This window comes from Equus przewalskii, chromosome 19, assembly GCF_037783145.1.
Source record: "Equus przewalskii isolate Varuska chromosome 19, EquPr2, whole genome shotgun sequence".
Lineage (NCBI taxonomy): Eukaryota > Metazoa > Chordata > Mammalia > Perissodactyla > Equidae > Equus > Equus przewalskii.
The window spans coordinates 6948861-7066047 of NC_091849.1; the positions used below are offsets into that span (position 1 = coordinate 6948861).

Consider the following 117187-nt stretch of genomic DNA (forward strand, 5'->3'; position numbering starts at 1 on the left):
TTTTATTTTCCACCAATTTCCTTTTATTCCTCAATAACCTTGACTCAGGTGTTACAATTCACATTTTGCAAGTGAGTAGACTGAGCCACAGAGATGTTAAGGCCATAATTAAGGTCACACAATTAGGAAGGGTCTAAACTGGGGTTCAAAGTAAAGTCCAGACTGGCTCCTGAGCCATAGCTCTTGCATGCTCTGCTGGGCTTCCTGGAGAGAAGGGCCTGCTCTCCTCCCACAGGGCTCCCAGGCCCTCACCAGCAGCTGGGAGGCCTTTCAGAGGGCCGGCGGCTGGGTACACAGTGCACACAGGCCTGGTGCTCCTGTCTGAGATTCCGATTCGTTTCACCCACACAAGCCCAGGCCATTTAGGGGTTCACACCACTTGGAGTGGTCTTCTGTGGCCTTGAAGGTTGGCCCAGCTGGCCCGGGAAGGCTGTCTATGTCATGTCCAGCACATGCTGGACCCCAGAGCAGTTGGAGGAGGGGATGCCAGGAGAGTTTTGCCAGGACTGGACCTGCAGGCTGCTGCCAAGGGCTTCTGCCAACCAGCCGGAGTGCAAGTCACCTCCAAAGTCTCCAAATCTGGCAGAGGTCTGGAAGGTGGCCCCTGCCTTTGATGTAAGTGTTACACTGCTCTTCTAGGGTCCAATGGTGAACATGGTGGCCCTTGACCCCCTCCTCCAGGCTTGGGAATTCCTGGGTGAAGGCCTCTTCCAGCATGTGTCCATACATCAGGGGGTAGGTGTAGGTCAACTGTCTGCCTACATTCTAGAACTAGGTGAGGGAAAGAGACATACTCTAGGAGGCTAGCTGCATGCAGCAGAGGAGGCAGGTGCAGGGAAGTGCAGGATGCTATGGACCAGCCAGAAGCCCTGTTCTTCGTCCAGGAGCAACACATCCTTTGTGTGCCCCCAACTGGAAGAGTCCTGAGTTCTACTGGATATAGGCAGCTAGTCACTGTATAGTAGGAAGGTAAGCTGGCTGGCATTGTTCCAGTACAGCAGCAGCAGGCTGTGGCCCACAGCTTCCACTAAGCTGTTGATGATCCCAGAGCCATGGTGCCAGCCCCAAGTCCTCATCCATGTACTTATACAGCAACCCCCTCTGCACTGCATCCCTGGGCCTGCTCTGGGCCCACAGCTTGTAGATGATAGTCCACAGGCTGCCTCAAGTCCCTGTTTCAGGTCAGTGCCCCTACAGTGGCCCACAACAGCACAACCAGGAGCAGTGGGCTCATCAGGGCCATGCGGCTAAGTTTGAGGAATCTGTGTTGGGCCCACGGGTGCCGGGTCATGAGTTGGGCCAGGCTACACCCCTGGTGACTTTCACTTCCCCAAATCCACCTGGGCACCTGGCTGGAACATCATGAGGATGGAGACTCCTCATTGTGGTTTTGATTTGCGTTTCTCTGATGATTAGCGATGTAGAGCATCTTTTCATGTACCTGTTGGCCATCTGTATGTCTTCTTTGGAAAAATGTCTATCCAGATCTTCTATTTTTTAATTGGATCGTTGGTTTTGCTATTGAGTTGTATTAGTTCTTTATATACTTTTGATATTATATCCTTACCAGATATACAATTTGCAAATATTTTATCCCACTCCATAGGTCACCTTTTCATTTCATTGATGGTTTCCTTTGCTGTATGGAAACTTTTTAATTTGATGCAGTCTCACTCATTTATTTTTGCTTTTGTTACTTTTGCTTTTGGTGTCAGGTTCAAAAACTCATCACCAAGACTGATGTCAAGGAGCTTACCACCTATGCTTTCTTCTAGGATTTGATGGTTTCAGGTCTTATGTTCAAATCTTTAATTCATTTTGAGTTAACTTCTGAGTATGATTTAAGATAGTGGTCCAGTTTCATTCTTTTGCATGTGGCTGTCCAATTTTAGCAAAAGCATTTACTAAAGAAACTATCCTTTTCCCTCTGTGTATTCTTGGCTCATTTTTCATAAATTAATTGACCAAATATGCATGGGTTTATTTCTGGACTCTCTACTCTGTTCTACTGATCTATATGTCTGTTTATATGCCAATACCACACTGTTTTAGTAACCAGAGCTTTGTAATATAGTTTGAAATCAGGGAGCACAAACATTTGGAAGTCAAATCACACACTCTTAACAAACTGATGTGTCAAAGAAGAAACCACAAGAGAAACTAGAAAATACCTTGAGATGAATGAAAACAAAAACACAGCATAACCAAACCTATGAGATGCAGCAAAAGCAGTACTAAGCAAGACATTTATAGCTATAAACAGCTACACTTAAAAAGAAGGAAGACCCCAAATCAATAACCTAACTGTATACCTTAGGTAACTAGAAAAAGAAGAGCAAAGTAAACCCAAAGCTAGAAGAAGGAATGAAGTAATAAAGATTAGAGTGGAGATAAATAAAACGGAGAGTAGATAAATAATAGAGAGGCTCAATGAAATCACAAGTTGGTTCTTTGAAGAGAACAACAAAATTGGCAACCCTTTACCTAGATTGACTAAGACAAAAAGAGAGAAGACTCAAATTACTAAAATCAGATTCAGTGCAATTCCTATGAAAATAATATATTATTTTTATGCAGTGAAATGTACAAATACTAAAAGTGCACAGTTCAATTAGTTTTAACAAATGTGTCCATCTGAGCAATCCACACCCTTGTCTAGACGAGAAAATTTCCATTCACCCCAGAACGTCCCCAGTGTCCCCTCTTGGTCAATTGCGACCACATCCTGCATTCCAAGCAACAATTTTCATATTCCTTTCACCTGAGTTTAGTTTTACCAGTACTTAAACTTCTCATTAACAGAATCATGCAGAAACCTCTGTTTTCAGCTTTTTTCATTCAATGTTTTTTAGGTTCATGAATGCTGTGCATGTGTTATTAATTCATTCCCTTTTATTTATGAATAGTATTCTGTTTTATAAATATACTATAGTTTATTTGCATGCACTTTTATTGATAAATATTTAGTTTTTTCCAGTTTCTAGCTATTGTATATGAAGCTGCATGAATGTTCTTGTACAAATCTTTTTGAGATATATTTACATTTCTCGAGTTAAATACCTAAAAGTATAATATCTGAGTGATAGGGTACTTGTGTTTTGTTGTTTTTTTTTTTAACTTTGCAAGAAATTTGTAAACTATTTTCTCAAGTAGTTACATAAGTTTACACTTCCACTATCAATGTATGAGATTCCCATTGCTCCATATCCTCATGAACATTTAGTATTTTCAGTCTTTTTATTGTTAGCCATTGTATGGCTCTTTAGCACTATATGTTGTGGTTTTAATGTGCATTTCGGATGACTAACAATGCCGAGCATTTTTAAATATGCTTATTTGCTACCAATACGTCTTTTTTGTTAAATGTCTGTTCAAATTTTTGCCCAATTTTATTTGATTGTTTTCTTATTGTTGCGTTGTAAGATTTTATATATATATGTGTGTATATATACAGATATGTATACATATATAAAAATATATGTGCATACTCTACATACAAGTCTTTTGTTAGATATGTGTATTGAGAATATTTTGTCCAGTCTGTGGTTTTACTTTTTGTTTTTTGTTTGTCTCTTGAGGAACATAAATTTTTCAATTTGATGAGTTTAATTTCAATAGTTTATATCATGGATAGTGATTCCTGTATCCTGTTAAAAAAATCTTTGACTTCCGAAGGTCACAAAGATATTCTCTTATGTTTTGTTCTATAAATTTATGTTTATCTTTCATATTTAGGTCTATGAAATACCTAGAATAAATTTTCGTGTATGGTGTGAGGTGAAATTTCCATACTTTTTTCAGTTGGTCCAGCACCATTTGCTGAAAAGGCTTTTTCCCTCTTTGAATTGCTTTGGTGAATCTATCAGAGATCGACTGATCACACACATGACGGTCCATTTCTGGACTCTTTATTCTGTCACATTGACTGATTTTCATGTTTTTATATAACTATCACAATGTCATAATTACTGTAATTTTAGCGTAAGTAGTGAATTCACACAGTATAAGTGCTCCAATTCTATTTTTCTCAAGATTGTTTTCACTATTCTAGGTTCTTTGAATTTCTTTGTGAATTTTAGAATCAGTTTTCTAATATCTATGGAAATTGATTAAGATTGCATTAAAATTTTACATCAAATTGGGAAGAATTGACTTCTTGATATTGTTGTCTTCTATTCTGTAAATATATCTTTCCATTTATTTGTCTTCTAAAATTTCTCTCATCAATGCTGTACAACATTTTCAGTGTATAAGCCTTGCGTATATTTGATTAAATTTATCCTTAATGATTTTCTGTTTTTTATACTATAGTAGATGCTATTTTCCAATTATTGATACATAATATATAGAAACATAGTTAAGTTTTATATATTGACCTTGTATCCTGTAACTTTGTTGAATTCAATTTTTTTTTTTAGTTCTTGGCATTTCTTCTTATAGATTTCTTAGGACTTTTCACAGGAGAATGATATGATCCATAAATAAAGATAATTCACTTCTTTCTTTCCAATCTGTGCCTTTTATTTCTTTTTCTTGCTTTGTTACACTGGCTAAGATCTCCAGTACAATTTAAAATAGAAATGATGAAAGCAGACATTCTTGGAATATTCTCAGTCTTGGAGGTAGGGTTGTGTATTTAATCTTTCACTATTAAGGATGATGTTAGAGATCTCGTCAAGATGGTGCTGTGAGCAGACGTTGAACTCACCTCCTCCCACGAACACAACCAGGTTACAACAATTTTGGGAAGAATCACCCTGGATTGAAAACTGAAAGCTGGATAAAAAGAACCCCCACGACAAGGGACAGTCCTGACGAAGGCAGAAGAGGCAGTAACTCTGGCCAGAGAGGAAAAAAGCCACCTTCGGGAGCAGCAGAGCTTCTCAGCTGGCCAGGTGGGAGCCATCCTAAGGTACGAGCCCTCCCTGGAGGAGTGAGGTCCGGAGCAGGGGCAATACTACTATAAACATCCCTCAGACTCAGCCCAGTTGAGACAGGGGTCTTACTGTCTGGCTTTGTTGGCTATTAACTGCAGCGAGGACACCCCCAGAAAACTATCTCCAAAAGCCGAAAAGATCTGGGTCTTAAAGGGCCCACACACAAACTCACTCATTGCAGCAACCTGAAATCACCAGAGAGAAGGCTGACTGTCCTTTGGTGAAACGAGACTCACCTGGTGGGCTCTGGGGGCACCTTGGTGAGAGGAGGGTCCTCTCCAGAGACTGAGACATTGGTGGGGGCCATTGTTCTGAGCTGGTCCAGGCATGCTGACACCGACACCAGTGGGGGCCATTGAGGAGCATCCCTTGGGCTGTTAGCCCAGAGGTTTGCCACACCCACTACAGCACAGATTAATCCAGTTCAGCCAGGGCAGGCAACCCGCCCTAGGGACTGGCCCCGCCTAACAGCAAGCCCTCAGGCTACTTTTCAGCCTGCATTGACTGAGTGCCGTGATCCTCTACAGGCAGGCAAGGGTGTCTGCCTCTGTGGGGCAGGGCCTGTGAGAGGACCAGGTGAACTGTGGGGAGCATTGGGGGAGGCGGGGGCCTCTGCCGTGTGGCATTGGGGTATGCTCCAGGGGGTTGAGAAGTGTGCATGGACCAGGACTGTGTTGACAGTGTATGTGGTCTGGTGGGGGGTGAGGCTTATCAGCGCAGAAGACTTGTGCTTCACAAATAGCCATAAAAAGGATCAGCCCCACCTTCCACAGCATGAAACAATTGAGTGCCCCCATGGCAAGGGCTAGGCCCACTCAGCTGCACTCCTAAGAGAATTGACAACAGCCTTGTTGACCTCAGGCCTATCACAACTGTACGCCCCTGAGCCTGGCAACCAGCTACACTGGGTGCCAACCCAATTAAGAGGACAACTGCAATAAGAGTGTACTGATAGACTTTGTAGCCAACAGTGCTGAGGCCCCTCCAAACCGGATTTACAAACAGCTAGCCAGGGAAGGAAAGATTAGACTCCCTGGGTACCTGTAGTGGGAGCAACCCTGCCACAGCAGAAGAACACAAGTAGCCCACAAAGGGGTCACTCCTGGTTCTTATGGACTGGTGATGAGAGGGAAGCACACTGCTGGGCCTCAAAAGGCATCTCATACATAAGGCCACTTCTCCAAGATCAGGACACGTAGCCAACTCACCTAGTACAAAGAAAATAGCACAAAGAGGCATAATGAGGAGGCAAAGGAATACTTTCCAAGCAAGGGAACAGTACAAAACCCCAGAAAAAGAACTAAGTGAAACAGAAACTAGCGACCTACTCGACAAAGAATTCAGACAAAATATAATGAGGATGCTCACGGACATGTGGAGAAGAATGGATGAACACAGTGAGCACATCAGCAAAGAACTGTAAGATATTAAAAAAAAAATCAGAAATGAAGAACACAATACTCGAAATGAGAAATTCACTAGAGGGACTCAATAACAGAGTAGAGGAAGCAGAAGAACGGATCAGCGAGCTAGACGAAAGACTAGAGGAAATCACCCAAGCAGAAGAGAAAAGAGAAAAAAGAATTAGACAGAATGAGAACAGTGTAAGGGAACTCTGGGACAATATCAAGCATGCTAACATTCGGATGATAGGTGTCCCAGAAGGAGAAGAGAGAGACAAAGGGGCAGAAAATTTATTTGTCGAAATAATAGAGGAAAATTTTCCTAACCTGAGGAAGGAAACAGACATCCAAGTTCAGGAAGAACAGAGAGCTCCAAACAAGAGAAGCTCAAAGAGGCCCACACCAAGACATATTATAATCAAAATGTCTAAAATTAAAGACAGAGAGAATCCTAAAAGTAGCAAGAGAAAGGCCACAAGTGACATATAAAGGGAAGCCCATCAGGCTATCAGCAGACTTCTCAGTCAAGACCCTACAAGTGAGAAGAGAATGGCACAACATATTTAAAGTGTTAAAAGTAAAAAACCTACAACCAAGAATACTCTATCCATCAAGGCTGTCATTCAGAATGGAAGGAGAGATAAAGAGCTTCCCAGACAAGCAAAAATTAAAGGAGTTTATCACCAAGAAACCAGTTCTGCAAGAAATGCTGAAGGGACTTATTTAAGTGGGAAAGCAATGACCACAAATAGAGATAAAAAAAAAATTATCAAAAAAACCCAAAACAACAACAACAAAAAAAAACAGGCAATAAAATCACTTGTAAGGTAAAAGTATAGTAAAGGCAGCAGATCAACTACCTGTGAAGATAATATGAAGGTTAAAAGACAAATGTACCAAAATTACCTATTTCAATGATAAGAGGGTAACGGATAGACACACACTAAACAAAAGACTATATATGATGTGAAAAACATATAATGTGGGGAAAGAGGTCAAGCTAAAGAGTCTATCTACTCAATATAGACTGTTATATACATAGTATATTAAATAGGATCCTCATGGTAACCACAAACCAGAAACCTATAATAAGCAGGAAAAAAAGTAAAAGAAAAGAAATCAAGCATATTACTAAAGATAGCCATCAAACCACAAGGGAAGAGAGCAAGAGAAAAAGAAAGGAACTGAGAGGAACTACTAAAACACCCCAAAAAAAGAAAAAGTGACAAAATGGCAATAAATACATATTTATCAATAGCTACTTTAAATGTCAATGGACTAAATGCTCCAATCAAATGCCATAGGGTGGCCAACTGGATAAAAAAACAAGATCCATGTATATGCTGCATGCAAGAGACACACTTCAGACCCTCAGACACTCACAAACTGAAAGTGAAAGGACGGAAAAAGATATTCCATGCAAATGGCAAAGAAAAGAAAGCAGGAGTAGCAATACTTATATCAGACAAAATAGACTTTAAATCAAAAACTGTAATAAGAGACAAAGACGGGCACTACATAATGATAAAGGGAACAATCCAACAAGAAAATATAACACTTGTAAATATCTATGCACCCAACATAGGAGCACCTAAATATATAAAGCAATTATTAACAGACATAAGAGGAGAAATAGACAGTAACACAATAATAGTAGGGGACTTTAACACTCCACTTACACCAATGGATAGATCAACCAAACAGAAGATCAATAAGGAAACACTCGCCTTAAAGGACACATTAGACCAGATGGACTTAGTAGATATATACAGAACATTCCACCCAAAAACCACAGAATACACATTCTTTTCAAATGCCCATGGAACATTCTCCAGGATTGATCACATATTAGGCCACAAAACAAGTCTCAATAAATTTAAGAAGATCAAAATAATACCATGCATCTTTTCTGACCACAAAGGTATGAAACTGGAAATCAACTACAGAAAGAAAACCAGAAAAGCCACAAAAATGTGGAGATTGAACAAAATGCTACTGAACAATGATTGGGTAAATGAAGAAATCAAAGAAGAAATCAAAAAATTCCTGGAGACAAATGAAAATGAAAACACGACATGCCAAAATCTGTGGGATACAGCAAAAGCGGTTCTACGAGGGAAGTTTATAGCAATTCAGGCCTACCTCAACAAAGAAGAAAAATCCCAAATAGACAATCTAAAAGCACACCTAAAGGTACTGGAAAAAGAACAACAAACAAAGCCCAAAATCAGCAGAAGCAAGGAAATAATAAAAATCAGAGCAGAAATAAATGAAATAGAGACTAAAAAAACAATAGAAAAAATTAATGAAACCAAGAGCTGGTTCTTTGAAAAGATAAGCAAACCTGACAAACCCTTAGCTAGACTCACCAAGAAAAATAGAGAGAAGCCTCAAATAAATAAAATCAGAAATGAAAGAGGAGAGATTACAATGGACACCTCAGAAATACAAAAGATAATAAGAGAATACTATGAAAAGCTATATGCCAATAAACTGGATAATCTAGAAGAAATAGATAAATTCTTAGATAATACAACCTTCCAAAACTGGACCAAGAAGATGTAGAAAATTCGAATAGACCAATCACCAATAAGGAGATTGAAACAGCAATCAAAAACCTCCCAAAAAATAAAAGTCCAGGACCAGATGGATTCCCTGGTGAATTCTACCAAATTCAAAGAAGACTTAATACCTATCCTTCTCAAAGTCTTCCAAAAAATTGAAGAGGAGGGGAGCCTTCCTAGCTCATTCCATGAAGCCAACATTATCCTGATACCAAAACCAGACAAGGACAACACAAAAAAAGAAAATTACAGGCCAATATCACTGATGAACATTGATGCAAAAATCCTCAACAAAAGACTAGCAAATCAAATACAAGAATACATTAAAATATCATCCATCATGATCAAGTGGGTTTCATTCCAGGGATGCAGAGATGGTTCAACATCCGCAAATCTATCAACGTGATACAGCACATTAACAAAATGAGGAATAAAAATCACATGATCATCTCAATAGATGCAGAGAAAGCATTTGATAAGATACAGCATCCATTTATGATAAAAACTCTAAGCAAAATGGGTATAGAAGGAAAATACCTCAACATAATAAGGGCCATATATGACAAACCCACAGCAAATATCATTCTCAATGGAGAAAAACTGGTTCCTGTCCTCTAAGAACAGGAACCAGACAAGGATGCCCACTGTCACCACTCTTATTTAACATAGTATTGGAAGTCTTAGCCAAAGCAATCAGGCAAGAAAAAGAAATAAAGGGATCCACATTGGAAAAGAAGAAGTGAAACTGTCACTCTTTGCAGACGACATGATTTTATATCTAGAAAACCCTAAAGAGTCCACTAAAAATCTTTTAGAAATAATAAAGGAATACAGTCAAGTTGCGGGAAACAAAATCAATGTACAAAAATCGGGTGTGTTTCTATACGCTAACAATGAAGTAGCAGAAAGAGAAATTAAGAATACAATCCCGTTTATAATTGCAACAAAAAGAATAAAATAGCTAGGAATAAACTTAACCAAAGAGGTGAAAGATCTGTACACCGAAAACTATAAAACACTGTTGAAAGAAATCGAAGAAGACACAAAGAAATAGAAAGATATTCCATGCTCTTGGATTGGAAGAATTAACATCTTTAAAATGTCCATACTTCCTAAAGCAATCCATAGATTCAACGCAATCCCTATCAAAGTTCCAACAACATTTTTTACAGAAATAGAACAAAGAATCCTACAATTTATATGGAACAACGAAAGACCCCAAATAGCCAAAGGATTCCTGAGAAAAAAGAGCAAAGCTGGAGGTATCACACTCCCTGATTTCAAATTATACTACAAAGCCATAGTAACCAAAACAGCATGGTACTGGCACAAAAACAGACACAGAGATCAATGGAACAAAACTGAGAGCCCAGAAGTAAACCCACATGTTTATGGACAGCTAATATTCGACAAGGGAGCCAAGAGCATACGATGGAGAAAGGAGAGTCTCTTCAATAAATGGTGTTGGGAAAACTGGACAGCCACATGCAAAAGAATGAAAGTAGACCATTCCCTTACACCATGCACAAAAATCAACTCAAAATGGATTAAAGACTTGAATGTAAAACCCGAAACCATGAGATTTCTAGAAGAAAACATAAGCAGTATGCTCTATGACATTGGTCTGAGCAGCATATTTTCAAGTCCCATGTCTGACCGGGCAAGAGAAACAAAAGAAAAAATGAACAAATGGGACTACATCAAACTAAAAAGCTGCTGCACAGCAAAGGAAACCATCAACAAAACGAAAAGACAGCCTAACAATTGGGAGAAGATATTTGCAAACCATATATCAGATAAGGGATTAATATCCAAAATATACAAAGAACTCATACAGCTCAACAACAAAATACCAACAACCCAATTAGAAAATGGGCAAAAGATCTGAACAGAGATTTCTCCAAAGAAGATATACAGATGGCCAACAGGCATATGAAAAGATGCTCAACATCATTAGCTATCAGGGAAATGCAAATAAAAACTACAATGTGGTATCACCTCACTCCGGTCAGAATGGCTATAATTAACAAGACAGGAAACAACACATGTTGGCGAGGGTGTGGAGAGAAAGGAACCCTTGTTCACTGCTGGTGGCAGTGCAAACTGGTGCAGCCACTATGGAAAGCAGTATGGAATTTCCTCAGAAAATTAAGGATAGATCTACCACATGATCCAGCTATTCCACTGCTGGGTATTTATCCAAAGAGCTTGAAAACACAAAGGCATAAAGATACTTGCACCGCTATGTTCATTGCGGCATTATACACAATAGCCAAGACATGGAAGCAACCTAGGTGCCCATCAAGGGACAAATGGATAAAGAAGATGTGGTATTTATACACGACGGACTACTACTCAGCCATAAGAAATGACGAAATCTGGCCATTTGTGACAACATGGATGGACCTTGAGGGTATTATGCTGAGTGAAATAAGTCAGAGGGAGAAAGTCAAATACCATATGATCTCACTCATAAGTAGAAGATAAAAATGACACAAAAAAACACCACATAGCATTGGAGATTGGACTGGTGGTTACCATTGGGGAATGGGGGTAGGGGGGAGGGCAAAAGGGGTGATTAGGCTCACATTTGAGGGGATGCACTATATTTAGTGTCCGAGTGGTGAACATGATGTAATGTATACAGAATTCGAAATATGATGTACACCCAAAAATTAAAATTAAAATTAAATTAAAGAAAAAAAGAAAAGAAAAGAAAAGGATGATGTTATTTTTCAGGTTTTCACAGATATCCTTTATCAAGTTGAGGAAGTTTCATTCTAATTGTCTGAGAATTATCATCATGAATGAGTTTTGCATTTTGTCAAATGCTTTTTCTGCATCTCTCAAGATGATCATATTGTTTCCTTTACTTTGTTAATATGGTGAATTGTATTGTTTTATATTCAAATGTTAAAGTATTAATACTTGAGAATCATAGATGTTCATAGATATTATCCTTTATGTATGTTTCTGGGCTTAATTTGCTAATGTTATGTAAATGATTTTTGCAATGTGTTCATGAGCATATTGGTCTATAGTTTTATTTTATTGTAACATCTTTATCTGGTTTTGATATCAGGGTTATGATGTCTGATAAAATAAGTTAGGAACTGTCCTATCATTTTCTGGCCTGAAAGAGTGTTTTATAAGCTTGGTATTATATCTTCCTTAAATATTTGAAAATATTCACCAGTAAAGCAATCTGAGCCTGAAGTTTTATTTGTGGAAATGTTTTTAATTACAAGTTCAATTTCTTTGCAAGATGCAGTGCTATTCAGATTTTCTATTTCTTTATGTGTTCATTTTAGTAAGTTATATCTTACAAGATTTTTGTACACTTGGGTTGTCTAATTTATCTGCATAAAGTTGTTCATAATATCATCCTACCTTTCTAACGCCTTTAGTATCAGTAGGAACTTCCCTTCTTAATTCCTGATACTGACAATCTCCTCTCTCTTTTTATTCTTGATTAGTCTACCTAGGAGGTTATCAATTTTATTCAGCTTTTCCAAGAACCAACTTTAGGTTTGCTTGATTTTTTTTTATTGTTTTTCTGTTTTCTATTTTATTGTGTTTTGCTCTTTATTATTTTCTTCCTTATACTTACTTCAGTTTAATTTGTCCCTTTTTCCTAAATTCTTAAAGTGAAAGTTTAGATCATTGATTTTAACATATCTTCTTTTCTAATATAAACATTTAAAGCTATAAATTTATTTCTAAGTTCTGCTTTGCTACATATCACATATTGTAATGTTGCTGTTTTGGCTCAAATGTAATCTTTTCTTTTACCAGGGGATTATTCAAGATAAATTATTAATTTCCAATTATTTGGGGATCTTTTTAGAATTTTTTGTTATCGATTTCTAGTATACTTTCATTGTGGCCAGAGAATATATTCTGTTGTTTTCAATCCTTTGAAATGTACTGACACTTGTTTTATAGGCTATCTTGTTGTATAAATCTGTCATGATGAACGTTGCATGTGCACTTGAAAAGAACATATTCTGAACATCTTGCATCTACTGATCTATAAAATCCAGCTAGATTAAGCTTCTCAATAAAGTTGTTCAAAATTCAGTCTACCTTTTCTATCAAATATTGATGAGGAGTTTCCAACTGTAATGGTGGATTTGTCTATTTCTTCCTTTGGTTCTGTCAGTTCTTCCTGAATGTATTTTGAAACTGTTTTATTAGATGTGTGCACATTTAGGATTGTTACGTCTTCTTGAAGAGTTGGCCTTCTTATTGTTATGAAGCGTCCCTCCGTATTCTGGTAATACTTCTTGTACTGAACTTCATTTACTCTGATATTAATATAACCACTCCAGCTTTCCTATACTTAGCGTTTTCATGGTAAATATTTTTCATCCTTTTATTTTAGCTCACATCTTTACATTTAATATACATTACATTTAGTACAGTTACGCATTACTTTTTAATGCAGTCTGACGTTCTCTGCTTTTTAATTGGAGTGTTTGTTGATTGATATGATTGAGTTTAAGTCTGTCATCTTGCTATTTTTTTTAGTTATCCCATTTGTTCTTTGTTTCTCTTTTTCTCCTTTTCTGCCTTCTTTTAATTGCAGTCTTTTTTAGTAATCCATTTTATCTTTGTTATTAGTTACTTTTGCTTTAAACAGGCAATTATCTTTTAAGAAACACATATATAAAAGAAAAACTTTTTATATTCATTCATATATTTATTATATCTGGTGCTTTGCATTCCTTTTGAAGATCTGAGTTTCCATTTGTATATGTTGTCCGCTAATCCTAGAGGTTTGCTCATTTCAAAGGGAGAATTTGGTCCTTTTCTAATACCAGGCACAGAGGAATGCCGAATCTCATCTGCTCACCATTGCTATTTTTTAGCATTATTACCCAGTGTTGGTTCTGAAGCTTAGTGCTGCATAATGCTTTGGTGCTTGTGTGTTTTGTAGCATTGCCAGTCCAGGTTTCCATACAGACACAACAGTTGTTTGAGAGAGGATAATTCTATACCTTCAGCACTAAATTAAGTCAAGGATGCTTCACACCTCAACATCACAGCTTTCAGAGCCAGATCTTCTTGTTCATAGATACAGATTCTCAGGATACAGCCTGGTGCTAGAAAGACTGGGTTTGGCTCTCATTTCAGCATTCAGCATCCCATGGATCTAGAGCCACTGGCCCCATTTTCTCCCCCATGACCACTCTCTCTCACGAGTGGAGTCATATTGGTTTCCTTAGGGCAATTGAAACTAGTCCTCCCACTGTGTGAGCAAACACACACACATGCACATGCATGCATGCACACACACACGCACATGCATGCACGCTCACACGCACATAATGCTGCACTTCCGATATAGGCCACTCTGAGGATCCCAAAGAAATTTTCTGTCCCCGTCCAAACTGTGGCTATAGCTATTATAGCTGACAACTCCTCATTAATCCAAAGATTGATATCAGTCACATTAAAACACCAACACTCAAAAGTTTTGCTGCAATGAAATAGTGCATTTTAGAGCTCATAGCTCTTTCCACTCTAAACTCCCACTAACCTACAAATATTTCCAAATTTAATACTATATACTTAATATTTGGATATATATGTGTATGTGTGTGTATGTCTAAAAAGAGAACTCTTTCTTAAGTTCTCTATTAAAAATCATTGCCTCCTTGTCCAAGTAGCTGAGGGCAGAGACATTGGAAGCCAGTATGTCAGTACTGTTGCCACCTGAAAATCAGTCAGGGAGGAGAAGAGCAAATCTCAAAGATATTACATCAGTGAAATGATGTTTTAATTTACTAAGTGCATATTCAGCCATGTGAGAACATATTTTTGCAGAAAAGGTATACCATACTTCACCATAATCTCTCTCACTTTCACGGGCCGGAGAAAGGAGGTGTTAATGTAGTCAAATGGCTTATTCAAATCACATGAGGGTGAGGCAAGGAAACAAGAGAAGCGCCTGCCAATATTCACCAGTAAGCACACCGCAGTCCGGGTCTGGCCATGTGCACCCATCTGTCTTTTCCACCAGGTCTCTGGAGCTTTGCATCGACCCTGCCCTCCCTGGGAGAGCCCTACCTCCTGGCACACTCCTCAGGGACACAATCTCAGTTCTTCCCTCTGCCAGGAGGACTTGGCCCATCCATGGCATATTGATTGGAACTCAGTGGAAATTTTGAGTCCTTTTTTTTCTAAAGAAAGAAAAATACCCAGACACAACTGAAGAAAAACCCTTAAATTCTGTTCAGTTATCTGAGTTTGTGCCAGATTGGAGGGAACAACTTGCAAATTCTTCTTCAAAAGCTGTCAGAATATTTGCCTTAAGCTTGCTCTGACTCAGCTCTCTGCAAGAAAGACATGTTGCTGCAGCTGATTCATCAGTAAACTGCCCCTCGCTCAAGAGCAAGCAGTCACAGTCACCTCTGATTCCACTTGACCCAGTTCAAGAATGGGGTGCACGTGGTCGGAATGGACCACCACACAGCTCCCACAGGATCAGCACACCTTGAACTGCATGGGGCATGGCAGCGGGACTCATCTTCTTCACTCTTGGGTATGGGTTCATCCCAAAGGCTTTGAATAGAAACAAGCGTTTGTGGGGAAAGGCACAATTCAGAAAATGTCATATCACCAGGAGCTTCTTTTTTCATGATGAATTAACAAAAGTTTGTTTGAAAAGATGTCATCAGTACCAATCCAAAACATGATCTATAGGAGATGAAACCATAAAGCCATCCTCAAATTTTTTACAGAGTTTATCACTTTCTATAAATTGCTCTTTTGCACCATATAGCATCATCTAAAACATTAGCAGTCACCTTTTATTCCTATTGCTGAAAGAATAGATAGTAACCTATATGAATTTAAACATGTCTATTTCAATACACTCAACTGTGTTTGTCACGTGCACTCAATGTATACAACGTTCAGTAGCAAGCTACTAGCTATCAGAAAAACCCAGGCTTCTTTTTGCATTTGCATTTGAATCTATTAGCTCACATTTTGTTTTACGCGGGATGGGAGGAGAAAATTTGATCCCAGGGTCTGTAGTTTTCCTAATTACCAGAGGAGTTTCTATAAATTATATGGTATAATACTGGTAAATTTACTTACATACATAACAAATTCCATATGCTATAACAAATATAATAGATTCATGAAATAAACAACAGAATGTTTTACATACTTCTTGGTTGGAAGTTATGCATCAGGAAGATTAAATAAGAATTTTGTACTTAATATTGAGCCCACGAATAGGAAGATTTCTCTAGTCCTATTGAAGAGCTTTGGTAATTATCAGGACTGGTATAAATACAACAAAGACTTTTTTCCCTTTTGTCTATGTACCCTTTGCTCTCTGAGCTCTGATCTGAACTTGGTATTGTAAATATTCTTATTTTACAGGAAGGGTACTTTAAAATTCAAGCTACTTAATAGTCAACCTGATTGTTTCTTAAGGCTTCTCATATGCCACTGTGACTTATAATCTATTTTAATTTTATCCAAGGTTAAATCAAGTTTGTTTCTTTGTTTGCTTAGGGTTATAATTTCTATTTCTAATCAGTGAAGAGATGCAAATATTAATAAATCAGTGAGATTTAGTGGAGGGGTAGGAGTTCTGGAAGAGCAGCCCGAGGACTGATATACATCTGCTTCTCCATAAAAGCAGCAAAACAATGGCAAAAATCATCAAAACCAACTTTTTCAGAACTCCAAAAATTAACAAAAGGCTTGCAATGATTTTGCGACCTTTTAATTTGGCCTACTCCCATTGTCCTCTCCCTAGCTCCATAAGAGCCTTGCAGCCACTAGTTGGGGCTAACTTGATTTTGAACTTCTCAAAAACTCCTATGTCTAGATCAATGTCACTATTTGACTTGACATGCAGCTCCCTGCAAAAGCCATGTTTGCAGTCATTATTTGATGTGACTTGGAGCTTGTTCTGCCAGAAAAGCCCTATCCCCAGAGCATTTGTTGAAAGCAATCAATGGCAATTCTTTGGCATCATAGCTACCTGCAGATGTAACTGGGCCAAATCAGAGCTTGGCCAAAAACTTAAAAGGAAGATCTGGGGAATTAGATGTCCATAGAGGGCTTTGAAAAGCTGGGACATATTCCTAGGCATAAAGAGGGCCACACACATGTGCAGGGCTGGGTGCATCCCCCAGAAACACCTGAAAGGACCCCAGTCTCCCATTTTTGGCTGAATTTTAGGCCCTGTACAAGCAGGAAGTGGAGGCTAAGACGGTTGTAAACTACCGGAGCATTGAAAGCATGCCCCAACACACACACAGAGCCGCTCAGCTCTTATTGGTTGAAGACACGTAAGGAAATCTCTGGCTAATCATTAGATGACCATTAAGCTAAGGAAGCAAAGACTTTAGTGACTTAAAAATACAGGGAATATAGACTTTACCCAGTTAATTAAGGAACATCAGTAAATACGTAAACAGCAGTAACAACAAAATAGTGACGACAACAACAACCTCTACAAAGTGGAGTGGAATCTGATATCCAGAGTTGCCACATTAGATACCTAAAAATGCCTATTTTGTACAAAAAATAAAGAAATATGCAGAGAAACAGGAAAGTAAGGCCCATGGTTAACTGATTTTTGATGAGAGAGCCAAGACAATTTTACGGGGAAAATACAGTCTTTTCAACAAACGATGCTGAGATGACTAGATATCCACATACCAAAGAATGAAATTGTACCCTTATATCATACCGCACACACATGCACACACACGCAACGCCTCAAAATGCATCATAGATCTAAATGTAAGAGCTAAAACTATAAAATTTTTAAAAGAAAACATAGGAGTAAATCTTTACGACCTTAGCTTAGGCAATAGTTTCTTAGATATGCCATCAAAAAGCAAGAACAATAAACGGAAAAATAGATAAATTGGACCTCATCAAAGTTTAAAACATTTTGCTGCAAATCACACATCAACAGTGAAAAGACAACCCACAGAATGGGGGAAAATATTTGTAAATCATACATCTGATAAGGGACTTTATTCAGAATATGTAAAAATGTCTTACAACTCAATAATGAAATGATGAATAATTCAATCAAAAATGGCTAAAAGATCTGAATAAACATTTTTTCAAAGAAGACATAAGAATGGCGAATAAACACATGAAAGCTCCTCAACATCATTAGTCGTTAGGGAAACGCAAATTAAAACCACAGGGTGATACCACTCCACTCCCACTAAGATGGCTACAATCAAAAAGACAGACAGTAACAAGGGTGAGTGAGGATACAGAGAAATTGGAACCCTCATACTTTGCTGGTGGGGCCACTTTTGAAAACAGTTTGACAGCTCCTCACACAGAGTTAAACATAGAGTTCCCGTGTGACACAGCAATTCCACTCCTAGGTATATACCTGTGGTAAACAGAACAATGGCTTCTCAAAGATGTCCACGTCCCAATCCCTGAAACCTAAGGAATTTTGCACCTGTGATTAATTGTCTTGAGATGGGAGATTGTCCTGGATTATTTGTGTGTATCCAATACAATCACGAGGGTCTTTACAAGAGGGAGGCAGGATGGTCAGTTAGAGAAGGCAATGTGACAATGGAAGCAGAGAAAGAGATGTGACAACAGAAGCAAGAGAAGGAGACAAGATGATGTTAACTGAAGTGGGAGTGATGCCATTGCCGGCAGGAGCCAAGGAGTGTGGATGGCGTCTGGAAGTTGGAAAAGGTTTCCTGGAGCCTCCAGGAGGATAACAGCCCTGCCAACACCTTGATTTTAGCCTCGTGAAACTGATTTCGAACTCCAGATCACCAGAACTACAAGATAATAAATTCATGTTGTTTTAAGCCACTAATTGTGTGGTAATTGTCATAGCAGTGGTGGGAATCTAATACAATACCCAGGAGAAATGAAAATATACATCCACACGAGAACTTGTATACACATGTTCTTACAGCATTATTCACAATAACCAAAAAGTGAAAACAACTCAAATGTCTATTAACTGATGAATGAATAAACAAAATGTGGTATTTCCAAACAATAGAGTGATAATTGAAATAAAAAAGAATGAAGTACTGTTACATGTTACAATGTGAATAAACTTTGAAAACATTATGCTAAATGAAAGAAGCCAGTTATTTATATGAAATGTACAGAATGGGCAAATCTATAGGAACAGAAATAAGTTAGTAGGGGATGGGGAGTGACTGCTGATATGTATGGGGTTTCATTTGGGGATGGTAAAATTGTTCTAAGTTGTGGTGATCGTGGTACAACTCTGTGAATATACTAAAATCCTTTGAATTATATACTTTAAGTGGGTGAATTTCATGTTATGTGAATTACATATTAATAAATGTATCAATAATCTGCAGCAAAATACAAATGCTCACCTCTCTCTACTTCACAGCAAAGTAATTCAAACATACAGCAAAAAATAAAGCATTGATTTTTATCTCTCAATTGGAATTTTAGTTTTATTCTAAGTATTAGCTAACCCCACAGTGAATGCTAAGTTAATTGATTTACCTACTCACTCAACAAATAAATGCCTCCTTTGTGCCATACCCTGGCTAGGCTCTGGACCATAAGTACCAATGGAACAGGCTTACCAATTTTTTTAAATCTTATTCATACAAGGACAGTAGGTCTGCTGCCTTCTTCTCAACTAATAATATATCTTGAATATGTCATATTTCACCACTTCTATTATTCCTTATGTAATAGGGCAGATCCACATTGTTGGTATAGATTAGTTTAAATTTGCTTACTTTATGGGATTATTGGCCAGTTCTAAATTGTTGATACAGGTTAGGTTTAACCTGTTTACACACATATGCCTCACTACTCATGCTGGAGTATTTCAAATACAGTATAACAACATTAATCAAATGCTTAGAAAAATAAATGTGTAACTGAATTAATGCCATGAATGAAATGTTTAAGGAGTTAAGAGAGCAACTATCATCTTGTCTCTTAGGTCAAAGAAGTTCTTTCCAAGGAAACAAGCAGGAAAGTGTTTCAGGAAGGCAGAAGACGTGGGAGCTCCAGAGACCAGAGGTTTGCTCACTACAGGAAGAAGCCCAGTGTGGCCAGCGCTGACGAGCAAGGAAGCAGCGGCAGGAGCTCTTGAAGGACCTTTCATGGCAGAGATTGGTAGGGGTTCCTCAACTTTCATTTTCAAAATCTCCATTATGAATACCCAACTATTAACACCTACTTCTATTGTGTACTTGGATTAAAGACTCTATATCCTACTTCCTTTGCAGCTAGGTGTGGTAGTGTGATAAATTTGTGGACAACTCGAGGTAAGCAGAATGGTGTCTTAGGGAGAGATGTGTTTTTTAATGTCACATCCTCCTTCCAGTTAGCTTGACATGGACAGGACAGCTGGAGATTAGGCAGCCATCTTGACCGTGAGTGACAGCTGCATGCTGCAAATGCCAGGGCAAGAGAGAAGCAGTGTAGGTCTTGGATATGATGTTATACAAAATCAGCCCCAATCTGCCTACCTCTTATTTCTCTTTTGTGTAAAGAAGAAATCTCGATCTTGCTAATCCACTGTTATCTTAGATTTTCTGTCCTTCGCGGTTAAACATAATCTCACTTAGTACACTGTCAAGGATTTGTTAGTCTCTCCTGCAAGCACACAGAAGATCATAAAGGTTATGACTTAGTTGCTTTATGCTTTAAAAGATCACTTTGGCTGTCACGTGAAGGATTGAAGTGGGAAAATATTGGATAGAGGGAGACCAAGTGGGAAACTATTATAATAATGTAGGTTAAAGATGTTGGTAAATTTAAACTAAAACAGTGTCAGACAAAAAGAAAAAAATGAATTTGAGATATATTTAGGCTAGAGAATCAACAGTACTTGGTTACCGATCACTGTAGGGAGGGAGGAAAAGGGAGGTGTTAAGGATGACTCCAGTCTTTCTAAGATGAGCGATGGGTGGGCTGAGGTGCTATTTCCTGAAATGGGAGACACTGGAGGAAGAGCGGTCTTAAGCAAAAGATCAAGAGTTTAATTTTGGACTGAGAAAGTCTGAAATGGCTGAGGCTATGGCAAGTCTGTAGCTGGAAAGGAAGAAATGGAGATCAGAAGATAGGTTGAGGCGAAATTTGCACACTTGTGCTGTGGAATGCTGTCAATGAAAATTTAAATTTGAGGAGATTTTGGCTGTTGCTTTTCTCTCTCTGATCTAGGGCAACGCTTTGTAAACTGAAGACTATGATCCGTTAGTGGTTCACGAAATCAATATTTTTTTTACCTCACTGGCTTCATTTTCAAAATGAGATAGAAGCTAAAAATTGTGATACTCTACCAGTAATAAAATTATAACTTAAATAAAACTTTCGTTTCCACTTAATGTATGTATATGTACATACACACACACACACACACACAATACGTACATTAGCACTGGTGGATATATGCACATGTAAGCTCCTTGGAAAGACATTTTTGTTGGTTTTGGTCACTGATGTATATCCATTGCCTAGAAGGGTATATGGTTAGCAGTTGCTAAACATTAATTGAATGAATAAATATGTAAACATGTATGTATGCGTACATTCACTGGGTTGTGATTTAAAATCAATTTATTATTATCATTTTGATATAATTTCATATTTAAAGAAAATTTGCAGGAAAAGTCAAAGAATTCCCAGATACCCTTATCCTTTACCCAGATTCCCCCAAAGTTAACATTTTGCTGCATCTGTGCATGTATACATAGAGAGAGAGAGAGAGAGAGAGCACTAGCAATATCTATATACAATATTTTTTCTGAACCATTCAAAAATTGCAGACATAATGCCCTTTTACCCCAAATCAGTATTTATGTCTTATAAAACAGGAATTATATAATCAGTATATAATTATCAAAACCAAGAAATTACATTGAAATGGTACTATTATCTTATCTACAGACCACGTTGAGATTTTTGACAATTGTGCCAATAATGTCTTTCATAGCAAAAGAAGATCTGAGGTCGTGTGCTGCATTCATCTGTCGTGTGTCTGTTTAGCCTCCTTTAATCTGGAAGAGTTCTTGAATCTTTCTTTTTATAAAATATGGTATCTAGGTGTGGGTCATGGTAACAACAATTTTTCCGACAGTTACTACTCTAGCGAGTAGAGTCTGCAATGCCACGTTGGTCTGCCTTCAGAGGGGAGTCACCAGAAGGACACTGTCTCCCTTGAAAGGGTGGAGGGTGGCTTCTGGATCTGATCAGAACACAGTGTTAGGGAAAGGAAAGCAATGGGAAATTCCTTATTGCAGCACTTGGGTTCTGAGAGGATATTAGAGCCCGTCATGGGGGAAACAAGGTTACAGAGACCTTGGTGTTGAGGGCCTGGACAGACGGCGCTCGCTGACCTAAGCAGGTGGATTCCAAGGGAGAAAAGAGAACAGCGATTCTAGATCTTTTCAGGGTGAGTTCTACTCAGAGCCCTCTGGAGGCTGGAGCTTTGGGGAGCATTAAAACTTGTGACCAGAGACCAGCAAACAGGAAGCACCGCTGGGCACCGCTGGGCACCCCTGGCACCGAGGGAAGGAACGTTCTCCTTGGAAACCTCTCTGGCTCTGGATCAGCAATGGCATCTGCCCATCTGGATAGGACGTGTTGTCAACAGCTGTGTGTCCGCAAGAAGCAACAGCAGGAATGAGGATGTAGGATTCCAGGTTTTCCAGAGTGAAACTGACTCGGCCCATCCTAGCCCCACACTGAACTGCTGATATTCCCAGGGCTTCATGAGCTATCAAGAGGAGGGAAAATGCTTAAATATCTGCTGATCTGGAAGGTCAAATCTCAACCCACCACCTCTAATTCAAGTTGTAAATTAGAAAGATGAGTTTGAATTTGCACTCTGAAGTTTTGGAACAGTCCTACTTGTTACAGATTATATCTGAAATACGGGAGATGAAAGAAATCTCCTGGAGAGAGCAGAGAATGCAAAGAGAGCCCAGGGCTGAGCCTGAGGAACACCATCACTTTAAAGCCAGGCAGAGGAGTAGCTGCCACGGAGACATGACAGGAGCTGACACAGAACAAGAAAGAAAACCTGAGAGTGTGGGTCATGTAAGCCAAAAGAATGTGGGTTTTAAGGTGGCAGAAATGCTAACACATTGTTGAAGTTTATCTGGGAGCATTTACATTCTATAAAAAGAGAAATAATTATTACACACTTACTATTGTGCCCAGGATTTTCTGTGTCCAGCGTTATTGTAAAGCTGTGGATACACATGGTAAGACCCAGCAGCTAATCAGGACTCATGGTTGTCAGCCCCGGAAACCCACTTCCACTGTCCTAGGATATTGGGGAAAGGAGAACTGGCTTGGAAAATGGGTAGACGTCCAGGGAGCTTCAGTGGGCTGGGCAGCAGTAACCACAGTTCCCGCAGCAGGAACACTGAATGTGCCCCTTCACTGCAACCAACCCATGTGCTCCTGTCATTCGCTGACATTCCAAGTGCCAGGAAGGGACACCAGCCTGGCCAAGCTTCAGCTGCATGCTTACCCCTGGGGTCCACTTCAATGGGGAGAAGCAGGATCTGGGCATCTCCATCTCAGCGTTATTTATTTAAAACTTGAATCCCCTCTGTAATTTAAAGCTCCACTCTCCCCTCCATCCCTCTATCCCAAGTACAGGCAAGGAAGAGAGCAGTGTGCCCTGGACCTAACTGGCTATCACTCTGGTCTTGCGTCTGTGTGGTCAGATGGCAGGACTCCAGCACACCTCACAGATGAGAGGCTCCCTCCTGAACACGGGGCTGCAACTTCCCACTGACTCAGAAGTTACCTGGAACGAGCAGCTTTGCCTCCCTCTCTCCCTCCCCACTGCCCCTCCTCCGTACCCTCCCCCCCAATGCAGTAACAGTCCTGGCAAGATTGCAGCCTCTGTCCGATCTCTCTGTGGACACGTCTTGGTCTGCAGGCGCCATGCTTCTTGGCAAGTGGTAAATCTGTAGGAAAAGGGAAGGAGTGGCTGTACTTGGCCTGGCAATACCACACCATGCCATCTCTCCCCAACTATGCTATTTTCTCCTGTCCTAGTTAACTAGGGCAGATCAGAAAGTTCGCTGACTATGGAGATAGGCCTGGTGGGGGACAAGGGAGATGGAGGAGTTCTCTCTTGGCTTTCGGGAGCCTTTTCCTCCCTCTCAGTGATGAATGGAAGAAATAATGCTCCCTCCCAAGCACTGCACTTCCCAAATGGTGCTCCTCTCCTCTCCCAGTCCTCTCCTTCCGTCAAGAGGATGGGGTGTGGGAAGAGGATGGGAGTGCTGGGGGTGGTTCTGTAAACTGATGCCCCCCAGCAAGCTCTGAAAGGTGGTGGCTGGTCCCAACCACCAGTGGACCAGGGCAGGGCAGGGGGAGCCGTTTGCCCTGCTACAGGGAATTGTTAGAACTTCGATTTGGGGGAGTAGCATAGGGATAATAAGGAGACCAAATTTTAATTGGTTTTATTATTATTTTTAAACTCTAAACAGACAGTGCACTTTCCTCGTAGCCTGCAGCCTGGAGTGGACTGCTCCCACCTCTCCAGCTTTGGGATGTTACTGGATGGTTATCTGACCTTAGGCTGAGGACTATTGATGTGGTCATTGATAAGTTTCCAAGATATGAGGAAAAATCTACCTTGAAATCCTAAATATTAAATATTCCCTGAGCAGAGATACAGGAAGGAAGGGAATTAGATTATGGGCAATCAGGGAAAAAAAGACAAAACAAATTTCTACTATGGTGAGTTTATAATTATTAAAGAGGAGCACGTGTGTACAGATATTTTTCATATGCACTTACTGTCCCCCACACATGTGCACACTGGAGACCAAGGCTGCACACAGACAGTGAAGGAGACGAGCCCTTGCTTACAGTGATTTTCGGGGTGTCAGATCCTCCCCACGGCCAGTTTTCACAGTGCGTGACTATCCAACTTCAGAGACTCATTCCTTTGTGAACATCATCGTCAGGCCATTTTTTTCCTTAGGGTTCCTCTTCAGAAACCCCAGCTAAAATATTCTGTTCCTTCTTTGAATTTTCAAGTCCTTTGTCTAAGTTATTACTTAATACTCTCCATATGCTTGAGGGCAGGAATATCAGTAAGTCATCTTTGTAGTACCCACAGCACCAAATACAGTGCCTGGCATCTACTGAGAGGTCGACCAAAAAATTCTAAAAGTGAATTAAAATATAATCCAGTCTGGGAATTTTTTTTTATTAAGATTATGATAGATTACAACCTTGTGAGATTTCAGTTGTATATTATTGTTAGTCATGTTGTGGGTACACCACTTCACCCTTTGTGCCCTCCCCCCACCCGCCTATTTCCCTGGTAACCACCGATCAGTTCTCCTTGTCTATATGTTAACTTCCACCTATAAGTGGAGTCACATAGAGTTCGTCTTTCTCTGTCTGGCTTATTTTGCTTAACATAATACCCTCAAGGTTCATCCATGTTGATGCGAATGGAACAATTTGGTCCTTTTTTATGGCTGAGTAGTATTCCATTGTGTATATATACCATATCTTCTTTATCCAGTCATCAGTTTCTGGGCATTTAGGTTGGTTCTTTGTCTTGGCTATTGTGAATAATGCTGCGATGAACATAGGGGTGCATGGGATTCTTGGGATTGCTGATTTCAGGTTCTTAGGATAGATACCCAGTAGTGGGATGGCTGGGTCATAGGGTATTTCTATTTTTAACTTTTTGAGAAATCTCCATAGTGTTTTCCATAGTGGCTGCACTAGTTTGCATTCCCACCAACAGTGTATGAGGGTTCCTTTTTCTCCACAACCTCTCCGACATTTGTCACTCTTGGTTTTGGATATTTTTGCCAATCTAACGGGTAGAAGGTGATATCTTAGTGTAGTTTTGATTTGCATTTCCCTGATGATTAGTGATGATGAGCATCTTTTCATGTGTCTATTGGCCATACTTATATCTTCTTTAGAGAAATGTCTGTTCATGTCCTCTGCCCATTTTTTGATGGGGGTTGTTTGTTTTTTTGTTGTTAACTGTGTGAGTTCTTTATATATTATGGAGATTAATCCTTTGTCAGATAAGTAGCTTGTAAATATTTTTTCCCAATTAGTGGGCTGTTTTTTTGTTTCAATCCTGTTTTCCCTTGCCTTGAAGAAACTCTTTAGTCTGATGAAGTCCCATTTGTTTATTCTTTCTATTGTTTCCCTCATCTGAGGAGTTATAGTGTCCGAAAAGATTCTTTTGAAACTGATGTCAAAGAGTGTACTGCCTATATTCTCTTCTAGAAGACTTATTGTTTCAGGCCTAATCTTTAGGTCTTTGATCCATTTTGAGTTTATTTTTGTGAATGGTGAAAAAGAATGGTCCATTTTCATTCTTTTACATGTGGCTGTCCAGTTTTCCCAGCACCATTTGTTGAAGAGACTTTCCTTTCTCCATTGTAGGCCCTCAGCTCCTTTGTCAAAGAGTAGCTGTCCATAGATGTGTGGTTTTATCTCTGGTCTTTCAATTCTGTTCCATTGATCTGTGGACCTGTTTTTGTACCAGTACCATGCTGTTTTGATCACTGTAGCTTTGTAGTATGTTTTGAGATCTGGGATTGTGATGCCTCCAGCTTTGTTTTTCTTACTCAGGATTGCTTTAGCAATTCGCGATCTTTTGTTGCCCCATATGAATTTTGGGATTCTTTGTTCAATTTCTGTAAAGAATGTCCTTGGGATTCTGATTGGGATAGCATTGAACCTGTAGATTGCTTTAGGTAGTATGGACATTTTAACTATGTTTATTCTTTCAATCCATGTGCATGGAATGTCTTTCCATCTCTTTATGTTGTCGTCAATTTCTTTCAAGAAAGTCTTGTAGTTTTCATTGTATAAATCTTTCACTTCCTTGGTTAAATTTATCCCAAGGTATTTTATTCTTTTCATTGAGATCGTGAATGGGATTGAGTTCTTGAGTTCTTTTTCTGTTAGTTCATTGTTAGTGTATAGAAATACTACTGATTTATGTATGTTGATTTTATACCCTGCAACTTTGCTGTAGCTGTTGATTGTTTCTAATAGTTTTCCTAAGGATTCTTTGGGGTTTTCTATATATAAGATCATGTCGTCTGCAAACAGCAAGAGTTTTACTTCTTCATTGCCTGTTTGGATTCCTTTTGTTTCCTTTTCCTGCCGAATTGCTCTGGCCAACACCTCCAGTACTATGTTGAAGAGGAGTGGTGAAAGTGGGCACCCTTGTCTTGTTCCTGTCCTCAGAGGGATGGCTTTCAGTTTTTGTCCGTTGAGTATGATGTTGGCTGTGGGTTTGTCATATATGGCCTTTATTATGTTGAGGTACTTTCCTTCTAGACCCATTTTATTGAGAGTTTTTATCATAAATGGGTGTTGGATCTTGTCGAATGCTTTCTCTGCATCTATTGAGATGATCATGTGGTTTTTGTTTCTCATTTTGTTAATGTAGTGTATCACGTTGATTGACTTGCAGATGTTGAACCATCCCTGTGTCTCTGGTATAAATCCCACTTGATCATGGTGTATAATCTTTTTGATGTATTGCTGTATTCAGTTTGTCAGAATTTTGTTGAGGATTTTTGCATCTATGTTCATCAGTGATGTTGGCCTGTAGTTCTCCTTCTTTGTGTTGTCCTTGTCAGGTTTGGGGATCAGAGTGATGTTGGCTTCATAGAATGTGTTAGGGAGTACTCCATCTTCCTCAATTTTCTGGAATAGTTTGAGAAGGATAGGTATTAAATCTTCTTTGAATGTTTGGTAGAATTCTCCAGAGAAGCCGTCTGGTCCTGGACTCTTATTTTTGGGGAGGTTTTTGATTACTGTTTCTATTTCTTTACTTGTGATTGGCCTATTCAGATTCTCCATTTCTTCCTGGTTCATTTTGGGGAGGTTGTAAGAGTCTAGGAATTTGTCCATTTCTTCTAGGTTGTTCAATTTGTTGGCATATAGTTTTTCATAGTATTCTCTTATGATCCTTTGTATTTCTTTGGTATCTGTTGTGATTTCACCTCTCTCATTCCTAATTTTTTTTTTTTAAAGATTTTATTTTTTCCTTTTTCTCCCCAAAGCCCCCCGCTACATAGTTGTGTATTCTTCATTGTGGGTTCTTCTAGTTGTGGCATGTGGGACGCTGCCTCAGCGTGGTCTGATGAGCAGTGCCATGTCCGCGCCCAGGATTCGAACTAACGAAACACTGGGCCGCCTGCAGCGGAGCGCGCGAACTTAACCACTCGGCCACGGGGCCAGCCCCTCTCATTCCTAATTTTATTTATTTGAGATTTCTCTCTTCTTTTCTTGGTGAGTCTGGCTAAGGGTTTGTCGATTTTGTTAATTTTTTTGGAGAACCAACTCTTTGTTTCATTGATCCTTTCTACTGTCTTTTTTGTTTCAATATCGTTTATTTCTGCTCTTATTTTTATTATTTCTCTCCTTCTACTGACTCTGGGCTTTGTTTGTTCTTCTTTTTCTAATTCTGCTAGGTGTCGTTTGAGGTTGCTTATGTGAGATTTTTCATGTTTAGTGAGGTTAGCCTGTATTGCAATGAATTTCCCTCTTAGGACTGCCTTTGCTGCATCCCAAATGATTTGGTATGACGTGTTCTCATTTTCATTTGTCTCCAGATAATATTTGATTTCTTCTTTAATTTCTTCAATAATCCATTGTTTGTTCAGTAGCGTGTTGTTTAGTCTCCACATTTTTGCACCTTTCTCTGCTTTATTCTTGTAGTTGATTTCTAGTTTCACAGCATTATGATCAGAAAAGATGCTTGATATTATTTCAACTCTCTTGTATTTATTGAGGCTTGCTTTGTTTCCCAAAATATGGTCTATCCTTGAGAATGTTCCATGTGCACTTGAGAAGAATGTGTAACCTGCTGTTTTTGGATGAAGTGTTCTATATATATCTATTAAGTCCATCTGGTCTAACTTTTCATTTAATTCTATAATTTCCTTGTTGATTTTCTGTCTGGATGTTCTATCCATTGGTGTTAATGGGGTGCTGAGGTCCCCTACTATTATTGTATTGTTGTTGATGTCTTCTTTTAGTTCTGTTAAGAGTTGCTTTACAAATTGTGCTCCTGTGTTGGGTGTGTATATATTTATAAGTGTTATGTCTTCTTGGTGGAGGGTCCCTTTTATCATTATATACTGTCCCTCTTTGTCTTTCTTTATCTGTTTTGCTTTGAAGTCTATGTGTCTGATATTAGTATAGCGACACCTGCTTTCTGTTGTTCATTATTAGTTGGAGTATGGTCTTCCATCCCTTCACTCTGAGTCTGTGTTTGTCTTTGGGGCTGAGGTGTGTTTCCTGGAGGCAGAATATTGTTGGGTCTTGTTCTTTGATCCATCCTGCCACTCTGTGTCTTTTGATTGGAGAGTTCAATCCATTTACATTTAGAGTGATTATTGAAATGTGCGGACCTACCACTGCCATTTTATGTCTTGTTTTCCGGTTCTCTTCAATTTCCTTTGTTTCTCGTCCCATGGTTTAGTCTGTTCTGATGGAGAGCTGCTACTCTCTGTTGTTGTCCTTCTACTTATCTCCTTTGCTCTTGGTTTTGTAGCCCCTTTCCTTTTTCTGATTTTTCAGGAAGGAGGGTTTTCCTAAGCATATCTTGAAGAAGAGGTTTTGTGGCGATGAATTCTCTTAATTTTTCTTTATCTGGGAAAGTTTTTATTTCTCCATCATATTTGAAGGATATTTTCACTGGGTAGAGAATTCTCGGCTGCAGGTTTTTGTCCTCCAGATTTTTGAACATGTCATTCCACTCTCTTCTAGCCTGTAAAGTTTCTGCTGAGAAATCTGCTGATAGCCTGAATGTGGGTTCTTTTGTAGTTTAATTTCTTCTGCCTGGCTGCCCTTAGTATTCTCTCCTTGTCGTTGACTTTTGCTAGCTTCACTACTATATGCTTCGGGGTTGGTCTTCTTGCATTGATAAAGTTTGGAGATCTATTGGCTTCTGTCACATGTAGTTCCATCTCTCTCCCCAGGTTTGGGAAGTTCTCAGCCTTTATTTCTTTGAATAGGCTTTCTGCCCCCTTCTCCCTCTCTTCTCCCTCTGGTGTACCTATAATCCTTAGGTTGCATCTCCTAATTGCATCAGATAATTCTTGGAGAGTTTCTTCATTTCTTTTTAGTCTTAGTTCTCTCTCCTCCTCTGCCTGCAGCATTTCTATATTCCTATCTTCCAAATTGCTAATTCTTTCCTCCATATTATCGGCCCTACTGTTCGGTGTGTCTAGATTCTTCTTAATCTCCTCTATCATGTTCTTCATTTCCAGTATTTCTGTTTGGTTCTTCTTTCTAGTATTGAACTCTTTTGTGACATAGCTCCTGAACTCGTTGAGTTGTCTATCTGAATTCTCTTTTAACTCATTGAGTTTTTTAATGATGGCTATTTTGAAGTCATCATCATTTAGGTTATATATTTCATTGTCTTTGGGATTGTTTTCTGTGTATTTGTCATTTTCCTTCTGTTCTGGAGATTTAATATATTTTTTCATATTGCTTGATGGTGTAGATTTGTGCCTCTGCATAGAGAGAGAGTTTAGTTACTGCTTCCACTTGTTTCTACTGGTGTGGTGGGGGGACAGTTGTTTATACTGCACCAACCAGGAACCCTATCAGCTGTTGCTAACTGGGCCTGGGCCCCTCCTTGTAGTCACAGTGGTCCTGTGGGTTCCCTCTTTAGCTGTGGGGGCCATCACAAGGGGGCTTCAGGCTGCTGGTGCCTACTGTTGCAGACCACCTAGACGTGCTCCCTCCTTAGGGTCTGCAGCAGTGTTATGGGCTTTCCCAGAGGCCAGGGGCAGGATCACTTATATTTGCAGCTCTGTCACTATCGGTGCCCACAAAATCTCACTTGTCCACTATGGGTCACAGCAGAGCTATGGGCATCTTCTCCAGTCTGTGGTTAGCTCACCTAGCTATGCTACTTTTGTCCCAGGGTCTTCCAGCCTTGTGGTTGCCAGGTGGGTACTCTCTACTAGTGCTGTGCAGAGGCTATCGCTGAGGCTGCTGTGAGACTGTAGAGTTTCCCCCTGGGCCATGGAGCCGGGTCGCTGGAACTCCACCCAGCCTCAGTCCTCTCCCCTAGGATCTCGGGGAGCCCCTTGCCCTGTCTGGGGGATAGCCAGAGACCTTGAGTTCAGTGGCAGCTGGCCGGCTGCTGCCCTGCCTGGGATTCTCCTCTTCGGGACCCTCCCGGCGTTGTGGATGCTGGGCGGGGCCTCTCTGCTAATGGCAGGTAGAGACTTTGCCTGCTGCCCGGACGGAACTCTGGAGTTTCCCCCCCGGGCCGCGGAGCCTGCCGCTGGACCTCCGCCCAGCCCCAGTCCTCTCCCAGGAGATCTCCGGTAGCCCCAAGCCCCGCCCAGGCAAAAACCCAGTCAGTGGGGCCGGCGGTGGCAGCTGGCGGGCCGCCGCCCTGTTTGGGATTCTCTCCGGGAGCCTCCCCGGTGTTGTGGATGCTGGACGGAGCCTCTCCACTAATGGCAGGTAGGGGTTTTCCCTGCCGCCTCCGGTGTGTAACTCTGGAGCTTCCCTCTGGGCTTAGGTGTAATTGCAGGGGGCTTAGGTAGGGCTCTGGTCACCTGTTTCCACCGTCGTTCCTCTGGTGTGCGCTCCCTCCTGCCCTTGGTGTGTGGCGATGTTCTGGGGGCGTCCGCTGGAAGAAAGCTGCTTGCAGGTACTAGGCTGTTCGGGGGTCGGGGTCAGAGAGTTTTCACCTATCTCCACCTCCTCTTGGAGGGAAGTCCGTCCGCCTTCTGATGTATAGCAGCGTGGGTCTCTCAGGTGTCCTGAGATGCCGTATGGATATCCTTTGTTAAGCAATGAATGTCCAATTAGTTGTAGATTCAAAGGGGGAGAGACAAAGAGGACTACTCACGCCACCATCTTGGATCTTCCCTGTCTGGGAATTTTAGAAATCTAAGTCACTAGTATGTCGAGGGCATCCAGACTAGTTTCCTCCTCAGAGGAAAGACAGAGGGCACCCTGAGGATCCCAAGCTGCTCTGAGCTCTGAGAAAGTTAACAAGGCATTAAAAAGAAGTCAATAAAGTGACAGCATCAAAATGGTGACATCAGAACATCTTGTACCCATTCCTGCTTCATTCAATAACCTGGGGCTAGTCATTTAATTTCTCTGATCTCCATTCTCTCATCTATAAATTATCAAGGTTGGATTAAGGTCCTTTCTCTCATGGTTCTCCTCCCTGCTCTACAGAGCGGGGAAAGCCTTTGTTGTTTACTTGTCATCACACTGTATCTCTCTCTCTGTGCACCACTTTGATACTATCGCTGCACTCCTTAATATCGGTCAAGGTTCCCGGTACCCACAGGATCCAGTTCAAGCTCCTTCAGCTATCATTCCAGACCCTCCCTCATCTTTACACCTAGACTACTTTTCCAGTCTGTTTCTCATCAGTTCCCTATTTTAAACGTCCCTTTGCAGCCAAAATTGGCCTATTTCTCATCCCCCAAATAGTCTTAAATTTTTTTACTTTAGACCTTCTGGCCAATCAGTCTCCCACCTTTTATTTTTTTTTACTGGACTCAGATACTAGCCCAGCAAACCCCCAAACTTCAGGGGTACTTTACAGCTTTAAAGTGCCCCTCAAATGGCACTCTCCGAGAATCTTCTCCACAAATCTCCTTATTTAACCCCAGAACACTAACCCTTCAGACAACGTGAGAAGAGCTGTGTGACCCATGTAACTCTATCTGGCTGCCTCCTTTGGACAGACTCTCCCCTCCCTTTGGAAACCCCCAACTCAGTGTATCAAGTAGCATTTCCATTTTAACGTTCAGTTTAAATATACAGACTGTTGCTGAGGTCAAATCTAGGAAATGGAGGCTTAGGTGGGGGAGGAGTTTTATTTTTATACTGTTTGATTTTTTTGCCAAGTTTAATGGTTTCTGCAATAATAATTATTTAATAAAAATTACCCTTCAGGGGGAAAAATGTTATTATTACATGTTCCAGTTTATAATCCCTGTCAGGAATGTTTATATTGCCAAAATAATTAAATTCAAGTATTTTTAAAGCTTACTTTCCTACAATAAACTTTCAAGAAATGAGGTATAGAAAAGACACAATGAGCAACAGTGCCCATAAAATCATGGTGCACTGCAGTTTTTCTGCAACTAGAATGATAAGGAAGCAGCTGACCACTGACTTGGCCATCTCTGACATAGTCAGACAGCCTATTTCAAGTATGAAGCAATTTAAACAAAAACTCTCAAGTTTTCCATTTGAAGGGGATTTCTCATGTCACTGCTATTTACCATAAAAATCTCTGGATCAAAGACGTCAAAATGAACATACTTTTACAATATAATATAATATGTTTTCGATATAATTCCTGAAGGGCAAAAAAGTCATTCTAACTTACCCCCACCATCACCAGCACCTGCCCCTACGTTACCTCGCATATAGCAGGTACTCGCTAAATATTCACTACGGGTTTTTCAAAGAGAAGCCTGGCACCATCTCAGCCACATGCCCCCAAATTGGCCTCCTGATGGGATCCACCACGGAACATCTGGATTTCTGCCCCACAGGCCCATCAGCAGAGAGCTCTTGCCAGGCTGGATTCACACAGAAAAATCCCACTAAAGATAGTCACTACCACTTGCAATTTCCTGACGTTGAAAAGGGGAGCTATTCCCCATCCTTTTTTATATAAGTGGAAGAAGAAATGAGTAGAGTCATACACATTTTTCACACTATTTCAGAATAAGAAAAAAAAATGGCCTCCTCTAAATTAGAATCCTAAGAACAGATTAGCTGAATATGGTGAGCCACAATGACTTCATGGAGCCATTATGGGATCACAAGGAATCAGAAAACACCGCCTTAGCTGCCTCCCTCAAAATTATAAAAAGCCAAGTACTATTTTAGCACACACCCCCTGACTCTACTTCTAACACCTATCTTGGGTTGGGTGCAAAATGTCTATTAAAACCACAAGGCTGTGAGCGAAGATGTCTGCCTTCTGTTCCTTGTGGCTTCCAACCCATCCAACCAAAGATGACATCAGCAGACAGTGGTTGATGGGATGGTTATTAAAATTGAGCCAACTCCCAAACACACCCCCCAGTAACTCCCAGCTCTGGAGACAAACGCCTGTCAGGTTTCCAGATGGAGCTGAGCTTCAGGAACCATGACAAATCTTGGGAGGAGGAGGGAGATTCTGAGAGCAGAGTCTCCAAGGATGGATTCATCTGTGTTCATCAGGATGAATGCTCGCATGTTCCAGAAGAAGCCAAGCACTTGAAGAAAAAAGTGTGGGCAGAGGGAGACTGTGTATTAGCGGAACGTTGTCTTTAATTGTAAGTGTAATCTTCCATACTGCTGGGTCACCCCCGAGAATCAAACAATGAAACATCTCCTCAGTGGTCTTTAGAATAATCTGGACTTTTAGGTAATTGGGTGCTGTGTTAGGTCATGGTCCCAGAAGCAAACCCCAAGATGAAGTTTCGCAAAGTTTATTAGGAGGTATACTTAGGACAACCAGTCCTTCCACATGGGGAAGCAAAAAAAGGAGGGGAAGGAAGATATTCTATAGAGGGTAAATTTGGGTCCATCCTGCAGGGGGCACTGCAGAGACAGTGCAACCACACCGCAGCCTTCAGGGGTGGAGTACTGGTACTGCTGCATCCATCAGTCACTGGCAAAGGACTGCCCTGGGCATCGGGGGAGGGGTATCAGTTCCCAGGCACTTCCAACTTTCAGAGAGTGCAGATGAAGTAAAGTTGAAGGTGTCCTCACACCTGGGCACAGCAGTCGTTCTCAGACACCCGTGCTGGCTGTTGGGAGTGAAAGCACATGGGGGCCATTATGCAAGAAAATGACAAAGGAACCAAGGGGATATAGGTGGGGAAGCAACAGCATCTGCTACAGAGGGGCCATTGCCTACAAAATCTGCCTGGTGGCTGCTCAGGAACGAAGTCTGACCTCTTCACAAAAAACACAGACCATCTGTGCTCATCTTTGTTTCTAACAAAGAGCCCCTGGGCTACTCTTCAGAGCCAGTTCTAATGTAATTGCCCCATTTCTACAGGCTGAGAGCAATTTTCCCAGACTAGCCTTTCCCTCCTGTCCTTCCTCTGTATTCTTGTATCCCCTAACCAGTGCCCATCTCTTACCAACTCCTGTCCATCCTTTCTCCCTTTCCTCCCTCCTTTCCTTTCAATTTTTCCCCTCCCACTCTTTCCTCCCTTCCTGCTTTCAGCAATTCAACACCATTGTCTTACCCTGGGCTGCTGACAATTCTGTGTAAAGACAATGGATCAGATACTCAAAACTAGTTGATACAAAAAAGACAATGAAAATAAGTTTAGAAAAAATTTTCAATTAAATCAAACTTATTCAAGAGGGGAAAAAGATCTCTGGGTACCTGACAGAATAATGTGATATTTGATTCCAAAATGTCATTTAAACTTGTTAAGCTGTAATAACCTGAATGTTTCACTATCGCTGTAATATTCACTTAAAAAACCATGCTGGTTAAGTGCTTTGGGGTACAATTCTATTTCTAGAGCTATTTGTTTATTTAGCGATGGCTTTCTGTTTTAGTTAGAAGTATTACTATGTGAAAACATTTGATGAATCTGTCTTCTTAACCAAAGTAAAAACCTGAGAGTTTCAAACATATTTTGAAAGGCTAATGGACACTAGCCAGAGATCAGAAATGTTTCCCCCTACTGTACTCTCACAAACTTGAGAAGACATGAATCGCCATGACTATTTCCTGTTCTCGTTAGTATCTCTAATAAAAATGCAGTAGGAAGAGGGAGTATATTTAGAAGACCTTATCATAACAGTTCCAGGGGAGGCATCAGCAGCTGCTCCAAATTAGAACCCAGAGAATTGATTTGCGCAACACAATGAGGCCAAGGCACGGAGACACCAACTGAAAAATACAGACTTTGTTGCCTTTCCAAAGACACTAAGCACTACCAAATAACTAATACCTTGCATTTATACTTTTTACAAATCAGCTTTGGAAATCAGTGGGTAAAAAGAAACACAGTTCTTGACTTGACTTATTTTTTCACCATGCTCTAGACTGTTAGTTTGGACATATCCAGAGAAGATCTTTTCATCTTAACCAATAACAGTACAGTTAAAAAAGAAACAATCAGTTATTAAATATTTCCTCTAAAGAGATACAAAATAGATAAGGCAGAGATCTTGGCCTTGGGATGCTTATGCACTAAGGAAAGCAAACACACTCATGAAAGAATTTGAGAGTAACGAAAATCTGCAAATGTAAAACAAAATTGGCAACAATCCAGGGTACGAAAACAAAACACAGCCAAAGCAAAGAGTTAGCATAAGAAGCAGGAAACCGTGCCTGATAATGAGACACGGTGACAGGCAGAAGCCGCGCTTCTGACGTGCCAACCCTGCATTGATTTAAGTAGGACTGGAATAGTTTCACATTCTTAACCTGAGTTTATGACTTTCCTATGGTTATCCCAAAACCATTTTCAACGCTATAGTATCAGGAGCTGTGGAACTTAGAATGGTGGGGAGTTGAAATGGCTTCTTACTCATAGATACTTTTTAATATTCACTTTGACTTTCATTTGTACAAATTCTATCTAGTGAGAGGTAATGAAGGAATTAATAAAGGCAGATACCACCAAGTTGCGTGAACAGGCTTTTTGGGGGGAACATAGATGTCAAGATGGGCAACAAGAGGCTCATCACTCCCGTTCTCTCAGCATCTCAGGAAGAGCTGTGCTAGGGTGAGGTGATGCTGCTGGCCACACTCCACCTCTGTGCTCTAGGGAAGAGGCACTGCCCTCCTACCTTCTTACAGGGGCGGAGAGCCAAAAACAGCCTTGGATGTGAGGAACAACGAGACAGACAGGACTTTGGCACCAGGCCATCTGCCTATAAGTTCCAGCTGGAGACGAAGTTGTCTGAACACCTCAGCTTATGACCTGGAGACCTTGTGAGATATGCGATCTAGGCTGCTGTGTGCGCAGGGAGGGGGCATGGTCCTATGGGAGGCCGAGTTTGGGCTCAGGCTCTGCCGTGAAGAACGGGGAGCCCTTGAAGCTAGCGAATCCATTGTCAGGCCATAGAGCTCCAGTCACTCACTGGACAATCCTCCTTGCTTTGCCACCATGGAAAATAGGGCATGTTTATTTAAAAGAAGTACTTAGGAGATATTTCATAGCTGTGTAACTGAGGACAGGAAAAGTGCTCTATTCATTTTTAGCCCCCTATGGCCAGCAAGTTGCTGAGCATGCCATGTGCATTCTAACAAACCTTCCCAGAATGTGAAATGAACCCAGCGCTGGGGCTGCTCTGGAGCATTTTGCTTCCACAGCCACATCTGATGAGCTGATAGCACAATTGAGACTCAGCTGTCTCTGATGCAGCCAGATGTAATCCACACCAGGATGGTGTTCACACACCCATGGTGATAACAGCTTTGCTATTCAGTCTTGACATTGTTTGGTAAAGAAGGTGCTATAGACCAGTTAGCCATAAGTATTTCAGCCATAAGTGTTGGTGACCCTTACTTCTGTTACATCTCCAAAACCAAAGCTGCCTGAGGGCAGGGATTCTGTCTGCCTTTCTCCCCAGTCTATTCTCAGTGATGAGATCAGGGTTTGGCACGAAGTAGATGCTCAGTAAAATCGTACACTGAACAAGCCCCCGAAAAGCTTCCTCTTCGAAGACGTCAGAGGTATGTACCCAGCCCACTGTGCGATGCTTGGTGGCAGGCAAAAACAGTTAAAGAGGTAAAATCTGCTTGTAGGTCCACCCCACTTTTACTCCTGTGAGCTCTGCCCCCCAACACCTGCTGGCTTAGTATCATCACATTTCTTCTTAGCTAGGGTGTAGAATAAAGAACAGGGAACTTACAGTTAGGAAAGTCTCCATTAAAGCCCCACCCCCACCATTCTCCAGCTGTGTGAATTTAAGCAAATCACTTGAGATTTCTTTGACCCTCTTGCAGATAGTAACCCCCATCTCATAGAAATGTGAAAAAATTATAAACTTCAAAGTCATATGTACATGTTGTGTGTTATCACTGACTAGTTATTGCAAAGGATCTAATGAAGCAGCCCAAATGAAAGCGTTCATCAGTGATAATGTTTAAGGTGGAGAATGTAGGCTTTCTCTTTATTTTCCAGATCAACTCAAAAAGGCAGCCATCAGCTCTGACAATATATTGTGGTCAACCTAGAATAGTATTGCATCCCTCATCCATTAATAAACATAACACCACCTGTGAACCCAGCGGGTAAACCAGTCATCAAATGGGTCAACCACCTCTGTAGGTGCTTCACGCAGGTGCCTAGAGTGGAGAGAGGCCGCATGGCTCTGGGAAATTTAGCCTTTTCAACAGAAATTACTTCCAAGTGATCCCCATCACCGCCCGCTCCCACACACGCACTCTGGAAAAGATGATGTCAAATAAACAGAAGTTTTCTTTGACTAACTCCAGCCCTGAAAATAATCTCAAAGTACCAAGAGATGCACTGGGAATTTAGGAGAAAGAAAAAATGTGTTTCTTTATTTTTTACTTCTCCTCTAAACAAAGAGAAAAGCTGCTGCTTTGCTTGGGGGGATTGGAACAAATCTCACTGCACGCCCAAGAGGGCTCTGGGTGATGAATATTTAACACACGGTTAAGCTGTAAACAGCCGTAACTCCCTGGTGAATCACTCACTTCAGACACCCAAGCAGTCTCGTCGCTGAGGTCCTGCCCACGGGTCATGAGGGCTTCTCCTCGCCTTCAAACACTAAGCTGTTTGTTCACAGCCTCCTTAATAGTAAGACTCTTTTGTCCAAGTAGCTCGGAGGGTGATAGATGGCATTTCATTTCATTTGCCTCTATTGGCCTGATTCATCCCCAGCCTCATACTCCCTCTCATTTGGCTGTAATCTCATACTTGACACATATGTGCTCTTCACTCACTGTGGAGAGCAGCACTGTTTTCTAGCCGGCCTGTGTGCCCCCTCTCTCTATCAAGCATGGACACCAATTTATCTCACAAATAAGGAAATTAAACCATGTTTCCTGTTTGTGTCAGATTTTGCTTCCAGTGTTCAGGGCATTTCGGTCAGATCTACCTCAAGTCTGTGGCCCCAAAGAACACTGCTCCAGACACAGCTGACAGATGCTGCCTTGGCAAAGTGGTGCGTGAGTAGCAAAGTCACATAGAAGATGAGCTGTCGTCAGGACCGGTGCTACATTCAAGGGGAGAACTCCGGAGAAATGCATGTGCATTTTTTTCAAGGCCATGGCTAGATGCCCACCTTCCCTTTACTCTGACAAACGAATAAAGAGCTTACAAAGACCAAATAAGCCCAAATGAATACCATGATGGAGATAACTTGTTGCCAGACACTCAAAACAGAGAGGAAGCCCTCAAGATCAGAACAAAGAACAATTGGCAAAGGTATAAAACACAGTAGTTCACAAGCCTCAGGGACTCACAAAAACATTTTGGTATTCAATTTAGAGGACTTGGAGAGAAACCCAAGAGGTCAGTTAATCCTGCTCCTGGCCCTTCACTCCAGAGCAGTTATCTCATTTTAAAGACCCTCATGGAAGGAATTTCACAGTTATTTACACAGTGGCTGCATAAGTACATTCGTACTAAGGAACATTAATATTGACATGCTGTACTTACTCTCACCATCAACCTATTTCCTTCTCCTAAGAGCTAATCCAGTAGCACTTAAGAAAAGTCACTCAGGAATCCTTCCTTTAACTCTAACTAACCTTAGTGTCATGTGACGCAGCTTTACTCTCCTTTTCTCTTATTTTCCTCAAAGGGGATGGGGCCCATTTTATCATCATGAATGCCATTTTTTATACTACAAATCAGAACACTGGTCTCTCTCCAATCCTTTCTTCTTTTGGTTTAGTTGTTTAAATCCTTGGCTCTTTCCTCATGAGACTTTCTCAAATCTCATTCCCATCTTAATTTCCTGGATTCTGTACAATCTCTATGACGCAGTTTTGCAATGACGAGAGGACAACAGAACATTCTGGTAAGTTCTGGCTAATTTGGAAATAACAAAGAGTCTCTCTTGGGTTACTAAATTCTTCACTCCTATTAGTCCTTCCTTGGACACTTGGTTTTTCTAAAAGTTGCACAACATTGCTGATTCACGTTCAGCTTTTAAGTGTGCAGATACCAAGCAGCATATGACGTTCTGGGAGGTCCACATAAGAAATGTGAACTTCTTTGCAAAACAATGATAGGAGTGAGGTTTTACCTCCAGCCTCTGCTGCCAAATGCCAACTGCTCTCTTATTTTCATAAAATTGAATCTCAAGAAAGGACTAAAGACTCATTCACAAATTCACAACACCACAGTGTTGCCTCTTCTTAGTGAGCCACGTTTCAACAGAGTCCAAAGCTTTTAACTAAATCAATGTGTCCCCTACAATGGAAGTTTTGGAGGACAAAAAGGGACCGGTCTTTTCTCTAAGTTCATGCCAGCTTTGCCTCTACATTGTGCCACTTCCATCCAGGAGTCCACTTGGTTCTAATCCCTTTAAATGAACCAGGTCCATGCCCACAGGACTACCCTGGACCTTGGCAGAGGCCACTATGAGTGGCAATGTTCTTTTTTTGCTCTTCTCGGCTTTCCTGGTCTCAGAACTTCACATGAGATTGATTATTTCCAAAATTGGCCTCAATTCTTCATCTCCTCCTGTGTTCACACCCTTTGCAATGTGACTTTGTAACTCCTCCCATCAAAAGATGGAGTTGACTCTCTCGCCCCTTGGATCAGGGCTGGCCTTGTGGCTTACCTTGCAGCACAAATGACAGTGTCCAAGCTTAGGCCTCAAGAGGTCTTGCCTGCTTCTGCTCGCTCTTGGAACCTCACATCTGCTGTGAGAACAAGCTTCTGGAAGATGAGAGATAACATGGAGCAGAGCTGAGTTATCCCAGCTGAAGCCATCCCAGACCACTGGCCCTCATCCAACCTGCCTACTAACTACAGACACACGAAGGAATCCAGCCAAGGGCAGCCAAGCCTGGTCCTGATTAGTGGAACTGCCCAGCTGACCCATGGATTCACGAGAAATAAGAAATGGTAGCTGTTTTAACCCACTAAGTTTTGAAGTGGTTTATTATGCGCAATAACTAATTAATACACATCCCATACCTTGGTTCCTGTTCTCTGCTTTGTCACTCTGATGTATGATCCAGTGAGAGACCTTCTCCCCTATATTTGATCCCTGGCATCGCTGAAGACTACAACATCTCTTCTCTAACCAACAGGTTCCTGCTCTATAATTTTGGATGAAATGTACACCATTGTGGATCCACCTCTGTCCATGCCCTGCCGCAAAGGGGGAAGGACTCAGACACCAAGACCAGACGATGCCTACTGCCCCCCTCCACGTCTCCTGCAAAGCTGTTCTTCTTTCCGCATTTGCAACTCCTGAGAGCACCCCTCTAACTGCCCAGGCAGTCGCCCAAACCAAAACCCAGGAGTAACCTCAGGCTCCTTCTCCCTCATCTCTTCGAGACCAAGTGCTTCATTTCTATGCCCATATTACCTTTCATAGCCATCCACTCCCTCCTCTCTATTCCTACGCTCAAGAGGGCTCCGGCCACCAGCAATCAGTACTCACATGGTAAGTTCTCAATAAATATTTGCTCAGTGACTGTCAAGCATGACTGGTTCATCAACTCACCTTTCTCTTTAATTGGGTCATCAAAGAAAAGTTTGTGAAATATAATCATTTTATACCTCCTGTTGCATTCTCCCCAATCAACAATAACTTTGGTAAAATCATCTTTTGTTGCCATTGGGTTTTATCTTTTTAATAGTGGGTCCCATGATGAACAGTCTAAGTGGATGTTGGCTTTATTAATTTTTACTACAATGAGTTGAGTCCATTTGCGTTTGGTCTGAGTATTGTGCAGGAATCAGATGGAAGGCCAATGCGCAGGAAAGAGTGCCGATCTTTCCGACAGGGATCCTGTCTAACACCCTGGCTCATAAACTTTTCATGTTTACTTTAAACAGCTCAAAATCACATCATTACCTGCCCCTCCTCCTGCCCTCACCACAACCTCGTACATACATGACGGTGGCTGCAGATGGGGGACTTGGGAGAGAAGGGCTTGTATCATTTCGGGTAGGTGGGAGGGCAGCACCCTGGATGTAAAACACTGCTGCTTCCTGACCCTTCAAATCCCCCAGATGGATCTGGAGCCAGCAAAAGATGCCAGAGGGAGGCTATCCTGGTGTTCGAGGTTCAGAGCCTGTGACTGAAGCACCGCCCATGGCCCCTTCTCCACACAGTGCTTGCTGACTGCTATGATCAGGCCTTCGCCTTGGAAGCAGACCACAGGAGCCTCAGCCCTTCTTGGGAAACAAACATTGATTATTCCAAACTGGCTCCGTGGGATGTGCTTAAATTCTGACATGCATGATTTTGTAACACTAAACATCTGATAATCTTGGCACCCGCGAAGCAATGACTGGAGGGCAGTGCCTAAGCAAGCAGGTATGCAGAAGGAAGACATATGGCAGGGGCTGAGACACGGGAGGAAGCTCCAGGCCCTGCGCTCTCAGAGCCTTACAGAGCTGCTGTCCTCATTTCCCATGCTCAGGGGTGAGGCCTCTTCCTCCCAAACTTGACTTTTTCATGGTGCTGCACAGATTACTCAATACTCTCATATATTTTTTTTTTCAATAATCTTCATGACAATATTGCAACTTAAGTATAACTATTATTATTTTTCCCATTTTATGAATGAAGATATTAAGACTAAGGTAAAGTAGTAGACTGTCAAATATTATGTGATAATAGTAATAATGGCTACTATTTTGGGGCCATTTTCTAGATTATATTCATTTTCTTTTGTCCTGATAAAAACTTTGCTGAATAGGCTGCATTAGCATCCTTTTACAGAGCAGGAAATAGATCCAGTGAAGTCAAGGTCAAGTAACGTGTCCAAGGTCGAATAGCTAGGGAGTGTCAGAGCCCAGATTTGTGCCCAAGGTCAGCTGACACAAAGCCTGTGTTTTTTAAATTTTAGCTCACCTCCTTCAAGTTTCCTCAGCCCAGCCTCTTTTGTAGGCTTTGGGAACCTGAGGATTTAGTGAAGGATCCAGAGTCAAGCTTTATGTCCTTGAACCATACTTACCATTCTCACCCCTTCATCCCCCAGGGGGAGCTTGCAGCCAAATTTGTCTGCCATTGGCTGTTACATTAGGTAAATCTTAATTTTCTGACAGCAGTGTGACCTGCCAAAATAGTCTCCATAGGAAGAGATGGACATCGTCAAAATGCCAGATCTGACTCTGCCCTTTCAGCAGGGCCTTTTCATCATCATCATACTGGCACCAAGAACCTCTTTCTTTTGGGTTTTCCATTGAATTTACCAACGCGCTTGCAGACAGAAGGACCTTACTATCTCCTCCCCACACCGAGAACCACTTATTTGGAAAGTAAAATTTCTTGGTCTTTCCCTAGAAGATTCTGGTTCTTGGCTTATCGCTGGTGACAAAATTCAAACAACAGTAAATACTTGTTGAATATCTGCTTAGTGTTAGTCATTGTGCTAAGCATTTTAATAGTTATTTTATTTGATTGCCATAGTAAGCTGATAAGGTAGTTATTGTTCTTAGTTTACACATTAGGTCAAGAAATAAAAGAATTTGCCTGTGATCACCCCACTAGTAAGTGGTGAACCTCAGATTCAAACTTGGATTTTCTGATTGTAAGTCCAACTTTCAATTTTTACTCTGACAAGAAGCCTTGTAATTTAGCAATATGTATTGTCTAAGACACTTGAAAATACTCGTACTCTTTGACCCCAAATACTACTTCTAAGTATTTATTATAAAGAAGTAATCAGAGGTAATCTTAAATATGTCTGCACACGTTTTAACACCACAGAGTTACTTATAATTGCAAAAATTAGAAAACAACTTAAATGTCTAATAGGAAAAATATCTAAATAACTTCTTAATCTGCCTTGCTTAATGATTATGCAATCATGTTTTTGAAGATATACCATGGCATTTAATAATATGAAACAATACCCAAACTACAATAAACAGAACATAAAACCATATATGAGTTTCTGTTACAAGTGAGGTCTGTGTGCTCACTTTCCGTCAATGACAATATTCAAAAGAGCAGGTCTCTTCTTGAAATCTGAAATTTCTTGGGTGAAAAATACATCTGCAGGGTTCCCATGAGGCCAGGTCTTGCTTGTTCAGTATCTCAAGCCCAGAAAGATGAGTTAATTCTTGAAGGAAATGACATTGAACTTGGATTGTTCAGTTGCTTTGATTCTGCAAGCCACAATAGTTAAAAACAAGGATATCAGAAAATTTTGGCATGGTATCTATGTCTCTGAAAAAGGAACAGTTCAGCAGACTGATGAGTAAGGTCTAAGAGTTGACCAGCTATGGAAAGAACAAGAGCCTAGGTGATTCCTGAGACCTATTTGTGATTTTTAAAGATGCAATTTCCCCCCTCTATTGATTTAAGGGGGAAAAAACTGCTCCTATAATACGATCATAATTTTGTCCAAAATAAAAAATTTATACGTACACAAAAAAATTGTAAGAGAATAAAACTTGGTAACTTACAGTCATCTCTTTGTGAAAGAACTATGGCTAACTTTTCTTTTTTCTTAAATTTTTCTATATTTTCCTAATTCTCATCATTGAGCTTCCAACTCTATTATACAATAGAAACAAAAGTATGCTATTTTAAAAAAATAATTTCCTCCATTATTTCAAATTAGCAGAAGTCAAGGTGGCTCAAGTCCAAATGCTGCTGGGCGACATCTTTCTCTTTGCTACTCCCCAACTCAAGGGGCGAAGGAGCGGTGTTAGAGAGCATGAAGAACTAGCTGTATGACCTCTCTGGGCCTCACTGGACTTTTCTGCAAAATGAGCAGCCTGGATGGGTGAGCTCTGCCCCAGGTCTGAGCCCACAGCCTCCCTCAGTGGCCTCTAGATAGAACTGTCTTTCAAAGTGCAATTAGATCTGGCCTTCCCGCATGACTGGAGAGAAAAATATTTATGAATTACTCTCTAGTTTAGAAATGGATCTCTGCCTGGGAACAAAGAGTCGCAAACCCCACTGGCAAATTAGAGTCCATTATCAGACACTGTAGCAGCAAGCTCAGCCCGGCGGTAATTGTATCTGCAATAATAAGGCGGGAGGGCCACTTTAGGCCATTTGCTATGGGAATCAATCATCATTACGGTCTAGCAGCAGAGTGGACATGGAAATGAGCCCATGTTATCAATGGCCAATTAGAGCAAAGACCCATCTAGAAGCTCATGGAGGTTGAGGGTGGGAGAGGGCTGGGTGGGAACACAACAGGTGGCCTGGGTCTCTCTGTCAGCTCACTGATATCACATGTCACCCAGGAAGATTGCTCTGGGACTCTGCCTGCAATCCTGTTTAGAGTCCCTCCTAGGGCTTAGTGACTTTAAACAATGGCAATTCTTCTTGGCTATGACATGCTAATTTCATGTAAATGCACACCCCTTAATGGATAATGGGACATTTGAGTTTACCCTGCATATTCATATCCTAGGGCTGCCATAACAAATTGCCACAAAGTAGGGGCCTTAAAACAGCAGAAATGTATTCTCTTACAGTTATGGAAGATAGATATCCTCTGAAGTCTCTAGAAAGAATCCTTCCTTGCCTCTTTCAGCATCTGGTGGCTCCAGATGCTCCCTGGGTTGCAGAAGCACAATTCCAATCTCCACCTCCATCTTCAGTCGGCCTTCTCCTGTGTCTCTGTGCATCCTTTCCTCTTCTAAGGACACCCGTCATTGGATTAGAGTCCACCTAATCCAGTATGGCCTCATATTAACTTGTTTACATCTGCAAAGACTCTGTTTCTAAAAGCTCACATTCAGAGATTCCCTGTAGACATGAATTTTGGGGAGATACTGTTCAACTCACCATAGTCTGATATGCGGCACTCTTTGTGTTTCACTGGTTCTCTCTCTCCTCCATCTTATCTGTGACAGTAGAAACGTTGATAATAGCTAATACTAAAATATGACTTACCATGTGTGCCAGGCATATTCTAATCTCTTTACATATATTAACTCATTTAATTCTCACTACGAGCAAGTACTATTTTTATCCCAGTCTTCAAATGGAGAATGGAGGCACAGAGAGGTTATATAATGTGTCTAAGGTCACACAGTAAGTAGCAGAGCCAGCACTTGAACCAAGGCTATCTGGTTCTGGAGCCTGTGTTCTTAACCATGCATTATGCCTCTTAAGAATTTACAGAATTCTTTTGGATATATACTCAGAAGTGGACTTACTGGATCATATGGTAGTTCTATTTTGTTTGGGTTTATTTTTTAGGAAGATTGGCCCTGAGCTAACATCTGTGCCAGTCTTCCTCTGTTTTATGTGAGATGCCACCACAGCATGGCTTGACAAGCAGTGCTAGGTCTGCACTTGGGATCCGAGTTTGCAAACCCCTGGCCACCGAAGCAGAGAGCACATACTTAACCACTAGGCCACCAGGCTAGTCCCAGTAGTTCTGTTTTCAGTTTTTTTGAGGAAATTTCATATTGTTTTCCATAATGCTGCACCATCTTGTATTCCCAACAACAGTGTGCAAGGGTCCCAGTATCTCCACATCCTCACCAACTCTTGTCCTTTTTTTTTTTTAATAAAAGCCATTGTGACAGCTGTAAAGTGATATCTTGTTGTGGTTTTCATTTGCATTTCCTTGATGATTAGTGACATTGAGTATATTTTCACATGAATGTTGGCTATTTGTCTATCTTCCTTAGAAAAAATATTTATATCTTTAGTCCATTTTTTAATCAGTTTCTCACGATTTTTTTGCCTTTGAGTTGTAGGAGTTATATATTTTGGATATTAACCCCCTATCAGACATATGGTTTACAAATATTTTCTCCCGTTCCATAGATTGCCTTTTCAAACTGTTGATTGTTCCTTAGCTGTGCAGAAGCTTTTTAGTTTGACATAGTTCTACTTGTCTGTTTTTGCTTTTGGTCTCATCGCCATAAAATCATTGCCAACTAATGTCATGAAGATTTTCCCCTATGTTTTCTTTAAGTTTAGGTTTATAGTTTAATGTCTTATGTTTAAGTTTCTAATCCATTTTTAGTTGATTTTTGTGTATGGTATAAAATAAGGGTCCTGGTTCATTCTTTTGCGTGTGAATATCCAGTTTCCCAATAGTATTTGTTGAAGAGACTGTCCTTTCCCCATTGTGCATACTTGGTTCCCTTGTGGAACATCAGTTAACCATATACGTGTAGGTTTATTTCTGGGCTCTCTCTTCTCTTCCATTGGTTATATGCCTATTTTTATACCAGTACCACACTGTTTTGATTACTGTGGTTTTGTAATGTATTTTGAAATCAGGACATGTGATGCCTCCAGTCTTGTTCTTTCTCAAGATTGTTTTGGCTATGCAGGAATTTTTTGTTCCCTTATGAGTTTTAGAATTGTTTTTTTTCTATTTCTGCAAAAAATGCCATTAGGATTTTGCTAGGGATTGCATTGAGTCTGTAGATTGTTTTGGGTAATATGAGCATTTCCACAGTATTAATTTTTCCAATTGAAGAACACATCATCTCTTTCCATTTGCTTATGTCTTTAATTTTTTTCATCAATGTTTTGTAGTTTTCAGTGTTCAAGTCTTTCACCTCCTTGGTTAAATTTATTCCCAAGTATTTTTTTCTTTTTGATGCTATTATAAATGGGACTATTTTCTTAATTTCCTTTTCTGATGGTTCCTTGTTAGTGATTTTTTACATTGACTTTGTATCCTGCAACTTTACCAAATTCATTAATTAATTCTAACAAGTTTTTTGTAGAGTCTTTAGAGTTTTCTACATATAAGATCATGTTACCTGCAAACAGAGAAAATTTTACTTCTTTCTTTCTGATTTGGATGACTTTATCTTGCCTAAATGTTCTGGCTAGGAACAGTACTATGTTGATTAGAAGTGGTGAATGCTCATAAGTAGAAGATAAAAACAAGGACAAACACATAGACACAGAGATTGGATTGGTGATTACAAAAGGGGAAGTGGGGAGGGAGGAAGACAAAAGGGGTGATTAAGCTCACATGTATATGGTGATGGATGGTAATTAGTTTTTGGGTGGTGACCATGATGTAATCTACACTGAGATTGAAATATATAATGATGTACATCTGAAATTTATGTAATCTTATAAACAAATGTTACTGCAATAAAAACTCCCACAACAACAAGAACAAAGTAAGTGGTGAATGTGTGTGCATCCTTGCCTTATTCCTGATCTCAGAGGAAAAGCTTTCCATTTTTCACCACTGAATATGATGCTAGCTGTGGGCTTGCCACATATGGCCTTTATTATGTTGAGGTCTGTTCCTTCTAAATCTAGTTTTTTTAGAGTTTTTATCATGAAAGGGTTTTGAATTTTGTCAAATGCTTTTTCTGCGTCTATTAAGATGATCATGAAAAAAATCACAATCTTAAAGAGATATTAACACCTCAACATTCTCTGCAGCACTATTCGCAATAGCCAAGATGTGGAAACGATCTGAATGTCCATTAATGGATAAGTAGACAAAGAAAATGTGGTATATACATACAATAAAATAATATTCAACCTTAAAAAAGAGAGAAATCCTACGATATACAGCAACATGGATGAACCTTGAAGACATGCTCAGTGAAATAAGTCAGTCACAGAAGGACAAAAATTGCATGATTCTACTTAAAACAGGTATCTAAAATTGTCAAACTTATAGAATCAGAAAGTAGAATGATGATTACCAGGGCTGAAGGGGAGAAGGAAATGAGCACTTGCTAATCAATAGGCATAAAAGTTTCAATTATGCAAGACAGATACATCTGGAGATCTGCTGTACAACGTGTGCCTAAAGTTAACAAGACCGTGCTGTACACTTAAAACTTTGTTAATAGAGTAGATCTCATGTTAAGTGTTCTTACCACAATAAAATTAAATTTTGAAAAAAGGACTTACATAGCTACGCTAAACATTCTGCTACACTGCTAGAAAAAGCGTAGATTGACGAAGCTCTTTTGGAAAGTAATTTGGCAATATGTGTCAGTAGTCTCAAGAATATCCATACATGTTTGATTCAGTAATTACACTTTAGGGAATTTTTCCTTTAAAAAATGTAAATTATATAAAGCCTCCATCCACAAGATATTTATGATGGCACTGTTTATAGTAGCAAGGAATAAAGGTAAATTTAAACAAAAGGAAATTATTTAAGTAAATAATGTTAAACTTGCACAATGAAGTAGTGTGTCTCCCTTAAAACAACGTGAATATTGTGAATAGTTCACAACAACAAGAGGAAATGCTTACGGTATAATGTTGAGTGAAAACTGGAATATAGGGTAGTCTATATGACGTTCTTGATTAGGTTTTTAAACAAGAGAAAAGCATTACATCGAAATGTTTGTAGCAGCTCTTCTGGAAGAATTGAGCATATTTTCTTTCTCTTTTTTTCTACCTTTTTGGATTTTACCGTTTTTATAATAAGTATAAATTGCTTTTATAATTAGAAAAAAGAGAATATGAAAATGTAAACTAGTAGTGCTAATCCTGCAGCAGTGTTCTTATGGAAGGACTGAGCAGGTCAAGGGGAGGATGGTAAGTTCCAGCCCTGACCTTAAAACACAGATCTCCTATTATCCAAGACAAGACATATTAAATGCTCTCTCCTGGAAACTCTAGCATTTATTATTAAATTCTGAAACAATGGATTTGTCTTGTTTTCTAATCTACTAAATGCCAGGTTTGACATTGGTCTATGCTACAAAAATGACTGTCAAATGAATGAATAGACATCTGAGCTAAAAGGGATACGTAGCATACGAAAATGGAGAAGTTGATGGATAGGGAAATAAAATAAACGGTTTGAACAGAAAATGTCTTTCTAAGGGAACAGTTTGAAGTCCTTTCCTTCTTTGTTTCCTAGAAATCCCCCTGGGAACCTGGAGACGTATCGACTGGAGTATCACAGACTCCACTTTACGAGGCTGTGGATTAAGCTTTACCTTTTCAGCTATAGATGATGGAATCTCAACAGAGAAAAAAAAATCATTAGGCTGAAGATCAAACCAACAGAAATTAGATTGACCTAAATCGATGCCAAAAGAAATAGCTTTCCCTCTGGACAAATGCTGAAATGAGAACCTAGTTGATTTAAAGGACAAACTGCCCTTCAGTTCAGGGCATCAGGAAAGTTTTCATCTATATCCAAACTTTTGCAACACAACTCCCTTATTCCCATGTCTTCAAACAGAAAGACTTCTATTTTTGTTTATAACCACATGGCGTCTGTTAGCAACCAGGATGGCTTTATGGTTCTGAGTTAGGTCATAGTGCTCAAAATTTGAAACTCATTGAGCTAGTCAGATTGCCTTGGTCATGGCCATGTGTCCTCTGAAGTTTATTACTTAGCATAAAACAAACATTCCCACCTTTCGACTTCCAGGACTGGCTACTGAAAGATGTATGTCCCTTAGTCATATGCTTGTTCACACGCTCTTAGTGACCCAGAGAATAGAGATCTGCTTCGTGTCTGCGTCCAGGACATGGGAAGACGCAACTCTGCCCATGGCCTGATGGTGCAAATTCAACCGCTGGTGACCAGGAGCAGACTAGCTGGTCCCTAGGACCCCCGCTGTGGCTGTTTCCCAAGTGGCTCCTCAGGTGACTCTGCTCAAGGTATTACATCAGTGCTCTAGGACGCCAGTGGAGAACAGACCTGAACGAGCCTTCAAGGACAAGCAGCGTGGGTGTCCCACTGCAAAGAAAGGGCTAATCCCATGAGGCAAAAGACTGACGAGAGCCATACTTTACCGGCAGGGCCATTTGGCAAGCTTGCATTTGTTCATCCAACAAAATTTTGGGAAGGTCTTTGTGTGCTAGGCATGGAATCAGGTGCCGAAGGCACGGAGATCATAGTCTGCTGAGAGAGGTAGAGACATAAACGGACAATTACAATAAACACATACCAGATGGGCGGTGGTACCTCACCCAAACTGGAAGGAGATTGGAAAAAACATCTCAGAGAAGAAGGTGGCTAAACCGTCTTCTGAAACTCAGTGCTCTCCTGCAGCAGAGACCTGGGAACCCCAGAGATGGAGAGAAGTAAAGCACACTGCCTCCATACACATAGACCACGAACCCACACAGTCTTCCAGGATTGCCCGGGGTACAGCCACTCCATTCTTTGTCCCAAGAACTATAGGACACACTGGCTGCAGGTAACAGGCTTTATGGTGCAGAATTAGATCATTGCTTTTGTGTCCACAAAGAGGCAGGACAAATGCCTATAACGCCAATCCCCATGGCAGCATTTGCAGGAACTGCAGCTCATTCCTAGGGACACAATACACTCAAGACTCATCATCTACAGAAGCCACAGTTTAGCCTGGTGATTTGGGTGAATACCCTGTTGCTCACCCAGGTATCAGCGCCGCCCAGGACGGTGCCTCAGTCTGTGTTTTCCACGTCCTGGACAAAAGGAGTTTGAATTCTTAACTGGCTAAGGAAGATCCTTTTGCTTGGCTGATCATCTGGGTTTTGGGTGGGGGGGTCGTCAGATGCCAGAGCTTGCGTCAGAGTGTATGCTCAATTCTAGGAAAAGAACTTCATTGGTCTGATTAAACGGGCTGTGCCAGTTGCATGTGTTTGAGAATTGAACTAAAACAGGCCAAAATTGGCAAGAGTTTGGAGTTCACCGAAGAAAAAACTGAACTACGTATTTTCAGATTATAAAGGTGGGTAAAAACAAAGATCTGGGTTGCATTAGAGGGGTTTATAAATTTAGGATTCTACGGGAAGTAGGGAAGAAATGAATTCTTGAGCCGAAGTCCTTCCAGATATGCCATCGGATGAAGCCAGGGTGACAGTGCACCCGGAGTATTAGAAGGAGAGTGCGTTCTGAAAGGAAAAGCTCTATTTGAAACCCAGGGGCGCTCTGCCTCCGAGCGCTGGTAGATTAACGACTAAGTCCTAGAAAGGGATCAGAGTGCTCTGAAAGGGCTGAAGAGAACCAAGAGGCTCTCTGAACATTTCTTTCCTTTTATTTATTTTCTTTCTCCCCCAAACCAGCCTGGGAGTACCCCATGATTAATTTTAGAGTTCACTCCAAGTGCATGGACTCTGAGCCCCAAACCGGACTGAACCTCCGTTAGCCACTAGTTAAAATATTTTTCATAAAATTTTCTTTTTCAAAAGTCTTCTTAAACAATAATTCTCTTATAAAACATGATACTTAGAAAGTAACATCTTTATGACTTTGAATCCAAAGAGGCAGAAGCCCAAGGACTCTATTTCCCTTAAAAATGAACAAAAATTTTGAGGCAAAATTAACTGGGAGAGTCAAATCCATGTTTTATTAAACCGAGTTTTCAAAACACGATTCTGGAAATCCAAAATGCCAGTGTTATTTGCCCCTCCCCAGCACGAGCCCTGCAGAGGAGACAGATGGAAAAGTCTCCTGGGTTTCAGAGACATCCATTGTAAGGGGACTTCGAAGAGCCCTGAAGTCCGAATCTGCCAACAGGCAACACATCATCTCACAAGGGAGTGTCAGCGCCACCAGCAGTCAACAAACCAGCCAAACTCTCCACACCCGTGGCCGGGTGGCGTGCGGTGGCCGGTGGCAGGCAGTGGCCAGTGGCATACGGTGCTTGGCTGGGATATTTCCTAGGCCTGAATCGTCACTATCAGCTTCTGCGATGAAGAAGTGAGCTGTGGGGGAATCCCATGGTCACACAGCAAAAAAACCAAAATGAAGGATCTGCTCTTTAAAACACTGGTTTCCGTATCGTTTTAAATGTCAAAGGAAGAAAACATCAATTATGTAGGGAAATGAACTGGAAGGTGCAGTTTCACAGCTTCCAGGAGGCCAGGCTACCTGCAAAAGACAAGGCCATTTTTTTCTCCAGCAAAGCAGTTACTGTCCTTCTCTCAGTGCCGGGTGCTCTTGTCACATCTGACACAGCCTTTCAATTACGGAGAGAATGAGCAAAACAATGAACCCTTAGCGCAGGGGCTCCCCGGGGCTGCGGGCTCCAGGGTGCACTGGGTAAAAACTCCACTTAGGCATTAGAAAATTAATCTCTCAAACAAAAATGCTTTGTCACAATTCACTCCTACAAATGAGAGAGAACAGAGGGAAAGGACCTGAGGCTTATTTCCTCATGAATGTGCTGAAGGAAGATATTCGTTGTTAAAGATATTTCTGGGGTCCTTGTTGACAGGTGCCCTCCAGGACAAGTGGCCAAGCAGGACAGCTTTGGCAATACGAGAACATGGGCTGTCAGGAACCGGTTTTGTTTGGAGCTTGTGTAACATCTCTGCCTGGCTGATTGTAACCTGCAGCCACTTTGGAGACAGAATAACGACATGAACCTGGGAAGCCATCTGACATGGCAATGAGGGTAAACAGGAGGTGTTCAGAGGGAAATCACATTAGGAAAGGATTTGAAGGCTGCCACAACCATCTTTCTAATCTAAAATATTCTCTTTACTTAGGTCCAGAGTAGTGAACTCAAAGGTCTCGCAGTCTGGTCCTTGCTTGGCAGGCGAGACTCAGAACCTCAGAGAATAAGGGAGGCTACCTGTTAGGAACCCCCTCAAAGAGTACTGGTCACTGACACTCTGGGTCCCCCTCAGCTCGCTGTAACGACGAGAAGGGAAAGTACCATCCAACCTCATGGGCAACAGAACAGTGCTGGGGGGTTCTTGGTGGGGGCGGTCTCTGCCAAGAGAAGCAGCAGTGGTCACAGCAAAATCACAAAGCAGCTAGAGAAGAGCGGGCACTAGTGGGGCCCCACTGAAGAGGGGTGGGGATTACAGCTGCCGTGCGGAGGTCTGGCTGTAGGCAGCTCAGTGTGGTGTTGAAAAGAGGTGGGCTTGGCTCCACATTTCACAGTTGCCAATCAGGGCTCGGTGATCAGTGACAGGAAACGCGAATCTAAACTGAAATGTTGTACTTTGTTCATTTTTATAAGTAATTCGCATTTGTGGGATCTAAAACAAAGAATTCTCCTTCCTCCCTCTTACCAGAGGGAAACAGTCAGACAGAGGACTAAAGCAGCCCCCAACACCATGGATGGGGCTGGAAAGAAGTCAGTGAGGCTGGGACCGAGTGCAGAAAGATCAGGACTGCATGCCGATAAATTAGACTTTGCTGAAAGAAAGATCTTCGGAAGACATGACTGAAAGAATGAAAAAGTGAACCCCAGGCTAGGGAGACACGTGCGCTGGAAGAACCCAACAAAGGACGTGTGAACTAAAATATATCTTAAAACTCCTACAAATCAGTAAGAGAAAAATAATCAGTTCTAAAAACATGAACAAAAGACTAAACACTTCACAAAACAAGATGTCCAAATGACCAGTATGCATATGAAAAGTTACTCAACATCATTATTCATGACAGCAATGCAAATTAAAGCCATAACTGAGGTACTGACAAATACCTGTCCTGTGCACGTGTACATGCATGTGCACGCGCATGCACGCGCACTCACATGTGCAGGAACGGCCAAGAATAAAAACGCCAAATGTTGGCAAGAATGCAGAATAACTGAGACCCTTCTACACTGCTGTTGGGGGCAGAAAATGGAAGAATCAGTTTGGAAAACTGCTGACAGTTTTATCTAAAGATAGATATATGCAACACTCTGACCCTGCAACTTCACTGAGAGGTAGAAACCCGATAGATCTGAGCGTTGATGTACACCAAAAGACTGACAAGATCACTCATAGCAGCTTTATTCAATATAGCCCCAAACTGGAAACTCTCCAAATGGCCATCCACGGTAGAATGAATCGATTGCAGCATATCCATGCAATGGGACAGTACAGAGTGAATGAAGAAACTACTGCAAAACGGAACAGAATGAACGAAACATTATAGCAAGTAGATCACATGTGTGATTCAATGTATATGAAGTTAAAAAACAGCCCAAATTGATCTATGGTGACAGAGGTCAGAATGCCGGTTACATTTTGGGGAGAGTTACTGGCCGCGAGGGCACACCAAGGGGGCTTCTGAGATACTGCAAATGTCCTACATCTTGACGTAGTTGGTGGTTATACTGGATGTATACATTTGTAAAGATTCACTGAGCCGCACACTTAAGATATCCACACTTTTCTGTGTAAGTTGTACTTCGATCAGAAAGTTGGACAGTAGTGCAATGCTGCCTCCTTTCCTTCTCCGGGTCCTCTTCAGAACTCCGGCTTTGCATTTACCACATTAGGTAGGAACTACTTGCCTTCCCTCTGATTTGTAACTTTCTTGCAGATCGCCATGGTATCTTATTCACCTATGTTTCTCCACCCTCCAGCACAGTGCTTGCTATAGAAAAGGTGCTCAATAAATACGTGTTAAACTATTGCAAAAGAACTCTAATCCATGTCATTTAGACTCTCAAATCACACATATTGGTCACGTCCTACCTTATACTTCAGGTGTGAAGGTAAAGAATGGGGGCAAACCTTGACGATCCTTTCTGCTTGTCAGTGTTTCAGATGAAGAAACGATGTCAAACTCTCCCGCCCGTGGTGGTCTGGTTTGAACCAGAGGTCCTCCTGATTGGAGAACATAGCACTCAAGGGCAGAACTTATTCAAAATGCAGATCCCTGGCCCTACCCCCAAAGATTCTGGATCATAGATCTGGGAAGGAGCTCAGGTCTGTACTTTTAACAAGCACTCCAGAAAGTTCTGATGGTCCACACTGCAAGAAACACAGCCTCAGACACACAAAACTTCTGGCTTTGTATAGATTATAGGACACAAAATCCTAAGTGAATATAGACAGGCTGCCTATATTGGCAGCCCCCTCACCCAGGGGGAGACCACCGCAGTTTTAGATTGTGCCCTCAAAGTACAGAGTCTCTGGTGAGTCTTTCAGCAGAGGAGTCTTTTGAAAACATCTGGATTAAGTGGTCCCCTATGATCCATTAGATTCCACCTTTCTTTGGAAACCGGCAGGCACATAATATCTTTAATTCATCTAAGAAAACAGCTTTTATGGCTGAGAGTTCACTTCCGAGACAATGTGTTCCTGAGCACCGGGAAAATAAGGAAGCTCTGTGAGCTCCAAAAAGAGATTTTTCTTTAAAAAAAATTATGTTCTGGGAAATTTTTGTCAATTTCTCTCTAGATAGAGGTCTTAAGGCCATGACACAGGCTGGCGAGAAGCTGAAAACTCCAAATCAAGACTGGCACCTTATCCTCAATTTACATCAGTAAGTTGAGAATGAGCTGTCAGATTCATCTTTTTTCCCTGTGTTGAACGATTTTATCAAGTAAATGGTGTTTTTAGAGAAAATATATAAAAACAAGGGAGACCCACCAGTTTAAAAGTTAAGTTTCTCTCTCCTAAGCATTGACAGACATATATGTAATATATATGTATATGTGTGTATGTGTATACGTATAGAGAGAGAGATAGACAGGCAGATAGACAGAAACAGAGACAGAGAGACCGAGATAGAGAGACAGACAGAGACAGAGAGAGAGAGAGACCATTACCAACTCCTGAGGGCAGTGGGTTATGACTTTACCATAAGTACAACTCCCTGAAGAAACCATTGAGAGTCTAAGCACTCTGTCATGTGTCTGAGTTGCAAAGAAAAACCAGCAAAGCAAAAATAAATAAATAGATAAATAAACAAACAAACCATGTGCAAACTCAACGAATGTATGTCACGTACCAGTATGTGACCATCAGGAAAACTTAATTTGGCTCCTCTGACTGAAATATAACAAATAGCTTTTGAGTTTTGCTTTGTCATCTATTTCTCCCTAATGCAACAAGGAAAATATTCTTGAAAAGCAGCTGTTAATGGGTTGTGACAAGTGGTTTCCTGTGGTCTATGAACAAGCCATCAATTACTGCCTTTTACGTTCTTTTAAATTCCAGAGGCAAAGGAAGTCCGATAATGCTGTATCGGCTTCATGGTTATTGAACGAAGAGGAGGAATCTTGAGATAAAACAGGTTTTTTTTATCCTTTCTGAATGAAGTTATAAATGTTTTCCCCATGAACACTACAGAATTTCAGGGACTCTCTGAGCTTCAGCCTAGCTCCCTCTAGTTCTTTGAACAACATGGGGTGAACAGTAGAGATGCTACAACTGCAGTCAAATGTGAGCGTTCACAGCGGAGGCTCAGTGCTGCTGGTCTCCCAGGGGAGCCTGCAGGCCTCCTGACTCCCTAACCTCTCCAGGCCTTCATCCCAGCTTGGAGGGCCTTCTGAACATGCTTTCTGGTCTCCTGACTCTGATTTCATGCAAATGGGACAGAACCCAGGAGCTACAACGAACTCTTTGAGAAGAAAGATCTGGAATCGTACAAAGTAAAATTTAAAGATGAGAGTTTATCTCCTATGGCCTCAGCCTTCCAAATTCTTTTCTCTCTTCCTCCCATCACCAGTATTATAAACATTGGGTAAAGCAAATGCATGTTCTATCTTTGGAAATTAAGGAGAGGGGACAGGGGCAGAGGGAGTAAAGAGAAGGCCTGAGGGAGAAAGTGAAAGGCTGAAGGGAAGCCACAGAAGACGCAAGAGCATGAACGAGAAACCACATGCAGTTGTAGCCCACTCATTTTCTGGAATGAGCGAACCTTCTTCACTCAGAGCTATGCTCACAGGCATGTCCTCAGAGACCACCCTGTGTGAAGGAGTGCATGCTTACACAGTCCCAGCCTTCATTCTCCGCCCAGAGAACTCCATTTTCTTCTTCTTCATGGCATTTATCACTGCCTGAAATTATATCACAGATTTACTTATTTCCTTATCTATTATCTGTGTCCTTCACTCTCTATGAGGTAGGGCCTTTGTCTTGTTTACTGCTGAATCTCCAGTGGCTGGAACAATACACGGCACATAGTAGGTGCTCAAGAAATACTAGCAAAGCCAATGAATGAGTGATGGAGTAGACGGATGCATGGAGTCAGGCTTCTGCAAGCGCCCGTGCCTCTGTGCTGGTACCCAAGGCAGCACGTATCTGTGGCTCAGAGCCCTAGAGCTGGGACAGACGACAGATCTGGTTTTCCTGGGACTGAAGAGGTTCTTGCGATGCGAGACTTGCAGTGCTGAAATGGGAACGCCCAGGCAAACCAGGGCAAGTTGGTCACCTTACCTAGAGCCTCCTGAAGGTCTTCAAGAGCTTATGTAAAAGGAGAGCGAGGTCAAGGTATTTACTACCCGTTCAGGGTCACCCCAGGCTGGCTCATCCTCTGAGGTTCACTGCCCCTCTCAAGGTCTCCTCTACCCCACTCTTCCCCTCCAGGTTCCAGTAATCACATCTACTCTTCCTTATTGGGGCCCCAGGATGATAGCAGCTCTGATGCCACTAATCCTGAACATCTGTACCATCCCTGTGGTTCCTCTGCACTCTCACACCTTAATAAATAGTCCTTTTATAAATAAACCCTTCCTGAATTATCTAAAGTTGAGCGAGCCCCTATTTCCCACTGGGACTCTGACTGACATGAAGGGAAAAAGGAAAATGTAGAAAGAAGCATTATGAGAAATCATTAATATGCAAAGGTACTTAGCCTTCTAAGGCTCCGTTCCCCTTCCGTGAATCTGTGGCCACTCACTGGGGTGTTCTAAGAAGTGACTAAGAAAACCTACTTAAGGCTGTTTGCTGGCATAGCAAAAGCACTCAGCAAACTTTAGCCCTTCTTATGGCTAGTGTTCTTACTTTACTCTTCCTCATAACGGGAACAACCAGGAGGAGGGATCCGGCTTGCCATCCATCTGAGAAAGCTCCAGAATCTCACCTCTCCGAACGGCATGAGGGAATGGGCAGAAATACTCTAGATGTAAAAATTCAAACATGCGCTAATTGCTGTTCTCTTAATATTGTTACTTCAGGGCTTTTAGTAAAGCCCTTAAGCTTCCGTATGTTTTGAGATTTAATGGTAAGTCCAACATCTGCTCTGGGTGAGCCTAAGAGTGTGGGCTAAAGGGTGGTTACGTTGCAGATTTGCAGGGCACCCCCAGACCTGAGGAATCCACCCCCTCCTCCTGCTTGGGCCAGGCTGCTGAAATATACAAGAAATCAATAGGCCACAAAATGGAAACAACTTCAAACCCCAAAAAAAGGTTCTCTTTTTCGGATTTAATGATGTGGTGACCTGTCTGCAGACCTTAGATGAAAATGGACCATTGAGAATGTCCTTGAGGGGAGCCTCAGCACGGAGGCGGAACACTGAGAGCAAGAAAGATTTCCTTTGTCATTAAAAGAAAAAAGGGACATTTAGATTCACAGTAACAAGTAAAGTTCAAGCTAGAAGATGAAAATTCCATAACGAAATGAGACAATTTAGGAAAGATAGAGGGGTGGGCAGAGCGCTCAGCTTATTCCAAAGGGAATGAAAACAGACACTTACACACACACAGCAGGATATGCTTTGCACATAACTTTCTAAGAAAATTGAGAACAAAGAAGGAATATTTAAAGAAATAATGAACACTAAAGCTCATAACAGTAGGACCAAAATTGAATCATGGTTCAGTGTGTTAAACAGGGTCCCTCAAAGTTCATGTCCGCTCAGATCTTCAGAATATGTCCTTATTTGGAAATAGGATTTTTACGGATGTAATTAGTTAAGGGTCTCAAGATGAAATCTTCCCGGATTTAGGGTGAGCCCTGAATCCAGTTACTGGTATTCCTACAAGAGAAAGGAGAGGGGGATTTGGACACCCAGACACGCTGAGACACACGTGGAGACACGACCTTGGGAACGTGGAGGCAAAGATTGGAGTGATGCTTCCACAAGACGGGGAACGTCAGGAGCTGCGAGAAGCTGGAAGAGGCAAGGAATGATTCTCCCCTAGGACCACTGCAACGAGCACAGCCCTGCCAAGACTTGGTCCCAGATTTCTGGCCTCAAGAACTGTGACAGAATACATTTTCATTTTTTTAAGCCACTCAGTTTATAGTAATTTGTTACAGCAACTCTAGGAATCTAATACGCGTGTCAAAGTTCTTTCCATAGTATACAGAGCAGGAGCTCAATCAATACGGTTGCCTAACAAATCATCCAGATGAATCTGCTGCACCGTAAAACCAGGGTGGCTCCGCTTTACTTACATTGTGGGCTTGTCTCAGAATGAAGACCCAGCACTTCATGCTTCCTGTTTCAAATTTTGCAACCAGTGCACTTCACGCAGGATGAGCATCGAGCTCAGGACACGGAACAAGCAGACTGAGACTGACACACCTGCTAATCAGACCTGGCACTCTGTTTCCAAACTGCTCGTTCCAGTAGAGTCATTGAGCGATTACACCCAACAGAAGATGGTACCCAACAATACAGGGGTAATTACATCGCCTTATCTGTCTTGAGCAGTGTCCTGTTAGGACTACCCTAGGCCTAACCTTTGCAATGGTGTGGGCACAATCCCAGGCCGCGGGTCCTCCATCGTCCAGGGAGGAATCCCAGCACAAGACTGCTGAGCCATTTCTCGTCACGCTGAGGGAGGGCTGCCTGCACAAGGGAGGCAGGGGGTCTATTGAGAATGGGCTTGGGAGAGGGCAGAGGGGAAGCAGAAATAGATAACGCCTGCGTCCTGAAACGCAGAGCAAATCATAACCCGAAAGTTGTCAACTAGCCTTGCTCTGCTACACAGGACCCTGCCCAGGAATGGGCAGAATATTGCTTTTTATAATTTTTCCTTCTTCTCCCCAACGCCCCCCAGTACATAGTTGTGTATTTTTTAGTTGTGGGTCCTTCTTGTTGTGGCATGTGGGATGCCGCCTCAGCATGGCCTGATGAACCATGTCCAGAATCCAAACCGGTGAAACCTTGGGCCGCAGAAGCGGAGTGCACAAACCTAATCACCCAGCCACGGGGCCAGCCACTGGCCAGAATATTTTTCATCCTCTCGTCAGCATCCCAGGGAACTTGGTGTGGGCATAGCGATGATTCTCTTCTCCATTTCACTGCTCACCTCTTTCCCTGCTAGTGAAGCTGTGGGCTCGGAGTCCAGTTTGTTCGTCATCTTTTGTTGTTAAATCATATTATTGGTTTCATCACTCTGCCATTCTGACTTGATTCCAAGTTGGCCAGACCTGTAGTTGAGTATTGTGCTATTATTCTCCATTTCCCTCTCCCCATCACTCTCTGCCCCTCTCTTGGGCCGCAAGGTGTCGGTCTCAATGGGTTGCACCAGCCTTGCCCCCTCGCCCTCGTTTCCGGTCAGGTAGGGGAGGTACTGCCGGAAGACAGGAGGGTGAGGAGAGAGAGGTCAGATCAAGGGACTCACCCCTCCCCTGCCAGGCCTCTGCTGGCGCGCGTCTCAGTCCCTCTGCAGCCACAGTTCCTGCGGGAGCACCTCTGGCTCTAGTCCGGCAACCAGAGCTCTGTCAGTCCTTCGGGTCTGGGGCTGGAAACTGCTCCTGCTGTTGCAAGTCCCTGAGCGCTGGCCTCTCCCTTATGGCTCCCTCAATTCTGTCCTCACACCTGTAAACAGTGCCTTCATTAAACTCCTTTTCATTTAATCCCCTGGCACAGTTAGTAAGGTTAATCTTGATTTGTACATTTAATACTTTGCCTAGCTACAAGCATTACACACACACACACACACACACACAGCCTCTCTATATTATCTGAAGAGTAAGGCTTCAGAATTAGACACCCCTAGATAAACGGTCATGCCACTGGATTGCTCTGTTATTGTGGGTTATTTAGTCTCCATGAGTCTCACTTAATTCACCTGTGAAATGAGACCATAATACACACCTCATAGGGCTATGATGAGGCTGAAATGAACTAACACAGCACATTTCTTGTGTGCCTTTCCCCCAACCCCCATTCAACTTCATACAGATATTCCAGACCCTGCCTGGCTGTCACCACCTGAGAGCTGTCTGACCTCTGAGCTGACACCCTCTGGTTGTCTGACCCGTTTCCATGTGCTGTCATGAGTATGCCCCTTGCTGACTGGTCTTTTCTTTAGAACTGTATTTGAGTGGTCCTGCTCACATGTCAAAGCATTTCCCCTAAGGATTCATTCAAGCCTCTCTACCTCCACCTCAAGTGGAACCAATATGCTATTTACAAAGGAGGTCTCTGAGGCAGAGAGATGGGTGAGATGACCTGTCCACATCCCCCCAAAGGTCCAGTAGCAGGTCTCTGGTCTCTTATGCTGGGGCTCTGTTCACACCCTGCTACCTCCATTCTCCTGGAGATCTCACCCACTACATGGTTTCTGGTTTGCTCTGCTGGGTGTGAGATGTATCTGAGAAGATGATGAAATGATAGCTCTTTTGTCACCATCCATAGGGCAGGGTGGGGGAGGTTGGAAAAGAAACTGTGGAGGAAGTCACTATGGGCACAGAACTAGCCCCATGCCTTGCATGCAATGACTTGGACGGAAACAGATCCAGTTGTCAAATTGATGACTTGGCAGTAGGACACCCAGCTGCTGGGTGTTTCCATCCTGATTGAAAACTCTGTGTGACATGGCCATGAGCAATAAACCATGGAAACTAGTGCGAAGTAAGAGTTTGTTCACCTCTTGGCCCTCAAGAATCCTGCCTCAGTGGGCACCACGATGCATAACAGAATATGGTTGGACCAAGGGTGGTCTAGCATAAATGCAAAGTTATCATTTCAGGAGCAAGGGAAAAGCTGCACACATCCCCAAAATTTCTGAGGAAAAGAGAAATTAATTCAGAAAATGTGAACACAAGCAAAATAGAAAGAAAAAATTTTATTGAGGCTTGCTACTGCAGACTTCACTTTTAAGATTCATTTCAGCAAAACAAAAAGGAAAAGAAACATTAGTATCTCTTTCATGAACTATATAAAAGTAAACAGACCCATAAAACGAGTTTAAAGAAAGAATCCAAACCACTTTCTCACCAAAGAATCTTTAAGAAGAAAATATGCTGCTTTTAAAGATCCCAAAATATTCAATAAAAGATTCAGAAAGAGTTGCTGCAAATGTTTTGTTTAGAATTTAATTTTCAGGTTGAATCCATTTAATTTTTTAAAAACCCTGAATTTACAGAAAACAGATAAAATGGTAATAAAGACTGAAATTGGTTGTATATTCAGGAAATAAACCTGCTCTAATGCTAACTGTTGTGCCCGCTTCACGGCTAATGCTGGTGGCCTGAGTCCTTTGTGTTTCTGCCATCAGCCAGACTGACAGTCAAAAAGCGACTATGAAAAAGTCCAGATCACTCGTGCCCACTCGTCAGATGAATGGAAAAATGCTACCTTGTAAATAAAATCTACCTTTATTTTCTTCCCAATCATAAAAGCAATATATACCCACTGCCAAAAACTGAGAAAACAAGGAAAATCACAAAGCAAAGAAAATTAAAACTGTCAATTTCACATTCCAGGGGTCCGCATAGTTAACACTGGGGAAAGCCTTTCCATATTTTTTTAGTTCTTATGTCAATAAAATAAATAGAGAAATAAGATTTAAATATAAATGATATGTAAACATAAATAATATGAAATATAAATAAAATATGCATAAAGCTCTGCAAAATGAGTGCATTTTATTTCATCATATAGCTCTACCATAATTTACTTTATCAGCCCCCCAGTATTAGTCATGTCAATCTTTTCAAATTTTTTAGTTATAAAACCGACAAAGTTCTCTTTTTAATGTTTAAAGTAGATTTAGTCTCCTGACCTTAACTGAAAGCAAAAACCAAAATATTAAACAACACATCCAATGCTATGCTTCCACAAACTTCCCATGTTATTTTAGGCCCCAGGACCTTTGCATGTGCTAATCCCTCAATCTGAAATGGTCCCTCCCTTCTCTTCATCTGCCTACAAACTCCTGGCTTTTGGTGGAGGGTGCTTAACTACTCAGTCCCAAATGTTTCCATTAGGGAGAAAGGACTTACACTTCATTCCCAGAAGTGAATAATATGGGAAGCATAATTCCATATCTTCTCTTCTTCCTCTCTCAGTTCTCCTGAGACGTGTCATGTAAGAATATAGCATTAGTGGGCCCATCTTTCTCCAGTGGATGGAACTAATGCCAAAGCTCAGGCTTTCCTGTGACTTCCTTCTACACTCTTGCTTTAGTTGTACTTGATACGGGAGGAGGCTGGCCATGGTCACAGTCCTGGCTAGGTAAACACGTATCTTCAAACTCAGTTGCCCTCTTGCTATAAAACACAGGTCTTCACATGGAGAGGAGGCCTGGAAGCTCCAGGGAGGTCCACGTGTCATTCTTCAAACTAGCTTAATTAGTTATAAAGTCATAAGTGGATATTTCGATACCTATCTGATTTCTATACACAGAAATCTATGTCTGCTTCAGCGTCCAGAACTGGTTCAGAACTCAAAGGTCTTCCCTGGACCACATACCTCACAACAGAATTAATCTTTTACACACACATTTTATAGCACTCAACACAGTGAATCACGATTATGTCTATATATATGCATATGCCCTTCAAGTCTAAGACCTCCTTGGAGGCAGAAATTATCTTATTTATATTTTTATTTCCAGCACCTAGTATAGTACCTGGCACATAAGAGCTACTTACTAAAAGTTTGTTAAATAAGCAAATGGCAAGTTGTCAGCAGCATCATATATTTTTAAGCAATCAGACCAATTTTTATCCAAATAGGTTCCCTAGAAACATTGGATTCTTATGATCATCAGAAGTCCCTAGAACAGTGATTCTCACACTGTAGCATGTTTCTGAATCATCGGGAGCACAGAACAACTGCTAGGCCACCCCCACAGTTTCTGGTTAGTAGTCCGGAACCCCAGGATTTACATTTCTAACAACTTCCTAGGTGTTGCTGCTGCTGCTGGCCTGGGGACCACGCTTTGAGAACTACTGTCCTTGAACAATATTTTCCAAGCTAGCTATCGTCACAATCACCTCTGGTGTTTGCTAGGTTTCCAAATACCACTATGATATTCTGATTCCGAAAGGTGGCCACAGGAATCGGACATCTCATACGTGATTCTACTGTAGCAAATCCATCCACGGACCACTGGAAATCACTGGACTTGAGCCACATTCACAAGCTAACTTTGGAATGAGATGTAAAAAATAATTTCCTAGCGATTTTTCTGTGACCTAGCTGAATTATTAACTAAAATAATTTTCTGCGGAAGTCTAACCCAAGATACCTTAGCTGCCCTCTCTATGATTTTGGCTAAACTTCACTATTTAATTCTTGACTTTATTATATACTATAGGACTCTGTCCTTCTGAACTTTCTGGTCTGGATACAGCAAACCTCAGGATAGCAATTCCCAATCAATAAGTATTAATTAGGTGCCTGCTAAGTGAAAACCACCATGAAGGCACCAAGGGAGAGAAAGAAACAAAGTATTCAGTTGTTATCCAGAAAGACCTTATCAGCTGATTGGGAAGATAAGAAGTAGATACATTTTTTAGAAAGATAGCTAAAAATTCCAAATAACACATGACAATTATCAAAGAATGCAGACAAGGAATGCTAAAGTAACTTGAAGGGAGAGGCGGATGGATAGCTAAAGCTGGAGATGTAATGAGTAACCATATGAAGGAGAAGGCGCTGCTGAGCTGCATCTGAAGATAGAATTTAGGGGGCTGGATTATGCCTAGAATCAAGTTCCAAGGAGAGCTTGAGACCCAAGCCAATTGTAAAAGGAAAGTCCTAGTGAGAGAATAGGACATCTTGACTTCTATAAAAACAGCAAGGGTGTCTTTGTCAATTAGCTATTGGCTCTCTTCTGCGGGTGACATTGCTCTGGAATAGTACGAATGTGATTCCTCAGTGCCATCTGGCATTTTCCGGCTAAGAACAGCTCTTGCACTGAAATGCAAAAATGGTAGCAGTTAAAATAGTACAGAGAAAATGGCAACCTGTGTTTATTGACATGTCTTAGCATATAGAAGTAGGAGTCAATGACTACTAGACTTTACAGAAACCACATTCATTTGGGGAGCCCCAAGACCCTGGAATGCCTTTCTGCACTACGCAATAAAATTGTACAGTAATTGTTGCCTTTGGGAAAAGAAGTTAGAGTAGAAATTAAATGAGCTTATGATGAATAACGGCCTTTGATTTTTTTTTTGGAGCAGGCATGTGTGTGACCACCTACCCTTTAACTTGTTGAAGTAAACACAAGCAGCAATGATACCATCAAGGAGTTCCTTAGTTATGGAAAACCTTGTGGAACCTCCTAAAATAATTCTATAAGGTAATATTCTATTTATCCCATCAGTGAATATGGGGCCACATATGGAATCAGAGACAGAAAATATTCAATATTTCTAAATCAAAGGCAGAATGCACTGAGATAAGATATAATTGCTTTAGTATCTACACTAGCACCATCAAGGACTACCTGTGGATGAACAGAGTACTGAAGAGGCACGTCATTGCCTTGTTGCCCTCAGGCTGTTCAAAAATCATCTGCCCACATCTACATCTTTGGCTAAGGGCCATGACCAGATGGCTGTGCTTTTACCAATAAATTCATCTCCTAGGAAGCAGTTGTATGGGCAATGGTGGACACGACTCAACCTTGGTCAATCAGATTCTCTCTCATGGGAAATTGGATTTGGCACATTGAGAGACTGGGTCAGTTACTATCAGGAACCAAGACAAAGTCATGGAGACTTGAGGCTGATGGCCACATTGAGCCATAAGCAAGCAGAGGGTCCGGACTGTGTGGGAAGAAGGTTGAAGATACTCTGGTCATGCAACCTGATAAGAAAACTGCCAGATGACTTTTCAGTTCTTACGAGACCCAGCGGACTCCCAACACTTTGTTTCTCATCAGAACTTAAAGAGGGAGCTGAGCATGGCTCCTGAAGGGCCTGAGCTGTGGTGCAGAAGCTCTTGTTCATAGCAGCTCAACTTACATAGCCCAGTAGGTCCATGGTTTTGGTTTCAGAACCTACTTGCTTAACTGTTCATAATCCTTTTAAATATCCTTTCCTTCAGCAAAATGAATCTTTACAGCTTTTAAGTGAATAGACATTATTGCTGGATCCAAATGGGACCACACTGGCCCCGTTTTAAAATCTAGAGTTCCTCGGAATGCTGTGAGAAATCAGCTGACAGTATCCCAAGGCTGTCCTGTGGCAATAGCATGAATGCCATGGGCACTGATGTTTCGTAACCACGAACTTTTCAAGGGATTTTTTGCCCTTCTCTTATTCAGGAAAGAAGTCTACCAAGAAGCTTATCAATCTAAATTCAGAAGAAACAAAAACTAGATAGTTATCAATATGAAACTAATCCTTCATTCATAAATATGAATGGACAAATAAGATCACCAGACATTTGAGCACAACCACCAAAAGGAAACAAAAAGGCCAAAAGATACAAAGCCTCAAGGAAACAGAAAGAAGTCACTACCTAGAAGAGATTTTTTAAAAATATTTAATGAATATCTTCAAAGAATTTGAGCAGATATTGTATTCATAAAACAAGAATAGTATGATTGAAAAGGGGAAAACTAGAGAACAGGAAAGAGTTCTTATAAATTACAAATATAATACCTAAAATATGAAATTCAATAAAAGACCTGAAATATAAAGCCAATCAAACTCTCCTAGTGTTTACAGCAAATGGCAAAGAGATAGCAAATTTGAGGGACAGAGAAAAGATTCATAGAGGAGTAATACAGGAGTTGCAGAAATCCACCAGCTGGCTAAGAGGAATTGCAGAAAAAGAGAACAGAAAATATGGATGGGAGAATTTTTTAAAGAAATAATAGAACATTTCCTCAAACTGAATAAAGGCAAATCCTCACATTTGATGAGTATATTGAGTACCAAGCAGGATGAATAAAAATAACTACACAGCTAGCACATCCTTTTGAAATTTCAGAACAACAAAGATAGAGAAAAAAATCCTAATAGCTTCCAAAGAAAAATGCAAGGAACCACCCAACTTTTCCTTAGTCACATTAGATTCAGAAGATAATGAGTCAATGTTTTCAAAACTCTAAGGAAAAAAATATTTTGAACCCATAATTCTATACCCAGTCAAACTAGCAATGTAGTGTGAGAGTAAAATTAAAATATTTTCAGACATACAAAGACCCAGTTTATATTTCATATTTTCTATCTTAGGAAGTCTTCTGAGTATATATTCCAGTAAAACCAATGAGAAGACTGGAAAGATGACATATGAATTCTGGACTGGTCTTTAGTCCAGGAGGTCATTGAAAAGAAGCCCAAGGATGATGGCTGTAGAGCAGATCTGGACACAACAGGTCCAGATTAGAGCATTCTTGGGGGGGACCTTATCATGGGGGGCCATCCAGGGATAAAAGGATTTTACACAGTAGTAATTAGCTTTATTATAAGACTGGATACATATGAGCTTATGGTGAAGACCTAAGTTTCTTTTTTTAAGTAAGAAAAAAGAATTCCAATTAGAAGTACCTGGTAAACATAAAGAAAAAACGTCAGGATCCAAAAATGAAGGGAAGAAAAATATGACTTGATTTTGAATGACTGATATAAAGTGTAAGAACAGAAAAATTCATGTGACCTTGAAGCCAGGAACATTCTGCTTCAAATGCACAGGAATCCTGACCTTAGACCTGCAGAGCAGGAAATGTAATCATTAGCTTCTTCCTTGTCTCTGAAGTCAACATCTGTATAGTCTTAGTAATGTCAATGCTGCTTATTAGTTTTCCAGTTTTAGAATCCACAGAGAGATAAAGCACAGAAGATTTAATTATGGTCATAGAACAGATCAGAAATGTTTTCTGTTATCAACTTTGACAAAGTAAAAGCACAGCACAGCAGACAGAAGATGGAAGGTGAAAGGGTGATGAGAGATAGAGGGAAGGCCGGGGAGTTGCGATCCTAGAAGTGTGAATCAAGAGATAAAGTTTGTGAGTGTAGAATGGTGGTGACCAGGGGCTGGGGATTGGGGAAAATGGGGAGATGATGGACAAAGAATACAAACTTCCAGTTATAAGATGAATAAGTTCTGGCTCTAACGCACAGCACAGTGATTATAGTTAACCATATCCTACTGTCTATTTGAAAGTTGCTAAGAGAGTAGGTCTTAAACATTCTTACCACAAAAAAGATACGGTAATGTTGTGACAGGCTGGAGGTGTTAGCTAACCAGACGGTGGTAATCATTTTGCAATATATAAGTGTATCAAATCAAACCTTAAACTTACATAATATGTCAGTTATATCTCAACAAAGATGGAAAAAATAGACAAAGTTTCTGGAATAATAAGTGGAGATTTGTTATTAATATTTATTGTTATAAAAGTAACCAAAAGAAGAATTACAAATTAAAATATACCTGTAATACCTATAATAAAGGAAGGGAGAAAAGGAAGTGTGATAATTCATCAGTCCTCATCTCAAGGCAGTGGTCAATCTCTTGACCAACAGTACCAGTTAGTCCTCTATTGTAAACAGCAGAACTCACGATGACTAGTTAAAACAGAAAATAAATTCCTTATGGGGTTCTGGGTAGCTCACAGAATCCCCAGAAGCTCATAGAACTGGTCAAACAGTTTCAAGCAGTGCCGAGCCCAGCTATACTGCAGGGGCGGGCACCGGAGTCCTGCTATTAAACCCACAGACAAAGAAAAGCGAATGTCACCTCCTTCAGCAGCTCTGCAGGAGCCGTTGTATAGACTGCGCTCGGGCGATCGCCCATCCACACCCCGCGGCTGGCGCAGCCTCTGCAGCGTCCCCACTGGCGCTCAGGTGTGGAGGGCAGACGTTCTGCCGCGGTCGCCCCACGAGCTCCGGCACTATCGCCACACTCAACAAAGAAAGTGGATTCCATACTCCTGCCTTCCTCCCTCTGCTCCCTTCTAGGTCACAGCCCAGGGCCGGTGTTTCTGGTTGGCAGAGCCAATGCCACAAACCTGCTCCTTTCCGGCAAGGGAGGCTGGAGAATGAGTTTTGGTTTCTACCTTAAGGAGGTGTGACCCATAACGTGGGACATGTCCAGATAGAGAAAAGGTGTTCAAAAGACAGCGGACATCACAAACCTGGTAACTGCCCATCACACTCAGTGTGATAAATCAAGTAATAAGCATATTTCAAAACACAGCAGTAATAAGCATAATATTGGGAACTACGGCATTTGTCCACCAGAAAAGCAAGGAGAAACAGGTAAAAGTAGTTGCCTCCACATAGCGGGATTGCGGTGAAGAGGGGCGTGGTGGGAGACCAGAGCTTTTCATTATAAATCCTGTTTACTATTGTATTTTACACATTACCTGTGTTGCTTGGATGAAGTTCTTAAACTCACCCTAAAACACTTTAACGATGATATGGACTCAAAAACGTCAAAAATCCTACCAGTGTCACCTGCCCCGCATAAATTCCTACTTAAAAAAATTCAGTTTTTCATGTTTAAACATTAGCCAAATGCAAGTTGATATTGAACTTATCGGAAACCTTTTCTTTTCCTATAAACACTGATTTTCTTTTATTTCAAGAGAGGAATTTTTTTTTTATTGTCTGTTGTCCTGAAGAAATATAGTTGAATGTACAGCATCCTGGCAAACGGTCCCGAAGCTGGGAGGTTCTTTATGACCCAGCAGTTTATCCAGGCAGAGTGGGACTTGAGCTGCCAGGAACAGGGCGCTGAGCCGGCCAGCTCTGCTCTGGGGAAGCCTGCCTCCCCATCTCAAAGGCAATGCAGACATGGCCTCCTGCGTCCCAGGTCTTCTCTGATGTTTCCTAATAATCTATATAGAAACCAAGCTGATACGATTTCATTTTTCTTCCCTTTTTTTCTGCTTTGTTGTGCATAAGGTTTGTAAAAGATCATAGCTAGTTTTGACTATGAGCCTCTCATTTGCCAGGCGCCTTTTCACTGGTTCTTTCTTTCACTCATTTGTTCAGCTAAGTTTACTGAGCACCTGTTATGTGCCAGGCCTGGTGCTAAGTATTGAGAATACAACAATGAACAATATAGATCGAGCTCTATAAACTCTGCAGTTGTATAGGGCAGCATAGTCGTTAAGGCTATGAGCTTGGGGCACAGACTCACATGGGTTCGAGTCCCACATCACCATTAACTAGTTGCCTGACTTTAAACCACTTACCTTCCTTCTCTGTTCCTTGGCATCCTTGTTCTGAAATGGGAATATTATTTATCTCAAAGGATTATTGTGAAGATTAAATGATATATATGGAACACTTGGGACATTATTTCAGTGAAGGGCAGTCAGCAGGAATAGGCAATTATGACAGTTACACAGCAATACGCACTGGAATAGGTTGTAAAAGGAATCCACATGGGGCCACCTATTCTTGCCTGGGTGAGTCAAAGAAGGCATCCCAGAGGAAGTAAGATCTAAGCTAAGGACAAATAAATGAGTAGGATTAGTAGCTGAGAAATGAGAGGAGGAGAGTGTTCTAGCTGGAGGGAAGAAGGCCAAGAGAGTTTTTCAACTTTCAATTACATTCAGTGTGGCTGGATGTGGAGCATGAGTCAAAGGCTCACCAGAAAGGGAAGCAGGAACCAAATCAGGGATTTGTAGAAAACGTTTTAAAAGTTCATCTTTCTTCTAAGAGCAATGGGGGGGTCTATTAAAGGGTGTTCAACAAGGGAATATTTTGATTGGATCTGCTTGTAGAAATATCACTCTGGCTGCAATGTAAGGCATGGAGGGAAAAGAGGAGGCTTGGGATGAGGAGCCCCATGAGAAGGCTTATATTGACTAGGAGAAATAATGGTGGTGGGACAGGGACAGTGTGGGGACACAAGGAGGTAGAAACCATAGATCTGGGCAAAAGATTTAGTGAGGGCAAAGGAAGACAAAGGGCGGTCGAGGACAATTCAACTGGATGGACATGGAAATGTTCACTGAGATAGAGAACACAGTAAGAGCAGCATATTTTGGGGTGAAAGCAATGAGTTTATATTTGCACATGTTGAGTTTGAGATGCCAGTGGGATATCCAAGTGAAGATATCTAGTAGGCAGTTAAAGAAGTGTCTGACACCCAAGAGAGCTCTGGGCTGGAGACAAGGTAGAGACACTCTAACAGCATTTCCTACCAGAGATTTTTCTTTTCCTTATGGAAAAAAGTTGCCCCTAACTTTATGGTCCTGAGACAAAGAGGAAATCATCTTAATGCAGATCTTTTTCGTTTGGTGAAGAATTATCTTGCTCGGTATCGCATTTAGTTACATAAGTGTGGACCTCACTGTCTCATTAGACAGGTATAATAAGTCCTTTGTGCTTTAAAGGGCTTATTTAAAGGGAGTATGTACTTGAGTGGGAAAGAGTATGCATTGATCAGGATAAGCTAGGTTCTGTGGTGTAACAAATAATGTGAACAATGCTAGGGGTTCATGACAGCAAAGGCCTACTTCTCATTCTTGCTACATGCCCATTATAGGTCAGCAGAGAGCTCTGCTCATTGTGGTCTCTGAAGTACTCGTAAATACAGAGTAACTGTATTTCTAACCTTGTCCCTGCCTACCAGAGGGGAAAGAGAGCTCTGGAGGATCTAGGACCAGCAGTAACATGCTTTTGCCTAGAAGTGACCCATGTCACATTTGCTCAAAAGTCATTGGCCAGAACTACTCACATGGCCCCACTAAATCAGAAGAGGGCCAGAAAGAGCTATAATATCATATGCCTGGGAGGTAGAGAGCTGGACAATTTGGTAAATGGCATTAATGACTAACACATGGGGGACCATGAACCTGCAGCCTATCCCAACACAGCTCTCACGGACCATCCTAGAAAGTGGCCACGTGTGTGAGCCAATCCTGAAAACCTTTAACACTTAAGGATCAGGAAAGAAGGATCACGCTGTCTCTTTTGGGGTCATTAACACAGGGGGCTACCTTGGCTCCAAGATCTGCTGGGAGAGGGCTCCCATCAGCACCTATGGTCGCAGCTGCTGGCGTCATGATCTAGACCCCCTGCCGTTCCGGCTTCCTGAGCACAGGAAACACTCCCCTCCATGTAGCCCCATCTTCCACTGAAGGCTCAGTTGCCCCCACTTTCCTGAATAGCCTCATTTCCTCTGAGGGAAGACTCAAATGCCTCTGTGTATCTGTGTGGCCTGTGTCATCAAAGATGCTTCAGCATCCAGCTACTCGGGGCATTAGATGCAATCTTACGACATTAGGTGACCAACACCAGATCTTCTATTGCATTGAACCCAGTGCCCTGAGTAAGTACGTGGGGGAGCAGATGGAATGATTTTTAATCCTTCAGGCTTTGCCCAATTTGGGTAGGAGCCCCTGTCCTTGATAGGAACCCTGCGAAATGGGAAACCCACACTCAAAGTCACTACCATCAGGACAAGATTATCCAATCCCTAGTGATCACTGTGGAGATGGAGGTTTGATCCACTGTCCACACTTTATGTTCAACTCACCAAATTCAGCCTCTACTCAGCCGGCAGCATTCACCAAGCCAGCAGAAGCCAAGATAAGGCCAGGCTGGATTGGACTCCTCCCCCTCAAGAGGCCTGCTGGCTCCCTGAGACTCCTGGACCCATAAAAGGGAAGGCAGCTGAGGCTGGGCTAGGGAAGTGGGGGCTGGGGATGGGTATGACCTCCACATTTCCCACATCAACATGTGGTGCCCAAGCACTGACAACTGGAGACGACTGGAATATGCTGTTTGAACATAAATTGTGTGGTGGACATTCCAACATATACATGATAATTGATGTCATCAATATGAATGGGACTGTGTAGCAAAGATTTATAGAAGAAGAAGAAAATCCAGGACAGAAACCAAGTACCATCAACTTTAGAACAGGAAGGAGAGAAGACACTGGAGACTGAGAAGAAGTGTCCTCAGAGGGAGAAGGAAACAAGCAAAGTGTGGTTCTTGGAAGCCAAGGGAAGACAATGTTTCAAGAAAGTGGAGTTGGTCAATGTTCCTGAGAAGCTGCCTAAGACAAAGACAGTGATTAGTAACAGAGATGGCACTGGTGACCTGATCAGGGCGATTTCAATGGAAGGATGGGGCTGGGAACCGCATGACAAGACGTGGACAGCAACAGGGAGATGAGAAAGGACAGGTGGGAATGTAAGCAACGTCATACGTATCACCTCCAACCATCATATCCAACCTGTAAGCCAGGTATTGTTTCCTACACTTTAACAAGTAGGAAACAGAGTTACCCATGGCGGCCGAGCTGGGAGACAGCAGAGCTGAGATTTAAACACAAGCCCGCGTGGCAGAAAGACAAAGTCCTTTCCACATACCACTGCCTCCCCCAGCACCCCTGCCACTGTTTGTGTCCCTAACCCTGGCGACATGTCCCATGGCAAATATTGGAATGCACCTTTTATACTTCTGATATAAAAAAGCACTAAGCAATAGGATGGAGGTATATGCATATCCTTGTCTGGTAGTCAGAGAAATGGAGTCAGATGAAAAACCGGAATAAAACAGCAGCAGCTTCATCTTCTTTTCATGGCAACGTGTGTGTTTGTTTTCTTGGGCCCAGTTCATGAGTCCCGGCTGCACATCTCAGAATTGGTTGGACTCAGATACCCCTTTGCTGTGGTGCAAAGACGCTGAACTGCCAAAAGCATGTTACAGGCTGTGCCTCTTTGAAGAGCCAGCTTGAACTGATTGTTCTTCAGCTTTTCACATAAATTACAGAACATGAGGCCCACAGCTTCGCCCAAAGTTGTCAACAGGTTTTAATTGTCTCTGCTTTTCCGTACACACAGATGGTTTCGTTAAGCTGCTCTGAGCAGACCTCTGCTGCTGTCTCCACTAAGGAAAATCAGACACAACAAGTGGAAATCCATTTAAAAAGAACAATTATAATAAAACAAATTCTGCAGTAACTGTTGTTATATTTTTCCGGAAGGTAAATGCTATATAAAGGAAAACAGACGTGACGGGACAGAGATAGAGGTAAGGTAAGACACCGTAACGAAAATGTGGACGTTTAAACGCAGGTACAGAAACTACCAAGAAAAGTAAGGAGAGGTGTTGGGAAAAGGCAGATCTCTTTGATTAACCGTATCTATAATGGGACCTCAATTTCAAGCTTCTGTTTCCAAGTTTACTAAGAGACGCTACCAGTGATGCAGCAATTCCACCTCCAGGAATCTCACCTTCACATATAATGGGGAAAGTGCATACAGTTATGTAAAAAGGTTACATTATTTATAGTAGCAAAGTTTTGGAGCAAACTAGTGAAGCCTAGTTTATCTACGTGACAAAACACCGTTTACTTACTTGTTAAAGTTAATGATATGGCCTATACGTAACGGCATCAGATCACTGTAATTTCTTAAGTGAGAAAAGTAGAATATCCAACAATGATTCAATCTGTATACACAATCCCTACCCTTACAGCCCTCTGTGAGCAGGACGACGTCTGGTAGTAAACTTGTCAAAATGTTCACAGTACTTAAGTCTTAGCAAAGAGCTTTTGGATTATTTTCATTTTCTCCATCTTACCACTCTTCATTATCTGAATTTCTTATTCTTTAAGAAAATACATTATCTTTAGAATTATAAAAAACAATGAAGCAACTTTTATTTTGAAAAGGCAAAAATAAATTATGAAGTGACCAAAAACTATGGGATATCGCCTGCTGGAGCCACTGTGGACACAAACGCGGAGCCTTCAGTGTGCAGGGCAGACCGCGCTCGGTGTAGCCCTGCAGGGCAGAGAAGGGAGGTGACGAGACAGGGGCACTCTGCAGGTGACAGCGCCCCATGCACTTGTCCTCTGATGACAAGGACAGCTGCCATACCCTAGCTCTGTGCACATCACCTGGCTCAAAAAGCAGCACTCGATTGTAGATATTGAATGAAATATTTCCCTTAGGGGAGAGACACACATGCGCACTACCAGGTACTCATTTGAGAAGAGTGATGCGTGATAGCTCCAGAAGGGGAAAAAGGCACAAAGTTAAGCAAGCTGGACTTCAAATCCCTCCTCTAGATTCCAACTGTGTGAACTTGTGCAATTTTTTTAACTCTCTGATGCTCAGATTTCTCATTCGAAAAGTGAAAGATAATAAAACATAAACAGATAAAGATGATCAAATAGGTAGAATGAGTGACATAGTGTATTTAAGTGCCTACTATATATTTAGTAGGTGCTCAACATGTGGATATTGTTAGCATAATATCTGTAATATTACCAAAACAGTGAGAACACCATGGTTAGCGGACGGATGATCTGTGCTCTAACGCTGGTTTCGGTGGTGACCGCGAGACTGGACGGCGCCCTGGGCTCTGCGTCTGGATCGTATCTACCTCAGCTCTGCAGTGAGGCCCCAAGACGATGTTCTATGAGGATGTGCCTTGCAGAAATGTAAGGATGCTTACCAAAATACTCACAGTTGTCCTTTAAAATAGGAACCAACACCAAAAACAACAAACATATGCTTGTTTCCATGGCAGTCTTCAGTTCTAGGAAGCCGTCTTAAGATCAGGTCATCTTGGGAGAAGTTCTCACAAAGTCATCGTAATCATGGTCACTTAAAAGACACATTTAAAAAAATAAGCAATACATCCTCACGGCACAAAATTTGAAAGGTATCAAAAAGAACAGCAGCAGAAGGAAGAGTCGCTTTCCCTGGTTCCACCCAGTCTCCGTTTACCTTCCTTGAGGCAACCACTGTATCCAGTTTCTCGTGTCTCTTCCAGAGATATTTTATATGTTAACATGTATATACACAAACACATATACACTAGACATATATTTGTGTGTGTGAGAGCACACACACACACACACACACACATACATTTTGTTTACCCAAACAATAACATACTACTCTCATTGTTCTGTACATTTTTTAAAACTAACAATGTGTTTCCCATATCAATATATAGAGTTGCCCCACTCTTTTTAATGACTGGATAGTTTTCCGTAACATGGATTTACCATAGCTGTTCTCTATCAACAGGATTCTACGTTGTTTCCAACATACAATGCTCCAGTGGGTAGCCTTATATATAAGTTATTTCACACATAGGAGTATATCTGAGATGAATATATAGAAGGTTAAAGGGTACAAGTAGTTTACATTTTGAAAGGCATTGCTAAATTGCACCCCACAGAGTTTGCATCAAATTACATTCCCACCAGCAATGTATGAGAGAGCCTGTTTCTCTACTTTCTAGCCAGTGGAGCATGTGCTCTTAATGTAATAGGTAACAAACAGACAAAAAAGCAATGTGTCATTATAGTTTTAGTTACTATTTCCCTTATTACAAACAAAGTTGAACGTCATTTTGCTTGCTTGAGAACCATTTGTATTTCCTTTACAGTGAATTATTCTTTCATATCTTTTCTGCATTTTCCTGTTTAGTCCTTGGCTTTCTTATTGATTTGAGTTTATCAGTCTTTTCTTTGATGGTGTTACTCATTCTTAGGAAGGATTTCTCTACTTAAATTTTTTAAATCTTATATATTTTTCTAATACTTGTAATTTCCATTTTTAACATCTAAATTTTAATCAATCTGTAGATTTCTGTGTGTTTGATCTGTAGGATGGGAATCCAAACGTTTTCTCGGATAATTATCAAGGCAATCCAAAACTGTTAGCTCTATAGTCCCCATTTTTTCCGGCTATTTTGAAATTCCACCTATATCATTTACTAAATTTCTGTATCTATTTGAGTGTGTTTCTGGACTTCCTTTTCTGTTTTATTTATCTGTTTTTCTAGCCATGTACCAACATCACATTGTTTTAACTTTTGTAGCTTCAGGATATGTTTTGATATCTGATGGAGACAGCCCTCTCTCTTTCTCTCTCTTTTTTTTTTTGATGTTTTTGGCCATTCTTACTTACAACCAATTTATCTGGTTAAAAGATTGCTGGAATTGCATTACATTTATGGATTAACTTGAGGAAAGCTTTATGAAGTTGAGTTTTCTACCCATGAAAAGGCCATGGTCTTTTCTAGTAGGGTTCTTTATTGAATGAAGGTAAACAAAAGTCAGTCTCCACTCAGAACTCTAGCACAGAGTTTATTCAGAATCTACAGGCCTATTTATTTGATTGACACAAAACCTTGCTTTGCCTTAGATGCTCTCTTTCCATTTTTGTAGAAAAAGATACTCAATAGCTTAAATAAGGTTTCTGTGAATGTCGCATTTGCACACCAAGGGCAGAACCACGACTAAATGAGTCACTCACACGTGGACTGTGTCTATTTAATAATGCATCAGCCTCCAAATGCTCTAAAATCAGTTAGATAGGTTTGCCCAACCCAAACACAGCTTAGTTCCGTTCCTTCATCCCAAATACTGCATGACGCATCACTCAACAAAAAAAAAGATCTACAATGATCTCATTCGGAACCACTTAAGAAAAGAAGGATTATTGATTGGCATTTGACAATTAACTTTGGAAGATATTAAATTTCTTTTACAACTGATGGTCTTAGAAATTTTTATTATTGAATATTCTCTTTATATAATCGTCACAGTATCTGACAATTTAACAGTGTAATTTGTAATCAACTGCCATCAACTTCCTGGATAAAGAAGGAGACCTTTCACTGATTATTAGCTGATTTTTCTAAGGTCGCACAGAGACTCCATCAATGAGCTGATTAAAAGAAGGAACTACTGCCTGATCACAAGAGTGAACCAGCTCACCCAGCGCTGTTCCAATGAAACGTCATTCTCGAAACACAGTCTGTTAGCTCCGGGCTCATTTTTAAACAGCTGCTTGTTCATTAGCTGATTATCTCCCTCATACATAGTTCTAGGGTGGGCCTAAAACTAGCTAGTTTAAGCCCAATAATTGCTCTCCTATTCTCACTACTAATCCGTGGTCTGATATGGCAGGGAAAAAGGATGGATGTAGTTAGAGACAAATAGCCCTCCATTCAATCTGAAGCCTGCCCCTGAACTTGAACAAGTTATTGAAATAAGTGTTTCTGATGATGTGGCCCATGGACCACATGTACCAGCATCTCCAGGGTGTTTGTTTAAAATGTGCATTCCTGGGCCTCTCTAATGTACTGAATTAGAAACTGTGGGGCTCGTCAAGTCATCTTCATTATTAGCAAGCTTCCCAGGAGATTCCTGTGCAAATTGCCCCACTCTTATTTGCTCATCTGTAAAATTGCACATGACCAACCTTCCTCACAGGGTAGTCTTGAGGGTTTCAAGTAATTATACATGCAAATCTCCTGGCACATAGAAGTAACTCAGTAACGTTACTTGCCTTCCTCTCCTCTTTTTCTCTTCTACCAAATAATAAGGAAAAATGAAGACAAATACAGCATGTTATTTTAAAGTTTTATTTTGTTCTTTGCTAGGAACTCATGAAGCCACTATTCTCTTCTTAGAACTACATAAATCCTAATTACCTCAAGCTCAAAATTTTTCATGAAAAGCATTTAATTGATGTTACAGATGTAAACTCACCAGATGACCACACAATTTTAAAATATGATAGGCAGCAAGCCTCCACAACATGTATGCCAGTTATCAATTTATTGCCTCTTGGTTCTAAATATATACTTCATTACCTGCTCTCGGAAAATGGATATGGCCCCCTTAAAGTTTTCCTCTGCTGGATGGCATGATATTAAGCTTTGCCAGTAGAGGAGGAAAGGATTTTGCTTCCTGGTTTTGGTGTGCTTGCTTCGCTAGACTCCAGCAGCGAGCAGAGTTTCTCCAGCACCCAGCTCCTGTAGCACGGGTGGCTTCCCAGTGCCGGGTGGCTTCCCAGTGCCCAGCTCCTATAGCATGGATGGCTTCCCAGTGCTCAGCTCCTGTAGCACAGGTGGCTTCCCAGTGCCCAGCTCCTGTAGCACAGGTGGCTTCCCAGTGCCCAGCTCCTGTAGCACGGGTGGCTTCCCAGTGCCCAGCTCCTGTAGCATGGGTGGCTTCCCAGTGCCCAGCTCCTGTAGCATGGGTGGCTTCCCAGAGCCCAGCTCCTGTATCATGGGTTGCTTCCCAGTGCTCAGCTCCTGTAGCATGGATGGCTTCCCAGTGCCCAGCTCCTGTAGCATGGGTGGCTTCCCAGTGCTAGCTCCTGTAGCATGGGTGGCTTCCCAGTGCCCAGCTCCTATAGCATGGATGGCTTCCAAGTGCTCAGCTCCTGTAGCATGGACGGCTTCCCCAGCACCCAGTTCCTGTAGCATGGGTGGCTTCCCAGTGCCCAGCTCTTGCAGAGTGGGCAGAATCCCCAACACCAGATTCCTGCAGTGATCATAGCTTCTCCAGTGCTCAGCTCCTGCAGAGCATGGAAGCCAGCAGCTTCCCAAACTCTCCCTTCACGGTTGGATGCAGACTTCTACTTCTGGTCACAGTGAGTTAACGGGAGCCTGATTTACCCTTCTACCTTAAACAACTAAAAAATTGGACAAAATGTGTGAAATAGTTTTCAGTCACTAGATAACAGGCATCCCAGGACAGTTATCTCTGAGAGAAGGGAGGCAAATAAGGGGACTGTCCAGCTTAACACCGGGAGTGAGTTTGCAGGCCACAGTGAAAGGAGGGGGACTCAAACAGAGTCTAGGGTCTCCCCGAGTGGAGGAATCAAGTTTAATATTTGCTGAGGCCAGAGCTGCTAAACTTCTCAGGGCAGGGTGCTAGAGAAAAGAGAGCTGACCAAAGAGAGAACTTAGGAAATCTTCAGAGGATCCTCGTAAGTGCTTAAGATGTGTACACACATGTGAAGGAGCAACAAATGCCAGACGGAAACACCCTGGAAGGGAACAGGTTGAACAATCCCCAGGGACAGAACTTGTTTGTATCCCACTTGCTAGGATAGAAAGACCTCCAATTACACAGAGTATTGAGTAGTGGGGCAAAGTATAAAAGCCATTCTAAACTTGCCATGTCAGTCAGCTCAGGCTGCTATAGCAAATACCATAGACGGGGTGGCTTAACTAACAGACGTTTATTTCTCACAGTTCTGGAGGCTGGTAAGTCCAAGATCAAGGTGCCAAGGAGTCAGTTCCTGGTGAGCGCCCTCTTCCTGGCTTGCAGACGACTGCCTTCTCCCTGTCTTCATATGGCAGAGAGTGAGAGAGTTGGTGTTTCTTGCTCTTCTTACACGAACACTAATCCCATTAAGGGACTCCACCCTTATGACCTCATCTAAACCTACTTACCACCCAAAGCCTCCACCTCCCAATGTCATTACATTGAGAGATAAGGCTTCAACACGTGAATTTGGACAGGATACAAATGTTTAGTCCATAGCACCTGCTTAACAAAACTTCAAATTGAGCCTCTCAAGGATCAAGCAGTTTCCAGGTAAATGAACTGTATTCCAGAGCAAAGTCCAAAAGTATCTAAAAGAATGACCTCCACCCCCCAAAAAAAAATCAAGCACAAAACCCAAAAAATTCACAATGTCTAGCATCCAATACAAAAACAGCAGGCATTCAAAGAAATAGGAAAATATGGGCCATAATTAGAAGAAAAATCGGTCAATAGAAACAAACCCAGAAATGATAAAGATTATAGAGTTAGTTGATAAGGATGTTAAAATAGCTGTTATAAGTGTATTCCATATGTTTAAGAAGGTAGAGAAAAGCATAACCATCACAAGGAGAAAAATTAAAAATATAAAAAAGGCCCAAATTAAACCTCTAAAGATAAAAAGCACAGTAGATGGGAATAAGAGCAGATTCAACACAGCGGAAGGAAACATAGTGAACTTGAAGTCATAGCAATAGAAACTATCAGTTATGAACACAGAAAGAAACCCCTCCCCCACAAAAAATGAATAGAGCTTGAGAGAGATGTGGGACAATATCAAGCAGCCTATCGTATATTTAATTGAAATCCCAGTAGGAGATGAGAGAGATGGGGTAATAAATAATGGCCTAAAATTTTCCAAATTTGATGAGAGCTGTAAACCCACAGATCCAAAAAGCTCAACAAATCCCAAGTAGACAAAACATGAAGAAAATCATACTAAGAAACATAATCAAATTGCTAAAAACCAGAGATAAAGGAGCAAAGCCATTTCAATGAACAAAGAATAGTCTTTTCAATACATAGTGCTAGAACAATAGGATATCCATATGCAAAAGAGTGAACCTTGATCCACACTTTACACCATATATAAGAATCGTGGAGTAGATCACAGACCTAAATATTAAACTTAAAACCATAAAAATTCCAGAAGAAAATATTTGTAACCTTAGATTGGTCAGAAATTTCTTAGATGAGATTTCAAAAGTATAAATCACATTTTTTAAAAGTTGTAAATTGAATTTCACCGATGTAAAACCTTTTGCTTTTCAAAGTACGCTGTGAAAACTATTAAAAGACAAGCCACCAACAAGGAAGAAATATTTTCAAAAAACTATGGTAAAGGACTTGTATCCAAAATATATAAAGAATTCTCAAAAATAAGAAAATAAAATGCCAGTTAAAAAAAAAGAGCAAAAGATTTGAACAGGTACTTCGCCAAAAACATGTAAATAGCAAATAATCAAATGAAAAGATGCTCAATATTGTTAGTTAGGAAAATGCAGATTAAAACTACAAGAAGTAAATATGACACCAAAATCACAAGCAACAAAAGAAAAAGTGGATAACGGGGCATCATCGAAATTAGAAACTTTTGTGCCTCAAAGGAAACTATCAAGAAAATGAAGACAGCCCAAATAATGAGAGAAAAATTATTCAAATTATGTATCTGATAAGGGACTTGTATCTAATATACATATATTGTGTTATATATGTATATATAATAATTCAATACATATAACAATTCAATAATAAATGACCCAAAGATAATTACCCAATTTAAAAATGGGCAAAGGATCTAAATAGATATTCTCCAAAGAAGATATACAACAATAAGTACATGAAAAGATGTTCAACATCGTTAGTCATGGGCGAAATGCAAATCCAAACCGCAAGGAGATAGCACTTCAAACTCTCTAAGGTGGCCGAAATAAAAAAGATAGATAATAACAATAACAAGGCTTGGTGAGGAATGGGAGAAATTGGAATCCTCACACCACTGGCAGGAATGTAAGATGTCACAGCCCCTTTGAAAAATACAGTACCTCCAACAGCTTGACAGTATCTCAAACAATTAAACATAGAGCTACCATATGATTGAGCAACTCCACTTCTAAGTATATACCCAAGAGAAATGAAAATATACATCCACACAGACGCTTGTACACAAACCTTAACAGCAATATTATTTATAATAGCCAAAAAATGGAAACAACCCAAATGTCCATCAACGAATGAACAGACAAAATGTGATATATTCATGCAATATGAGATTATTTGGCAATAAAAATAAATCATGGAGTAAAACATGCTACACCATAGATAAACCTTGAAAACGTTATGATAAGTGAAAGAAGCCAGGCTGGTATTTCTGACACGGCTTCTGGTTGGCTGTTTGGCTTTAGGGTTCCCAGCCAGTTCAAATAATTGAGCTTAGTCCTCGTTTTTAGAGGGACTGCCGCGGGGAGAGATTATAACCTGTCCCATTGGTCCACACCATCAACCTGGTGGCATCCGTCCACTCCATGGAATGGCTGAGCTTCACAGACGTTTTATGTGACAGGCTGAGTTGCTGGGGCAATCCCTTGCTGTTTCCAAAGGATTTCTTGGTAAGATTCAAAGGAATGGCTGTCTGATAGGGGTCTGGGCTCTCTAGTGAGAGGTGGCAGACCCAGTGGTGAGTCTAATTTCAGTTGCTTGCAATTGTAGAGCAAAAGGCTTTGTGGGGGGCGGGGCGGGAATTCTGAAAGACAAAGGTCATTAATGTCCTTTGTCCACTAGTCACCCTGCAATCTAATGTGTTCCCTCTCCAGGTGTCAAAGTTGTTGTCCTCACTCCACAATCATGAACTCAACATTTTCCAATCCAGTAGGTGTAACTTCACCTTTTGTACACTCATTCCCTACTTGCACTCAGGCCTTTCATCCAGAAGTGCCAGGTGCAAAAAGCACAAGGATGTTTCATAAAACTTACAGAGATCCATTTTGTCCCCCACCTGGGACACTATAGAGGGACTCAGACAGCAATGTACTCAACCAAATGGTCATTATCCTTAATGATCTAGGCTAGCGGCAATCACACAATAGAATCCAGGTAGCTGAACCTGAAACAAATTTGAATCTCCTAGGCCCCTTTTGGCTGGGCTGCCACCCTGAGGGTGCACAAACCAGTCCAGCTTGGAGTTGCTGCTAAGGGAAAGAAAGTAGCATCATGCCTAGGAATTGTTGGAGTGGAATCCCAGATATTCATATAGAACTAAAGAGCCCCCCATTGCTTTCATCCTGATCATTGCCTAGGAAGCAGCCAAGAGATAATCCTTTTCTTGGGACAGCTGGATTACTAAGGTATGTGGATCAAGAGGACATCTACATGAGTGACTTGGACAACTTGATAAGCAGCTGTGATTGATTTCCATAGTTCATGGCCCCAAAGAGAGATGTCTTTAATCTGACAGTCTGTTGTTCTCCAAGCAGCAGGCCAGATGCGTAGGCCATTGGCAACAGTCCAAGAGTCAGCAAAATATGACAAAGTTCATCAAAGACTGCTTTGGCTGGAGCTGAGAATGGCTTGTGCGATCCAGAAGTGCAAGAGAATTAACTCCCATGGGGCTCACCCTGGACAAGTAGGATACCGGAGCAGATACATAATTCCCTCTTCTCCCAGATGGGCTGTCCTGCAACACAGTTATGTGGCTTCTTGGAGGACAGCCACAGGAGATGGAGCAACTGCCAGGCACACCTGAAGCCAATTCACTCACGCATCTCCCTCTGCCTCTCCCATCCTTCTTGCTCCAGCCCTTGGTTCCTCACTCTTGCTCTCTCTGAGTTTACTTCTCAATAAAGTAGTAGCACAAAGGGCTACCAGACAGACTGAGACAATGAGAAAAAACCCCAGTGAGGAGTTTCGCTTATTACATTGCTCTAGAAAAATCACCACTTTATAGCATGGTGACTAGTTGTACTAGAGAAGCTTATTGTGTTGCAACTTTTGTGATCAGCTTCTTTGGGGAGGGGAATGGTAATTTAAAAGCAAAATCTAATGTAAAACTCTCCGATTTTCTCTTTGTTAACAACACTTATATTGCTGAGCTGTAAAGCACTATCATCCACCTGCTGCCTACATATCCTAATCACAGGCAAGGTAGGTGGGAGGAAATAAACAGCCTCCTGAGTGCTGGCCTTGCAAAACCAAACCTGTAAAGCAATGACAAATGACGCATTTTGCAGCAGAGCAGGACAATAATTGGATTTAAAACAAAACAAAAGAAAACTGACTGAAAAGCATCTTTTTAAAAAATTTGTGAATCAGACCTACAATTCATTAGCACACCATTTCCCACTTCCCATCTGGAAACCAGAAATATTGACAATATACATCATGTAGCAGCATCCAACAAAATCATTTAAGAATAATACATTCGAATGTGTGCAGAGAATTTGTATTTTATTTGTGTTTTTTTGTGTGTGAGAAGGGTGCTGTCCCCTCTTGGAGGAGTTATGATTTAGATCAATTTTTCCAGCACTGACTCTGAACTCAACACATTCTGGGGTGTTTCAGAATTTATGTCCAACTTAGCATTCTTCAGCCCCAATATTTCTTTGTAAGGTATCCCAGTGGGAAGCAACCAAAAAAACCATTTCTTTTTTCTTCCCTAAGACTCTTAAAAGTCACGTAAGAAAGATGAAATGACCAACAATGGCTCCTAAGGGGAGTCTGAGAAACAGAGAAGATTCATGAGGGCTTCTTAATGCATGAGTTTCTCTACATTCACAACCCCCATAAACGTCAGAACCCACAGGTTGGAGGATGCAGGGCCGGAGGTCTGCTTACACTTTTAAGGAGATGACTTATGGGATCAGACGTCCTCCTCCTCTCGCAAGGCACGGCCCACAACCCATTGGAACACACTGTTCAATTCTTCCTAGTTCAACCCCTTCCACTTCTTGTTGGAAAGACTTGAACTACATGAAGATGGCCAAGCTGAACAAAAAGTTTTCCACACACCAGTCATTTGACTTAGCCCTGAAACGTGCTCCAAGTCAACACTGGTTGAATGTCAAGGACGCAGCAGAATATATTCCACCACTGGTTCCCAGCGTGACATCCTCCATAAAAGGCCTGTCCTTGCAGGAAAAGCGATCAGCTCAGGCATGCCATGCAGTTGAACGCATTCTGTGGACACCCTAGTCAATAAATATTTACTTTGCCTTGATTAAGTGTGCTATTGTCTGAATGTTTGTGTCCCCCCAAATTCATATGTTGAAAGTCTAACTCCCAATATGATGGTGTCAGGAGATGGGACCTTTGGGAGGTGATTAGGTCATGAGAGTGGAGCCCTCATGGATGAGATTGGTGTTCTTATAAAAGAGGCTCCAGAGAGCTCCCTTGCCCTTCTGCCGTGTGAGGATACAACGAGAAATCCCTGACTCGGAAGAAGGCCCTCATCCAACCATGCTGGCAACTCATCTCGAATTTGCAGCCTCCAGAGCTGTGAGCAATAGATTTCTGCTGTTTATAAGCTACCCAGACTGTGATATTTTGTTACAGCCCAAATGGACTAAGACAGAGCGTATAATAGGCAGAGCAGAAGAAAAACACTTGGATGGCGGAGCATTCATAACCTAGAGCAGCAGATTGCAAAACAAATCATACTTGCTCTCTCGTAACAATATAAATTCCTTACTGAAGACCAGGGGAGCAGAGAAAGGCCAGGAAGGGAAGGCCACAGCTGGGAAGAGCCTCCCACGCAAGTGGAATCACGCTAGTCCATGGGCTGGTGGCCGAGAAACATGGGACCAGAAATTTTCTGTTAAGAAAAAAACAGTTTCCACATAGTTCAACCTTTTGATTAAGCATGACATATAAATGAAAAAAAATCACATCTAAGATGCTGCCTCATCATGAAAAGCTGCTGATGGAACAGATTGAGGAAGCGAGAACAGCATTAACAATCTCAGTGTTTGGGGCCTGGAATTAGACAACACAGATACGAGCACAAGCCTTTGGCATTTAGCACAAATTACCTGTTCTCTTTTCCTTTTTTGGGTCTTGATCCCAAAGTTCTGCAGGCCTTTCTTGAAGAGAAAAATCAGCAACAAAAGCCATTTGACCAAGGGTCAGCTATTTTCAGTGCTATTGTTATGACAACTCTGGCTTCCAAAAGGATTATTAAGAAAAAGGGCCACCTCTTTGAAATCTACATCGAGTTGTTAAGGCAACAAGACCAAGATTAAATCTGGAAATGTTCGCTCCACCGCCCCCTTCCTCCACCCTTTTATCTATCTTGCATGTTCCTGTTGGTCGTGCCAACTAGCTGAAATCATCCTACATCTCTGCCACCTCATCCCAGCAATCAAAGAGAAGTGTGGATCTGAAAGGTGGCATGGTGCATGCATTGATGTGTAGGTTACATTTGTACATCTGTGGGCTTGTGTGCAATTCTGGAAACAGTTCAGCAAATTTCCCCCTAAATTCCATTTGTCAGATTTAGCCAAAGAGGCAGCAATCCCTTCTCCAGATAAAGAAAGGGCGTCAGGAAAACCTCAGTAGCATGTGTTGGATTTCAGCAGGCAAAGGCTGGAGGAAGGACAGTCCAAACGAAAGATACAGCACTTACAAAAACCCAGGGGTAGGGAGTTACGAGATGTGTGCAGATTTAGCTAGAGTGTACGTAGCGTATACGTAGGAGAGGAGGGGACAAAAAGTCTTGAGAAACAGTGAGGACATCTGGGAGTCTTTAAGAACCAAGTTTGTAAATAAAGGAATGAGTGACATGCAGAGTGGAGCTTTACTAAGAGTGACACAGCAGCAGTGTGAGAAGGGACGAGGACATGTGGGGCAGTGACACTCAGTGGTCCTGTCAGTAGTCTCCTCCACAACGGAAGAGAGAGCTACGATTCTGCCCCTGAGAATGGTAATGAGAGGTCACTGGCAGGAGGATGTACGGTGAACTCGGCAGCCAATGATGAAGTGCAGGGGGAGGGAAGGAGGGCTGGAGAGGAGGGGAGCCTGGGAAGGAAGCATGGTGGGAATGGGAAGTTTAGAGGAAGAGCAGTTTGGGGGGACAGACAATGTGTTCTAATTTGAGAAGTGTCCAGCAGGCAATGGGGAATTCGGATGTGGAGCTCTTGAAAGAGATTCGAGCCAAAGATTCAATCTACATCAAATACAGCGAGAAGATGAGCCTCCTGATGGCAAGATCATGAGAAACGAGAAGGGGACTGAGAATGAGACTTCAGTACTCAGTCCCCTTTCTAACCAGGACATTTATTGATCCGGGGCTTGCAAAACCAAACCCCAGGGAGCCAGTGAGAAGAGAGACAGCTTCTCCAAAGCAGTGCATGTGGTCTCCTGAAGGCTAACGAGTCTGCCGGATCCCAACAGTCAGTGGGGGGGTTTGGCCGTTTCCCCATCCCTGGACGTCTGAGCTAAGAGGGGCCTGGGGAGAAGCCTCCAGCTTCGCACAACTTGCGACCCACTTTCCATCTGGCTGACAGAAGCTCTTCCGGCCTCGGATGACAGGGCTGAAAGCAGCTTAGTAGAATGGGTGATGAGTTATATGAACACACTTTCACATTAATTGAATTCTCCTCAGTTGGGCTTCTGCAAAATGAACTTTTTTTTGAAGTGCTACATTTTATCTCACTAATAAGGACTCAACTGGGTGGAGGAAGACTGCTGATTGAGTGGCATTTTCTGCACATTTCCCTAGAGGGATGAGACTGGTCTTGGAGGAGGTGGTGGGAGGAAGGGACCCAAGAGGCCCTGTGTGTGAAGTTAATGCTTCTGGAGAGCCCTCCACCTTACCGAGACCATTGGCTCCCAAATCTGGGCAACTTACCTTGGGGAGTTCTTTTATCCTACCGATTCCTTAATCCAACCAGACCCTCCATTAGACTCTCAGGAAGTGGGGGGTCACCATCTCTCCAGGTATCTTTGGGACAGCCTGCACAAGGGCACCTCCTTCATGGATCACGGCTTTGCAAGAAATCCATGCTCTGTGATTTTCAAAGGTTGCACGAGAAAGGAATTTTCTTGGCGAGCTCTCTAAGAGTGGGGATGAAGACTTGCTGATTGGAAAAAAAAAATGTTCTAAAACTGTCATTTGTTTTTACCGTGATATTTGTAACATCAAATTACATAAAAGCTTCACATAAGATTGGTGTCTTTAGCAGAAGAATTTTGGATCAAAAATGGCTGAGAAACTTCACAGCCTGAGATGATGCTACACTTTAGTTTTTCAAATTGATATCAATTTTAGCAGAGTCCTTTCCTGTTTGAGCTCTGGACAAGTGCAAACTCTGGTGTCCAGAGGGACACTGTGGTCCCCGCATTAATTAAGGAGAACACACAGCATCCAGGTCAGAACCTTAGCTTCCCCCGCAAAGCTGACAAAAGAGGGCACCTCCCTCTCTTTCACACCGTCTGCAAACCCTGGCTTACATTCCTGGGGAACAGAAAAGCATCTCCATCACAGGGAGACCAGCTCAGGAAGCAGTTCTTTTCTCTTTCCTCCAGCAGCAAAACCAAACATCAAAACCCACAAAGCTGAGAGCCAGCATTTAGGCGCACATCTAAATGGCTTTCTTAGTTTTTCTGACTCACACCCCCTGCTCTTTTAAAAACCTTAGGAGACAGCGAATAATTTGGGCAGCGAGTAGGAAGATCTAGTCTCAGCTCTTCATCTCCTCTGCATCTGTTTCTTCATCTCTAAATGGGAGCTAGTGACTCCATCCACTTCACAAGAGGGTTTGGAAGGTCAGAAGGGTTCACCAAGTCATGGCAAGGGACAGAGCTGGGGACAGGAACCCAGGAGCAGCTACACCATGGAGCAGAGGCTTCACAGTATAAGCCTAGCTCCCCTGCTCTGATTCTGCTCTTTTCTCGTACCTTTCTAGGTGTGGGTAGAGCATTTTGCAGCCATGAGAAATCTCATGAGCCTAGATTATCAACAAAAGATGGTAGAGCTCCAGGCTCCCGCCCCAGTCTAGGTTTTTGTTTTTTCGATTTGGGTTTGTGGCTGCAGCTTCCAACCTCCTATCTCAGGGAATACAACACAGATTCAACCTTTGAGTGTTAGGTGCATAAGAGTTGGGCTTCCAGGCAGGGGCTCCTTCCCGGTGAGCCCTGGGCCCAGAGCCACGCCCGCTCAGGTCTGCACTATATGTCTCCCGTGTCTAGGAGCTCCTGACCCTACTTGCTGACCTGGCCTGAGGCTCCAACCACAGGCTGCCACACTGCAGCCAGCTCTGCCTGCATCCAATCAGAAACATCTCCTTCTGTCACAAATGGGAGGCAATGGGGAGAAAGTCCTTCCGGCAAGCACTAGGCCTGTCGGTTGACATTTTGTGACTTCTTTTCCAAGAGATTCAAGCTCTTGGCCTCTAAAAGTGGCCTCTTATGGGTCCACAGTTTTTTCTGCCTCATGCCAAGTTTCCAGGGATTTCCCACATTACCCCTCACCTGCCCAACTCAAGGTCTCAAAAATGGCTCCCGGGTCCTGAGGCTCTCCCCTTGACCTCAGCACAAACTGCCAACTTCTCTGTGGAATTCTCACCACAAGTAGGAGACCAGCCTCATTCCTTCAGTTGCCTCTTCTTTTTCCACTTTACCCTCAAATCTCCTTTTAAAAAAATTTACCAAATACTTATAGAACAGGCTCTGTGCTAGGGCCTGGGGATTGTTTCTCTGCTATGTTGAACACGGGCCCCTGGTATTGAGTGCACTCACTCAACAAACATGCACTGAGAACCTACAGGTGTCAGGCACTAAGAATGTCGTGATGGGCAAGTTGGCAGGAGCTCCTGCCTTATCGTCTATCCAGGTAAGGAGACAGCAAACTAGAGACAAAATGAATAAATAAAATGACTGCAAGTGTTAAAAGGGCTGGGAAAAACCAAAAGGACTGAGGTAGAAAGTTAGGAGGTACACCTACTCTAGATATGGTAGTCAGGAAACCTCTTTGAAAAGGTGACATGAAAGCTAAGACCCAATGGTGAAAAGGAGCCAGCAGGATAGAATGGGGTAGATGCATTCCAGGCAGAGGAAACAGCACATGCCAAGGACCTGAGATAGCAAAGACCTTGGCCTATTTGAGGAACTGAAAGAAGACCAATCTGGCTGGATGTTAATGAGAGGAGGTGAGTGGACTGGTGAAATACTTGGACAGATGATGATAAACACTGCATGTGAAGATATATTATACAGAATCTTGTAGGCACAGTAAAGAGTTGGAGTTTATTCCACTAATGAAATTTACAGTTAGTCCCAAGGGTTCTGGAACCTTCATGACAAGGAGCTTTGGCAGTTTCTCTTGGCATATCAGAGTTCCTGATGTGAGGCTGCATTCCTGCCTTCATCGTATATTTTTGAGAACTGCTCTGTGCCAGACACCCAGTAATCATATTAGCTTCCTGTCATGAGCCCACACCAATCCACATGCACGTATATTGGCCCATGTGTGTGTTTTTTATTTCTTTGTGGTTCTGAAACAGAATCATATTGCATGCAATCCTTTACAACTTATGTTTTTTTCACTTAGCAATGTATTGTGGCCATCTCTACTGGTTTTTGCTCAGGCTTCCTCAATATGTATGCCTCACCCATACATTGTCATCAGCCTCAGTGCCTCCCTCCCCCAAATATACACTGGGGATAAACCATGATATGAGATTACAAATGCGCCTTTAAAAAGGCGTAGCATAGACTTGCTCACTACACTTTTTTTCTTAGTGGAGCAAGCACGCACCATTGCAGATGAGTGGTCTGTGTCAAGTAACTTTTGGGTTTATTTCACACACCTTACCCAAGGTAATTTCCTTCACACTATAAAATATGATGGGGCGGCGGGAGGTAGGGGGTGATTCTGGGAGATGTGAAGGATTCCCAGCCACACATTCAGTGAGTCCTCCTCCTAGGCAGTTGAACATGGTGGAAAGAGCACAGGTTTTGGAGCCAGCCACACCTGGGTTCAAATTCTGGTTACTCTGCCCACTGGCCTCAGGGACGCATCTGAACCTCACTGTCAGTTTTGTCATCTACAAAAAGGGGATAGCAACACACGGTGGAATATTGTTCAGCCCAAAGCACCTTGATGACGTCATGCTCAGTGAAGTAAGCCAGTCACGAAAGGACAAACACTGTAGGATTCCACTTGTACAGGGTCCCTAGAGTAGCCAACTTCATAGAGACAGAAAGTAGAATGCTGGTGCCAGGGGCCGGGGGAGGGGGCAGGAGTTAGTGTTCAATGGGGACAGAGTTTCAGTGTGGGAAGATAAAAAGAATTCTGGAGATGGATGGCGTGATGGTTACACAACAGCGTGATTATAGCTAATGTTCCTGAACTGTATACTTAAACCTGGTTAAGATGGTAAATTTTATGTGATGTGTTTTTTATCAAAAATTTTTTTAAAAAGACTAAAAATAGGGGATAGTAATACCTACCTCATAGGGTTAGTAGGAGAAGAAGAAAATACTTAGTATAGTGCAGTTCCCCGGCCTCCCCACTATACACACACAAACGCACAAATACATACACACACACACACACACACACACTCCTTCCACTCAGCTATTTCTTCAGCCTCCCTTGCCGAATTTCCTTGTAACATAGACACCAACAGTAAGAACAAGTCATGTGCAATGACCTCTGTCCTCAGGAGTCTCTGCCGTCTGCATTCTGGAAGATTCTTCTGTCTCCTATCTTTCCTTACATGAATTCCCATTCCAAGGCATTTCAAGACACTCTTCGAATAATGGTTCTTAACTTGGGGACATCTGCTCTTCAGTCTCTGAAAACAATTTATTCCTCTAATCAGACTCAGGGTTTTGAGAGGCTAAATTGATAAAACATTCATGTGTGCAAACCATCTTCACGGGGCTTCCGCCATGCATGCGCCTCTCTGCAGTTGGAAACATAAGGCCCTGGTGTTTTCCCACTCTGAACAAGCAGTGGGCTCCCAAATTGTCCAAGAAGCGTCAAAGAGCAGTGCTCAGATCCAGATCACTGCTGACGGCTGGCCCTGCGGGACCGACTCCACGCCTTCAGAGCCCTCCCCTGCACTCCTCTTCCCACAGATGTGCCTTGGCATCTGGCAGGATGTGGCCTTTCGTGTAAAGAGTTGATTCCATTTCTTTTTCTTTTCTCATTCCCCAAACTTCTACAATCTAAACCAATAATTAACACACTTCTCCTATGATGACAAAGTTTGTTTAAGTGACTGTGCTTGCATATGCTCACAAATAAATTCTAGATTTAGGAAAAAAATCAATAGATAGGTTTCCTGGTAGGAGATGGATAAAAGTGAGTGTTTTTTGAAAGGTGTGAATAGCTCTATTACCTTCAGAATCCTACAATTTAGACATGGTGGGGGCTGTCGAATCTGAGCTATGTATAATAAGACATAATATTGACTTCTATTTCTATAATAAGCACTTAAAATTTTTACAAAGTGTTTTCAGATACATTAACACATTTAACTCAAAATAAATGAAGGAGGTATAAGTGTCCCCTTTTTAACGAGGGAAAAACAGCCTCAAAGAGTTTGAGGTGTGTTCAAAGCCACCCAACTGGCACAGGGCAGAGGTGGGCTCTGAAATAGCCATCTGTTGGCTTCAAGTTTTTTCTGCTTTTTTCACCTCATCACTGAGAAAGAGAGAATGGATCAGACGAAAGCTATCTAAGGACTCAGGAGGCCCTGGGCATGCTGCCTGGATCAGGCACAGGCTCAGAGATGAACTAGAAAAGAGGACCCAAGCTTTCCCAAAGGCCTGGAGAGAAGGGCCGGGCCATGAACGAGGAACTCAGGTAACCGGACATGTGAACTTTTCAGAGCTTGACAGTAGAAGCAGAGACTTCTTCTTGGGACCAACAACCACACAATGTGTAGCTGCTAAAGGCTTAGTTTTGATGGAAGGCTGTAGGAGCCAATGGAAAGGCTGTGTCTCCAAGCTCAGCATCAGAAGAAACACTCCAAAGGGAAAGTGCCAAAGGCAGGGCCGCCTCCTTTCATTAGATTGCAGTTTCACCTTCCTAAGTATGTTCTAAGTAAAGAGCTCACAGAAATCAGAGACTCCACGCAACAGCAGTAAGCAATATAAAGGTTACGGAGAGAATGAGACCCCCAAACCTGTTCTAAGTCCAAAAAATAAGATTTAACTTTGCTCCCTCAGAATCCGCAGAAGTGTGCTGAGAAGGAGAAGAAGATGCTGTTTGGAGCGGTTGTTGCTGTGGCTGCCACATGCAGTCACTTGAAACAGAGAGTATTTGTTCTCATTGTCCCATCCTACCCCACTGCCAGGATCTGGGGTGCACTGAGTATATGAGAATATACTGTGCGCCCCGTCCCTGGCCATTGAGAAAATGGTGCCACCATTGCTGCTTCCCAGTGTTGGGGTGGAAGAGAAAAGATTTCTTTTTTTCTCTCTCTCTACTCCGGGCCACCCTGACTTGGGCTCACAGGTTAGAGTTCCGTAGCCACATGGTTCTTTTTAATAGATACAGACACAAACACACATACTTTCCCCAAGACCTACCTGCCTGCCCCCCAACCTCCAGATCCCCAGATTTTCAGCAGCTGAGACATTTTCTTCTAATATTTTGTGCTAACCACTTCTTGTCCCAGGATAAATCATATTTCTCCTTGGGAAAACTCCACATTATAACAGTTTTCATCCTGATTCAAAAGGCAGATGGGCCTTTTACATAAGAGAGAAGCATCAGAACTGAAAGGATGGAGTATGGTTTGGGGGACAGAGTATTAAGAATAAGTTGACTGGATCAAAGAAAAAGGACGCCCTCAGAATACAAAGATCTGGGCTTTTCTTCCCTGAACAATTCAACTGAGAACCATACCATAGCTCTTCCCTGGAATGATGGAGTGAAGATAAAACAAAACCCTTTGGTCCCCTCAGGTAAGCCCCGCATGGCAGAAAAGGCATCTAATGATGCAGATTTAGTTTTCTTTCTTTTTTAAAAATGCCAAGACTCACACTTTCTATAAGTGAGTTTGAACATATTAACCTAAATCTCACTTTCATGTTCCAAGAAAACCTGTCCTGTAAAACCACAGGAAAGAGGAGACTCTTCGGCTGGGTTCCCCAGAAACTGATCCTGAGATGAGGATTCAGGTGCAGATGACTTTGTGAGAAAGGGCTCCTAGGTAGGGAAAGGTGGTAGGCGAATGGAGGAGCAACAGAGAGAAGGGAAGAAACCAAGGAAGAAGGCAGGCCCAGGCAGAGCCCTGCAGAGGCAGCCTGAGCCTCCAGGGCGCTCAGGAGCATCAGGGGTGTTCTGCAAGACAAGGGTACTTGGGTACCCGCCAGCCACTGGACAAGGGGCATAAATTCCTCTGGCACTGCCTGCTTTCAGACTGTACAGGCCAGGAAGGCTCCAGTGTCCTGAGGCTGTGGACAAGGAAAGCACCCTAGAACCAATGGGCACACAAAAATGGCACGAAAGAAAGTAGAGGTGATCTGAGCAAAGCACTGACATCATCTGCTATGAGGAGCAAAGGTTGCAGTTAGAGAGACTCAGTTTCCCTATACACAAGATGAGGTTGGCTGACCACCCTGTACTCCTGGTGCCTTATCTGTGAAATGGGGAAATACCTGCTTCATTGGGTTGTTGTAAGGGTTAAACAGACAATTCAGGAGGAGCACATATTAAACACTGAGAAATAGCAGCTGCTACAATTATTTATAAGCAAGTATAACAGTAATCTCACCTGGATCTATGACTCCGGTTATTTTGCCAAAAGAAATGTAGTGACCCCACATGTATCTAAAAGTCTCAAAGACCTCCGCCACCTCTCAGCAATTTGGAGAGTGCATTCTGGGTTACCTAGAAATTACAGGTCTCTGTAAAGCATGAGAAACTTGGACAAGATCTATGAGCAATTTTAAAAGCAGCTTAAACAGCAGACTTGTTTGGACTGCACACGAAGCATCTTTTTAGATGAAATTCACCTTCAGGTCTATACAGGGGTTTCTGCCTATTCGTCTCTCAAACACAATTATAAGGAGAGCTTTTAACGTGATAGGTTATGAGCATCAACCTACTATTAGGTTATCTCGCAATAAGCTAAGTTAGGAGCCACGAGGGAGCTGTTTTTATGACATTAGAGTAGCACAAAATGTGATTTTTCTCTAGAGAAGACTTTTGAGGATTAGAAGGAATTAGTCACATCTTCCATGTGGGGGTTTTACCAGTTGTGAAATTATGAAGAAGACCCGACTCAACAATTCCAATATTGCAATATGTCACTTAGCTGTCTTGTTACTTAAAATTACATGGTTTAGAAGACAGTGACTTTAAAAAGAATCCAACTGAGGCTGGAAAGAAAAGGGAGAGATGCAGACAAAGCAAGGGGAAAGTATAAAATTGCTGAACATTTATAGAGCTAAGTTTAACAATTCTGGGCTCATTTAATACATTTCTTTCTTAAATAGCACACTGAATAGACATGTTTATCCTCTCAGTGAATTATATGTTGGAAATGCTCTCATTAAACAGTGTTTTTTTAAAACCTACAATATTGAATCTGAACTGGATTTAATATGTTGCTAAATATTCAAATGAGTCACCTCGTTGGAAGGTTAAAAAAGATGAATAGACTTTCACTGGATAAAGATGATTAAGCCAATTCAAGACCACCCTTGTGCTATATTTTTCTAGCTTCTTCCTTAGCTTACTCTCATTAACTACCCTAAATGAACTACAAATAATGACCAGGTCCCGTCCTTTATATATGAAAATTAGGCCATTAGTAAGCTTGTGACTCCTGAGGTGTTTTCCAGGAGTGTGAAGGGTGTCAACTTTTTCAGGTCCACTCTCCAGGTTCCCCTTGTCCTTAAAAGCATAAGTTTGTAAGGTGGTTGGTCAGGGTGAGGTGGAATCTAAAAGACTCTGAAAGAGATGGTTCTAATGAGCTTGGTCTCATTAACATGGTGTGATAATTAGGTAGCCTAGCAGAACAAATGCAACACTAGGCAAGTTTAAAGAGATATAAATAGCTCTGTGAAATGTTAAATGCAAAGCTAGGAGTGGTATTATCCCTTCAAGAACTAAACAAATCACTGACTAGGATAAACACTAGCACTTATCATCAGAGATGATAAAGAAAAGATGGTAAGTGTTATGGCTAAGGGATTATTGCCACCTACAACTAACTGAATTCCAAAATATATACATATTCTTTTTTGTGTTTTGCTCCTATCATGATAAAACAAATCAAAGATGTCAAGAGAGTCCAGGTTTATTCCAGACAATTAGGAAAGGGTATCTAATTCAACCCAAAGAAGTTTATTTCCATATTTTGACTTCAGAGACTACTCACTCTTTATACACTTTCAACGAATAGTTAATTTGTCTCTTTTTACAAAAAGCTTGATTCAACCAAACAGTTATCCCCAAATTGACAGATAAATTAAATATGATTCTAATCAAAATTCCAGCAGGATTTTGTATGACCTTGACAAATTCATTTGAAAAATTATCTGGAAGAAGAAAGCAAGGAAACTTGCCCAACCAAGATGGATACCTCCAAGATGAAGTAATTAAAAAGAAAAAAGGGTGGTCTTGGCATCAGAAAAGACAAAGAGACCAGTGGAATTGAATAAGAAGTATAGAAAGAAACCCAAGTAAGTGTGGGAATCTGTTACATCATAGAGATAGCACTACAAAACTATGGGGAAGGATGGAATTTTTAGTAGCTGATATCAGAATTAGCTCACAGCATGAAGAAATATGTCTACCTAATGACATATAAAAATACAAATCTAAATTGATTGAAAACCTAGATATGAAAATTAAAACTCTAAAGCAAATATAAAAAATATTTTTAAAAAAATATTGTGACATTAGGATGTGTGGAAGGACTTTTTTGTTATTGTTGTTGTTGTTTGCTGAGGAACATTTCCCCTGAGCTAACATCTGCTTTTTGTATGTGAGCCACCACCACAGCATGGCCACAGACAGACGAGTGGTGTAGGTCCACACCCAGGAACCGCACCCAGGCTGCCAAAGCGGAGCACATCAAACTTAACCACTAGGCCACCAGGGCTGGCCCTGCAAGGAGTTTTAACACTCCAAAAGCATAAGTGAAAAAGGTGTTGACTATAACAAAATTGAAGGTTTCTATTTAGTGTAGAATACTACAAAGTTAGTATATAGATGATAGAACAGGAGAAGAGATATGCAACAGCTAAAACGAACTGAATGTTAATGTCAATAGTCTAGAAGGCACTCCTACAAATCAACAAGAAAAATATAGAAAATGATTTTAAAATGTCCAATGAATATAAATATGTAATTCAGAGAAGGAGGAAACCCTAACAGCTAAAAACTTTATGAAGAAATATTCAACCTCATTCACCAAGAATCAGAGACACGTACATTAAAACCACTCTATGCCCATTCTGTTGGCAAAAATGTGAACGTTGGTAAATACCAAGTGTTAGTGACGATGTTGGCATATAGGAAACTTATGCACTATTGGTGTGAGAGGATATTGGTTATGGTATATTAGACTTTTGTTTGAATCTATTTGCTACCTCTCCACCACTTCCATAGGAGGGATATATTTCCTCTCCCCATTGGGCTTGGCCTTGTGACTCAACTTGGTCTCACAAAGTGGGCCTCCCTGTGTACTTCCTGCTCCTGGACATCAAGCTTGGTCATGTGACTTTTTTTGACCAATAGTATGTTAACAGAAGTGACTTGAGCAGAGGCTTGAAAGGGCTTGCTTGGTTGGGCTTGATCCCTTGTGCTTCTGTCATTGCCATGAGAAGAACACGCCCTAGCTAAGTTTGTCAGTCCAAGGAGGATGAGAGATGCATGGAACAGACCTGAATCCAGCCTGAAACCTAAGTCGTCCTAGCTGAACTCTCAGCTGATCCATAGATGTATGACCGATAATAAATTATTATTGTTTTAAGTCATTGAGTTTGGGGACAGTTTATTTCGCAGCATTATTTTGGCAACAGCAGACTAATACACTGATATAGTATTTGGTCAGTACTTAGTGAATGTAAAAAGCATATATGCTATGTAGTAGAAACTGCCTCACAGCCTCCTCCACTCTTTTCTTATTTGGACAGGATACCTCTTGTATTAGGTTACTCCAGAGAAACACAATCAACAGAATATATATATACAGCTAGAGAAAGAGATTTATTATAGGAAACTGGCTCACTCAATTATGGAGGCTGAGAAGTCCCATGATCTGCTCACTGAAGCTGGAGACCCAGGAGAGGCAGCGGTGTAGTTCCAGCCCAAGTTCAAAGGCCTGAGTTCCAGAGAGCTGATTGTAGAAGTTCTGGGCCAAGTGCAGGGGAAGAACACCATCCTAACTCAAAAACAGGGAGGCAGACAACGCAAATTTTCCCTCACCCCACCTTTTTTTCTAGTCAGGTCTCCAACAGATTGGATGAGGCCCACCCACATTGGGGAAGGCAATCTGCCTACTCAGTCTACAGATTCAAATGTTAATCCTGTCCAGAAACACCCTCACAGATACACTCAGAACACTGTTTAACCAAGTAGCTTGGCACTTCATAGCCTGGTCAAGTTGACACATAAAATTAACCATCACACTTCCCACTCTGAGAGTCAAAAATCCCAGACACTTGCTTCCCCAGTCTCTATTGCAATATATATAAATGCTAGTCAATGAGACCCAAGGGAACACCTACGAAATGACTTGTGGTAAAAGTTTTCCTCTATGATAAAAGAGATACATGGGAAGCTGTAACTCTTTCTTCATGGTTGTGATCATGTCTGCATGTGATGGCCAGAGCTGCTGCAACCATCTGTGACCGCTGGGGAAAATAACACTGACTTACGGAGGATGGTAGAGCAGGAAGGTGATTACATTATCTGATTGCATTGCTGAGCTGCTGATGCTTCCTCTAGAATTCGTTATATGAGACAACTTAGGTTCTTACTATTTAAGTCACTTTCAAGCAGGAATTCTAAAAGCATCCCTAATTATCTATGAGTCGACCCACTAATCTCAACTCCCAGATACGAATAGGCTCATGCGTAAGAGGACAGGTGGGAGGATGCCCATTGCAATATTGTTTTGTGACAGCAAATACTTGGAGGCCTGCTAAGTGTCCACCATTTGGAAATAGATGAATAAAATGCCTACAATAAAACATTATGTAATAGTCAGAAGTAGTGAACTATATCTACATAAGAAATTTGAATATATCTCAAAAACAGAGTGAAGAAATGAAAGTAAAAACTGGAATGAGATATATAACACAGTGCCATTTATGTAAGTAAAGAATGCAAACACACAAAACTATAAATTTTCCAATAATTCACATATGCTAAATGAAAATTGTTAAAAAGATTACAGTGCATGCTTAAGTGGAGGATGATCTACTTTCGAGCTCATTCATGTGGTGATTGGCAGGATTCAGTTCCTTGTGGGTGGTGGACTGATGGCCTCAGTCTTCACTGGCTGCTGGCCAGAAGCCTCGCTCAGCTCCTGTCCTCTACAGAGCAGCTCACAGCACGGCAGCTTGATTCCCTCGGAGTGAGTGAGGGAGGGAGGGAGGGAGGGAGGGAGGGAGGGAGAGGGTGTCCAGGATGGAAGCCAGGACCTCACTTTTGCCATATTCTATTTATTAGGAACAAGTCACTGGGTCCAGCCCACATTCAAAGGGAAGGTATTACACAAGAGGGTGAGGACCAGGAGGTGGGAATCACTGGGGACTGTCTTTGAAGTTCCCTACCACGGCCCTCAAAACCATGACCAGTGAGGATCACCTACAATGAATTGAAGAGTATGATTAATTCAGCTTTGTACACCTGAGGTTCAAAACATGAACTTGAAATCAAGTGGCAAAAAGAAGCAGTTGGGCTTTGACTTTTATATATTTGTAGGTCAAGTGGTGGCTAATTGACATGAAATAATGCCTTACAGAGTAGTTATTTAGGTCAAAATGTTGGCTTTAGCTTTGCAAATATTAAGAAGCACAGAAAATTATTTAAGATCAATATAAAGAGACAGAAAGAAAAAAAGATGACTATTACTGTAGCTTCTATTGAAAGAAGCAGATCCAATTCAGATTTAGAGTAAAAAAATCCCATTCTACGTGCTAAAACTTTTTGCTGTAGATTCGGGGAATTTTATAATAGGAGAAGCTTTTAACATTTCCTCTTTTAACAGGTGGGTAATCAAAAGTCCAAATGGTCAGTGGCTTCCCTCCGGCCAGAGCAGCCACCTCTCCTTTGGTCAAGCAACTCTTTCTCAGGCAGACTCTCCTGCCAGGGGAGAAGTGTGATCATTACAGTCTCTAAGCACCTTCTGGTCTGATTCTAAATGGGCTAGACTTGGCACAACCTTCCCTCCTCTCCCAGGAAATTCGCACCAAAGAGTTAATTGCATTAAAATGTTCTGTATTTAACTTCTGTCTCTGCTAACAAGCAAACTTTCAACAACAGTCTCCATGTTCTTTCTCGAGCAAGGCTTCTTTTACTTTGTTTCAGCACTATTTTACTAAAGCTCTCTCATCCTTTTCATGCTCCTCATCACAGTGTAAGTCCATGAAAAATTAACGCCCTTGTTCAGCAGGGAAGCTAGCTTCTTTTAAAGGAATGTTCTGGCAAACCCAACACCAGGACATGCATCTGCAAGCACATCTGCCTTAGAGAAGTACAATGTGTTACAGAAGCTTCTCCCTAGACACTGTGGATCTCAAGGCTGCGGCAATTACAGTGGATTTCCTTTGTTTCCTTTATCATCCCTTATTTAGCTCTTTCATGTGACAGTACTTTTTGCCTCCATGAACTCGCGAAACTAAAGTAAGTCACTGTAAATCTGTAGGAGTCATTATGCTTTCTTGGACTCCATGGCCATGAGGGAAAGCTGGTATCTCAAAGTCCATTGTCTACAAACAAAATGGCATTTATAGTTGCTGAATAAAACAGTTGAACTTTATAGGTAAGACATTTGTCCATACCAAAGAGCTTAAAATACGTGTCAATTAGAAAAATATGCAATGGAACAAGTAGATCTGAGAGCTCATCGCTGTCATGAAAGTTCTAGTCAAAGAACTTGTGTAGTGTCACACTTAATGAAAATTAAAATTGTGTACTTTCTTTAAGCTAAAATTATAATTACAAAAATTATAATTTTTTTCAATGCATCAGATTATTTTTATTCGGTTGCAACCAACCATTTGGATTAGGATTTTAGTTACATCATATTGTGAAAGAATTCCTCTGGGTATATTACATAAGAGTAACTCAACCAGACTTCACTTGGTGAATTTGATCCTATGGCCAAAAAGAACACAATTCTCCACTACTATGCCCATCCCCCTTCATTCTCCCATCTCTTTGACTTAGCTCACTCCGGAGTCATACCTGTTAGACATCATCTCATAAACTCACAAAACCCCCAAGTAGCTCAACTGCTTTAAGATAGAAGAGGGCACGGTCACAGGAGATTGATACTGGTTGATCACCAGTGGAGAAACTTGTCCAAGTGAATTTGCTTTTCAGTGCCTTCATGCACCTCTTTCCTCCCTCTGTACGAGAGCCCACAGGACTCAGCAAGCTGTCTGTCTCCTCCGTTTGTGCTCCATCTCTGCTTCAACAGCCTAGACAACTTTTAAAATCTTAGTTGGCAGAATCAACCTAGATACTCAGTTTAGTCTATAGCCTTTCACTCTGCTCATGCCCTTTCCACCTTTCCACCACGCCCTCTAGGTGTGCTATTCCATGCATCCCATCACCCAGCTCCAAGAATAATGCTCAACTTTAAGTCAGTTCTTGGTTCTGACAGACTAGCTCATTCCCTAAAGCCTCCTCAAAGGTCGTAATAGCCCCAGAACTTAGAATGAATGGAATAAAATATATGGTGTTTTTAAGTCAGCTTCACACATAAACATGCAATGTTACTTTCTTCCAAAATATTTCACCTGTCCACCACCTTCTTCCTTAAGTTTTTCAGGTAATAAAATGAATGAGCATAGGACATTAATTTCCGTGGGGTGTATGCATTGTGACAGGCTTTAAAACAACAGTAGTAATGATCATACCTCTTTGATGAATTGGAAGAGAAATCAGAAAAACTCTAAAAGGTCTTTTCTCCCCTTTCCAAGGTTGTTCATGAGAAGAGCTAAATCTCTCAGAATCAGATCTAGCCACTTCCATTCCTCTTATATGTGCTTCAGTCCACATAGAAAGAATCTGTTAACCATCACCTTTATAGGATGCACAGTGTGAGATGGCTGCCAAAATAGCTAACACAACCTAGTGCTACACTAAGGGAGGTGTAGAATCCAGAGCCCAAAAGAGAATAGTTATACTATGTGGTCTGAGAGCAGCATATAACAGACAGGAGAGAAAACACCCATTTAAAACACAATTTTAAAAAGTAGTCCCTTAGTCAAAAACTACTCTGGTCCAAATCCAGTCTAAATCACTGGAAGATTCAATAGAAACTCAAAAGGAAGTGCACACTAATGGATTCTCAAAAGAAAAACATATTATAATAGAAGCATCTTACTCCTTGGCAAACATAACAGCTGCTCTGATCGCACATGGAGTCTTAGGTTTGATTCTAGCGCCATATTTTAAGAGAGTCAAAGATAAACTGGAATACATTCAGAATGAGGCAACCTATTTTGAAAATTTTTCATATGATATATATGGTTGAAAGACCTGGTGATCTATTCCCACCAGTGAGGGAAATAAGATAGCTGTCTGAAATAATAGGACAGGCTAGCCAGTGGGATTAGAATTATAGAAGAGTGGTTTAGAAGATTAATCAAGTAAAGTCATAATCAAATAAATGCAAATTAAAACAGCAGTGAAATGCCGATTCCACATCCCCACACGTCAGGGTACTGGGATATGCAAACACATATATTTATTTTTCAATGGAAATGCCCAGTGTTTCATTAGTAGGAGGGCTGGGAAAAGCTTTTGTGCTACTCAATTTGGAAATAAGAATTAAAAGCCTTAAAAGTGTCCATACCTTTCACCAAATATTTTCACATCTAAGGAGTTATCTTAAAGAAAATAACCAGAAATGTTTTTAAAGACTTTTGTAAATGAAGGTTCATTGGAACATTAATTATGCTTACAAAAAAATGGGAGGAATACTAAATATCCAATAAAAATCTCTGGATTTTCTACACTAATAATTACATAGCATTTACAAAGTGCCAGTCACTCTAAGTATTTTCCTCATAACTTCTCTAATCCCCTCAACAGCCCTAGGAGGGGATATCATTACCCCCATCTTAAAGATGAGGAAATGGAAGTGCGAAGACGTTACACAGCCGATGGTCTCATAGACAACGTGTGGTAGAGCCTAAATTCCAAAACAGTCATCTCAGCCTCAGACTCTACATTCTTAACCACTACATGAAGTCCGTTAAAAAGTCATGGCATGTCAAAGTATAGAATACCATTTTTAAAAATGAAATGAAGAAGGAATATGATGAGTTTGATGTGGATCAAGGCTGCCCAAGGGAGAGTAGCCCAAGGCGTCCTGGCCTACGTGCCAATCTATATGACCCGATTCATATCTAAAGTTACACGACCACACGATAACCAGACCCCACCTGCACTGAGACCATTTTAATGACTTTTTACATCATCTTTCCTTTGTCTAGTAAAAATAAGTCATGTACCCGTGCCTTATAAATTTAGCCCTAACCCTCAATACATTGCAGCTCTTCACTGCCCATGGGTCCTGTCCCCATGCTATTCTCTGAATAAAAGAGCACTGCTTCCAGACCTTGAGAGTCCAAGAAATCTTTCTTTTGACTCCTCGGCTCACTGAGCCCGCATCAAGCTCACTGGTGTGAGTTAGCAAAATCTACCTCAAGCCCCTTTGTAGAAAACTAAGACCACATTTGCCCTTCTTCAGTCATCTGGCCCCCCCACCTCTTCTCCAGTTTTTCAAAGACCTCACCCCAGCGCCTTGAGCTGGAATTCCTTCAGGCCAGAGGTTCAGCCCAGTAGAGTAGCTGAGGGGGCAATTACACTCTCTGCTCAATTTTTATTCTCCTTTTCAGCGGCCACTGTTTCACAGGATCAGTGGACAAAAGTTTCTAGGAAGCACATTTTTGCTTTTACATTCCTCACAAAAATGTTTTCAGGGAAATTAAAAAAAACAAAAGTTAACTATGGGTTATTTTTTTCTTTTCATTTTAGGTTAATTAGGAAAAAATGGGATGGTGGAAGTCATTATTAAGGGAAATTTTAAAACAACTTAGGTCAAGCTCAAGCACCTTTCAAACGAGGTCAAAGCTTTTTGCATCTGTGAGATAATGGGAAATATATGTTGCTCTCTGCCGCTGGTTCCTGTCACACAGCTCCTAAAACCTTCATAATTTCCTAAATGATAAGACACTAGGAGCATCTCTTGTTCAAATCTTGGTCTTTGACCTCTGTTCCTGACGTAGAGCTCCCGAAACCCTTGTAATTTCCTGGGTAATAGGAGTGCCTTTTGTTATGATGAGGAGACTCTGGGTGGGCTCCTAGATGGCTCCTGGATGAGAGCTCATCACTGGAAAGACCAAGCCATGATTAGAAGCTTGGAATTTTCAGCCGCCCCCCCCCCCCCAACCGCCCCATTCTCTTGAAAAGGGAGAAATGCTGAAAATGGAGTTAACCATTGATCATGCCAATGTGGTGAAGCCTCATGAAATCCCAAAAGTATAGGGTTGAAAGAGCTTCCAGGTTGGTGAATATATCCACACAGGGAGGATGACGCACCCCAACTCCCCGAGGACCCTCCCAGACCTCGCCCTATGTATCTCTTCATCTGGCTGTTCTTCTGTATCCTTTATCATATCCTTTAATAAACTGGTAAACGTAAGTAAGTGTTTCTTTGAGTTCTGTGAGCTGCTCTAGCAAATTAATCAAAACCAAGGAGGGGGTCATTGGAACCGCAGATCTCTAGCCACTTGGTCAGAAGCACGGGCGATAACCTGGTCCTGCAACTGGCTTCTGAAGTATGTGTGTCCGGGAGAGGTGGGGGCGGTCTCGTAGGACTGAACCTTTAACCTGTGGAATCTATCTCCAGGTAGATACTGTCAGAATTGAATTAAATGGTAGGACACATAGCTGGTGTCACAGAGAATTGCTTGGTGTGGGGACCACCCTCCCAAATACTGGACGTGGTACACAAACCATTATGGCATCTTTCCCTCTTCATGCTGAATAGTTCCCTGTTATGCTGTAGAGACAAACAAGAAACATCTTGGATAACAAAAAAAAAACACAAATACAATTGTTGTTTCTTCTGTATTGGAAACTATCTTGTTTTGACTTTTGACTCACTTGTAAATACAAGCACATGTTTTAAACTCGTGCTATTTTTCTCCACAAATTCCTAAGAGCTAGATAAAAACATAAATGAGCAGATGGAGGGTTTTATAAATCTCCTTATTAATACCAATCAGAAGTAGAAAAAACACATAGGTGGAATTGCTTCAAATGATACAAAGAAGTTTGTCATAGCAAAATAAGTATTATCTCAAGAACTGTTCAGCTTTCTCAGTATTCCTCCAGAATTCCAAGTTTGATGAATAGAGTCTGTGAGAGCTGGCAAGAGCCGGGCGTCACCCTAATCTTTTAATTCCTTTGGCTTGAACAGTATCAAGATTTGTGGACAGTCTGATGTCCTGTCAAAGATATGTGACTTCCCAGGGGAGCCTGACATTCCCACGGTCACTCCCGGCTGTAAGTCCCTCGTTTCTACTGAATTAGTTGTAAAAATGAGTCATGTCAGCCTCCTACATGCTGTTTCTGTTCTGTGCCAAATCAATCCAGATAGGGAAATGGTGCTGTCCTTCATTTTCATAAAAACAAACAAATCTCACCAAACAAGCAAATAAGTAAAACTCAAGCTCACACCAATGCTCCATGTGGCAGATTTATTACAAGTTGGGGACGATCAAAGAAATTTATATCACAGCAATGCAAACAACCGGAGCTGAATGGAGTCCAGCCCTGTTCCCAAGCTGCTTTTGTCACCTGGTCAGGGACTGTGCACTGGTTCCACCAACACAAATAAAGCCTCTGCTGCTCAGCATCCTGCAAACTGCCCTCTCTTCAGTTCTCTGCGCTCAACCGCTCTCTCATAGCAACGTAAATATACGCCAAGAACAGGTTATTTCCAGCGCAGAACATTTCGCTCTTTCATTTTCTTTTCTCCTGCTAAACCCACGTGATTTATGTTATTTTTTTTAACAAAGGCATTGCCCTCCAACAGGAATGCTAATGTGGCTATTAGTAAGTTTTTTTTAAATGTCCCTTCCATTGTAATGATAGACTCTTACAAGTCATTTGGGCCAAGACTCTTAACAGGTAAGAAATCCCAAAAAATAAAGATTAAATGACTTACCCCAAGGTCTCATACCTTCATAGTGACAGAGCTAGCAGGAAAATCCTGTTCTTCGGATTCTGTCTGGTGTATTTTCCATTACTAAATACAAATATTAGAATATCTCAATACTTACTAATACCAACCAGTGGGAGAAAGTTTTAAATTCTGTTTATTTATTGAATACATTGTAAGAGAGTAGAACATCTATTTAATGCACAACAGTCCCGGGAATTTTCCATAAGTAAATATTTTTGAGCATATATTTGTGCTAAATGTCAGCGTAGAGATGAAGGATTCGAAGTTGAGTAAAATATCTTTGTCTGGCATACAAATCCTCTGTATCATGGAGCCAAACTACCTTTCCAAATCTATGACTATAAATACCATCTGTATGCTGATGACTCCCCAAACTTAGGCATCTCCACCTTGACCTCAGCAGCAAGGTCCGTATTTGTGCACCTAAATGCCTTCTTTACCATGCCAACAGGTTGACTAATAGGAAAAATGGAGCTCTTGATTCCTTTCTCAGCAGCTCCTTAAATAGTTCCTTCCTTGGATATGCCATTTCAGTAAATAGCATCACAGCTGCCCAGTGGCTCAGGCCAAAAATCCTCAGAATGATCTTTGATTTGGCTCATTCAATTATAACCTATGCCTACTCTATCAGCTCCTCTTCCAGAACACACTCTAAATCCTTTCCTTCTGTGTCCACCATAACCACCCTGTGTAAGCTCCACGATCCCATGACTAGGTTGCTATAATCGTCTCCTTACTGGTTTTCCTCCTCCGTTTCTGCCTCCTGTCTATTATCCACAAGGCAGCAAAGGGATTTGTTAAAAACATAAATCCTATTACAATAATCTTCTACTCAAAACCCTCCAGTTTCTTTCCATGACAGCATCACCACCGAGTTCCTTTCTGGAGCCTGTGATGCCTGCTTCATCCGGCCGTCTTTGTCCCTGTGGTTAAGTGTATCAACCTCTTCCTTTGAGTCTTATTTTGTGTCTTGTTTAAGAAATCCTTCCTGAGGCCAGGCCATGGCTGAGTGATTAAGTTCACGCACTCCACTTTGGCAGTCCGGGGTTTTACAGGTTCGGATCCTGGGCTTGGACCTGGCACTGCTCATCAGGTCATGCTGAGGCAGCATCCCACGTGGCACAACCAGTGGGACTCACAACTAGAATAGACAACTATGTGCTGGGGAGTTTTGGGGAGGAGAATAAAAACAAAAAAAAGGAAATCCTTCCTATTGCAAGAACATAAGGACATTTCCTTAAATTGTTTTCTCTTCTGCCTGGAACTGATTTTGGTATATGATGTGACGAAGGGATCCAACTTCATTTTTTCCACATAAATAACCAATTACCTCCATACTGTTAATTGCTATTAATCTCCACTGGGAAAAATCACATTTCTACTAACGGGGTCTGTTTCTGGTTCTCAGTTCTGTTCCTTTGGTCTATTCTTCTGTAGATCTGAGCCAATACTGCATCATAATCATGATTATAGCTTTCTACTAAATCTTAGTGTCTTCCGCAGGAGTATATTGGTTATTGTTCGATCTTTGCTCTTTCACATACATTTTAGCATCGGCATTGATTATAAACCAGCATTGATTCCAAGCATAGCATTACATTGAATTTATGAATTATATTGAGTATGAACGAATATCTTTACAAATTGAGTCTTCCTATTCATAAATATAGTATATCTCTCAATTTATTTACATCTTAGTTAATAACTCTCAATACAGTTTTATAATTTCCCCGATAATCTTTTGTTAAATTTATTACTGGCTGAAATGCTTTTATTGCTATTACAGATAACATCATTTTGATGTATTTTTGAAGTGTGACTGCTACCTTCTTTATACTGATCTTGTATCTAACCACTTTGTTAAATATTTATAAATCTCATAATTTACCCATAGTTGTTTTTTTTGGATGTTCTTTGCAGAAAATTATATTATCTGCAAATAATTATAGTCTCATTTCTTTCTTCTTTTACAGTTCTTACCTTTTTTCTTTCATTCTTGTTTTTCTTTTTCTTTCCTCTCTCTTCTCTCCCTCTCTCCTTCTCCTGAGCCATCTTTGATCTCCAGAACAGCGTTAAGGAGAGGTGATTAGAATTTGCAGCACTGTCTTGAACATGAATTTAAAGGGAATATTTCTAATGTTTCACCATCACATATAATATTTGAAGAATGTTTTTGTTAGAGACACCATATCAGATTAATGATTTCTCATTTCCTAGTAATGTTAATTATGAATAGATGTTGAACTTTATCAGATGTTATATCTGCATCTGTTGAGATAATCTTAAAGCTTTTTTTCTCTAATCTGATCACTGATAAATTACAATAAAATAATCTTCTAATAATAAACCAATTTTGCCTCCTACTATAACCCAAGGTGACCATGTTCTTCATATACTGCTGGATTGAATTTACCAGTATTCCACTTAGCATATTGCATCTATGTTCATAAGTCAGCTAATACTATCTCTGCCCAGTTTTTGGAATTAAGATTATACTAGCCTCATAAAATAAATTTCCTCTTTTTCTACTTTCAGGAAGAATTTCTAAATATTGTAGTTATCTCTTCCTTGAAAGAGTGGGGAAACCCACCTACAAACCCTTCTACGCCTTTTTGTGTGTGGGTGGGAAGATTTTAAACTACTAATTTTACTTTTTACTTAAATGGTTATAGAACTGTTCACACTATCTAGTTTTAGCTTGATCTGGTTTTGGTTAGTTGGATAGTCCTAGGAATTTAAGTCTTCTAAGCCCTTTAGGTTTTCTAATGGCTGGCATATACTTTTTCATAGAATTTTCTTTGGTTATGTCTTCTGTGTCTATGACCATGTCCCTTTTTCCATTCCTAATTGTTTACTTGTGCCAACTCTCATTTTAATAGAGTAAGTTCACTGGAGGTTTGTCTATACTATTACTATTTTTCAAAGAACCAAGTTTTGACATTATTGATTTTGTCTGGTGTGTTTTTGTTACTATTTTATTAATTTCTGCTCTTCTCATTGTTTTTATTTTTTTATTCTTACTACTTCCTTGGACTTACTCTGTTTTCCTTTTTGTTTTCCTTCCTAACTTAAGTTGGCTATTGAATTCAGTAATTCTTAACCTTTGTTCTTTTCTTATGTAATCATTTAGATCTTCCTCAAATTACATCTTTAGCTTCATCCTCAGGTTTTGATATTATTTTCATTATAATGCTGTTTTATGTCTCTCAGATAGTAATTCTTTGATATTTTTCTAGACCTGCTTTAAGGACTAGCACATGTTAATTTTTGCAAATGCTACATATACTCTTGAGAAGAAGATGTGTTCTCCAGTTATTGGGTACAGGGCTCAATACATACCCATTAAGTCAAATTTTTAACTATGTTTTCACATATTCTCTACCCTTGCTTATGTTTTCTTAACCAATCAAATACCAGAGAGGTAATTTGAAACCTTTCACTATGACAGAGGATTTGTCTATTTCTTCTTGAACTTGTGTAGATTTTTGCTTTCTATATTTTGCATCCACTTTATTAGTGCATATAAATTTAGAATCATTATGTACTACTAGTGAATTGAATCTTTTAACATTTCATAGTCAACCTCTGTATCCCCAATAATTTGTTTTGTCTTTGGTTTGATACAAATATAGATACCCTGGTGTGTTTCATTGTGATGTTGTTTGTCTGGGCTTTTTGGTTTGGTTTGGTTTGGTTTTAGGCCTGGTTTATACTTTTCCTTTTAAATTTTCTATTTTCTTAATTTGTAGGTTTGCTGTCTCTAGAGATCATATAGCTAGATTTAGTTTTTTATTCAATCTGATTAAGCTCTTTCAATTGGTAAGTTTAGTCCTTTATATTGATTTTAATTATGAAATATTTGGATTTATTCCAATCATTTCAACCATACTACCTTGTTCTTTCCAGTTATCCCACGTTTTCCATGCCTCTTTTTCCTTTCCTTTCATGCTTTTGGATTGATTGAACTTTTTTTCTTATTCAATCTTCCCCCTCTGTTAATTTGAAAATTGTAAACTCTATTTTTATTCTTTCAGTGATCACTCTTGACATTTTATTACGCAAATTTAACAATGTCAAGAGTTAAGCAAGCCTCTACTCTTCTACCTGAATAGACATTTTTTCCAAGAAGACATACAGATGGCCAACAGGTACACGAGAAGATGCTCAACATCACTCATCATCAGGGAAATGCAAACCAAAATCACAATGAGCTATCACCTCACACCTGTTAGAAAGGCTATTATCAAAAAGACGAGAGACTGCAATGTTGGCAAAGATGTGGAGAAAGGGGAATCCTTGTGCACTGTTGGTTGAATGTAAATTGGTGCAGCCACTATGGAAAACAATATGCAGGTTCCGCAAAAAACGAAAAATAGAACGACCATATGATCCAGCAATCCCACTTCTCTCACTTGAACTCTGATTAGACATATGTTAGACCTTTTCATTTTGCCCTCTATGACTGTATACTTCTCTTCTATATTTTTTCCTCTCTTGGCGCTATGTAAGCAATATCTTCAGAAACTTTCCTCTAGTTCACTAATTCTCTTTTAACTTGTATATAACCTTATTAAAAACACACAGTGAGTTCTAAATTTCACTATAATTTTTATTTCTAGAAGTTCTATTTGCTAATTTTGAAATCCCTCTATTCATTGTTGATAGTCTCTTGTTCTTAACTCATTTTGGTGATTCTACTTTTTGTTTCTTCAAAAAATTCATATTTTACATTTTGTATCTGAGAAGTCTAATATCTAAAGTCTTTGGTGATATAAACCTGTTGTTTACATCTGCAAATTCGCACTAGCTATGGTTTGCTTTCTTGAGTGCTTGTGATTTTAATTCTGAGCTCATATATGGTGGGACTTAAACCATGGGAATTCAGACCAGCTGCAGAGGAATGCTTCCTTTCATGGATGATTTATGTTAGTTTCTGCAAGGTGCCTCCACGCCCTTAAATGAACATTTGTCAGTATCCATGACATTTCTGTGCACTCTTAGGTCCTACTGTCACTTTAAGTTATAAACACAGTTGCAATTTAGAAATTAAAATAGCCAGTTCGTGACAATAATCAAAGCCCTTTGATTTAATACCAAATCTAGTCTCCTCCAATCACCTGCAGAGGGAAATCTGGATATTGTCGCTCTTCTCCTCCACCCTTTCCCGCAGCATTTTCCTCCCACCACAGCTTGCCAACTGCAACCTTCGACCCTTCCAGGATCAGAACCATGGGGGCAAAGATTAGGAAAAAAGGAGTCACGCAGCAGCAGGGCCATTTTTGTGCCAGATGTATGGTTGGCTGCCTCACTCTCTCATCGACACTTTCAGGGGCACTTGAGAGAGTCTCCTTCTGGGTTTTTCCAACTGCAACTCCTAAGACATGGAGGATGCTCTTTTTTTCCCAACTGAACTGGCTGCTTCCCCTCAGCCCCGGCTCCTTTGGCAGTTTCCCTTGCACAGCTTCTCAAAGTTGGAGTCCATTATTTCCTCCATCCAGGCCTCTTGGGCAGACTTTAAAATGGCTCCAGGCCAGCTCTCCCTCCCACACAGACCACATCTGGCCCACAGAAGAGCATCCTGTGGCCTGAAGGGAAGCACAGTCTCTTTCCCCACGCTGCAGAAACTCTCTTTTGCTCCATCTTGCTAGCCAGTGTCTCTTACCCTCCCGATTTCTCGCCTGGTGAATGCAAAACATCGTGTGGCACTGCAATAGGTTATCTTCTTCCAGAAAGCCTTCACGTTGCTTGTGGCAGAAAAGAGAGTCCATGAAGGCAGTCTGCCTGCATCCCGGCAGGAAGTGAGGCCTTTTGGGCCTGTGCTGGATGTTCTTGTGAGGGCTCTTCTCTTACTGCTTGTTCTCTCTCTGTGGCTTAGCCTTTGGAGTCTCAACCGATGGCCTGAGCTGTCTACAGGACTCCTCCTCCTTGGCAATCTGAACTGAAAGTTATGTCTACGCAGCACCATGTGCATGTCAGCATCTTTGTTCAGCTTTTAAGCCTCTTAGCAGCTGCTTCTGTTCAGTTTGTCAGCCTTTCACTCTTCACATGCACAGCTTAGAAGTCAGGAAACGCCTTGAAGAAAAATTGCATGCAAACTCAATTCTCTTTGGTTCCCTTTTCTCTGTGTCCGTGGCCCATCAAGTCCTGGAAGCCTTGGATCCTGAACTCCAATTTTTTTGGCTGTGGCAAGCTACGAGCTGCCACGTTCTGCCTGGGTTCCACACCCCATGACAGGACCTGAATCAGCAAATGCTCTAAGGGGACAAGGACAGCTGTAAAGAAAGGACTCACTTCAGTGCATTTTCCTCCCATCTGGTATCTTGGCCCTTGGAATCCTGGCAACCCTGAGTGCTCTTTGATGCTTTCAGACTAGTTTACATTTTATGTTATTCAGCTTTCTCTATTCTGATACAAACTACTTCTTCACAGCCAGGAATGGAAATCTCCTTCAAGGTTTCTTTTTGTTTTTTCTTCCAAGAAATGTACCAAGTGGCAAATTTTCTTATTTAATGAAAATGTCTTTCTTTTGGCTTTAAATGTGAAAGATAATTTGACGTAGGACAAAATTCTTGGTTCACAAACACCTTTTCCTCAAAATTCTGTAGATGTTGCTTCATATTCTTTTTGCATTTAATGTTTCAGAGGAAAACTCTTATGTGAGCCTGATTTTTGTTCCTTTGTAACAGGTGTTAAAATTAATTAAATTAACATTTCGGGCAAGATGCCAAAAAGAACGATGCCAGTTACAAAGCCATGTCTGCAGAGATTGTCCGGGCAGGTGGTTGAGAAGGGATTTCACAGAGTCCCCATAGACAGGGGGCGGGGCGGGAGACGGGATGAGCGGTGAGGAGGACTTCCGGGAAAACCTTTGGAGCCAGGTGAGTCCTACCCCCTGGCTGGTTCGCTCACCTGAACTGTGTGTGTGTGTGTGAGTGTGTGTGTGAAAGAGAGAGGAAGCTCAAAGAACTACTCAGAAACCTTGAGACGCTCTCCACCTTGAGATTAGGAAACTTTTTTCGCACAGACCTTCTCTTAATGTTTGTATATGGACCATGTCTAAAAATTAATAAATATCATATGGTCTCGACTAAATTAAACATGCACAGAAAAAAATATTTCAAGGAAACACACCGAAAGGATTAAAATATAACTTGGGATCTGGGTGATTTTTATTTTTGTCTTCATATATTTATTTTCCAAAAATTTACAAAGATATATACTACTTTTTATAATTAGAAATCCCGTTTTTAAAATATCTAAATATTAAAATTTTACCACACACTATATATGTATGTATTTTTAACATACAACTATGTAAAAAATAATCATCCAGCAAAAAAAAAACAAAAACAAAACCTAGATAGAAACACCTCCCCGCCCCCCCGCCCCAATAACTTGTTTTTCTCTGAATAGTGATTTCCCCCGAGATATCTGTATTTTCAAACTTTTATATAGTGGGGGGATGGGTTTGGGGCAGTACCGGCTCCAGACGTTTGCTAAGCCCACCTGTGTACTGGGTGGTCTGAGGAGCAAACAGCAAGCTCTCTCCGGCCCCAGACGCAAAGTTGGCCCCAGGCCTCACTCTGCCCCCCTCTGCTTGGCTCTTTCCCTTCCCTACCTGCTCCCACTCCCTCCACCTTCCCTCCTCTGGACGCCCGTGCAGCTGACGGCCCCGCTGAACCGGCCCTTGGTAAACATCCTCGCCCCTTTTGAGCACATTTCCGAAGGCGTCGCGCAGCTTCGAGGGCAGGGCCGCGCCCGGGCCCAGGCTCGCTCCCAGGCTGAGCTCCGGCGGCGCTTCCCTGAGGCCGTGCAAGGGGACAGGCGCCTCTGCGCTCCCGCCGGCCCGCGCCCCGGAATGCCTGGCCCCCAGCTTCCCTCGGGAAACCAACCAGGACGCAAGGGACAAAGAGGCGCACAGCGTGAGAGACATGGTCCTCCCCCCAGGTCAGTAATTAGCGCGGCCGGGGGAGGGGCCGCCCCGGCACGGTCGGGCCCTTAATGGCTCCCGCCCCAGGGGCCGCCTTCAGATCGACAGCCAAGTGCACTGCCATGAAAAATTCATCAGCCTCTTCCCGGGCATGTCCCAGATCCTCGCGTAGCCCACGACCCGGCAGAAGCGAGGGGGCCTTAAAGCAGCCGCAGCCGCAGCCGCAGCCGCAGTGGGAGGCCGCGCGCCGGGGAGCAGGGCGCACGCCGGGAAGGCAGGCCCCGGGCCCCCGGAGGCCGCTCCAGCCGGGCAAAGGGGTTCTGGGAGCCAGCGGGCCCAGCCGCGGCCCGTCTCCAGTCCTGCCGCACCCACCTGCCAGGAGCGCGCGCGCCGCCCGGGCGCTCAGGGGCTTGGCCCGGCTGGGAGCCATAGATGTTCTCCAAAACACCAACGGGCAGCACGTCCTGGGCTCCCAGGCCCCCTGGAGCGTGTGGACAGGCCAGCCCTGGCGACTAGGCCTCCCAACTAGGGCCTATTCCCTCGCCACCAGCTCCCGCAGCCACCGCAAGCCAGAGCGCATCGCCCTCGTCTTGCGGGGTGGCCAGGGCCCGGAGGTGCTGCGGTCCCGGAGCTGGGGTGGTGACGGAAGGTGCGAGCCAGAGTTGGAGACGTGCAACAGAGCCGCAGCTTTCTGGAGGCCTCTGCAGCCCCTGCCATCTGGGCATTGCGCAGCCAGACGCTGCGTGGGCCCCCGGAGCTCGCCACCTCCGCTCCACGCTGCCAGCCACGCGGCCGCGGCTGCAGGAAAGCTCCCCGTCGGGGACTGCGGGGAGGAAGGCCGGCCCGGCTCTCCTGCTCCCCAGATCTCTGCATTTTGAAGTCATTTTCCTAAAATCGAACGTTAAATAACCACCGATGGCTTGCCTACGGGCCACGCAGTGCCTTGAGATGCTATATTCTGACCTCGTTGGGATGCGCAGCATTTTTCTGCTGTTTAGCTTTTGAGTCAAACGCGGTGACTAGGAAAGTTTTAGATGCAGGTCAGGCTTTCCCAGGACCTCCAGGCCAGCGAACGCGCTAGAGCTTAGGCCAACAGCGCCATCTGGTGGTTTTGGTCGACACGTGCGGGGAGAGCGGGCAGAGTGATGTAATGGCCCAGATTGGTACCTTAGAGTGGGCCGCGCAGCAGGCCCCGCGCTGCCACGGGTTTTATAGTCTACTTTTGCTTGTAAACGAGTCATCGTGCAAGGGTGTCTCTCCACTGGACCAATCGGTTGTATGTTGTAACTGAAATTGCCCTCTTTGACTACTCAATATAAAACTGAAGGGGACATGGAGATCAAAACCCAGCCTCCCCGATTCACAGCCGTGAAGCAGGGTGGTTGGGACCTTTCCGGGGTCCAGCCAAGCCGGGACGTGAATCCACGCCTCCTGACTCCCAGCTGCGGAATTGTTTTACATTCCTATGCTCTCCACCACAACCAGCTCTTTCATTGCCTCAGGACCGAAGAAGAGAGTCGTCATTGCCTGAAAAACTTTGGGGACACCATTCTGGCAGGGGTCTCCTCAGTGCCTCATCTCACCAGGGCTGTCTCTGGCACACTCTGACCCTCTGCTCTTCCTCTGCTCTTTGCCCCTGACCCTCACCCTGGTGAACATCCTGAGCTACTTGTCTTGCACCTTTTCGGGCCAAGAAGAGAAGGTCACCACACTGGGGACGGGGCAGCGGCAAATTTAGGCTAACGGACTTCAGATGAGCCTCACTGAGACTTGGGGCATTCAATATTTGTTGATTCCTGCACTGCAGGTATTCCAGATATTTCCTTCCAGTCTTAGGCGCTTGTCCTTAGGATACCTCGCAGTTTGAGAAACAAATTCTCCCGCTTTCCAGAAATGAAGTTTGCCTCCCGCAAGCTTCCTTAGTGTGGCCTCTTTGCCCTTAAAATGCTTGTATTGTCTCCTATCTTTTCATTCTCTGTTGCCTCGGGGAAAAAATCCTTTGTCTTTTCCAAACCA

General features: G+C 41.7%; 1 pseudogene; it reads right to left on the reverse strand.

The window, feature by feature from the left end:
• Positions 1-339: 339 nt before the first annotated feature.
• LOC139077418 (deoxyribonuclease-2-alpha-like) lies at positions 340-69715 on the reverse strand (annotated as a pseudogene).
• Between the last annotated feature and the right edge of the window lie 47472 nt (positions 69716-117187).